This window comes from Ammodytes marinus (assembly GCF_949987685.1).
Source record: "Ammodytes marinus genome assembly, chromosome: 14".
Taxonomy (NCBI): Eukaryota; Metazoa; Chordata; class Actinopteri; order Uranoscopiformes; family Ammodytidae; genus Ammodytes; species Ammodytes marinus.
The window spans coordinates 8,952,491-9,096,669 of NC_137218.1; the positions used below are offsets into that span (position 1 = coordinate 8,952,491).

At 40.1% G+C, this 144,179-nt stretch overlaps 5 protein-coding genes across 9 annotated transcripts; 4 read left to right on the plus strand and 1 right to left on the minus strand.

Moving 5' to 3' along the window:
- Positions 1–2,502: 2,502 nt before the first annotated feature.
- Positions 2,503–12,256, plus strand: ppp2cab (protein phosphatase 2 catalytic subunit alpha b). Its single transcript, XM_080040483.1, has 7 exons — positions 2,503–2,730; positions 9,829–10,038; positions 10,138–10,311; positions 10,422–10,511; positions 10,797–10,958; positions 11,130–11,248; positions 11,470–12,256. Exons 1-7 carry the CDS (start codon positions 2,629–2,631, stop codon positions 11,540–11,542), a joined length of 930 nt encoding a protein of 309 aa, XP_079896609.1. The 5' UTR covers positions 2,503–2,628; the 3' UTR covers positions 11,543–12,256.
- A 1,088-nt stretch (positions 12,257–13,344) lies between these two features.
- skp1 (S-phase kinase-associated protein 1) lies at positions 13,345–18,773 on the plus strand. Its single transcript, XM_080040709.1, has 6 exons — positions 13,345–13,502; positions 14,342–14,441; positions 14,920–14,993; positions 15,790–15,933; positions 17,688–17,828; positions 18,021–18,773. The coding sequence occupies exons 2-6, from the start codon at positions 14,345–14,347 to the stop codon at positions 18,054–18,056; spliced, it is 492 nt and encodes a 163-aa protein (XP_079896835.1). The 5' UTR covers positions 13,345–13,502; positions 14,342–14,344; the 3' UTR covers positions 18,057–18,773.
- Positions 18,774–18,922: 149 nt separating this feature from the next.
- tcf7 (transcription factor 7) lies at positions 18,923–85,739 on the minus strand. 5 transcript variants are annotated; one of them, XM_080041428.1, is made up of 12 exons: positions 85,286–85,739; positions 84,787–84,856; positions 83,235–83,341; positions 43,874–44,000; positions 36,655–36,742; positions 30,445–30,585; positions 29,292–29,454; positions 28,430–28,537; positions 27,497–27,544; positions 25,094–25,142; positions 23,992–24,064; positions 18,923–21,044 (listed from the first exon to the last, which is right to left on the minus strand). In XM_080041428.1, the coding sequence occupies exons 1-12, from the start codon at positions 85,466–85,468 to the stop codon at positions 20,642–20,644; spliced, it is 1,560 nt and encodes a 519-aa protein (XP_079897554.1). In that variant the 5' UTR covers positions 85,469–85,739; the 3' UTR covers positions 18,923–20,641. The 5 variants fall into 5 exon arrangements, with proteins under 5 accessions (XP_079897554.1, XP_079897550.1, XP_079897553.1 ...); XM_080041424.1 differs by lacking the exon at positions 23,992–24,064 and adding an exon at positions 32,407–32,541 and having other exon boundaries at positions 20,844–21,044; XM_080041426.1 differs by lacking the exon at positions 23,992–24,064 and adding an exon at positions 32,407–32,541 and having other exon boundaries at positions 20,913–21,068.
- Positions 85,740–116,143: 30,404 nt separating this feature from the next.
- vdac1 (voltage-dependent anion channel 1) lies at positions 116,144–125,300 on the plus strand. The gene is made up of 9 exons (XM_080041183.1): positions 116,144–116,226; positions 118,409–118,478; positions 119,765–119,814; positions 120,402–120,554; positions 120,730–120,782; positions 121,246–121,473; positions 122,939–123,089; positions 123,595–123,652; positions 124,140–125,300. Exons 2-9 carry the CDS (start codon positions 118,412–118,414, stop codon positions 124,229–124,231), a joined length of 852 nt encoding a protein of 283 aa, XP_079897309.1. The 5' UTR covers positions 116,144–116,226; positions 118,409–118,411; the 3' UTR covers positions 124,232–125,300.
- A 1,802-nt stretch (positions 125,301–127,102) lies between these two features.
- On the plus strand, positions 127,103–133,908 carry cUnh5orf15 (chromosome Un C5orf15 homolog). The gene is made up of 3 exons (XM_080040643.1): positions 127,103–127,235; positions 129,950–130,845; positions 131,662–133,908. The coding sequence occupies exons 1-3, from the start codon at positions 127,118–127,120 to the stop codon at positions 131,794–131,796; spliced, it is 1,149 nt and encodes a 382-aa protein (XP_079896769.1). The 5' UTR covers positions 127,103–127,117; the 3' UTR covers positions 131,797–133,908.
- The last annotated feature ends 10,271 nt before the right edge of the window (positions 133,909–144,179 follow it).

A 144,179-nucleotide genomic window follows, 5' to 3' on the forward strand; every position in this document is an offset into this window, starting at 1 on the left:
AAAAGGAATATACATAGTGTGTTGCTTTCTAACCAGCATGTCAAGACACCATACACTTTAGCCCCCGAGGAGCTCACGGGATAACTTAACCGGAGTTAACTAGCCACCCACGTAGTGTTATCTCTGGTAACATTATCATCGGCGGTTGAGAGGACGGCTACGGCGGTCGAGTAGAATTTTTAGCATTCGAGAATTTATGTCACCACCTCCTATCGCTGTAGTCAGAGCCGTAGTCCGTCTGTTTACAGGCAGAACAGGGTTTTGACGTTGTGAGCGCTACACCAACTGCAGCAAGTAGCCGTAAGAGTTGCTAGGTGATAGTGGAAGCCGTTGGAATCTTTCCCCGTCGCTAAAACACCGCTGCATAGTCCCTAATTCACCAAAGAAAGGGAACGGCGGATCTTAATCTAGCTGGTTATAAGGTCCGGTGCTCAATTCAAACCCCCACGCTTCATTTTCCAGAGTTTATGAGGGTATTTCTGCCCGGGGGTAGTTGTACAATGAAGTTGGACAGCTAGGCTAAGCTAGGATGCATCCCGGACCGCCGCCGCCAATATTATTATCCCGAAGTATCGCCACACTTTATTTCTGTCTACAGTAATGTGACTTCTCACACCCTGTGTGTGTGTGTGTGTGTGTGTGTGAGAGAGAGAGAGCGCTGCACATAAGCACACGGGTTGACTGAGCGAATTGTTTCCGAATTTGAGGGGGATCACAATAGGGGAAAGCCAGCAACCGGAATAGGAGGGGGCTGCGTCAGGGCTGCGTAGCTTTTCGACGCAAGCGAATAGACGCTGGCGGAAGTGGTCATGCCAGACTACTTGCCCATAACTGTCCCTCGTAACTGTCACTCGCTCATATTATTTCGACCGCGGATAAGTTTGCCCGTTACGTGGCTTGTCAATGACTCCTTTTCCTGTTAAGTTGTAGCTGAACACCATTGTATGGATGCAAGTGTGTGTGTCAATGACGATTCGTGAGTATTTTCATCTGTTTGTAGAAGTTATATGTTTAATTGCCGTTGATTTAGAAACGGTTGGATCGCCATTGTTTGGTCACGTTATGTAACGGCCTCGTATATGTTTTACTTTCTTAATATATTAATGGCCGATTATTTTCCTGTATTTTATGTGTTAGTAGAATAGTCCAGATTTACCATTAAGTGGCGAGTGCATTGTTTTATGTTATTTGCATATATGTGAGGATTTGTATGGTTTGTATTCCTTAATTACAAATACCAATGTATATTTGTTTCCCTTTCCTTGTAGACCACATTCTTTGCATCTGTACTGCCTAACCTCCAGTAAAACTCAAGAGGTGTTCTTACCAACACACCAAGGCGACACCAGCAGTCCGTGAACTACCTATACAGTCCTTTACCATACACCAGTTTTAACAATAATAATAATAATAATAATAATAATAATAATAATAATAATAATAATAATAATAATAATAATAATAATAATAATAATGTAGGCTTTTTCTATGGTCTCTTCATTTAAGAAATGCAATTTATCCTAAATAACATGAAAATATCCGAGGCAACTTTCCACAATTATGTGACTTCAAAGCATTTGTTTAGAGACCTTGTGTAGCACAGATGAGGGGATGGGTCCTGTGGTCCCTGGCCTACTCCCTCCCTACCATAGATAGTAGGCCAATGCTTTTATTTAGAAGGCCCCACCGGAAGTGGGGTGTGTGAAGTGTTGGGTAGCTTGAAACAAAGTAACTTTCAGGGTGGATCACTGAACTGACGTCTCTCCCTCCCTCCCTTCAGTTTCAATTCAGTCAAATCATAGCGTCCTGCCAGCCCTGGGTTTGTGCTGATGGGGCAGCAAAAAGGGCTTTAAGAAGGGAAGATGTGGACGTAAAAGTGAAGCTGGGGTTAACTGAGTGTAGGTCAATCATCAAAAAGAACATCATGGCTGTGTGGCAGGAGGAGTGGGATAAGGAAAAGAAGGGGAGGCATTACTACAGCTTGCAAAATAAAGTCACAAAGAGCCAGTGTTTTTTGGGAAAGGAAAGGAGGCATACAGTCATGATGACCAGACTGAGGCTGGGGCATTGCGGACTCGCATGGGACTTGCACAAAGTTGGGAAACATGAAGATGGACTTTGTGGAGTGTGTAAAAAACAGCAAACAGTAAAACACATCCTGATGGAATGTACTGGACTCACTCGACAGAGGGAACAGCTGTATGCAGCAGTGGAAAGCCTGGGCACAACTCCGGTTACACTAAGGAGCCTTCTAAGTCCTATTGAGAACCAGCCTGAGACAATAAAAGCTGTCCTGGTGTTCATAATGGCCACTGGATTATCCCTATGGAAATAGGATGGACTGATTGCGGCTGAAATATATATATATGTATATATGTATATATATGTTTTGTTTGTTTGTTTGTTTATTTCATTAGTCTATTTTTGTCCTGTGGGTGGCAGCAATGTGCCTCAAAGGCATACAGTCTGCCGGAAAAAGAGAAGAAGAAGAAGAAGAAGAAGAAGCCCTGGGTTTGTTACATGCGTAGTCTCTTTAGAGAGCGGTCGGTTTAGGAAAGGCTAAAACATCTGCTTGGGAAACCAAATTTAGCGCTAAGGTATCGGCCACAGAAATACACACACATAAAGATGGACGAAAAGGCATTTACGAAAGAAATTGACCAGTGGATCGAACAGCTCAACGAATGCAAGCAGTTGTCAGAGGGGCAAGTGAGGACGCTATGTGAAAAGGTAAGATGTTAAAAGGAAATGAAAAATGTACTTATATAACCCTCCCCTCAACATTTACCACCAACTTACTGCCAACGTCTTCTCTCTCTCTTAGCGACGCCTTCCAGACATTCTTAAAATGGCGTCTATAGTGTACATTTCACTCAGCTGTGCGTGTATCTGACACCAATTATGAGTATTAGATATTTTCCTGTTTTAGGGAATTTTAATCGTTGCCTTTCAGAAAATGTGTAAGGATGTGTAAAAGCTCGTGTTGCCGCTAACTGTGGGTTTACAAGTCAGGAAAGGGTCAGCCATTCTGTGAATTCAAGTCGCATACCACATTTCCAGCCCCCTTTTCTCCCCTCAGAGTGTCAGTTTGGCCTGTAGCATCCTCTTTAGCTAGATAGCTGTGGGAGTGAAGTTTTGAATTCTGCAGTGGTGTCACATTATGTAGCCTAATGTTTCATTTGAAAGCAGGCACATGGTAGGAAAAGGATAGGTCAATATTGGAAGAAATCAAACAAAACTATCAATTTGCATGACACTCCCCCCCCCCCCCCAACACATTTTTTACATTGATTTATTTAGCAAATGTTTTGATCTATCTATCTATCTATCTATCTATCTATCTATCTATCTATCTATCTATCTATCTATCTATCTATCTATCTATCTATCTATCTATCTATGTGGTAAAAAGCAGGCCTATGGGAATTGGTATCAAGAAATACAAATGTATAAACAATCCATTTAGATGACAGTGCAAACGGTATTAAAGAAAATGATACTCACAGTTGTGCCTTAAATTAATTAAAATTGGGGAAATGAGACACATTTCTCCATTTAAAAAGAAAAGGCTGTATGTACTTTCTGCAATGACGATAAACAAGTCTATCTATGGTAGAACAGGCAGAAAAGGAAAAAGGTAGATGAATATTATAAGCAAAGTCTCTCTCAAAAAATGATTTGCGCATTTATCCTTAGGCTATATGAATATAATTTGCTTCAAATTTAAGCTTTGCAGTTAAAAATGTGGGTGAATTGAGATGAAGTTGTTTTCATCGCCCTCTATGCGTTTGTGCTGCTGCATGATTATTTTGTGTTTCTCACAGGTAATCAACAAAGTTGCCATTGACTTTGGATGCCTGTCAGTAGTGGGAATGACTTGTTGTTTACTAGGCAATAAAGTCGGTCGTTTTTTTCAAACTTAACAAACATGCTAACATTGCATGATTTAAATGAGTCATCATGCAGGTTGTAACTCTACTTCTGAACCCTATCCTCTGCTCTTTTTCCTGGTTCGCTTATCCATGTTTTACGATAGTTGGCGGACATGTGATTGTTCCCTTGTCAATTTGACAGGAAAGCATAAAATGACATCGTTGACCACTAATTTGGCTTTCTGTCTGACGTGGTCATTTTTGTGTACAGAGTTGTTGTCAGCTTGGTGTTACTTTGACCTTTTAACCACCTGACTGGTTGATGCTTGTTGCTGAGCCATGCACTTGATCTTAACTTGTACACTCAGTGTCTCTCATGCAAATACAAACGGAACACATAAACATAATGTTTTCAGGGAAACCTACGTGTTTGCTCTGCCGTCTCTGATTGTTGGATGTTGTTCAAAGTCCTCCTGACTGACAGCAAAAGCAGATGTCGGATGTTCCTTTTAAATTCCAAAGTTGCTGTTGACCGTAACCCTGACGACAGAGGCTAAGTTTGGACCCATGTTTGCTTATTGCCATTTGCCAAATCTGTTTAATTCTCTAGTGCAGACTTATCCCCATGGGCCCACTACCATGTTTGAAGTTCTTCGCTCTGAATATGTATGGCACGTTATTTTCAAGTGCGTAGTTTTAAAGTGCATTATTACTCTGGTGGCCGAAATCCCAAAATGGGACATGGGTCTTTTCCAAAGGATTTATACATTAATGCCAAGTCATTGTAGTCACTGAAGGAAGCTTGGGATAACAGGAACATTAATTGTGGCTCATTAAGGAGAATGTCATTTTTTTCTGATTTCGACATACCACTGCATAAGTATTGAAAAGCTGGACAATCCGATTGTATGCACCTGTTCAGAGAACTTCAGACAGAGAAACTTGCAATAACCAAGGAACAGGGACAGGAACTGCACAGATGAAGTTGCTATTCTTTCCGGTTGCTCCCTCGGTTTCCTCCCAAATGCAGCAGAGATGGCATAAAAGAAGCAGAGAGGAAAAAGGAAAGCTACACAGTTTCCTCACCCAGAGGCCATACCATCGTCACAGTTTATATGAGCTTCTGGACTGCTCCAAAGTGTCTACCTTCATCTATTCATCCCCCTGTGACTTTTGTGAAGATATTCAGCAGAGTGCACCCACACTACATCCTCCCTGAGTTTTAAATATAGCAGCAGATATGAATGACTTTGAATTGCATCACTAACGCATCCAATGCTAGTTGCCAAGCGGAGCAGAGGGTGTGACTCAGGATAACACATTGTTGGTTGTGAATCAGACAGTGGCCGTCTCTGTTTTGGGATGTACGGGGGTGTGATGTGAAGGAATGAGGTGTGCTCAGTCTTTTCTGCTTCCCAACTAGCTCAGAAAAGGAGGCAATACTAATAATCCTTATCTAGTTTTTCATGATCAAAGCGAATGTTTCAGGATTCATTACAGCATCTCCCTGCTCTCAAAGCTCTAGATGTGTTTAGCTAATGTTGTTTCTTTACAGAGCAGGGATGTCTTCTGTCTGATCATTTAATAGCGTTTCATCCAGTCGCCATGTTAAAATTAAGTGACTGCACTGACTGCAGTGCAGACAATGCTCTCTTCGCTGGAAATTCATGTTCCTGTCTTAGACAAAGTAAATGCATAGCATGTGCCTTACATAGAGCCGTAATTCAAAGTTAAAAAAATAAACCTTTTGAACACGGCATATCCTTTTGTTAATAATATGTTGATCTGATTTTCTCTTTCATTATTATTGTCCTATGACATAATTTAAAATGTGTCAGAAGAGAATGATGTCATTATTTTGGTCACGTGGAAATGACCCACTTCCTTGAGGTAAAGTCTATTGTATGACCTCTGCCTCAGTGAACACCAGTTTGATGCATTTAGGGCCAGCTGTAAATCAAGTTGTCAGCTGAAGGCGTGGATTAACTCGGAAGAACCTCTGATACAGTGAAGTGAATAATCTTTTTATACTCAAGCAGAGCAGAAACTGTGTGAAATAGCGATATAACATTTTTGATATCTAAAATATAGATGACCTAACACTCCAACCGACATTGACTGAATGTTTTTAAATTTAGTCATAGTAGCAAAGCTGGCCAGCTGCCAATATTTGGCTGCTGCTTCTACTGATTTTCACACACAGGAAGATCACTATCATAAACATCTCCAGTGAGGTCATTGTTTGTGGTCATAGCCTTGCCTAGTCGCCAAGCTTGGTTCGCAACACAATGTCTCCAAGAGAAACTTTGGCCGTGTTTAACCCCCTTTTAATGGGATTATATTGCGGCAGCTGGGAAAATGCTGACCTCACTTCCTAGCAATTGGCTAAGCAGTTTGTTGACTGTGGTGTCTGACGTACTGGGCAGAGCTGTAATCTAGGGAGAGGTTCCCTCCCTGTGGCATTTCTTCCACAGGTGTGGTCCGGCCTTTAAGTGAGGTGCTTACGCAACCTCTACCGTCATCCTTTTCATTCACAGCTGTACTTGAATCAAGCTAGCATGGCAAGGTTTTAATTACAATGGCAGGCTTTTGACTGAAGATAAAAGTCTGATGTGGGTAGGGAAATAAAACAATAAAAACAGTTTGGAAATAAATCCAAACTGTTGCTGCTGGCCTCACACAAAGTGCACATTCACATAAGTTATAATCAGTTGAGCCAGTTCAGGACACAGAGGGGATATGTGATGCACCATTAATCACATTACTCGCAGTGTAAGGTTACAGAGCTGCAGGCCACTTACTGTATCTTGCACTGGCAAAATAAACCCGTAGAGGAGGTCCTAATGAATTAGGGCTGCAAGGAAAAGCATTTAGGGATATTATCTTTGAGTAGTTCTACTTTGTTAGAGTGCAGTGTCTGGTATCGTATGCAAATCCAGCCATCCATCATCAACGGCATATCCCAGGTCAGCTGACAGGGGTAACATCTCCAGCAGGGCAAGGCAAGGCAATTTTATTTATAAAGCACATTTCAGGCACAGGGCCACTCGAGGTGCTTCACAGGGTTAAAATCAAATAAAGAATCCAAATACAAAAAAGGAAGAGATTTAAAACATGGATAAAAATACAACATTTAAATAAAATAATTAAAACATTTTATCAAAAAAAAAAAAAAAAATTACAGGTTAAAAGGGAAACAAGAAAGTTTTGAGACCCGATTTAAAAGAGCTGAGAGTCTCAGCGGACCTCAGACCCAAACGTCCCTTTCCCTAGCCACATTAACAATCTCTGAATGGGGGATCCCGAGGCGTTCCCAGGCCAGTGTGAAGATAAGATCTCTCCACCTGTCTTCCCCGAGGCCTACTCCCAGCTCCTGAAACATATCCCTAGGGAGGCGCCCAGGTGGTGTCCTTACTAGATGCTCAAACTACCTCAACTGGTTCCTTTTCTAAGCAAAGAAGCAGTTTCTCTACCTGTAGTTCTTCACAGATGAATGACATTCTCACCCTATCTCTCTGAGGGAGAACCCAGCCACCCTACTGAGAAAAACCATTTTGGCCGCTTGTACCCACAATATTGTTCTTTTGGTCATTAACCAGCCTTTATAACCATAAGTGAGAGTAGGAACAAACATAGACCGGTAGATCGAGAGCTTTGCAGCACAAAAGTGCGGTGAAGTCAATGTAATGACGCCCCGCTGCTCTGGTTCTCCGACCCATCTTCCGCTCCATTGTCCCTTCACTCGCGAACAAGACCCTGAGGAACTTGAACTCCTTCACTTGGGGTAAAAAGTCATTATGCCTGGAGTAGACCATCCATCGGTTTCCTGCTGAGATCCATGGCCTCAGATTTAGAGGTGCTGATCCTCATCCAGGCCGATCCAGTGACTGCTGAGGGTCACAGACCAATTACGACATCAGGACCACATCATCCGCAAACAGCAGCGAAGAGATCCTAAGTCCACTGAACTGCAACCACTACTACACCTGTCCATGAATATCACCAACCATGGGGGAAATGCAAAAGTTAAATAAAATTTGATCAGAGAATTCCTTATTCTTCTAGCAGTAGCAATAGAGATTTGTTTGATAGTGAGAGGAAACTAGATAGTAGGGTTAATCAGTGAAGCCTAAACAAAAAATCTAAATTTAAAGTTGTTAGCTGGGAGGCGAGGATGGAAATATACTGCTGTTTGACTTTAATAGAGGCATGTAGAATATTCTGATTTAGTGAAGCCCTGGTCAATCTGCCTGATACGCAGCCCTGAAAGGCCACATTGTAGTACGGGCACGTGGTGGGTGCGACTGTGACTGGTCAGTGTAATATAGGTCAGCATTGTGCAGCGCCGCAGTCCTGTCCTGCTCGATCTGGGTCGGTTTCTCTCTCTCTCTCTGTACTAACTGCCGCGGTGACAGGCCAACATCAGCACTCTGCCAATGTCAGCTCTCTCTCTCTCTAGTTCTCTCTCTCCCAGGGGGGCATTGGTTGTTTACAGGGAACAGTATGAAAAGATTAATGGCTGCTCAAAATGTGGCACGTACAAAACAGCAGGCTTTTAGGTAGGAGACGCATGTTTGCCCATACTAAATCTGCAGTAGCATTTAAATTGTCTAACATATGATAACAATCTTAGGAAACATGCAGAACACGATCCCTCCTTCCAATGTCTTTTTCCTCTAATACCACATGTAAATAATCATTTCCCTTAGATCTTGCAGATGCCTCACCCAGTCCGTTTTTGCTTTATTTCTCCCATGATGCTCAGCGTGTCGGACATGACTGGTGATTCAGCTCAGACCATTTCTCTCTCAGACTGAGGATTTGTTTGCTTCAAAGCTCCTTAAACGAGCTCATCCACCTGACTGAGCCTTTGGTCAGACCAGACAGCCAAGATAGACTGACTCCAAGAATAGGCCATGTTTTGGGTTTCCAGACTTAGTACTACTGGTACTGTCTAAAGCTTCCCCACTATTTTAACTTATTATTTAATTGGGCAAGTACTGGTAAATACTGCTTAGTAAGGACAGAAATATGCACTTTTTAAATCTTATGTAGATAAAACGGCTTAAAGCTTTCTGTACAACTCTATACATCAAATATGGAGTGGTTTAAAAATAAATCCTCGGAAGATGCCAATTCATTTTTTTTGTAACTGCATCATCTGACCCACTCAATGAAAGTTTAAGCTGTGTGTGAATATCCTTTGTTTGCACACTGATTTAGCAGTAGGACTGAAAAGTTTCCAAATTTAAATCCTGATGAGACCCTGATAAAGGATCTACTTTATGAACTTCATCTGACCCTCAACTGCCAGTCAATTTCTAACATGCATGCCATCCTCCTTTTTAAAGGAGAAAACAATTGAAGGAAAGCCTTTCATCTTAAAATGGCAGCAACCGTTTTTCACTCTGTTCTCAGCTTTTGGAGCATCACACTAACTGATTTAACAAATTGTTGCATTGCAACTAGAGCTGTCTTTCCATTTTTTGCAGGGCAGGCCCACAGGAAACTAGAAGCGCAGACACACACACACGCACACACAGACAGAGAGAGAGGGTGCGGTCTTATTTCATTGGACAGATTAAGGTGATGATGTTGGGGATTGGGTCTTAATCACTGTGTAGCATCTTAATGTAGATCCCAATGGGGTCTGATAAGGAAATTGTGCAGAGAGGTTGTCAGGATATTGTCCGTTGCTTAAAGATTGAGAACAAAGACTGAGAGAGAAAATGACAGTGCGTATAGCATGTGATTACAGTGCAGTATCTCATGGATGGTCCTGCATTTCAATGAGCAAAAACAACAGGGAAGTGGTGTAGTGAAAAATTGGTTTATGAAATGTTTTAAGCACCTGGTACCTTTTGCCTCATCTGCAGTTTTTGTAATTCACACTTTTTTAATTTGTCACACAACAAACTACAATTAAATGTTTTTTTTTTTTGTTTTTTTTCAACAGGCAAAGGAGATCCTGACCATAGAGTCAAACGTACAAGAAGTAAAATGTCCGGTGACGGTGTGTGGCGACGTGCACGGCCAGTTCCACGACCTCATGGAGCTGTTCAAGATCGGAGGGAAATCTCCAGACACAAACTATTTGTTTATGGGAGACTACGTGGACAGAGGGTACTACTCGGTAGAAACCGTCAGTTTACTAGTAGCACTTAAGGTAAGCGATCATTTAAAAAATTCCTCAGTTATATTTGAAGGTACATACTATTTTTTTAGGAAAAATATAACACACATCTGTTCTTTACTCACGTTTCAGGTACGCTACCAGGAACGCATCACAATCCTGAGAGGGAACCACGAGAGCAGACAGATCACACAAGTGTACGGCTTCTATGATGAGTGCCTAAGAAAATATGGTAACGCCAACGTTTGGAAATATTTCACAGACCTGTTCGATTACCTCCCCCTCACTGCCTTGGTAGACTCTCAGGTGAGAAAACACCTCTTGTTCCTTGACCATGTGATTGATAAGAAGCCGATGGTCAGAGAAAAGTACTAGTATTTTCTCTTTATACTGAAATTTTCCTCTCGTCCTTCCAGATTTTCTGCCTTCACGGAGGCCTGTCACCGTCCATAGATACTTTGGATCACATCAGAGCACTGGACCGTTTACAGGAAGTGCCACATGAGGTAAAGATAACATTATAATGTGTGTGTCATTTTCAAAAGCAAAGGTAAAAGCTGCCTCATGGCCAGGAATATTGCAATGTAGTACAATGAAACAATGAATCCAATAGAAAACGGCAGGCTGTGTTCAACAAATGCTGTTAGTACAAGTAACTCAATCATGACAGGCAATAAAGGAAAAAATGTGATGTATTTTCTCAGTGTATTTGCAGTTAAACATGATTGTGAGTGTAAATCACTAGCAGGACTGTGTCTTTGTTTTGTTGCTAAAATGCTTGTCCTCGGCAGGGTCCCATGTGTGACCTCCTGTGGTCAGACCCTGACGACCGCGGTGGCTGGGGCATCTCCCCTCGAGGAGCCGGCTACACTTTTGGTCAGGACATTTCTGAGACTTTCAACCACGCCAACCGCCTCACACTGGTGTCCCGAGCCCACCAGCTGGTTATGGAGGTACGTTTCTGTGTACGGTATGAGAATAACTCCGTTTCTGGTGCTTTGGATGAAATGATTTGGGACAGACAAACAGTTATATTACTAGCTTGTGCTGTACTTGTCACTTTAGATTTGCATTCTAAAGTACTTTTTTATACATCTCAGCTGAATAATGCATCTGTCTCCCAGGGTTATAACTGGTGCCATGAGAGGAATGTGGTGACAATATTCAGTGCCCCCAATTACTGCTACCGCTGTGGCAACCAGGCAGCTATCATGGAACTAGACGACAGCCTCAAATACTCATTGTAAGTATAACAAAAACTGTGAACTGGACTGTTGTTTCATAGCTAAAAAGGTGCTGCATGCTTTAGCAAAATTAAAAAAATTATTTAATAAAAATAGTGACTGGTATGCATCATTCTAAATAATACTAAGGATGATACAGTGACAATATTCAAACTACAATATTTATAACCTAAACGTGATTGATCAACAAATCTTTTTTTTTTTTTTTTCTTCTAACCAGCTTGCAGTTTGATCCTGCGCCTCGCAGAGGGGAGCCTCACGTCACTCGCCGCACTCCAGATTACTTCCTGTAAACTCTCACCTTTTGACCCTTGTACAGTCGGGTCCACTGTTGCCATGACGCAGGACCTTCAACCGATAACAGCATGAATGAGGAAAGGGAGGGTGGGACACTGGGGGGGTGGAGGGGGGCTACACAGCAGTGCACATTGTATATCCACACAAAGACCTATTTAAGCATTTAGCAAAATTACAAAATGTCTGTGTGTCAATGGACCAAAAGGTGTGTGCCATAATCATTACAATATTCATTGCTGAGGACTTGTATTGAATCTCTCCCCCCACTTTGTAAACCAACAGTGATGCGCACATTTATCATCCTGTACCTGCGTAGCTGGACTAATGACACCGAGGTCCTTCAAAGTACTTAAAATGCGGCTGTTTGAACCCCACATGCCATGGCTTCTATATAGGAGATCTGAACAGGATCTGTTTGCACTTTTGTAAATCTAAAGAAATGTAACATATGTCAAAAAATGGAAATTATTTCACACTACAGATGTTTTCTTTTTGATTTTTTTTTTAAATATCAAATAAAGCCCCCATCAGGCAGGTTTTACAAAGTTTTCTCTGTCCTGTGTAACAACCCTTCTTATGCAGTCACCCAGCTTGGTGTATATTATAAAGTGACGATGGAGTTTTCATCCACATGACTCCCTGTGATCTACAGAGTCTGTATCAACCAAACCATTTGAAAAATAAATACGAAAGGCGGCTTCTAAATGTCAGTGTTCTGTTTTCTTTCTTTTCTCATTTTAATACTGAAAAGGTTTGCCCTGGATGAGATGACAACTTGTGTTATGGTCTGGCTTACAAAGGCCCCTTTGACCTGTAATTAATTTTGAATTGAACCAACTGGAAGTCAGCCAGTTGACCAAGCAGTGACTGGGTCAGCCATCTGGGCCGCAGGTTGGCTGGTAGTCAAGAAATTGAGGAATTGGATCACAATGTGTTTTGGAGAGCTTGGCCCACTGATGACCTTTTTCTTCATGTAGAGAATGACTGACTGTCATGGTAACCAAACGGTTTTACACTTTGATAGCCAGCTGATCAGAACATTTAGGATGATATCAAAAAGGTGCCTTTATCAAGAAAAGCAGTTTTAAAATTCCAGATTATATCACTTGTCCTATTGTTCGTGTCTACTGTCACATGCAAACATTTAGAAAATGCCAAACCTCTTTATAATCTTTAATTGTTCTACTGCAGCTAAAGCCACATTGAAAAAAAATAACATAACTTTTAATATTTTTTATTATGAAAAAAGTAATGGTGATTTTACATTTACAAATAGATTTTTTAGTGGTATTTATGCCCTAAAAACTAGGGAGAAAATATGTCCAGGAGCATTTGAAAGCACCTTTCACACAACCCCGAAGGATCTAATAAGGAGACAGCGCCTCTACATGGCAGGTTAAAGAGTTCACACTCAATCGTTACACTAGTTTCCCCCATTATTACAGTTCGGGTTAAGGTATGATGGTAGGCCTACAACATGCTAATAATATTGCCTAGCCTTAGATAAAGCATATTTATTCAAAGTTTTAAAAACAAGTTAATATCAGGCCTAACGCATACATGCGAAATGCAATTTACTGTAGTTAGCAAAGTTGTAAATGTAGGCTAACATGTTTTTTGATTTATATATTCTATTTATAATAGCCTACTACTGATTGTAATAATCACCCTCCCATCAAAAAAATATTTGTATTGAATAACCAGAAAAATTGCAGATGTTGAGGTTAAACCATAAATAAATGGGAAAAGCAGCCTATCCTTCATACCCATTCCCCCCGACCCCCCTCTTCCTCCTCCAGCCCCCGACAAAGCGAGCGCCAGCCTCCGGGCGGCAGCAGCAGTTTACCGGGTAGATCCTCAGACTTCTAGCCGCTGTCGGTGTCTCCGCGTCTGTCAGGCCGTTGCTACTGATAACAGAGGAAATTTCACCTCTGGAGCTGAGATTAAACGATTACGGTAAGTAGCTTTCGCAGAGTGGAATATGTCTGTTTTTCAAATAGATTTTGTGGTCATTTTGGAGGTTGACGTTTATTTTGCATTTTGTTTACATCTTTGTGTGAATAGCTTAGTCGTGGTTGCTAAGAGGCCTCGCTGACATCGCGAGGCGCTAGTGTAACATCAGGCTAAGATGCTAGTATTGTGCACAGTAATGCTAGCTGCTTTGGTTAGCTTTTTTAAAAACTAATATTAGAAGATTGTTTTGGCTGTAAAAACACAAACGCTAGGCGGGCAATGTAGTAGGAGTTTATGCTACTAACGAACAACCCTCAGTTAGTTATCATATGAACCCATTAGCGAACTAGCTACCTGGTTACTGTCGTTTAGCCTGGACGTACGCTAGCTAAATGTAGCGTTGGTTAGCTTTAACGGATTTCGCTAATAACGTTTTCATAGGTAACATTAAAACGTATTTATATTTGTGCCAGATATGTGGCCACTGTTGTAGCTAGGTATCAATCAATGCTGTGTAACGTTTAGACCGGGAAAACAGAGACGTTATCTGGTCAACATTAGCTTAGCTAGCAGAAGTGTTGGCAACGGTTGGCAATCAGCAGACGTTTAATCAGACTCAGCTGTTTTAATGTGAGTTTGCTTGGAAATTGACCATGCACATTTGTGAGAATTGTTTGATTATTATCAATATTTTCTTGCGACTGAAACAATACCAAGTGTGCGGTGACGAATCAAGTATTTATATCCATGTTGGCGAATCCAGCTTTGTACTTAGCCTGTCCTCTGTGAATGTAGCTTCCTTAAAACATGTGTTTTAATAATCTGATCGTTCTACTCAACAGATAATGCCTACGATAAAATTACAGAGCTCTGATGGGGAAATCTTCGAGGTGGATGTTGAGATTGCCAAACAGTCTGTCACCATCAAGACCATGTTAGAAGGTGTGACATTTTAAATCATCACAAACTTTTACTACAGCACCTATTTCCCTACTTTACTACTTGAACTGTTAATGCTGGAAATATGAACTTAATTCGCATTGAATTGTTTTAAATCGTTCTTACAGAAGCCCCACCCCCCTTGGCATTGCATTTTACAAACGAGCCATGTTTTTAAAATAACTTATGTATGTCAGGATGATACGATATGGTCATGATTTGACATCTGGGCCTCTAAGTGAATGATATAGTATTATATTGTCATTGGCTATTTAGTTTTGTATTTTGAACTACCAAAATAATTGTGACTAAAATAAAATACTAAATTGAAAAGCCCCCCAGAAGTAGATCATCTTTTTCACTGGATCAATTTATTTTTTATTTTAAATAGATATTTAGGCAACATTTTTGATGATTATCTTAATTGTCATTCTCAGTGGCAAGTCTAACTGATACATGCCGTTCCTTAATTATTTGGCAGATTTGGGGATGGATGATGAAGGAGATGATGACCCAGTTCCCCTCCCTAATGTTAATGCTGCCATCCTCAAGAAGGTACAAAGTAAACACACACACACACACACACACACACACACACACACACACACACACACATCACGCGCACACACACACATCACGCGCACACACACACACAAATTCACTCACCTGTGATAAGTGTTCAGCTTCAGTTAGGATATCCTGCTCGGTGAATTATTTGATTTATAGATTTAGTTTTTTAGATGATTACCAAATATTCATCCTTTACAGAGGAGTTACAGGTTTGCTAGGGCTTTTCTTTGTGTATCAAGCTGAGAAGCTGCTGCTTTGAGTTAAATATTGTATACACTCAGGGAAATGTGTACATGAACTTTTCACTCAGGTGCTATTTGTTAATTATCCATTAGTTTGTATACATTTTTTTTACAACGAAGTGCACCTGTGGTTAGTCTTCACATTATGACATATGATTTTGTCTGGGTTATTCATCACTCGCTGAAGCCCAAGCTTTTTGTTTCTGCATTGCCCTTGTTAAATCGTTCTTGCTAGTAAACCAACTAAAAGCAGTTGTGTGAGCAGAAGCCTATAACGGCCTGTTTTTTTGTATCCTATACAAGTTAATGCCTGTTCTTTAGAGCTGCAGTTATTTGAAACAAGATTGGTTTTATGTATCTATCACTCAAGTTAGTACGGTTAGTAAACTAGAAGCCATGCTTAACACCAAGGTAGTTTAACCCTTGTGCTCCATTCTGTTTAACTTGCAGTGTTGGAGAATGCCATATATGTTTAACTGTTTATAACCACTGTATTGTGTTAACTTTGGTGTGTGTGTGTGTGTGTGTGTGTCCCTCAGGTGATTCAGTGGTGCACCCATCACAAAGATGACCCTCCTCCTCCTGAGGACGATGAGAACAAGGAGAAGAGGACAGATGACATTCCTGTATGGGACCAGGAGTTCCTCAAAGTGGACCAAGGCACCTTGTTTGAACTCATTCTGGTAAATGCAGTTGACATTTGATTACATTTACATTAGATTGATCCACATTCATTCCCTGGAAGTAGACGACAACCTCTGCCACAACCATCATGTACCAAACCAGTAGTATAATGTTAATTTATTATCATTTTTCTTTTCACTACAGACATGCATATATTGTTTCTTTCTTTTTTTTAAGCAAACAAGCCCAGTGCTGTTATGCAGATCATAATGAGAAATCAGTTTATGTCAAATTAAAGATACTGGATAATTTGATTGTTTTTCAAAACCTTTGAAATGGATCATGTGATAACTGGCCATCTGGGGTGCGATACCAAGTTATGGAATTCTATAATTTGATTTGTAAAGACATCTTCTTCGACCATGTCATTATTTCAGATATTCTCTTTTGCTTTACTGCCTCTTTTTTCACTTACCTGCAAATTGAATATGCATAATTATTTTGTGACGCTTCTTCCCTGTGGTATTATTTTCATTCACGGCTGTGGCTGAGCATTTTCATTTTGTAACCGAGATACTAAAGTTGCTTAGCAACATCGATTTGTGAGAGTGCAACTTCTGTAGAAGAGGCAGGGACATTTTAAAGTGTGAACGTAAACAAGGCAGAGCATGTGAAAGGTTACCTAAGCAGTGATTGGGAAATAGGTGCTGGACAAGCTGTGGGCTTCCTGGAAGTGAAACACAAGTATGAGTGTCTGTCTCTTGAGACACTCCCGCTGAGTCCCCCCCTGTGGATGTTTGAATGTGTTTACATGCACTAGCTGATGCTGAAGCCGATGGGGGGACAAAGTAGCTCATCGGGACAAAATGAATGCAAGGCTTTGCGGTTCCTACTGAATGTTGCGTGTAAAGTTCAGCAGGTATTGCAGGATGTGAGTTAAATGGAACACAGCGGGAGTGGAGTTCATGTTGTGTTTGGTCATCTCAGTCTAGTGTGTAAGCTGATGGCTTTGAAATGTAGCCTCAGTCAGCTATAGGTCTGCAAGTTACGGTTTAAATCAATATCATATTATTTTTCCATATTTTGAATCGAGAGATGGCTTTAAGTATAAAATAGAATGATAGTTCTTTAGTGGAATGAACTGCGGTTTAATTTGTATGTGATTATATACTCTACAGATTGTGTGTCTGCTTACAATACATATTTCTAGTGTTTTTTGGTAAATGGCGAAAGCTAAATTATTGTGGTCATAATAACTTACCTGAGCACTGAAATCCTCTTAGGCTTTTAGCTATAAACAATTGTGCTGTGTCAGTTTCCGATAATCCTTGAAAATCTGATCACTTATGTTAACCGGCCTCCTAGATATAGGGCCCCATTTACACATGGTATTGGAGTGAGTCGACCTTTGTAACCTGCTGGGTCCAATCGCTTTCTGGTCAAAGTACTTTTTGTGTGCATTGCCAGTAGGCATTTAATGTTTTTCCTTATCCCGACAACGGATACAGACTGACTGCATTTTAATGGGGTGTTATATAACCGTAGCTTTGGTACCTGAAACGTGATACCTACACCGATGCAGCCTCTTGCTGATTTAATTGAGGGCTGTTTTCTGTCTGCCTGGTAACATGCTTAAAGTTATCATCAAACCGGGAAAAACTACAGTTGCCAAAATCACAAGTAGCTTCATCTATTGCCCACAGCCGGCTGCTAATACAACTAAACGTCGATATCTTCCTTGAAATGCATAGGTGTCGGTCAGCCCTTTTTTCTCACTGCTTCTTTAGGTCACTGTTGTGTTTTCTGTTTTCAGGCCGCCAACTATTTGGACATCAAAGGCCTGTTAGATGTCACCTGCAAGACAGTGGCCAACATGATCAAAGGGAAAACCCCGGAGGAGATCAGGAAGACTTTCAACATCAAAAATGATTTCACAGAGGAGGAGGAAGCCCAGGTAATGATGCTATCCATCACCTGTCAGTCAGAAAAATTAATTATTTACAGAAGTTATTAGAGATATATACACATCACTTTGCAATGATGCTCAAAATATAAGAGCCTTTTATTCTGTACGGGAGATCAGAGCTTCGAAACATGCCGTCTACAAATATTGAGGAACTCAGCCTGTTTTTCCTCTCGTCCACAGGTACGCAAAGAAAACCAGTGGTGTGAAGAGAAGTAAAAGCGGATTATCCTGCAGAAACTACCACACTGAAAAGGAATTGTCCCCGCTTACTGGTTGCGCTGGCATTGTTCATACTTGTCAATATTTACATTTAGCGTATTTAGAGCCACCTTACCAACCCGCCTCTTCCCTCAACTTCTGTATACCAGTAGCATGTTCATTTTAACTTGCCTGTGTTATTAATTTAAATAAAAAAAAGCTCACCTGTTTCCACACACACACACACACACACACACACACACACACACATTGTTTATTCACATCAATATTAGTCGTGGTTTCATGGCTTTCTACCCTTACAGTTTAGACAACACTCCCTTCATATTTTCCCTATTATTAATCGCTGGTTGTCTTTTTTACTGGACATGATTGTTTTCTTTTAGGTCATTAGGTTGAATAAAATGGCTTTTTTGACAATTTGAAATGAGAGGGTAAATATTTAATTTTTTGCTCTGTAAATGCATATGTTGTGTAGAGCCATGCTTAGAGGATTGGCTGTTTAAAGAATAAGTGAAGTTTGAGGGGAAAGGATGTTTTTTTTTGTTCCGTAATGTCCTTTGGACTGGAAGTACTTGTGTGATGTCACACAGCCTTAGGGTTACTCACTCCTAATTCATGTTTTGAATTGGAAACGTTTCTCAGATAAGCTCTGATGCTGGCTTTTGAGATGATCAAACATATATTGAAGGAGTAAATAAAACATCTAAAAAGGTTGCCGTTTGTCCTTTTTTTTAAGTGCCCATGTGCCGAAGAGCATGACCACCTTTTTGGGAAAATCATTTTATTTTCAAAAGTAATCTCTTTGAGAATCATATTTCTTGAAATGTGCTTGTGTCTTCACTACAGTAGACATGAACAAGAGTCAAAACACTTTAATACATCAAACGAAAACAAGTAATACATCTGAGGCGTTAGAAAACACAAAAGACATGTTCGAAGAGCTGCCATGACTTTCATCAACATCCTCAAAACAAAAGCTATTTCTAGCACAAGAGCTCTCTCTGCTGGAGGAAAACAGTTTTGCTGTACAAAAGCTCAGCCTGCAGTTTGGTAACTTAAAGCCTGTTTAGTCAAAATCTAGTTTTGTTACATAGAAGTTGAACACAAGATAATTTGAACGCTGCTGCAGTAACACTTGACCAGATAAAAAGTAAAATTCTGCACGAAGACAAACAAAATGTATTGCTTTAAGAAATGGTAGAAACTAAAATAATCTTTTTTTTTTTGGTAATTTCACTTTCTTTTTTTTACATAAACATATAAAAGTTTAATTATAATACGGAATTCCAACATTTATAAAACTTTACAACACAATGCAATATAATAGTACCATTTGGTCTCAGATTAGTTTATGGAGCTGCAAAATGTTCAGTCAAAGGAAAAAAACAGCCAAGAGACTTAGAAACAAAACTATTAAAAACCCTCAATTCTCTCTCTGAGGATTTCCCCACCAGCAAAACATCTGACCTTTACAAAACATATCACAAGAGATTCATATGAAAATAAGGAGGAAAACTGAACAAAAATGTAACAGTTGATATAGCGCGAGACTGAAAGTGCCAAAAAGAAACAATGTAACTTGAAGTTGGGGATACGCGTGTATAATTCTGAGATTTTTTTTTTTACCTGCTAAAACGCTTTCCTGTCTTCGTCAAAGAGGCTGCACAGATAGTTAGAAAAATTGTCTACAAATGGAATGAAATTGAAGTTTGTTTACAAAATGCCAGCTAAAAAAGTAAATCCATCTGAGGTTCTGCTGGTCAGGCTGGCTGGTCGCTGGTGTCTGGTTCCCTCCAGTTTTGGTCTGAGTGACAGTGGTGAATGGTGGATAATGACAAAGTGATGGTGATATGTATTCCCCCTAAAAGTGGAGTTAAATGTACATGTAACAACAACTGTAACCTGATTTCTGCTTTATGTTTAGGTCTGTTACAAAGAGCTCTTCTGGAATACATTATGTTTCTGATTGTCATCGAGGTCTAAGCACAGGGTTGGCTTTATTAAAAGGAGCAGCAAGGGGCTACGGAGTTTTATTTGTGAAACTATTTATATAGATTCAGAGTTGTCCTTTAGTTGAGTTTTAAGACTGGAGTTCTTGGTGAGTGTCGGGGGAGTTCAGTCACCAATTCAGTGGCTGGATCCAAAACAACTGGAGACTCTGCTACCTTCCCCTTGTCAACCCAAAACCAGGAAGTCGTTTTCATACTATGACAAAATACCAGACTTGGACAAGTTTATTATCAGTGTGACTGGATTACTGGTAAATATTAACCTTAATGAAACATGTTTACCAGTGACCACCTATCTTCAGTCTTTCAGGTTGACAAGGATTGCATGAACGCTTGATTTAAGAACTGAACCTTTGTAGCAGGCTTTGAGAAGGAACATGGGTGGTGTTGTAATCTGTAGTAATCTAGCAGGACGGATGGCTCCCCCTTTATTATTAATACACCACCCTGCACTTTTTTTTTATCAAACAATAGGACAACATGTTTGGCCTATTAGATAAATATGAGAATGAAGGTGACGTGAGGAAGGTGATCTTCGTGGCTCTTGAGGGAAGTTGAGGGGACCGTAAGCGATCACTGAGTGTCTGTTAGCACTTTCAGAGAAAGTCCTGCTGCCTTGGAGGCCGACAGTGCCGTCGTGGAGCCGTGCGTTGACTGCTTGCCGGACAGTTCCAGGTGTGTGGTGTGGGCGTGTTTGGTTGCAGGCTGGCGGAGGTCGCAGAAGCGCTTGCCGGTGGACTGCTGCAGAGGACCGCGTGTGTGTGAGTGTCGTGTGTGTGTGTGCGGAGACAGGGGGAGGCGCTGTGGACACGGGGAGGTTGGCTGTGGGGAGCAGCCCGGTGAGTGCTGCTGGCGCTGGTAGAGACGGTGGCGGGCGTGGCAAGGGGACGGGGGAGAGTCTATAGCACTTAAATCTGAAGAAGATGGACTGGGACAGCCTCCTCCTTGAAGGTATCGAATGCACTTCTTTTTCCTCCTAGGGACAGTCAGAGAGAGTTATCTGTGAATAAAGTGTGGATGGTAAACGTCAGGCGGGCGTCAGTGGAGATGCGTCATTCACACCGATGGCAACGAACAGGGAGACACAACATGGTCGTAATGAACAACACACAAGTATAAGTGTCAGTCTGGGTAGATCTAAATATGAATATGAGTTAATGTCCAAAACAACACAAATACTTTCCTGAAATCAAAGCCTCCGTACTAATTATTTTCTAGATATAAATGAACTTAGTCGTTGAAAATATTGCTGTTGTGTCAAAATAGTGGACTTCTCAATCAGCCTATGGTAAGATATTAAAGATGGCTTTAAAGGAATGTTTTAACACTTTGGAAAAGACTTGCTTTTTGCAGTGGATTAGATGATATAATCAATATCATTCACAAGCTACATCTGTGGTACAGAATTAGAGCCAGGAGGTGATTAGCTTAGCTTAGTATAACATTACGACAGGAAACAGTCAGTGAGAGAGCTAGTCTGACTGTCCGAATTTCAAAATTGAAACTATCAACACCTCTAACCCCAGCTGGTTAAAATGCTGCATCTTATTAGTTTGAAATGTACACCACGAGACATTTAAAAGCAACACATTTTGTTTTTGAGTTTTGTTGTGACCTTTAACTTGAGGTTAGCCTTTGTAGGCTTATTTCTTTTTAGAGCGCATCAGGCTGTTTTCCCATTCTTCAGTTTAAGATAACGACATCCAGGCTCTGGCTCTGTAGTTACACAGAGACTAAGACTTACAATGATCCCTTCTTCCAACTCTCTGTAAGGAAACAAATGATCACATTTCCCAAAATGTGGAACTATTCCACAAATACCAAGGACATGGTGGATTTGGGTTGGACAATGGAATTATTCCTGTGCATTTATAAAGTCATTCATTATTTATAGAAAATAATTCCAATCACATGTATAATGAATTCATGACTTGACACTAACATTTAAGCATCACACATGTAGTATTTATTGCACATATTTATTGCATTCTACAGTCAGGTGTTTCAGTTTTTCTGTCCACCGCATTTTGCTCTATTCTCCTGGTCTTCGCCATACATTGCAAACCCGAGTGACGCGCTGTGCTTTGTGAGGTGTTATACTTTTAAGTCAGACGTTGTGTACCGCCGAGCGCAGCATCAAAGCAGCTAACAGGATCCCATGATCATTACCAGAATATGATATGAGTCACCAGGTTTAACCGCAAGGAAAGGCACTAGGCCATATTTAGAGAGAGAGAGAGAGAGAGAGAGAGAGAGAGAGAGAGAGAGAGAGAGAGAGAGAGAGAGAGGAAGAGGGAGAGAGGAAGGGTGCGATAGAAAGTGATTTCTAAATGTCAGAGTTCACCATCAAAAGGCGCCCGTTACCACATCGCATGAATGGAGAAAGTTAAAAGCAGATGGGCATGAGAACGCTGTCGAAATGCAAAGCTGCAGGGAGTGTGTGTGTGTGTTGAGCTGTGGTGATAAGGATTTGCTCTAACCACACTCACCCCCCTTTGTTCTCTCAAACCGAAACACACACACACACACACACACACACACACACACACACACAGAGATTTCCATGACGTGATGATGGGGAAGACGATGGGGTTTGCTACAGTGCTGTGGTGGTAAAAGCTTTTTCTGCAGAACCACACAAACATCTTACTCCTGCAGTGCAGCGATGACCTGTTCTCTACTGTGAATCCTGCTCAGGCTGAAAGCCAGCAGTCGGAGGTGGTGACAGGCCTGATGCTAATGATTTATATTGGACTATTACCCTGTGTCTGCTTTATTACAAAGCAGGAGAAACTGGAGATTGTTGTACTTTTAAGAATAAAAAAATGGTCTGGAAACAACACTAGTATAAAAGCTGTAGCAGTTATAGGGTGTAATGGACGTTTTGATGCACAGCGCTGGCAAAAATAAATAAAAATAAAACTGTTTTGTTATACTCAAACCTATATACAAAGTGTTCTGTTGTACTTAAATAACTTTATTGAAAAATATTACTCCAGTGGGCTCAGACTAAGCTCATATGGAAAACTGGGAAATTCCTAGCTTTAGTTGAGAATTACAAACGAGAGAAGCCTGATCCAATTAATTCCTAAATCTTTGCCTCTGAATCTAAATGATACTTCAGCCACTGTAACTTAAACTGTTAAAATGGGTTGAAACAAGTGTTTGACCAGTTATAACACTAGTTGTATACATTTCTGAAAGTTATGTAAGGGATACTTCCAAACATGTTGTTCGTTCTGCGACTGTAACAGCTTCTTCATGTTGGGTTTTTTGTATTCCAAGCAAAAGTAATTTAAAGTTGCAATAACAAGTTGAAAGATTATTCTTGTAGGAATGTCTGACAGCTGTGCCTCCATTTTTGAGAAATATATGAATGTTTCTTTTCACCTGACGTGTAGTGTATTGAGTGGTATTTCCTACCACATTAACTTCACAGTCGTAGGAAATGGTTGCTATTCCAACTTCTCCAGCTAGTTGGGAGTTGGAGAAGTTGGAATATTGCTTCATATATTGCAGAGCAGCAAGTTAGTGACAGGCGGCATGCAGATCTAAGATTTTTAAAGATTCTTTGGAGGTGGAGGTCGTCTTGAGGCAGACATGATCTCATTGGTTTTGTTAATTATTATTGTTTGGAGCATGAAAACTTAAAAAACGGCAAAGAAAATTAAAAAGAAAATGGAAAAAAACCCTGATAATGTAAAATGGAAGGAGGAGGAAAGTAAAACCAGAATGCCTTGTGAAACGATGGGATTGAGGAGATTATGACAGAGCCCAGTGCAGCCCCGCCTGTGAATAACTAAGACCCCACCAGAGTGATGTGATGGAGAGAATGGGTAGAGAGATGAGGAGTCTGTTGAAAGACAGCAGTGCGTTGCTAAGGAGAGGAGTGGGGGGAGGGGGGGTGGATGTTTGGTACCCACCTGCAAGGACCGCACCAGTCCGTTTGTTGGTTGAGGCCGAAGCGTGCACGGCATTTCTTAGGAGAGCCAGGGTCTGAGCACAATGCACAGCATGCACAAAAACAAGGAGGAAGAAAAGCAGAAAACAATAAAAGAGGAAAATAACGGTTAGAGGGCGAGGAAGTAGAGAAGAAATAAAAGAAAAAAAAACAAACAGACACAGAGAAATGCAGAAACAAGAGCTTGTCAGGGCAGGAAAAAAAAGCACCAACAACAGTCCGTTCAGAGAAAGCCATCAAGTCAAACTGTTAGTAGCCGGTTACAGCACAGCAAGACATCAACAACCAGCGGACCCCCCCCCCCCACACACACACACACACAAACACAATTTGGTTAAACAAACAAGTCAGACATCCTGGAAACAGGTTATTAAGACATACAGAGATACCCAGAGAGTGCAGCCGTGCTGTGACACTGTTAGTAGGCCTTTAGAATGTGTTTGGTTTCTGGCAAAGACACATACATAAGCTGCTTTATCTAAGGCAAGCCCTCCTGAAATCCCTAAAAACATTTTTACTCTGTTTGAGGCTAAAGTTGAGCCTGATATTGGACAGTATTGAAATCCTAATCCAATATTCAGTGGAAAACGTGAATACATTTTTAGATATAATAATTGACATTGTTTTTGCTTCAGAATGAGTTGTTCCGTATCAACATCTAAAGTAAAGTGTTATAGCAATTCTCACTTTTGATGCTACCTGCTAATGCATGCAGCATTCACATTAGCTCTCACGTACAGTGAAATAGTTTTGATTGCCTTAAAACATTGAAGGAACAAAAATCCACGATGTAGGGCATTTTGGAACTTTAAGAGCTAAGACAAGGACATGAAGTTTTGCACACAAATAATTTATAAATCAGGTTACATGGAAAGCAGAGTGGGTGGGTGGTTTGACGTTAGAGACACATCCTGCCTCAAAAGTCACCAAGACGTTGTGTTACAGAGCGCCAACGCATGTTCGGGCTCAGCTGAATTCTCGCAGAGAATTTATACAAATTTTTATTTTATTGGTTATTTAAATTCTTATCATGAAATGTAATACCATGATATCTTTATGTTTACCTGTATTGGAGTCCTGCATCTTCTCCCTTTTTCTCCTCTTCTTCTTGCCCTGTGGTAGAAAAAAAACAGAGAAAATCCCCCCCAATCAATGACTTATTTAGTCTGGTATGTCCTCCATAAAATATTTCTGGATCCCTCTTTTCTTCAATTGCTTTGAATGATAAAATGTGCTTTGCTTTTATCGATTGAAATCTGTTTGAGGTTTCTCATGTAAATTAATATATAAATATAAAAAAAAATGCAAAGTCAAAAGCAGCAACCAGGTCAGGCAACCGTCTTTAATGCTCGACGAACGGAAGAAAAAAGCAAGAAAGAAACAAGAAAAAACTTTGCATTGCTAATGTCATTGTACACCTAACTAACTCATGCAAAAAATGTTGTGTTGTCAGTAAAAAAAGTTATCGCTAGAAAGGAATCCAAAAGTCTCTATAGAGAAACTTTGATGGTTTCACCTCAGATTCCACATATTCTATCTAATGTTTGTAAGCGTACTTCATTATATCTATGCAGAGTGTTGAGGTAATAACACCAGAGTTGTTCACACACAGATACGGTGATGGTGAAGTGAGGCCTCATATTTGGGTGAGCTGAAGGATGTGGGTACAGAGATCTACCGCCTACGCTTCGATGTCTGCCCTCCTCGGCTCGCTGTCAGCATTGTCTATGTGGTTACAACAACTCCTCTTTGCAACTGCGCCTTCTTTAAAGCCTGGTGTCTGTGGGTGTACGTGCGTGTGTGTGTGTGTTCATATACTATACATACTAGTTGTACTCGAAGGAGAAACCCTCCACAGCTGTGGGGGCGATATGTGGAACTTCACTTCCTGTTTTGCTAGTGGGTCTACTGACTGTTTTTAATTATGTTTTATAAAAGAGTGGGTGATGGGGTTTGAGAGGGGTTCCTTGAAATGCAACACAGCACCGTACAGAAGCCCTGAATTCTCGTAAATATGTTGTCATTACAAAAACGTGTTATTTTCTTTACATTAAACTGCGGTAGATTATATTGCCTTGTGTCTGAGAGGATCATTTTTGATAACTTAATGTTTTTTTGTTTCTGTACACTCATGGAGTTGTGTTAAAATGGTGCAACAATAATTCCACCTTGGCTGCTGCTGAACTACTGCAGAATGATACATTTTAATATTAATAAGGTGTTATGCATTCCTGTTATTACATTTTTTTTTAAAAAGGTTTGAAATACAGAAGAAAGTCCAAATCCCCTTTAGTTGAGTACAGTGAAAGGAGCACTGTACCCGTCAGTAAAGCACAGGGTGTGGATGATGTTTACATATACAGCAGTACTTTGGTCCATATGAACTAAACAGCATCCACTTTGTTATTTCTTGCTGAGCTGCTTAGAAAATGCTCAAAGCTCCATGCATACAGCACCCACACCAACCGTATGATCACAGTTTACTGCAGCTCTGGTTTATAACATTCGCAACATAACAAGGACGTTTTGGAACAGTGAGCTTAGAAATAACTCTTTACAAATAGGGTAAGGAATTTAAATTTTAAAATATCTGCTGTAACGACATTAAAATATGATTTAAAAAAACAAATGAAGAACGAGATAAGAACTGAATCAGGGTGCGTGTCCGAGAATAAAGCACTCTTTCAGATGTTACAAACGTTGTTATAAACCACAGCCGCCGTAAAGTGTCACCATAACTCATGTGTGTCATGCCTGTCCGTCTGCACAGAGATCAGCTCAGACAGATGTAGAGAAAACGAGACAGTAGAGCAGAGAAAAGCATTAAACAGGTTAACACTCTGACAAGTTTCTAAAGCAGCGTCTTGTTACAACCAAAGCCTTTAATTCACCTGATTATGACACATTTTCCTCATCCGTTTTCTGGTAGAACATTTCTATACGTTATAGGAATTACTATAATAATTTGAATAAAAATCATTACTTATAGCAGTCTCAAATGATTTTGTGTCTGGTTAACCATAACTTATCATTGTTGTTTAGCTATACTAATAAAACAAATGAAGATGCTGTATTTAAATGGATGCCCCCCCAAAAAATAGTAAATATCTAAAGGCAGTGAGGCAGCGAGGACAGCCATGCGGCCCTGCTCCCTGTTAGTTTAGCAAAACGGGTAGATTTATACCTCTGTGTGATTCAATTGAACTAACTTGTAGTCATAACCATGGCAACGTGCAAGACTTGTGGTAAAACGTACTCAGAACTGACCAATCAGGTCGGGTTTTGCAGCCGCTGTTACTTGAGTGCTGTGTGTGAGGGTGATGTGTGTGCAAGTTATTAAGATATGTATTTTTGGTAAGTGCATGCAGAATTTGCACAGGAATACCCACAACCCCTTTCATGCAGCTCTCCACATATTTATTTCCCCCACCACAGAGGCATAAATCCACCATAAGACGTGTCCCTACCCAATCAGCTTTACTCTTTTCCCCTGCGACCCCGCTAAGGCCCGCCTCCTGCAAGAGTTCAACAGCAAACTGACAAGTCAGAGGCACACAGCAGCCCAGATACAGCACATCCCCAACACATGAGACTACAACACATGCACCACACAGGTTGGACTTGGTCCTACATTCTGAGAGACCTACTTAAATCATTTCATGCCTTACAAATGTCTGTTGCTATGTTTAATGACTTTCTGACTGACAGTTCTTGGAGCCAATAATCATGCAGGTTGTTGAGACAGTAGCCAGTAAAAGGAAGAGAGTTGAGTAATTTGTTCAGCTCTGAGTTGAGAACAACAAATATATACATCAAACCCAGTTCTGGTTATTAAATTCAAGAGGAAGAAGTCAAGTGGTTTGATGCTACTAATATAAAGTTAAACACCATTTTCAACATAATTAAACAATTTATTGTGTTTTTTAGTTACTGCTAAGGACTTTATTTATTATTATTTTTTATTTTTCTCTTTTTTTGTAGCTGCGTTGTGGTGAATTGGTTGCTATGAAAAATGAAGTTATGTAAGTATAACACAATGTCCCTTAACATGGGTCAGGTATAACTTTACGCTTTAACAATCCAATATCTTAAATAAAAAAAGGTGTTTTTTGTTATTAATATGCCAATAAAAAGACCATGCTATATAAAGTTTTTATGATATTCTTATTCTTGTGAACAAATAAACCAAATGACTTCTTCACTCTAGAGGTGGTTCCCACAAAACGTATCACTTTTCCAGTTTTTGCTATAACAAAATGAGAGTGCATCCTCGACTTAACATCCCTCTACTTCAAAATGTCAAAATCAGCCCGAAAAAGTTGTCAAGGAGTTTTGTTTTTAAGACAGTATGAAGAGAGAGGAGGAAACAAATAGGAGGAACATGAAGAAAAGGTCCTTACGTAGTTGTCTCTGGCAGACCACGTGGGGTAGAGCTGCATGTGTAGTTGTCTCTCTTTTCGGGCCAACTCGTAATATTTGGCCTGCTCCTCTCGGGTCAGTGCGTGCCACTGCAAGGACACACACATAAAGAAACACACACACACACACACACACACACACACACACACACACACACACACACACACACACACACACACAGACAATGACACAGACACAGACAAAGACACACACAGAAAGGAAAACAAGAGAGAAACTGTTAGTTTTTTCATCAATATTTTGCGTTTTTTTCCGTGTCTTTCTGTCTTTCCTTGAGCGACCAAAAAGGATTCACATGCATTAAAATCAAACTAGCACAGGCACATTCCAAAGAGGCACTGCACTAGAAGTTACAAAGTGCTTTGAAAAAGGACTTAAAAAAAAATAGATTTATTTGATCAAATACTTAAAAAAAGAAAAGACGATAAGATAATACACTAATATGGTATAGTCCAGTAGATCATATTAGTCAGGTAATGTAATTTTAAATAAGTGTATTTTATTAGCTCACATAAAAAAGACTTAGGAACTTTGATAGGAGCTTCCTCTGCCAACCAAAGTGTATGATTTGGTCTGCATCTAAACTATACTAAAGGTTTAACATACTTGATTTTGTCTTCCTTCTGCAGGATCCCAGTGTTACAAGTGTTATTATGATCTAAGTAGTATGTGAGGGGAGGAGAGTTCACATTACCACAGTCCTCTCATGTTCCTCATGTGTGAAATTACAGACTGACCCGGAAACAGGATTAGTGTGTGTGTTTGTGCCTGTGTGTGCCTGTGTGTGTGTGTGTGTATGTGTGTGTCTGTGTGTGCATCCCTCACCCTTCGTCCCAGAATCTGGTTAATGGCTGCGCTCTCCTTTAATGTGCATTCTGCGATGACCTTCGCCCTCATCTCCTTCATGTAAAGCATAAAGGCGTTCAGAGGTTTCTTGATGACCGGCTTCTTGGGCTCCTTCTCCCGCTTGGCCTCCATCTGCGGCTTACTGTGGGGAGGACAAGGGTGGGGAAGGGAGGGGGAAAGGAATTTGATCGACAAAGTAGACAGAATCAGAGCCGTTTTCTTTGGTTTGTCAATTAGTGAATACAAGTATTTGCACCACACCAGCTGCTCACATGCGGTAGGTTACACAAAACATAAACAGAAGACAAATTTAAAGAAAAACTCTGAGCTTTTGGGGGAAAACAAACACTCAATCTCCTACCAAAGGTTTTAGCTTAGCACAACGACTAGTAACAGGATGAAAAAGCTTCCCTGGCTCTGTCTGTAGGCAACATATACATCAGTTATCTATCTATTAGGCACCACAGAAGATCAGTAATGAAAACGTAACATAATGTTTGCTTTATACGTAGAGTCTGCCAAGAAACTAGTCTGTTAGCGAAACAAATCCAGGAAGTAGCAGCCCCCTGGCCAAGAAATAGTCCAGACCACAACAAACTGTTTGGATAATTTTTTCAAATTTTTGTACTGATTAATCAAACAAGATGTGATGTGCTAATCCGTGAGCTTTAGAGGGACTGGCAGCTGGATTTCGTTACGAATGAACAGAGCTTCTGTTTCCTGTCTTTGCGCTAAGCATCTCCCTGCTGTAGCAAGGTGAGAGAGTGGTACCAAACTCTCAGCAAGAAAATGAAAAAAAACACATTTTCCAACATAACCCATTACTTTAGTTTTTCCTTTCCTCTTTCAGTGAAGAATGTGAAACTCAGACAATTGTTTGAGCACGTTAGATTAATTATCATAAAAATAGTGAGTCAGGTGAATATAACAAATATCAAATACTGCCACAAAAAAGCTACAGTCTCAGATTCAAATGAAACCCTGTAAGGAAAAAAACACTGAGTGAAGTGATATGTAGAGAGTATGAGTTAGTACACCAATAGTAAGCCTAACTAATAACCTGGACGTGGAAGGATTAGATTGAAAAAAGGAGGTGAGGTGAGGTGAGGTGAGGTGCGGGGATGATACTTACACGTACATGCCCCTGTCATACTGGTCGTGGTGGTGGTGGTGGTGGTGGTGGTCCTGTTTGCCTGAAGGGGGCACTATGGCTGGGTGTGGGATCCCTGTAGGATGCATGCCTGATGGGCCAAGCATCAGAGAGTGAGGGAACCTGGTGGAAGGTGAAAGGAAGAGGGTGGAGGAAAGACACACAGACAAGAAAAAAGAATCTTAGTCGATTCACATAAGAAAAGCATCTGGCCAGGGGCCGGGAGAGGACGGCGAGCGTCAAAGCGAGAGCGAGACATTTTGTAAGCAATAAGTCTGACAGCACGAAAAGCCTGAAAGCAATCTTCCACATGTGGTTGTATGGTGTGAATACCCCCCCTTGTGAAATAGAAAAATATATATAAATGCTCTCAAGTGTCCACGTGGTTTAAAATATTACTTCCAAAAGCAATTTGACTTAAAAATATTGAACTGGTGAGTTGTTCTACATTTGGTTATTTGTTTATATTATGGATAGCTGTAAGCATTTGCCACCACTAGAGGGCGCCCTAGCATTACTGAGGGAGGGGTTGGAGGGCAAGGGAAATACTTCTTCACATCTCTTGTGTGAAGTATGAAGTCAGTCAGAGCACACACATCTTAATTGTCAAATAATTTCAACACCCAATTGAAGGTTTCAAAGAAGGCTTTCGTGAGATTCCTAGATAAAATAACAACAGATGTCTTATGACTAACATCGTCTTTTGACACTTTTACAGGCTGTGGAGATAAAGGAGCAAAACAGAGTCGTGACTGAGAATGAAGCAGCAATAAGCGTCAGCTGTGGGCTTAACCTGAAGTAATCACACAGAAAATATCAATATTGTTAGTTTTATCCTGAGTGGAGTTACAGCTCAAATGTGGAGTTCAATGCAACAGAGATACATACTTAATATGTAGAAATAAAGCTTTGCAACTTATGTCATGCTTACTGCTGGGAAAGGGTGAATGGAGAAGATGCATTTCCCCACGAGCACCAAGGTTACAAATATGATATCTGATATACAGAGATCCTGCTCATAGGATTTCTGATTCATCCAAGAAAAAATTATTAAAGTGGAAGTACACGTTCAGCAATTGCCCATTTTTTCCATTTTGGAGTCTTGAGTTTTAACTGGCTATTAAATTGCCGTGCTTTTCTAACACCCACATACAAGCATGTGGCCCGATGCAGGTCTGAAACAAACTATAAGAGATGTTGGGTGAACCTTTGTGACAGAGGCCTTGTGTGTGAGACCCAGCAGAAGCTAACTGGCAAAGCGCTGCAGCGAGAAAGCGTGTGTGGGTGTGTGTGTGGCAAGCAACAACCTACATTCTGTATGTGTGTTAAAAGAGATCTAATGTGTCACATAAGTAGTCACCACCTGAGTAAATGCACAACAAAACAAACACCTGGCTGAACAATATGAAGACATTGTAGCTCTCATGTCCCCGTGTGTCCTTGAAGAACAAAAATTCCCTGTTGCTTTTATTTACATTTTTAAATGTTGATTTTATCAGTGAGTTTGATGGATTAGCAACCAATAAAAATAACAAAACACGGGAAAGAGATAACGGTTAGCGATAGCAAAGAAAAGCAGTTCATGTCCTGATGCTACTCATGGTAGAGAAGACTGTGTTCTCCACCACTGTGTGTGTGTAGGTGTGTGTGTGTGTGTGTGTGAGTGAGGATAGGCCTTTTTTTGCTTTTATATTCTGCAGCAGCGACTAGCTTGGCCTCAACTCGGCTGGTTTTGGCGCAGAGGAAAAAACACTGAACTTGTCCTGTTTACAGCACACAGGCTCCAATAGGATTTTTTTACAGAAGCTGAACACGAGTTTGCCACGATGAATGGAAAACACCTGCTCTGGTCTTTTAAATGTTTTTAAATGTGCTATAAACAGGAGTTGATTATGCAGAGCGTTGGCTAGTTGTTGTTGTTGGTATTTCTGTTTTGCTGTTTACTTTCTTGGCTCGGTCCAGCTTGGTCCGACCGGCCTGCTACGGTACCTGGAGTAGGACGAGGCGCCGGACAGGTTGGAGGAGTAGGGCTGCCTGAATCCACAGGGGGACAGGCCCGGATACACTGGCTGGCTCTGCCTGCCACAGCACCGCAACAGGAGAGAGACCGCAAAGGTTGGTGCCGTTATAGCTTTTACAGGTTAAAAGTCTGATGATCGTAAGGGACGTTTGGCCCTTAAGGTCAATTTTAATTCTACAAAATCTATCATTTAAAGTATAGTAAGTAAGTAAGTATTGCACATAACAACTCTACTATGGCACAGAGACACTTTAAATCTGAAAAGTCATCATATTTTTTACATTATGAAAACATCTATAATAAACGTAGTTTTCTTCTAAGTTGTAATGTTTATTGTTATAGAGCTTGAATAAGAAATAATGACTTATTTCTTGTCCTCTAATTTATGTTCCATTGTCCATTCCTAGAGAGAGCTTAGGACCGGTCTCAGCTTCCCTCCTCTCCTGTAAGTTTGTATTGTCTATACGTGTTTAGTTGTGTGTGTGTTTCAGTGTGTGAATGTATTTGGCTTTTAACAGATACATTTTGTAATATGCAAAGAAGTAACAATGTAAACGGTTCATTTGAAAAACCAATTCTTCTAGAAAGTTAAATCTCGTGGTTTGACGCTTCTTTGATTTTCTTTTTTTCAGACACTTCAGTAGAAGCTCTTGTGAGGCTGCGATGCACGGCGCTCCCCTGTGGAGACTGTGGATCAGTACTGTTGACAGCCGTGTGTCAATACTTGCCTTTACCGGGAGCAGAAACACACACTCACGCACCGCGGGAGGTCCACAACGGGGCTGGGATGTGAGCAAGAGCCTTTGATATGTATAAAACCACACCACTACCTCCTGAGAGCTGATACAGATTCCAACCCAACCCCCCACACCCACCTTCCCTTTAACTGAATCATCCTCATGTTTCAGCATAATATTCACACACACACACACACGCACACACACACACGCACGCACGCACGCACGCACACACACACACCCACACCAATCCACATCTAGTATTCAAACCACCTCCACAGTCAAAACTGTCATCACACACACTTGCAAGTCTCATCACGTCCTCTTCTTCTCCCTTGTGGAGGTGGAGTCAGTCATTCTGGATGAAGTTGTAATTTTGTTTGTTTGTTGTCAAAATCAGTGAGCATCTCCTCATGATCTGCTACATGTACATACTTTGTGTGCACTGAAAGAAAATATGGTGTTATTACACAGCCTAGGCTCGGTAAACCAGCATGTTGCTAGCTACGGTGGGCCCCTTTATTTACATACCAGTTTACAGTGCCTAGGCTGTGCATTAACACTGGATTCATGCGGATCATGAGGAGATTTTGTCAACAAGCGTTCTAAAGAATAACTGACTCCACCTTGGCTTTAACCCCCTAGGAGGCAGAGCTAAACAAACAGTAAATACATTTTACATACATACTTGGTATAAAAGTCTCATAATACACCATCACACATAATCTTTGCAGCTCTTGAGTGACAGCGACGCCACACTCAAACAGAAGAAAACCTCCCACGCGAGAGGCAAGGCTGGACAAAGGTATGCTGGGAATGAAATGAAAACCTAGGCCACCTGCTCTATTGTGCCGGCGCTGCGCCTTGAGCATGTTCTTTGTTACACTCTGACTACAAAGTGACAACAAAGTTATTACGAGCGTGCAAACCGATAGTCTAGTCATATCTGTCATGCTTTGTTTCCAGCACTAGCTGTCTGCTCTGACACTGGAGGCCTCAAACAAACACCTCCCCCCAGCCCCCAGCCCCTCTGCGGCTCTTCAGGTCATTTGCTCAAGGTACAATAAGTACATTTGTACAGCCTCAAAGTACAAGACTGGCCATAAACTTGGAATAATTGCTTACTTTCTGGTCCTTACAGGGAATTTCAGCCACACCCAACCTCCCATAAAGTTGCTCAGAGATGGAGGACTGGTACATAATCAAGCAAGACGTTTCTTCATTTAAATCTCTTTAACACAACAGTCATTTCCATAGTGATGATGAGTTATCTTTTTCACTAGGATTCTATGCACGACTTTACTTGTTTGTGTCACTTAAAGCTGTCTCAATTCCCGATGTAACTTTCTGAAACCGAAAAAATCTGACTTTCTCACCTACTTTAAGGCTGTGATTGTCCAGCTGTGAAGGCATGAGAAAAGAAAGCGATAGGGTCGGACAACACATCGTACCAACCGGCTCCTTGCGAGCATAATCCGACCTTTAAAGGACGGCATTCCTTATGGGGACAAGAGGAGGCTTTGCTACAGGCTCACTCTGATTGGTTGGATAAAAGTTAAAGAGGATTTATAATGTCCCACTTCAGCTTTCGTTGTCAATGTATTTCCACAACAAAACTGCATCCATACAAACAACAACAGGACAAATCTCAGATAATTGGTGTCGTCCTCCTGTCCCCAGGGACATAACGAGGTGGACATTGAGGGACTTGAACAATAGAAAACAACATTTTGACATTTAACCACTCATGTTCTCCCTCCTCCTAGATGGACAGAGAAGCCCACTACAAGGGGCCAAAACAAGCAGATAATCTGGGTTAAAGGAGATTAGCCATTAATAATACGCGTGTTAATCCACAGTTAAGTGCCCTAAAAAGATAAGACCTCTGTAAATCACAGACTTGAGAAATGCTCAGCTCTGATCCTACAGAAAACATAAAGAATACACAGAGAAACACACACATGTATAGGCACATGCACACACAAAGTTCTTAAGCCTCCCTCTCCAAATCTCCATGACATTTGATGTAAGCCTTTAACTGTTCCTGCAGGGGATTTGGTCGCAGGCACAGATACTGTAGGTTGCAATAAATGGATTTGCGCTGATCCATAAATCAATGCGAGTCTGACATTATAACTTCACAATCAACCAGCATGACATCGCCAGCTCACAATCGACTCACAATTGAGGGGAAAACTCTAAATGGAACGAATAAATGTGGAACAGATGTGGACCGCTGCAGAAGTCCCGCACCGCACTGAGGAGTTCTACCGCCGTAAAGCAAACACAATGTGTGGGATTAATGCCAACAAAAAGCCAATCTCTTTATACTTTATTTCTATTCATTTTTTTAAACGTTGGTGGTTTATTTAAGTGCAGAATACACCTGAACCTGCCAACATATCCCAGAATTTACCACAATTTGAGGAAGATGGCGAAAAAGCATATTTAGCAAATCAAGGACGTTGCATGACTTGAGCACCACTTACTGCCCTCTTCTCTTTCACTGATGATTTCATGGCAACATCTAGTTTTAAACCACATTGAGTCTCTTTATTGATCATTTCATTTTGAGTGCATAAAACCAGGCACTCAGTACGTGACTGTGACTACATAGATAAAGACTATTAGCGTCTGTGACAATGTTAGAAATAGCTTTTTTACTCAACACTATTTTGGAGTCATTTTACAGTTGTGGACATTCCTTTGGTTTTTACCAGTGGCCACAGGTTCAAGTAGGAGTCTTTAACACACACAGTTTCAAAATGAGATGGTTTCCATGCCAACGGGGGCCTTAGGATAGCTACTCTGACAACAGGTGACAAAGTGATGTATGTTACACTGACCTAGGGCACAGTGGCTCTATGTTTTGCAGTGAGATGATAATGATGATTAGTAGTTGTTTGGGAAGGTCTTTAGGTAGGAGTTGTGTAGATAAGTATGATACCTTTGTTGTCTAGGGGGAAATGAATGGTTCAGGGTTATATGAGAGCTGGGTTAATGGCACAAAGTCACCGGAGTTTGGGCCATACTAGTACAAGCAAGTTTGTAGAATTATTTTCATTATATGTTAAAGTTATGATTACTTTTTATTGATGAATCCACTAATTGTCTATAAGATGACAGAAAAAGACTGAAGAATTGCTTTTTTTGTCAGATTTTTGTTGATCACTCAGTTATTAAAATAGATGCATTCTCCAGAATGTCTGACTCCACCTTTAATTCTCTTCTTATAAAGTCATTGTTTAGTCAGTTACTCATCATTTGACTGACGGCCCTGGTGGATTCCTTTAATGTTAGGGGAAAGATCATTAGTAAGAACAAGGTCATCACAAGTACACAAAAGGACTGAGTGAGTCACAGCTCGTAAAGATATGTGTGTGTGTGTGTGTGTGTGTGTGTGTGTGTGTGTGTGTGTTAGAGAGAGCCACTCACCAGCCCATGGAGGGAGTGATCTGTCCGACGCCGCCTGGAGGGAGGGAGTAGTACCCTGAGAGGTCCTGGGACTGGTGCCTGTGGATGCCTGGAGGATGCACACACAAACACACGTTAACATTGTATCCACATGTCTCTTTTATGTTTCGACATACTTCTCAAGTACAAACGCACTTATAATAGATGCTGCCATTTATCTGTCCTTTTTTCTGTAAAACACTCACACTCACACACACACACACACACACACACCGGGTGAGGTCAGCGGACCTTGGCCCTGGCCCCAGGTCTGACGGGCTATTAGCACTATTAGTAGTCTGGGAACCTTTTATTAAACCCAAAGATGGCCCTTAACACAGGTCACACACTCCTGTTCCCATCCTGTGACAGTGTGTCTGAGAGTGGGCGTCTGTTAAGTGTGAGATGATGCTGTGTATGTGTGTGTGTCTGTGTTTGTGTGTGAGGGGGGCCCTCCACTGGGAGCTGATGTCGCCACTTGGTTTAACTGGTTTATTCTGCCCAAGTTACAAACAGTGGTTAAAGTTCCCACAATTTCAACACATACACATAGAGATATGTGTAGTCACACACCCCAAAAATGCAAACAGACAAACCATCTCTCATATTTCATCTCTACTTTTAACAAAAAAATGTTTGCCAACAAAAGAAACACAGACAGATTGTTACTGTGCCCCCACTCGGTAAATATCCCGTCTCTCTCGGCCTCTTGTCTTCTTGCCCTTCAAAGGAAGTCATTTGTCAACAGGCAGCACCTAGCACTTAGCGTTGCTCGGCTGCTAACCTGTGTTTGCAGCAGGAGGAATGCTCCAGATGACTGTAATTTGGCCGCGGCTCCGGGCCTGTTCAAGGACCCCGAGCCACTATAAATCTGGACGACAGGAATGTGACTGAGTCAGTCGACCTGTCTCACCACTCCCGATCCTCCCTCCCGCCTCTTCCTCCGCCTGTCCCACCACACCTTTCCTCCCCTTCTTCTCTCCTCACTCATCCTTTCTTTCGGCCCTCTGCCCTTCCCACTGTCCAGACCCTCTTGCTCTCCTATCTTCTCATTTAATTTGTCCATTCTGCCATTTATACACTTCCCTTTATTTGTTTCATACTATGTCCCTCCTCTCCTATTCACCTCACCTATCACCGTGTAATACATGTAAAAAAATCCTGTCACCAAAACAATTTTCTCATGAGTCACATATTTATCTTTCCTTTATTGCATTTATTTACTATTTTAAAAATGGAAAAGTAAACTTAAATCCTATGTAAAAACTACAAAGAATTATTATGATGCAGCATGCTGATTGAGCAAAATAATTAATATTAGGAAAGTTACTGCTAGTTCATAAATCGAATTGTGTTTAAAAAAAGACAGTAATGGTAATGGTCTGCCGACCATAAGTTACTTAACATTTTAAAAGTCTTAATCAGTTCACCACAAGCATGTTGATCATCATCAGACAACAGTAACCAGTGGAGGCTGTCTGCGTGGGCGCTCTTTATACATATGTTACTTTATAGATGTGAAAAATGCCTTTAAAAAGAAAGGAGAAGGGACTTTTGGCTCTCTGATGCATGCTGCAGCATCTTCACATCACAGGTCTGCATGTGTCACGGCTTCATAATGGAGGAGGTTCCTAAGCACTAAACTGAGACACATAAACAAGGTTCATTATTATATTGTAAACACAGGGTTTACCCTCAGGCTGTGTTCCCACTGACAACAGCACTGCCTTGCAAAACACGGACTCCTCCTTTATTACCATGAGAACACTGTGTCATGCACAGAACAAAACACAGGGAGTTTTGGTTAGAATTATAATTGTTTAAATCTTGGCTTATATATTGTGTATTTAGAGTTGTGATAAGGGAAGAGCTATTTCTCTGTCCCAAAGACAACATTATGTGACCCACAGCTGGGTCACTTCTGTGGCTTGGATGGACTGGATACACCTTGAAAAGATGAACAACTTTACTAAAAAATATTTAGTCTATGTTCATGTATGTGTAAGCTAGCATTGACTCCCAAGATGCATTTCAGCAAGAAACAATCAAAACTACAGAGCTTGAAGTTATTTAACGTTAAAGTATAAGTTATGGTTCAACTTCTAAGTTATTCAGCATTTATTGTTTTTTTGTTCTCAAGGCAATGACAAGATTTTTTTAAAATTGTTTTAAAAAACAAACAAATCCGAGATCATCTTTTCATAAATACCATGTTAGTAGTTTTGCCAGAGTTCTAACATCAGTCAGAATGTGCCTTCAGGCTAGAATGGATTTTTTTATGTCTATGTTAATATTACACCAGATAAAAAAATGAACTGATAAATTTCTTCTGATTATACTTAAACTGCCTCACCATTAAAACGATTTATAATAGATATAAACTGTTAAGAACACTGATAAATAAACATGATTAATGATTGAAATATGTTAATCCTTCTTTTGGCATTGAGATGGTAAAATTAACATCCTTTTATCCCCATATTCCCTGAAATCACTGTATGGCTAACATCAAAAGAAAAGCAAAATGTATGCACACGTTTTGTTTTGACCATTTCATCTGTAACACTTGGATGTGGTGGAAACATGACACTGGTTTCTGTAAGTCACGTTTTTTTTTTGACACTATCAGCCCTGTTTGTTGTTGGGAAACCTGAAGGGGGAAATTAGCAGCAGTAATGGGGCAGTTTTCTTTGGAATGCCCCTTTTAAAGCAGCCTTCTAATGACAACTACAGCAACTATCTCACGCTCTCCATGTCAGCGGCACGGGAAACACTTAAAAGGGAAATCGTTTGAGTCAGAGCGGCTCTGCGTGAGTTCGGTATCAGAATGTGTGCGCGTTGAATCGAGAGCTGAAAATAGTATTCCTGCACTGATAATGTGCTGTGGTGGTTCTAACCACTGAGAGTGCAAGTGCTGCAGCATCTGAGCCTTTAAATGACTTGACAACCGGCCCGTGTGGTGTACATAAAAGAGCCCCAAAGACCAGAAGAAACTCGGTAATGTTTTGTTACAGTAAGGGCGGTAATGAGTGCTGACAAAGTTTACCCATAGAACAAGAAGAGTTACTTTTGGAAAGACCAAACATCAAAACGTTACAGTAATAGTATAAATCCGTTTTTGAAAAGTGTCTAAGTACAGGTTATACAATCCATGTCTTATATGACTCTTGTAATGTTTGTCTTATGATTCACCACATTTCATTTCCTATACATTAGTTTCCCTTTTTCTCATGTTGCTTTTAAGCACAGTGACTCACACTCTCGCCGTCAATCACAAAATGTAAAGAAGTAAAAGCTAACATTAGCTCATATAGCCATTCAGGACATAACTTAACTTAATCTCCAAGTTCACTCATTTTGAATTTGTATTCATAGTGAGTTTTTGTGCTGATTTATCTGTTAGTAAAACAACTAATGAAGAAAATGAAGCATGTAAGGTTGACGAGGAGTAAAAAGTGGATTTGTAGGGGACTATTTTAACAGGTGGATGCATACACTTTTGTACTTAAAGCAGCAGTATGGAGAATGTGGGTTTGACCCAAAATAGACTAGTGTGTTTGTGTGTGTGTTTTGTACAAATATGCTTTGAAAAAGATGTTTAGCTCTTTGGCACAGAAAAATAAGTTAGTAATGAATCAATGATGTATTCACTTATTATTTAAGTAATAGGCTACTTAAAATATAAACTGGTTGCTGAAGCATGCTCTTTGTAACTTCACACTCTTTCCGCAGCTCACGTACAGTAATACCTGAAGACCAGATGAGACTAAACAGTAAGTGTTAATCTTGCACACAGTTTGACAGCAAGCAGACATGTTTCATTTATTCTTTTTTGTGTCTGTATTTGATGCTCTATTGTCTGAGCAAGTTTTCTGAAAGCAAAAAAAAAAAAAAAAAAAATGTAAATCTTCATCCCACTTCTGTCCTGCTCTGTTGTCAGATGTAAGAGTTATATCTTTGCTGTGATCCCACTAGTGTGCCGACATGAGAAAACAAAAACAAAGAGTATTTATGGACAGATTGTTAACACACTCTATGGTTACCACGGAAACTAGTATCCTTGCATCATCACTGTTGCACGTCTCCATGTTTCAGTATTGTGTGGATGGGGTGCTTAGGTGTGACAGTATGTAACTAAAATGTCATGTACATTTACGGATGGGATTAAGACATTTTTTCATTTCATTTAAAAAATTTCTCACTGGGCTGGATTATATCTTGACTAAACTTAACCAGCAAATGTTGAGCTAAAATGACTGACATAGCCTACAAATATTGCTTTGGAGCCTTTTATGATAAGGGGAGAGCAAATTAAGGGGTTGATGAAGGCAAAATGTTACCAACAGTCCTCCAATAAGTTTTCTTTATGTAGCAGTGAAACAGACAGTAGGTTTCTTTAAATAAACTCAGCTCTGCGTGTACTCTTCATTAATTAAAAAATAGACTGAACACACTGGTTAGAAAATCTGTTTACTAATTGAAATCTCAAAGTGCAAGGACAGGGCTGCAGATGATAGCAGGCACCTGAATATGATTGGCTGAATGAAGGTTACGGAAAAGAGTTTTCATTAGAAAGACCGAAAAGAAACATGTTAACAAAAGGTCCTTAGATACTGCACCTGCGCTCATTTTATCACAGGATAATGGGTAGCCTAAAAAAAAGCAAGATTTATTTTATAACCTTAGCTGAGGCGCTCTAACCACTACACCACGAGCGCCCCCAAGTGTTTGGCCTTTGCCTGTTTCTCAGACTTTGACCCTGCTGGCCACCGTATCCTCTCTCCAACCTAGGAATAATTCAACTAAAGCAGCATCTAAATTCTAAACCAATGATTCCCAACCCAAAGGGGCTGACTTTTAATTTTTCTTATTTATTTGCAGATCATTTCCAACCCAAAAGTAAAAGCAGATATAGTTATATCAAAGAAAATCACTCAAATGCTTGTTTTTCATGTTTTTGTCTTCCTACTCCTACTGCAGAGACCTAGTACTCAAGAAATGATATTCCATGCAAAAAGCCTAATGCCTCACTTCAGCTCTCTATACTTCAGCTTTAGTCCTCTGAATGTTCTGTCAACAGGTATTACAACTATATTGATTGAGTAGAAAGGTGCGTTGAAAAATGACATCACTGATGAGGTAACCCCTACCCGCGAGGAGCTGACAAATGAGGAAAGGGGGTTATGTGTGTGTGCGTGTGGCTGCCTAGTGCCTACTGTATGATGTTCCTGAGTGGAGTCAGAATTCAGGTAAGCTGGTGTGAGAAAGGTTACGTGCAACAGCCAGGTGTTTGCTGTGTGTGTGTGTGTGTGTATGTGTGTGTGCGTGCGCACACGTAAGGGGTTCGAAGCAGGTGGCTCAGTCTGTCATTAAGGGCTGAGTCACGGTGCTAGCATCGCACACGCACACACACACACACACACACACACACACACACACACACACACACACACACACACACACACACACACACACACACACACACACATACACACTCAAAGAGTCTAGACCAGACAAGGAGAGCGTTTTTGTAGGATAAAGGGGATTTCCAGACGGAGCAGCCAAATGATTGCTTGAGGTCAGGACTACAGTATCTCATCACAGCCAAGAAAATACATTTTCTGGTTGGACTGAGGTTCCTGATTTTACCTTTTACTTGCTTAGCCACTATGCACATCCTTCCACTAAGCTATTCAGATTTTAGTTTACATGCTTCAGCAGTTCATGAGGGAAACCCAAAGAATTTCACCTCACCATTATCAGGGACCGATTTCATGCTCATCAACTGTATTTATTTGTGAGTATTGTGCAGTAATGATTCATGATGTTAGTTTGGATCCTCATTAGCAGCAGAGCACAGTTAGTGCTAATCAACAGACAATCGAGCCTTCTGTTTTTATACCATACGACGTTCTTCTTCCTTCTCAAAACCTGGTGCCTACATTGCCCACAATGCAACTGGACAGCCAAGGTCTTCTAAGTTCACTTCTTTCTACACACCCCAGATTTGTTTTAATTTTCAGACTTCTTCAGAATCAAACAATCCATCAGATCTTTTAAAGCTCCCTCTGGAAACCTTTTCATATATTTAATGGTATTCCCCAACATCTTAAAACCTTGATATAATGTATGTATAGTCTTCTGGGTACCATGAGTGCACTGAGCAAACTCAATGGAATCCTGCCCCTTAGGTAATGTGCGAGATGGACAGCAAGACGCTCTGAGGGAAGGATGACCATTACTGCCACCCTGTTTGCCTAGGCGGAAAGGCGAAAATGCTCCAGTATCTAAATGTATGGGTGTGTTTGTTTGTGACTCTCAAACAGTGTACCAATTTTGTATACAGCTCTTGCTAAGGAGAACCTTGTGTGTGCTGCATAGATGGCTTTTTGCGATTGTCACTCTAATTGTTTCCATCTTTGTGTGAGTGTGAGTGAGTGAGTAAGTGTGTGTGTGTGTGTGTGTGTGTGTGTGTGTGTGTGGCTGGCGGTCCCTTCAGAGGAGCAGGCCACTTCAGAGCAGCCATGGAACCGCCAAAGGCTGACAGAGCCGGTGCTGCCACTTCACACACAGTATGCGTGCCTGAGTATATGTGTGTGTGTGTGTGTGTGTTTCTTTGTATCCCTGTGTGAGGAGAGCGGAGGGAGGTGAAGTTTACGTACATGAATGTACTTTGTGTGTGTGTGTGAATTTTGTATATTGGGAAAAGTGAGAAAATATAATACAGTTGTTGTTGTAAACAATTTAGTGTTTCTTTCCGGCAAAATGAGACATGAGACACTCCCGTTTAACTGTGTGTGTGTGTGTGTGTGTGTGTGTGTGTGTGTGTGTGTGTGTGCTGCATTTGTGTCGATGTGACGAATGGATGTGTCGACAGCACAAACGGATCGCAGTGTGTATGTGGATGAGGGTTTCAGCAACAATTTGGCAGCTGTCTGGAGTATGTCTGTGTTTACTTGTGTATGTGTGTGTGTGTGTGTGTGTGTGTGTGTGTGTGTGTGTGTGTGTGTGTGTGTGTGTGTGTGTGTCTGCAAGAGAGCTATTAAGTGTGTGTAATTCAGTACTTTGACAAGAATTCAACAGCGGTAATGGCCTTGGTCTGTGCGTTCTGGTGTTTCTCCATGTCCACATCTACAGTACTTGTGTGTGTAAAATATCTTCTGTCCTGTGTGTGTGTGTGTGTGTGTGTGTGTGTTCTCACCTGTCTTCTGGCTCATGTCTGTGGGCAGGTGTGGGGGACTGGGGCTGAAGTGCTCGTTGCTGTAGGGCAGGAGGGACGTGAGCGGGTGCATCCCGTGGGACTGCTGCACCACCGACACTTTGTTTGACTGTTGGGACAAGAGAGGGCCACACAATATTAAAACAGATAATTATGTTTTTTTTTTTAAAGATTTTCTTTTGGGAATTTTTCACGTTAATAGACAGATTAACGTGAAAAGAGGACATGCAGAGAACTGACCACGGGTCGGATTCGAACCCTGGTCTGCTGCGAGAGCCTCTAGGGGGACGCTCTAACCACTGCACCAGGAGCGCCTCGATAAGAATCATTTTGATACAGAATGAGTCACATTTATTTTTTCACTGACTGAATTGCCGAAAGAGAGTTTTGCCCCAGGTGAGTCATAAACAAAATCAGGCCATTTTCAAACAACTCAGTTCAACCATATTACATGAAGCTGTTATTTTAAGACCACACTAAAAAATGTAGCAGCAGCTTTCTCGGCACCACACTTACTTAAATTTAATTTATTTTCATTTTTTTTTTACATCCAGTCATAACTATCATTTAATGCAGTGAGTGAAACTGCAACTGCAGCGAAAAAACCTTCAGAAGGACCTGTTCTCGTATCTTAGCAATGACAGTGTTGAAGGAAATGTTATAAGGGACAAAAATAATCAATACAATTATGAAAATAAGACCTATGTTGAGATAATCCAGGAAGCATGACTGATTCATTTGTAAAGATACTATTTGGGATGCGTGACTCTTAAGGGATCACACATTCAAAAATGGAAAACGTAATTATAATACTACTAATAATTTTTTTCATCATATCACGATTGTTTTCTTTCTTTCAGTTGCTTAAAGAGGATCCACATCCAACATACTGTACATCCAACCAGGCACAACCATCTTAATTGAATCACTGGGGTTTCAAGATGCAAGATTACACGGACACGCAAAATATCCCAATGTATTTCCTCTGAATATTTTCTGGATTGCTCCACACTGATTTGAATTTGCACGCTGATACAGAAATCCAAGGTTTTTGAACATGGTTTGGAACAAACAGATGGGCTGTACTTCACTCCCATTGGTTTTCAGTGGAGCGCGGAGGAGGAGGAGGAGGACCATTTGATCGATAAGCCTTTGATGATCTAGTGAGGCTGCGTGCGAGCTTGTTTTGCTTTCATGTTTCTGTTTACAAATGGCTCTCAATAACTTACGTGAAATGCAGTTATCGCTAATGCTCACAGCATGCTGGCTGACATACGATATGTCACAGCGGTTTGCAATGTTGGAGGCAGCTAACCAGGCTGCCTTGGACAGAGTTACACTGCATATGTTTGAACCAGGGTGTGTGTGTGTGTGTGTGTTTGTGGGGGGGGGGGGGGGGGGGGTGTAATTGTTCGTGTGGGAGGCAAGTATGAATAAGTGTGTGTGTGTGTCTGAGCTGTTCTAAGTGTTTGAAACCTTGGCAAAGATGCTGATTTTCATATGTATGAATATTTCTGATAAAACTTTTTAAAGTTTTTTTGTATGCTGAGAAGGACAAGCCTGTGTGTGTAGGTACATTTGCATATGTGTGTGTGTCTGAAGAGTGCGTGAAGAGTGTAACATCAGCACTACAGAGGGGCAGATCTGGTGCTACTTGCTGGACCTCCTGCTGAGTTACAAAGTGAATACCTTATCACTTAAAGTCAGAGCTTCCACACGCTACAGACCGCATTAACACACACACACTCACGCACACGCACACTCACACTCACACACACACACACACACACACGCTCATACACTAACGGACCCTCATGTGTATGCTACCTGTTTGGCTGTGGGGCCAAGATCAAACTGCTTAACCGATTTTAATGTTGAGACACATGAAAACAAAACGCGCTGCCTTTGTACCGGAGAGCCGAAGGCTGGGAGGGCAGTTTGAGGGGGGGGGGGGGGGGGTGGGGGAGGGGCTGTAGAAAGGAGCAGGGGGGAGGAGGGAGGGGGTTTAGATAAGGTGGACTCACTGCATTCAAAAGAAACTTGAAGAAGCAGTCGGGTGACGGAGGAGGAGCCTTACATGTTAAAGACTTTGCACAGATTTTGCCCCTTGGTCACCTCACAGGATGAGGAATCAAAATCTTCCCAAGGCCCATAGCAGACACAGGTTGTCAAGGTAACACTTTATAGAACACTATTCTAAGGGTATAAGGTGTGTGTTCATGTTCAATCTGAGATATACTTCATGGCATTAGGCTGGGTTCAAGAGAACACCCTTGAACAATACACCCAGGGTTTTTTTAATTAGACTGTGCAGCCATAAAATGCTGCCTTTCATATGAAAACTTCATTGTAAATGTGATTAATGTTAAGAAGTCTTATTTTTTTTTTATCTCATGTAAATATGAGTAATTTTAGAAGTTCTCACTTTGCCTGTATTTTTGATCGTCCCTTATCACCCCACACACTTGTTATCATGAAACAGCGTGATCGATTTTACTTTTGATTTATTGGTCATCACTGAATGCCTTAAAATGACCAACACACCAAACTGTCACTTTTCAATCAGCTCCTGATATAAGACAAAAGGTTGTTTATCCATTTTCTGCTAACATACAGTCACATACAGTAGCATTGTCCCGGGACAAAAGGAAATGATGCAATTTGACATTATTTTGCAGTAGCAATGACATTTTGCAGGGAAAATCCCAAAACTTGGTATTTAGAAGTAGCAGCAGCGAGCGCCGTCAGAATGCATGTTTACAGAGGTTTCGTGACATTAAAGTATGACTGAGCCTCGAGAGAAATAAACAAAACCACATGTTAAAGCAAAGAATGTTTACGACTGCCAAAAGACTAAACAAGAGTCAACAAATATCGAAATGAGTTTCCTGCATGTCACATAAAAAGACCAATTGTGCACCGACTGGGAAACCGATGTACCTGTAAAAAACATATTCAAAGAGACATCCACAACACCAATACATCTCAAAACGTACACAGGTGTGAATTATTGCACATTCATCACACATTCATCTGCACACACACGTTTTGCTTTTAGACGTATTCTGCTGCACATATGGATGCAACTCATACACACACATTTACACATCTGTGCAGGGCCGCTAAGAACCTTCAAAAGTAGCTGTGGCTGCGTTTCACGTGCTGAGGTCGGTGTAGCCATTTTGCTGTAACATTATAGCCGCAAAATCGTCCATTTATGTTTCCTCTCTTCCTCGGGGTAATTAGCCGGCCTTGAAGTGGCTTTAGCTGCGCCTTCCTTTTTTTACACACACTCAGGGAGGCTGACTGAGAGCACTCATTTAACCCATAATTATCAACCCCTCCGTATTTAAAAAAGATCCCCCAGCCCACCTCCCCTCCGCTCCCCACCACACACATACACTCACACAACTTACACATAATTACCTTAGCCGAGACAGACGAGTGTGTACAAGCATGCGTGGGACACACACAGACACACACACACTCGCAGAAAGATTGAATAACCCTTACAGCATCTTTGAAGCGGAAACACGCCGCTGTGTTTTTGGTTAAAAAAAAGTTTTACACATACAGTATGTTCAGGTGTGCACACATGCACGCGAACACACACACACACGCACACACACACACACACACACACACACACACACACACACACACACACACACAAGGAATGAGTTCAGACCCCTTTAATTAACAGGAGTGGAGTTATCAACCCTTGCACAATGTGTTACTATGGCAGTCTGAATGGTGTAATCAGATGTTCAGACAGGGATCTGCTTTCTAGGGTTTTTCTGAGTTCCTGAAATGAACAATTTGACAGTCATGTCCATTTTCTTCAGTGACTGGCCAGGTGTGCCCACCTGTAAATGGGCACAGTGCCCAGCAAACTGCTGAAGCCATTTTTCTATACAATCCCTCATATTTGGTGATTTTTATTACTTTGTTGTGATGAGTACGAGTCCTTAAAATCTTATCACAATATACTAGTTTTATTAAGGTTTTGTCCACTAATAAAATGTTTTTATTGTGAGTTGGGCCCATGTTGTTTGGATCATTCATGCGCACAAGGATGCAAGAAATGCCCACACAGACAGACGATATGATACCCGTCCTGCTGCTGCCCCTTTCACACTTCACTGCCAACCGACAGCTGTCCACCGTTAACTTCAAAGGAAATCTGAAGTAAAGAAGAAAACGGTGTGCTAGAAAATAAATGTAGACAATATGCATTTGCAAATGCTTGATGAGGACGAAAATATATTCAACGCTACAGCCAGGCCTCAGTAGATGGTAAAGTTTTTTAAAAGGTATAAACAAGGTACCCTAGTAAGACAATGTCTTTGAAGGTAAAGAAACAGTAGTAAGTGCATAATATCAGTAGCTGTTCATTCATACACCAACTACATTTAGAAGGGGCATATTAAAAGTACACTGTGTATCAATGTACATACATTAATCATGTAAGCTGCCATACACATGAAGAAAGCCACTGCTGAATAATAAATCTCCTGTTTGTTGATTACATCAAAGATGTAATTACTTCAAAGACGCGATTACTTTAAAAATTCCAATTAGATATCAACACCTCTTTATGTGCGTCAGGAAAGCGTAAATGTATCCCAGAGTCTCTCTGTAGTCTAATTTCACTTGAAAGGCCTTTGATTTATCAGCATATTGTTGCTGCCTTTTATCTTCACTCTATTTGAACAGAAATCTGCTGCTGAATACAAGAGTTAATGGGATCTCAGACATCACTTGTTTGTAATGACGGCCCTCCACCTTGACCCTGAAGCACACACACACACACACACACACACACACACACACACACACACACACACACACACACACACACACACACACACACACACACACACACACACACACACACACACAACCACAACATGCGGCGAACACAAACGTACATGTGCATTTCATATACACATGCGTGCAAAGAAACGCAGTTGTACACACACACACCTTTATTTAGAGGACCTAACGCTGATAAAACACCTCTAATTTATTCTTTAGTTTTCAGATGACACAGTAAGTGAATCCGTCTCCTTTTATATTTGAAGCGGAAATTAAAGCGTCCTCTCTTTTGTTCCCAGCCCTCCGGAGAGCTTTTGAGTCTAATGTCTTTAATCTCAAATATCACGGAGATGGCACATTCAAAAACACTCATTCACTCTCTTTCTTTCAGTCATCCTTGCCCTGGTGTGGCAGAAATAAAATTAAGAAGAGAGACAGACGCGGGAAATGAATGGTGGATTCACCTTGCTTTGTGCAATCCTTTCAACAGGCTGCAATCAAACTGCTTTGCAGGAAAGAGCTTTTTCTCACAAAGAGATCTGAGCACGATGGCCTCATGTTTTGTCATCAAATGAATCCTGATTGCACTCAATAAAGCGCCGGTCAAACACAAATGAAAACAACCATTTCTAAATAACGTTTTAGTTGTGTGATTACAACATTTGTGTCATTTGAGAAATAAGGAACTGGTGGCTTTTAGGAATACTTGGTTGTGGCACAACTAAGAAAATATCTAAGTGTTATCTTTTGTGTATAACTAAGACCATTTTAGAGGGAGAAATGATCTTTGTTTTGTTTTTATCTTTGCGCCCCCCTTCATAATGTGGATCTTTTTAGAATTTGTTATAATAAAACAGGATTTCACCCTTCTGATTCTTTTCCACAGAATTACGTCAAATGAAAGTGAAATAAGATTCTGACTAAATAAATTATCCTTTTGTTTTTTACTTACAGTATTAATTCCTATCAGATCTCTAATAAACATCTGTTATGTTTGTTTGCAGCCCTGTTGAACAGCTAACCCAAACCTTGCTGACCCGACAGTACGACCCAGCGTACAGGTGGATGGGACAAGGTCACATAAGCTTAAAGTAAATCTAAATAGTAAATATGTAGCAAACAGATTTTTGGAAAACTGTTGCTGTGTCCAAAGCTCTCGTTCTCTCCACAAACGCAGGACGTAGATTTGCCAAGCTTTTTAAAGAACAAATTGTGTTCCATCAATGATTATTTCACACAATGCAAGTATTTTTTTCCCCCTCCGTCAAAAGTAATGCATGTCAAATGGTAAGTTGGAAGTGGAAATTTGTTCTTGCTGCTCTTCCTTGTCCTTTAGAAATATTAAAAAAAATACAATGCTCTAAATCCAAAATCGTGGGGTCAGCCTCAATGTTGAATAAACCCATACACACAGAAAAAACTGTTCAACACATGGGCATTGGGGTTTGTGGGTGAAGAGGAGGGGGAAAGAAGTTTAGTCTTAAAGCGCGGTAAAATTCCCCGCACCTGCTCGCAAAGAGAAAGTGCAGAAGAGAGGGTGAGACAAACAAAGATGAGATGCACAGAAAGAGATAAACCCAGCAGTGGGTAAATGTGAGGTGGCAAACTCCTTACAGAGAAGATAGACTGCTATTAGATTCACGTGATTTTTTCGACTCCCAAGAGGAACATGAATGTATTATGACATCTGTGGGAAATACCTAAAGCTACGTGACATTAGACCAATTTTGAAACTGTCCTATATGACTAAGAAAAACATTGATATGATTAATATGATTCTGAAAGGAAAAGGTTAGTGTTCGTTTGTTTTTTCATGAGATACAAAAAATATAGAGTTTCCATAATCTGTAAACATCTGAAATATGTAATTAAACTATTTAGTAAGTCATTCAGTTATTCCTTGAACTTGGTATGAACCACATTTCATAAAAAAATAAAAAGATTTGTATACTGTATTTCCTGGTTTAATTGAGAATACATTGAAATGGAGCAGGGCTCATACTGTAACAAGTCTAACATCAAACTTGAGTACATACATTCATATTCAAGTAATTTCCATTTAGTTGGAAAAGAATTGCTGCCTGGATATTTTTTTTGTCTTTTTTTTAATATTGATAAACTTACAAAACATTTATATAAAATGCATCTGCAAACTGTTCACTGCCAAGACCAAATGTTCATACGTGATGGTTATGTTTGTGCAACTAGAGTAGTAACTAGAAGGCACTTGATTAAAGTCTGGAGAACCCATTATTTTATTAACTCAATCAAGTACACACACTGTACACCCTGGTTTCTGGTGTAACAGTCCTGTGCTTTGTAGATTTGTTCTTACCATTTACCCCAGTACCACACGGCTGACCTTCTCTGTCCATCATGACCCCCCACAGCCCGTCCCAACCCAGCCCTGTCCCGAGTAGTGCGTACGTCTCCAATCTGGAAACCATTGCCTTCTCCAGAGTCAGGAGCCCAAAATGAGAGCCTCTTAGTTGGAGGTTTGGGCAACATCAAAGCCAAGGCAACCATAACAACGCGGCTATGTTTAAAAAAGGGCCAAACACCCCCCTCCCCTACCAACAAGGTTGCCCACTCCCCAATTACGCACGCACGCACGCACACACACACACACACACACACACACACACACACACACACACACAAATACTCATATGCATGCATGCATGAATGCAAGTATGGGAGGACACGCCCCGTGGTGCACATGTAAATACACAAAACATGCACACACACAATCGTCCACTTCTGCCACACACCACTGGAACATCTGGGCTGTGGCCATGATGAATCAGTAACCGCTGTTAGTAACTAACAGACAGAAACACTGTGTGTGTGTGTGTGTGTGTGTGTGTGTGTGTGTGTGTGTGTGTGTGTGTGTGTGTATGTGTGGGTGTGTGTGTGTGTGTGTGTGTGTGTGTGTGTGTGTGTGTGTGTGTGTGTGTGTGTGTGTGTGTGTGTGTGTGTGTGTGTGTGTGTGTGTGTGTGCTTTCACATATAACTATACATACTTCACCCAAATATAGCGATCACAGACAACAGTGATTACAGTTTTTATTCAGCATTATTGTTTTTTCCAGTGGGGCCTGAAAGTTGATCCCAGATGTAAAGATCTGCGATTAGTTTTGAAAAGGAAAACTGTATTTGTTTGGATGAAGATTGGAACAATGCAAACCAATTTCAGGGACATTTATATGATAGATGGATTATAAGCCGATTCTATTATCTGGGGTCATTTTTATATTACGGTGACATAATCTACAGAATATGTACGAAAACTGTTCCAACAAAGTACACATTTTACAAACGTTATGTTTGGTGTCTGCTCAAAGTCCTCAAAGAAGTAAACTACTACCAAACTACTGTTGCTGCTGATAGAGAGACAGTTTTTACTACTACTCATAATCATGTTTACACAGCAAAAGCCCATTGTATATATTCATAATATTACTTTTGGCAGTAGTGGTAGTCAAGCAAGACTTGCAGTAGTAATACGTGTTAGCAACCTTTAACCTTTCATTGTATTTATTCAGTTTTCACCTGTAATAATAGCTGTGCAACTTTTCTGGCTCACAATAAAGGCAATCCTGTAATTGTAATACTTTTAAAGAAACCTTTGTAAAAGCCTTTAGTTCCCCGGCTTTCCTCTTGTTTTCTATGCACATGTATAATGCATGTGGTAACACTAAACTTCAATTGTTCCATTCCCCAACACTGCTGGTGCCAATAATGACTGGAAAGATAAACAGAGTTGAAGCAGTAGCAGCAGAAGATGTAGAAAGTGATGGTGGTGGTAGTTGGGACACAGGCGGCGGCAGTATTGACTTGAGAGGAAGAAAGGGAGATTTACATTTTGAGTACACGCAAAAAATCAAATCCAACCAGCAACCAGTCAGTGCACTGGCAATCAGAGATGAGTTATTGACCCTTTAAATGGGTGGACCGAGACAGACAAGTAGGCAACTTTCTCCTCTAGACTGCGGTGACGACGGCTTCGCTCTGCCAAAAAATACTGACCTCTAATGATTGGTGCTAAACAGAGCTAATTAATGGTGTACTTGTTTATCTCCCATCAGAAAGATCCACAATTAACAGCTTGTTTGTGTCATTGGAGCAATCAGTGTCTACAAAAAACATATCGCCACGGTGGAAACGGGAGGAAATGAGGCGACCACGGAGGGACATAAATCCTCTTTGAGAAACACTTCCTCCCAGGTTTGGTTTACTCAAACAATAGATACTACCACTGCTTCAGGCCGCATTCATTTTTGTCTGTGGGAGCCCCGTTAGCAGAAGCTATAAAGAAAAACAAATCTAGCCGTTTGATAACTGCATTGTCAAAAAATGCACAGGGGGATTGCCATGGAGGGTGAAAAGGTGCCATATATTCTCAGACGAGCCGGCTGGGATTGTGTTTCCAGTGCTGAATGTCAAACTTCCACAACTGTGTTTAGCTGACCTGATTTATCTGGTGGCTTAGGGATGAAAAATTACCCAATCATGAGGGACCTTTTGGTGGATCTCCTCCCACCTACTGAACTCTATGAGGGACGGAAACGCCAGGGCCTGAGGGCGTTTTTATTTTTTTTAAGATCCCCAGATTGATTGCAATCCCGTCCGCAGGTTGTGCGGTCATGTCCTCTGTAGAGACAACTGAACACGTCTATCGCTCAGTCATTGTGAAACCTTTCCTGTGCGGCTGCCGAAGACAGCTTTCACTCACCAGATCAGCCTAAATACCAAACCATGTGCCCAAATGGGAAATGCCACCGCACATTAAGAAAACCCCTGCAGTGACGCGTTTCCTGTGTGCCAGTATCTATTTATTTCTCAAATGTGGCCACCAAAATACCACAATTAAACAATCGCATAGGCCACGTTTTAAATGCAAAGTATTTGGTTAAGGCTTCCTTTGGTAAAAAAAAAAATCTACATAGCACAGGACTGTTACATCAGAGAACAAAGTGTACAGGGGGTGTTTGGTAAAACAAACAAAACACTTGGTTGAGCATTGAAACGAACAGCTAGGTAAAGTTGAACCTGGAAGTTTATGGATTCATCAACAAATTGATCGACGAAAAAGGCCTTTACTTTAACATACATACAGAATCTGCACGTAGTTATAACTTTGTACGTGTCCATGGATTTTTTCCCCTTACATCACTTTAACCATGCATACGCGCATGCGACTCATGTACGTTGTGTGTCTGTAGTTTGTATCAGTGTGTCGGACAAGGCGTTATAACGTGGTTGACCCTACACATGTGCCAACTGTCTTTTGAGTCAAAGTTTTTGGGGAAGCAGACAATCAGCTTACATGCTTTGTGCCCTGTGGGCCACCGGTTCACTTCGTGCGCACAGTGCTTTCTGTCTGATCTGCCGCTTTGATGTTTGTATCAAAATAATCTCATCCCCGGGCGTTTGTGTGTTATGGGCGCATTGAAGGCCATGCAAAAGAGATACCTGGGGGGGCAGAGTGTGCTGAATGGCCTTAACATCCCTGAACCAAAAAGGGAATATTGTTTGGATACACCCGTTTACAAAATTTGCATACACATGTAAGGTGCTATGAGATATGGGCTTCTTGAAAAACGAAATTTAAAAAAAAATGTTGACAACCACAGAACCAACCAAAAAATAAACCAACTAAAACATTGGCTCAAACTGTGAGTAACTGTTTTCTCAGAGTTGCATCACTTCATAAGAAACACAAAAATAGAGACTGGTCATTTGGTCCGTCCAATGAAAATAAACCTTGAAAGACCTGACATTAAGGCAGGTCAAAGGGTCGGTGAATTTCCACGCTGGTTTGAAGGATACTTGAAACTTTATTCAGCGTGTTGACCTTTCACTCTGTGTGTCTTACAGCTGTGGTGAGAAAGTACAACAAAGCCACTGTCCACTCCTTACCAACACTAACACTTATTATACTGACTGTGAAAACCATCTCATTACATTATCCTGCTTCACTTGTGTCGATGACACGGCTGAGGCGGCTCTTCTCTACTGACAACTTTTATGTTTGAGTTAAAATAATTTGACTTCAACTGCAATTGACGGATTACTTTCCTTGTCGATTAAGGAATGTATCCATCAGAAAGCCAAACAACTAGTTAAAAATAGCAATCCCTTATATATAGAGGGATACATTTCAATTGACCGAAACACAGAGTTCTTCAGTTTACTATCAAATACCACTAAGAAAGACATTCAATCTTAATAAGGGAAGCTGGTCTTCAACAAGAAATTAATAATTTGTTCTGTTGTTAAACAAATCTACCAATAGTTTCAGCTCTACTTAACATTTTTGGACGACGTGTTATTTATTTGACTGACTACATTTTAGGAGGAAAAAGAGGTCAAAATAACAGCAACGTCAGAACCAAATGCAGCCATAAAACACACTAAACCAACAGACATACACTGTCTGGGTCATCAGATGACATCACTGACAAAACCCAAGCCCCAAGGCTACTGTCCAATCAACTCGATCCTTTCATCATCTTGCACAGAGATCAAGCAGTCCAACTTAGGACCATTTAAAGAACCATCCTTCAACCAAGATTAAGGTCATTCTAAGAAAGCGTTATTTATCATCAGTGATGACCAGTGTCCACACAGAGCTCTGACACAAAACACTTAACACGTCTTCTCTGAAGTCTTGATGAAGTCACTAGTGGCCCAAAGGGGCGACCTTTGTCCTTTCCAAACTTTAAACTGACTGAATTCACGACAACCGCAGTGTTTTTCTGGCTTTAATTCTGATTTTAAATTTCATTCTGAGTGCTTGACCTGTGTTTCACCTTCGTTTTCATCCTTCTTTTATTCAATCTCCACAAAACTGAATTTTACAGTGCGCTGTAGCAGCACTTCAGGGGCAAGGAAATTCTTAACCCTAAAAAAAAAGTCATAGTTAACAAAAAGGATAAAAATTGTGTTTTGCTGAAATCCTTGAAATGTTTTAGAAATGCATGGACTCAGCAGAACAGAGAACAGCATCTAGCTGGGTCTTTTAATCTGTAAATTTGATTCACTATTATATTTCTGAATCAAATGCCCCTGATGTCCAACTATCAAGGCTGAATACAAGGCATGTGTTGCTTTTGGGGAAAGTACTTTTATTGCTAATAAAGCACATTTAAGCATTCAAGGTGACTAAAGGAAGGGTTAACTAGTAAAAAGTGGATGTAGAGACGAAAAGAAACCACAAAGAAAGAGAAGAAGTTGAACCGGGGGACATGGATGAAGGATGACGATGTATGGATGGAGGTAGGAAAAGGTTTCAAATAGACGAAAGGTTAAAGTGATGGATAGATGGATAGAAGTTTAGAGGGATGGGTGAATGCTGCTCTCTCTCTCTCCCTGTCCTTTTGATGTGCTAATTTATTCTGTCTGTTTAATTCCTTTTACCCCAAGCGGCTGTAGCGATTCCTCTGGATGTGCAGGGTGCCTCACCACAGTACCTTTCTTCCTCCCTACCTCTATCTCTGTGTCGGCCCACCCGCTGGGCTGGTCCCCTCTCTGCACTGAGGAAACAGAGCAGGCATGCCGTAACCATGGCAAACATATCCCCTCCAACCCCCCCCCCCCCCCTTGTTCAACCGCAGGCCGCAAAAAGTCCCACCTCTTGATCTAAGAACTGTTGCTCCACTTGTTCCATTTGGATGGACAGAACACAAACAATGCAAAGTAGTCGTTAAGGGGGTCAGTTCATCCATTGATGACGTTATTGAACCTACAGATACATTTGCTTTTATGTGACAAGGTATTCATTTGTAAATAGAAGTGAAAAAATAAGACTTGTTTTGTGTGAACGGGCCCTTGTAAAACTACCACCCTAAAAGTCTACTACAGTGCTGGAACAACTACATATTGGTAACCAATATTTTTTTGGTTTAGGAGAGTAAAAACAATTAATGAAATCACCTTGAGCTTGAGACAACTTTTCACCAGCATTGCCATGCATTTTTCACTGTTTTGTGATGGTTTGAAGACCAAACCATTAACAGTTGGATCATGAAAACAGTCTGAGTGAGATCTCAAAAGGTGAATTAAAGTGTGAACCTAAAAACCATAAAATTTGAGGACAATCTAACCCTAACTGACTGGACCAAAGAGGCTAAATGCTATGATGAACCTGGATGTTACTGAATATATTCAGCCAAAATAAACCGATTTCACAGTTACACTCAAAAGAATTTTGAAGGACACACTCATCAATGCTTCTGTGAGTGTGTGTATAGTTCCTGTGCTTGAAAGGCTAAAAGGACTCCGTTCACCAGAACGTTTCAGCCAGAGAAAATCAGATGGACTTGAATACTACTGTACTCTGGAGTTTTGGTCCAAACACCTGGAAAAGCAGCTTTCATTTTCCTCTTGACTTTCATTTATGCTTCTAAGTGCTTGTTACCACAAGTGGTTTGGGGGCTATGATGCTTTTCTGTAAGATGGATCATGCCTGCAGCTGCACCGGTGTCCTTGAGCAAGACACAAAAGCCTTGAAGTAAAAAGAAAAATGTCTTTCTTAAGTCTTATAAAAGGCAAATTCTTATGCATTCGATTTAAGTTAACCAGGACTCCAGGACAGGCTGCAACTATGAACTACTGTTGGAGGGCTGGAACATTGAAAAGGAACATTTTATTGTGATTTAATACAATTTGTGAATAAGCAGATCAAATTTTTCTTAAATGAGTCAAACTTATCGGTAATTTCAATCTCAAAAGTACATTGGCTTTTGACTTGTGCTCACAAATTTGATGACATAATACGTTCCCTATTCTATCATCCCGGCCCTTCCCTGGTGTGTTTTCTATCAAAACAAAGTGGAAATGCCGTAAACATATTTCAATCTTTTCAATTCAATAACGGGAAGCTTTCTGTGTATCGAATCCAAGCCATGGTGGTAAAACATATTCCTCTTTTTCTTCTGCAACGCTGAGAGATGCACTTCATGTGTTTGGCAAACAGCCTCACTGTAGTCTGACTGGGTTGAATTATAGATAGGAGACGCGAGCCACCCCGCAGCTTGTTTGTTTGTTCCAAACTTTGAGTAAACAGAGGGAATGAATGAGGAACGAGAGATGAAATGGGACACAGAGTAGAGCAGAGGGAGATGGAAGGGAGGTTGAATAAAAAAGAGAAGAAGAAAGAGGCAGAAAGAGAGAGAGAAAGGGAGAGCCCGACTGCATGGGAGACTGAAAGACAAAAATGCATAAAAAGATGAAAATGGGATGGAGAGACAGCAAGAGATAAGGAGTAGAAGAAAATCTACAAGTTTGTTAGGAACATTGTTTACACTGGGAGTTTGAGAGGAAACATTTTTACTTTACAAAGACGAGGCATCAAAACTTAAATGAAAGTTAAAAGGACGGTCCTTGTCCTTAGCTGCCTGCAGCATGCACTGTTTGATGGAATTTGTGAATGATATTAGCTAAAACTATTTCCCAATGTGATTTCAATAAGATTTTTAACGTGATAACGTAATATTTTGGGAAGGTTTTGAGTCTGATGCCGAGTTCAGCCTTTGGTGTCCATCATGTGTTTGCCGGGAGAACACACGCATATACGAGACAAAACAGAGAAAGATAAAAGAGAAAACGGCGAGAAACAAAGAGAGAAGTGGGCGCCGCGGTGATACACAAGCACTGCCATCGCCATCATGGTGGCAGAAAAACAGCCCTGTTAAGGAGTCGCCGACCATACCCGCAGCCATAATTGTTTGTTACCGAAGGCTGCCTTACATCACTAACCACTCGGTCCCTGCACTGCACTACACCTCCATGGCGGTTCTACTGAATCCAAACTGGGGGAACCCTCCTCTGCCCATCCAGATCACATTACACAGGGCTCGGGGCTCTGATGTGGCTTCAGATACAGAGCGTACAAAACCCTCGGCCCACAACCACACAGGCCGGCTCAGCACAAGGCCCCATCCTGCGGTCTCTTCCTCGCTATGAAAGAATATTTTTGAATGCCTGGTACATTCCCCATCTATATCTCCCCACCCCCCACATGCTGCTCTCATTTAGATGGGGTTTTTCTGTGGGGATGGCGCGATGTATGCCAGTGATTGTGACAAGTTGTTCTGCCGGACACACCGCGTTTCATCGGGTTTCTGGTCTGTTCTGGTAAGAGTTTGGAAGAACTGAGAGTAACTAAATCAATGTCAGAGATTGTTTCTTGGAGGCAGGTATACATTTATTGGTACAGACCGACAGCCCTTTTCCCCCCGTGAAAAGCCATGTAGAATTTTCAAAATGTATATTTCCTGTTTTGTAGTGCGTGGAGCTTGTGATGAACTAGTGTGGGCAGCTGCAGTACATTGTGTTGGTACCTGTATTGTGCAATTTTCACTGCAAACATTTTGTCTTATCAAAACAGGGAAAGCACAGGTGTAACCAACAACATTAGTGATGGCTAATGTCCAATTAGGTGTGCCGGTAAACTAAACCACCACAAACATTATCAGGACACAAACTGGAATATCTACATGGATTTCAGTCATGATGAATGTTTTTAGCTACACTCCTGTTGAACAAGACAGAAAAGGGGGCTGCACAAATTAATCTTTATCCAAAATAAACCAGTACATTCAGTCTGTGGTAAGAATTCAATCCCAGCCTGGCAATGTTGGTCAGAAGACCTGCGCTCGATGCCTTATAGTTGATCCACAGGGAGACATTTGAAAAGCAGGGTAATGATGCATGGGAGTGAAAACCGAAAACTACAAAAGGGAGCTGAAGAGACTCAGGTTTAGGCGGACAGAGGAGAGGATACAAACACTTATGTTATGTTACTATGGGTTATTATAGTATAGGATGCATGTTTTAAAAAATGTATAAATAATTGAGATGTTAGTATTGATATAAAATGGACTCTTACTAATGGATGGATACAAAGATGAGAAACACACACACACACACACACACACCCCTCACCTTTTCATCCATCTCCCTTCTGCACATCAATTAAATCTCTTTCCATTGGCCAGGTCTTGTACTATATTAGCGCCCTACCATCCCTCTCAGTCTCTGAGCGAGTTTCTCTTTAATCTTCAAGAGGTGTTCCCATTGATGGGCATATTGATTTGATGTTGCAGAAGCTGCTTTTATCTCCAGGAACTCAAAGAGGTGTCGGAGAAGAAGAGATGCACTCCCAAACAGGTTTCAACCGCGCAGTCTGTCCTGTCGGAAAGTCTGTTTTATCCTGTGGTGGTTGGAGCACATCTTAATGCTTCACCATTCCTTAACTTTTGATAACTTTAAACAAAAAAAATGTTTTTATAGAATTGGGGCTTTGCTTTTTATCTTTACAAATGAATTCTACAAATTCAGCAATGTTTTTCCCCCTCAGTTGGTGCTACATAAGGTCAGGAGTTTTTGACTGACTGCAAGCCACAAAGTCAGAAAAAAATGCAATGAAAGCAGTTCATGGTATTGTTTTTGCATTATCCTTACTTCTATTTTTAATGTATTTGCCCTTGAGTGTGCAGACAGATTTGTGACTCCTTATACTATTTAGTTATCTCCCAAAAAACACATTGGCATAACCTAGCCTGTCAACTTATAGAATAAAATATGTTATTAAGTATTTCAGAGACATTTTAAGCATAACATCTCCAAAATAAAACCAAATAAACAAGATTTATTGTACATTTCCATGGACAAATTTGCTCCAGGGCTGGTAATTATGTTTTATGTTGACAATGCCATTGAAGCATTGTTTTCTCACACTAAGTCATCGGTAGACTTAGTGGAGCTATGAACACAGTATCATTCTCAAGAAAGTATAGAGTCTACTAGGTGAAACTATATTTCAAAAGGTGCATGAGTAAAAAAAAAAATCAATCAGTATCCCTCCTTGACCCTAAACTGGTTTTATGAATCCGAGGTTTGGGGCAATAAACTGTGTTTAGGATTTCGACATGGCACAACTCCACTGGAGTCATCTGTGTACTTTGGGAGAGTGAAGCGAGGGCGCTACCATCCAGCTGACCACATGTGGAGCTTGTCCAAACCCCTTGGAGAGCCCGTGCTGGTCCGGTCCACCACAGAGCTGCATGCACAGGCCCAGGGGGCCATGCTCTACGGCAGCATCACAGAGACCGCCTGTCACCACTCGCCGTCTCTAGGGCACAATGTTCCCTCCGCCTATACCGTGTGCGTGCATGTGTGTCCGTGTATTTATGAGTTTGAGCTGTATGTGCATGTGTTTATACAGTATATGACTGTCCATTTATTTAGTCATTTAGGAATGTGTGCATCTGTGATTTTGTAAGAACATTCAGTATTTGGGTCTGTGTGTGTGTGTGTGTGTGTGTGTGTGTGTGTGTGTGTGTGTGTGTGTGTGTGTGTGTGTGTGTGTGTGTGTGTGTGTGTGTGTGTGTGTGTGATGGTCCCCTCGGGGACAGGGCCGGCCCGTTGTTTTTAGGGCAGGCCTGCCAAGATGCCCGGTTGGCTAACAGAGGGGTTTGATATTCTGCTATCGATCATCTGTAGTAATAACATGGTTACTTTCTCGCAGTGTAATTATCACCCCAAAATAAAGTGGCTGGTTCTACTTAGTGACCTCTGCCTTTAAAGCAGCTTTTGTCATCTGCTCACTCCTTTGCTCATTTCTCCTTCTTGTCACTCACACATAAGAGTTCAAACAAACTCAACGCACCTTAGAGTGTATATCATCAGACAATTTCCCCTGTAGGCTCCATGTAGGCCTGTGTTTTAGCTCATTTTCACCACATCACATTTTGTAAGGCATGTATATTTCCCTATACAACCATTAGTTTCCATTCATTGCAGTGAGATATGGAAATCAGTTAATAAACTAAAATAAATAATGAAACTAATCGTCAACCTGTATGTTGGAAGAGCCTGCAGTTTCATTTTCATTGCGTACAAAAGAGTATGGAAACCAATGTTTGCCTTTAATGGTAGAACAAAAAAAGATTATCCCTCCATCCATCCCTCTCTCCCTTCTTGTTTTTCGTGCGCTCATCCCTGCATTCTTCAGCCAATCCCTCCATTATTCTTATCCATCTATCCCATCTATAAAAACCTCTGATGTTTGCGTCTGTGGTCGGCTGAATTGTTTAGCCGTGATTTGTAATGTAAATATGTGGCTGCGTGTGAGAGCAACGCTCCCACTGGACGTACCCTGAACACACACACAGACACATAGACACACACACACAGACACACACACACACACACACACACACACACACACACACACACCCTGCATATTCGGAGAACAACCAGCAGCTGCCTGGCTCTGCTCTTTTACTCCTACTAAGCCATAATTGTTCCCGGGCCTCCTCTCTCTCTCAGCGCTGGTCCATACCCAGCCAAGTGGCTAACCATCAGCAGCCCTTATGGCTCACTTCGCCTTCAGGCTCCAACCGCCCCACCATGGAGCCCATGGTCTCTGCACAAGGCACAGCAAACGGCACGGACAACGCGGTCCATTTTTACATGATTTCAAAATCGACACGGACCAGACAACTTATCCAAGAAGAAGGGCACCTGACCACTTTAAGTTCCCGAAGACTACGGAGACATCTTACGTTCGCTAATTCAGCCTGAAACTTAGAAAACAGTTTTAAATCTAATCAGCCAATGTATGATATTTAAACTTGATAAACGATTTGGAACAATGAAGTCATGATGAAATTGATGTTGATTCATATTCTGAAGATTTGATTGCTTTTAACAACATCAGCTTCTTTGTTCCAAAACTCCTGGTCTTTAGTTTGGAAACACATTTTCCGACAACACTGCAGTATTGGCTCGCATCAATTTTCCAGCGGTGGTGGCAAACGTCTCAGAATTTGTGATGCAGATGTAAAGCTTCAAGTTCATTTCTCGAACTTGGTAACGGCAGTTCAGAAATGAACCCTACATTTAATGAAAGATCAAGATCAGCTCCTCAACAGACCTGGACATGAGATTGTCTGGTAAACAGTCATTTCTACCTGAGAGGATTCGTGGGAATACTGAGCTTTGGGTTTTTGCTGTTATTTGGGTAGATGCCTTCAAGGTTTGTTTGAAGAATCAAATATGATCTTGTAAAATTAATCTGCAATTACCCACACAAAGTAAACCAGCATTCAGTACACTTATCCAATATCGGTAATCCCGTTAAGTACAAAATGACTAATAAAACAAGCTCTTTCTGCCCTCCTCTTGCTTTTCCCGAATCCCTAAACGTCTCTTCCTCTTCTTTAGCCTCATGTTGTCTTTCCATTTATCTTGTATTTATCTTCTATTTCTAAAAAGTTCCTTCCTATCTCTCTCTCTCTCTTTCTCTCTCTCCATCACTCGTTTAATCTCCGTCCAAAAGAAACATAGTGGGAGACCAGAGAAACCAAGAAGCTCTTCGGAGGCCAAACCAGAGATCACTGCTCCCATCCTGGAGCGCGTCCCTCCTTTTCCTCCCTCCAGTTACTTGCATGTGATGTCGCTGTGAAGCACGAACAGGCTTTCAAACGCATTACTTCTCTGATCAAACTCCATGAGGTTTTTTTTTTCCATGACTGGCGCATGAAGAAGCATCAAGATCTACAGCCAACATGTTATAGGATCATTTCATGTCGTGCTAAAATGTGTGCTGAACTTCCATGACCTCTGCCTTGCTCAACAGCTCCTCTGTTCTTTCATGCAACACCTGGGAATTGTACGCAACGTCTCTTCCATGGCGGCAGGTGACAAACGTCTTCATTTTATGACGTCTCGAGTTTCCTCCACCTTCTATTTGCCTGGTCAATAAGTCTGCTAAAAAACTGCTGCTTTCACACCAAAGAACAATATTATTTTGAGCTACATATGAATCAGCACTGATGCAAATATAGAACAATCTCTACCTTTTTGTTTCCTCTGAAAAGCCTTTCTTAAAGCTGGTTCAAGCCTTAATTGTAAGTTATCTTATCATTAATCAAAACTCCATCGCTCTCTACACCCATTGGCCCTCATTTATCAAACTTGCGTGGAAACTGGTGCAGATTCTGGCGCAAATACCTCCCTACGCCAGGTATCGCGTGGGATTTATCAAACAGTCGTATCTCGCCAATCTCGGCGTACGCCACGCAATTATTGATAAATGCAGCGGCTGAAAACAATCGTACCACGCCCCTATATTTTCTCAGTTTAGAGGCCTCGCCCAAAGGTTTTGCGACATGGATATGCGCAATACGGCACTTCCCTGAAGTAGAAATTGACAGAATAACAGCGAAAGTAGAAAAAAAAGAGTTTCATTTCGGAGCATTAGCCTACAAGCAGCATCAAATAACGACAGAAGGCAGCAGTTAGGAAGGAAATAACTGCTGCGGTCAACAGCGTTGGTGTTGACTCAAAATCGCCACTAAAAAAAGCGTGTTGCTGTTCTGAAATGCAACCAACTGGGGGTGCGGGTGCGGGGCTGCGGGCATAATATAAGTGGTGGAGGAGAAAAAGACGCACCAACTGTCCGATAATGGTCCCCATAAAATAAATAGAGGTCTGCAGAGATTTGAATGATTAGAATGTATTGGCCCTTTTAGATAGCACTACTCAAAAGGGTTTTAAAAACTAAAAATAACACATTTAGCGTTTTACTGTATGACAGCATGCGCTTGGCACGAGTGGTCAGCCCGGCCGTCAGCTGCACAAGCCGACCCGGCAGCGATCAGCTGTGAGAGCGCCCACTGTCCTGCTGAGCTGCTCCACCAGCAGATCGGAAAAACGTGCCGGTTAAGGTGGAAATAAATCGCTCGCTTTAGCATCAATGACACATTAAAAGAGGAACTAACATCTACAAAGTGCGTCAAATAAATAAAATGTTAAGCTGATTGTTGTGCCGTGTATTTTTTTGTATCATAAAGAGCAGTGTAGGCCTACTACATATTTAATACTTAGGCTAACATTTTGAATGAATGCAGCCCCCGTGCCTCAGTGTCCCCCCAGCTGCTCCAAAACGGAGACAACTGCCCTTACGTGTGCGCACTATTGAATCAGCTCTCCTACTCAGTTGCACACCATAAGCTGCTCATTTTTAAGTGATTAATATCTTTATTTCGGTCTTATTTGCACTGCATTTGTATTATCTTCTAATAATTGTCCAACAAAGTCATCGGCTACCCGGCACAGCCTACACTGCGAGTCTAAGCTGTTTTCAAATTTGCGTACACGAGCTGAGAGCTGGCGTGGGATTTGAGCGTACCCTACGCTCACGTCCATATTGATAAATGCCGAGATTTGCGTGGAGATGTACGTACACCCATTTTTCTGGTCTACGCAAGATTGATAAATGAGGGCCATTGTCTCTATTTATGTTTTTATCTTGTAGATTATATTTATTGTAGTTCAGATGCTACAAAGGAAAATGTAAAAAGGAAATGCAGTGGAGCAAGGGAAGCTTTCAAAATGTTCCACCAACACAAGAGTGGTACACAGTTAGAGGAGAGCAGTGTGTGTTTACGTTTGTGTGTGTGTGCGTTGTTCAGGTGACAATGAGACTTGCGGCCTTTATTTTCCATGGTAAACCACAACAGGCTTAACCTAGCCTAACTGTATACAACGAACACAGTCACACAGAGAGAGAGAGAGAGAGAGAGAGAGAGAGAGAGAGAGAGAGAGAGAGAGAGAGAGAGAGAGAGAGAGAGAGAGAGAGAGCGCTTACAGACCCTCAAGTTACACTTAAAATCCCTCTTTGCCACTTCTGAAGTTCACAATACTGTTTCTCTTGCCATAAGAATAAAAGTCACAAAAAAAATAACAATCATTTGAGGTTAAATAAATTTTAATAATAATAACTCAAAAGTGTATCCATCCTACTGTACATATTATGTGGAATCAAACTATGGAAAAGTAGTGGCAATGGGGAATCTCCAGGGCCATTTAGGGACTTTCTCTCCCTGTGGTGAAATTCACAAAAGAAAAGAAAGAAGGAGAAAAACTGAAAATCAGTCTTCTATTCTTGCTCCCTCTAATCAAAACAGCATACCACTGACTTGATGCTTAGCTAATGGATGCTTAATTGAAACCAGTATTCCTTCAACTGGGCTGGGATTAATGTGACTCCGTGGGGGAATTCGACTGGAGCCTGGATGGCACTCACGCTGCGCTGCTTGTTTGTGACAGTGTCAGAGTTATGGCTGTCTTAAATCGGCAGCATTAAGACCCCGGGCGCAGACGTTTCTGCTGTTTTTAAAGACAAACAGCAGAGAAATGAGAGCCATCAGTTCAGGGGGAAGGAGAGAGAGGCGAAGGGCAAGGGAACCAATGCGAGACAGAAGGAGAATCGTGGGGTTGTGACGGTCGCAGTGGGGGAACAACCAGTCCCTCTGGGGTCCTGACAATGGGCCGCCTGTGCCTGTGTCTGCTGTAAATCTGCTTCTGTCTGCATGAGGATTCAGCAAGGGGACGATAAAAGCGTCATAGATGGAGTCTGACTGACTGACTGCATGTCTGTCTGTCTGTCAGAACAGACGCCGTACTTTTCCAGTTCCCTCTGAATGAAAGCAAAGAAAGCCTAATCAATGGCGCCTATTCCACAAGAGTTACAGTGTGACATCTGCAGATAGATGATGAAGAAAGATGAATGTGTGGTTTCATCGATAACAGTTTTTCATCTGTCTATGCATCATATTTATTGTTCCATCCAAAAGCTGTATTTGACTTCTTTGGATCCAAAAATCCGGGTATATTTGTGCAAATGCAATAATTGTGAACTGAAATGGGTTTCAGCGGAGATGTAAACGTAAATGTTGACCTACAAATACCTGCCATATACTGTATGATACAATTTTCCTTCCTAAATATTGTGCCAATTTTTGATCTCACATATTCAAATCAAGTTGATTTTATAAGGGTTTTGATGTAGTTTCAAATCATGTTTAGCAAACAGGTGTGTAAAATGTTACACAATTCACCTGTTAAATCCCCTGATAAGCTGTTTTTCATACTGTAGTTTCCAAAGATGTCTAGAAACCCAGAGAATAAGACGTGTAGAAACTGTTTAAAAGAAAACTCTTCCTCCATATAGAAACAAAAAAACAGACAAAATATGTCTGTTACTGATATTTATTTTCATTTAAAATCAAGCAATACAGTCATTAGTTAGCATGACTGAAATGTATGAATTTGTTTTCCTCTGAGTGAATTGGGTGCTGTGCTAAAATACCAAAAGTGTTCAAACTGTTAGAGCTGCTGTCATATAAGAAAAGGCTGCATACTTTGACCTTGGATTTCTGCTATCAATGGTCCTTCTTGTATGGTTCAGTGTGCAAAAACATCTTTCTTGTCCAGGAGCCAAGTACAAAACCCTGTAATTGTGATGTTCTGCCTCCCAAGGACTCACAACAGTGTTGAAAGCTCCTCTTAGAAATTCCTAGAAAAAGGTAAACATTTCGAGCCCAAATCGACTCTTTGTCCGGTACAGAGGAATCTAAATTGAGCTTGAATTTTTTTAAATGTATGTGTAAGGGGAGCGTTCAATGGTGTTGTGCGTCCTTGGGAAGAACAAAATTACAATTCTGGTATCTGCACCAAGGTAATTTTTTTTCAGGTGTTTTATCAGCACTATTGTTGAACATTTTTCAAATGAATATGAAATGTTGAAATGTATTTGCTGATTCTTGTGCAACAGTGCTGAGGGGAAAATGGTTGGACACTGTTTGCTATCTGATGTTTAATAAAAGCCTTGCATTTGTGTAATAAATAACAGAAGCTGCGACCGAAAGGCATCCTGTCACTCAGCGCAGGCAAGGGGGGGAAATAAATCTATCAGAGACAAGCAGTGAAAATGACTCAGTCTCGATCACTTCGGGCTGTGGCAAATCGGCATCCCACTTTGGTTTCTTCGATCAAATACACTTCCTATTGTTGAAAGTAAAATGTGACTTTCAAGATTTGAATTAGTCCTGGATTTGTGTTTTCTTTTCCTTGAGTGCGGTGGTGAAACGGTTAAGGGTGTTCTTAAGGTGTCAAGAGTCTGTTTCAACTGGGGCTGTGGTTTTGTTCCACCAGGTGCACAACGCTGTAACCGCTTCTCATTGTTTACTGCTACCTCCCTTCCGCTACTGCAGTTGTCTTCTCTTCCCTTCATGATTCTGTCTCTCTCTCTCTCTCTCTCTCTCTCTCTCTCCCTGCAACTTAATCAACCTCTCTGCCTGGTTTAGTTTCTCTCAAAACTCCTTGGCAACCACACTTCTCCTTTTTTGTCCATCATCCTTTTTCCTCCATCTGATCAACCCAATCTGTACCCGTCTGATAAATCAGATGATGTGTTTTCTTTTGTTCTTCACTTCCTGCCCACCCACTTCTTCCCTTTCATCTGTCCTTGATGTGCATACAGTGTTTGCCACATACATGCCCTGTACTGTGTGCAACGCCTACACAGTCACGCACGCCCACACACTTACACACTGACACGGACCACAGTGCAGGGCAAGTCGTAGTTGTTCTAGTTATTGTTTGGCCCTGAAAAATGCTCACCAAAAAACCTTCTCACAAACTTACACACATCAAAGACAATTACCTCCACAACTTAATGAATTTAAAAGATGACATACTCTACTCTTTTCCAGATTCTAAATTGCAATTTAGGTTTCTACTAGAAACTGTCAGTTAAGTGCAGGGGTATCTGGGGGTGTGCTTATCACAGGTGGAGGTAGTGCTAAGATAGGTAATGAGGCGACGTGACTTCTCCCTTTATGACGCCATAGGGATCTTGTTTTTTTGTTTTCCTTTCAGCATTTACCTCCTGCCTCCCTTGATCTGTTTGAGACAACGCCATCCCCTCCTTGTTTCCTCAAGCCCACCTCTTCTTCCTAGCGTCTTGTTTCCATGAATTCTCAAATCCTAACGCAATTATCGGACCCATGATCAACATTTTCTTCATGTTTTTGTCTCCTCTGATGGCAAACACCATGTCTGTGTTTTGTCTGTGTTTGTGCGTGAGTGTTGCCCTTCACCAAAGTCTGGGTTTTTTTCTCTCTCGGTTGACCAACACACTTCGGGGAAGGGTGTCTTTCCCTAATCTACAAAAGAGGGCATTAACAAAGGTAGGAAATCAATTTGACGCATGCCCGAGCTCCTTCTTAGGAAACCTGTTGAATAGGGAATTCCTCCCTCTCCCTTTTCTGGCATAAAAGTGACAGTAACACAGGGAGGCAGTGCCAAAACATATGAGTTTACTCAGACTGAAGAAATCATAGCGGACACACCTCTGGCAGCGAGCCGCAACAAATTCACCTGGGACTCATTTTCCTCCTTGTGGGCTCCCCTTTGACGGCACAACTTAGTCATTTTTAACATCGCTAATATAACCACAGTTAAATAATAACACAGACGCTGGCACGCTTGGCATCGACGAGCCTTGTGGGAAATTGGCTTTGCAGCACGAAGCAGGAAGAGGGCGCTGGTCCTTGCTGCGTCTAGACAGAACTTAAGCTTTCACGGATGCCATAAAGAAGAGGAAATATACACTCACAAACAATGGGACCAAACTGTTCTCATTGTGTGTCTATACAGCAACAGATTTCCCACATCATAATAATGAAGTTTGATATGTGTATATTGTTGTATTAGGTATTTGCAACCAATTCTGCAGTATTGGCTTAAGGGGCTATTTAAAATTATATTATCAATGTGGTGAGGTAATTAGATTGACAGGTAATACGTAATGGCCAAACATCAGCATTCACATGCTGTGATGTAAAGGTTTTCATTTACAATTTAAAATATTACAGTAGTTACGTTTTAGTTGTGACTCCCAGTAATTACTTTAACGTTTTGGAGGTTGGCCTGTTTGGCTGTTTGCTGTCCAAACAGGAGTTGGATGGAGGGTCTGAAAACTATTTTGACTCTAATTCTGACTCTGTGGACTAGACTGAGACGTGCTATCTTGGGCTCCACCAACAGAAGATAATTTAAATTTCAAGATGTGAGGAATCAGCACAAATGACTTCACTGCTGAGCTGAGAAACTGGGACTTATTATGAACACTGATGAGCTAAGAACAAGGTTTAAATTTGATGGTTAATTTAATCTATAAAATGTTTCTTAATTTTTCTAGAAAATAACAGGAAGGGTGACAACTTAAAGTATGTTATTAATCCTTGAGAAAAGCTCTGATGATCGTTTGAAGTCTGAGAAACTCTACTGGGGGGATGAACACTATCCTTCCAGAAGTTGTTACCTCCCATGGTGGTTTTAATGCTAACAGACTTCAGTTGGGTTGAGATCTAGTGATTGTGTTCGGCCATAACACATGATTCCAATCATTTTCATTCTCATACAACCCATTCGATTCCACAGTATCCAGCACGGAAACATCTGTATTTGTTCTTTCTCCACTTATTTATTCAGCTTTTTCAGCTCATATCAGACAACTGAGGGTCGCACTTTTTCAATTCTTAAAAATAAAGCATCATAATTTGAGTGCTAAATTGTACATGTAGTGATCTAAAAAGATAATCAAACCAGGGAAATAATAAGAATGTGTGTGTGTGTGTGTGTGTGTGTGTGTGTGTGTGTGTGTGTGTGTGTGTGATGAATATTTGTGTGTGTGCATGAAGCAGAAGAAGGAAGTGAAGACGTACAGTACAGCTTATACTACTAGGAGTGTATGTGAGGGTTTGTATTGTGTATTAATGTGTTCCTTTGTGTAGTAAATGTGGGTGGGATTTCATTATATGTATGTAAGCACACATGTGTGTGTGTGTATATATATATATTTATACATCATATGATGGTGAAGGCTGTTTCCTTCACTTAGCAGATGAGTATCATATGAAGGAGGTTAAGACTTCTGCTCCTGTGTGTGTGTGTGTGTGTGTGTGTGTGTGTGTGTGTGTGTGTGTGTGTGTGTGTGTGTGTGTGTGCGTATGTGTGTGTGTGTGCGTGTGCGTATGTGTGTGTGTGTGCGTGTGTGCGTGTGTGTGTGTGTGTGTGTGTGTGTGATCACAGCCATGTGTGCTGGGCTGCTTCATGCGGCTGTGGAGGCTCCAGCTGGTCTGGGCAGAGCCACGGGCACGGGGCGGAGGAGGAGGACGGGGTTTGAGTTTCATTTAGTCGACTATTTTTACAAAGACTATTTTTAATAAAGTGCCCATTAAGATGATGATGATGAAGGTTGGTTTAGGTTCAGGAGGGGGAGACTGGGTGTTGGAAGAGGGAGAAGTCATCACAGGGGATTCTCAAATACTAACATCAAAACACATGCAAGGATGTTTGCTCACAGTGAGAGGACCACAATGATAAAGAAAATATTATGCCAAGTCATTTTCTTTTCAAGTCCGGTAAACCACTGCGTTTTTTTACCACCCCAATCATTTTAATAACCAACAAGCCTGTCCGACTAGTTAGATCAAGAGTCAAATCAATAAGACACATACATACAGGAGTCAAAGGACTACGCCAGATCCACACTGAAAAACAACAAGATCTGTAGTCAGTAACACTCACTCTAGTAACACACACACAAACACACACACGCCTCTATGTCTCAGAAGGAGAGTGTAAACAGGTTGTAAATTTCCTAACAGGGACAGATGAAAGAGGCAGAGCACATGGCAAATTGTCGTGTACCATCACATATGGCCGTCACACTTACTGTTTGCAAACAGCACAAGAGCTAGCACACAGGCAAACACACCCTGTGTGGCTTTTATAAGCTGTGTGCTAATAAAATGTTGAATAGCAGTAACAGACATTTCATATGTGCTTTTTTAGTTTTTAAGTAGCTCAATATGACCAGCAGTTCTAAGTGAAGGAGATATTAAACTGAAGGGCATTTTCTTGTGAAAAATGTTCAGCTTCTAGCTGCTGTTTAGACTCTTAACCTCCTCCTGTATAGCTTTGCATTATGCAAGTCATGCTTGTTTGCTGAAATAATAAGCAGAGATGTTGCTACACGACCAAACTTAGACACTCAACAGTTTTTTTTACCCCACATGAAGCAAAATCTGACCTTGTCCAGGGTCATTGGGTAGAGTTGACTTAGTAAACATTGTCCAGACTTTGACAAGGATTAACTCACATTAATCAAATGATTTACTATTGATGTATATCTGCAGTTTACATACAATACATATTAAATGTGTGTAAATATATGTATCCCCTTTATATCAAATAAGTTAAAAAAAATCCTAGTTACTTTAATGTACCTGAGATTTATTCATGTAAAACAAAAAAAAATTATATTTCTTCATGGTGTTACACATGAGTTCCTTTATTTGGAAAGTACAGGGTGATTCTTTATGCGTGTGTGTGTGTGTGTGTGTGTGTGTGTGCGAGTGTGTGCGCGTGTGTTGCTATATATGGAGTGTGAACCACCACTCATATAGAGAGGTAATGCTATGTGAAACTGTTCAGCAGGCCCATTATTGACAGTAATGAAGAGGAAATGAAACAAGACTTTAATTCCCATAGGCCACGTGATTTCTAAAAAAAATATATATATTTAAAAAGACTTTCACTCTGACCGAAACCTACAGAGCATTATCACCTCAATATCACTCAATCCCCCCCAGAAACAAACGCTGCATGGATTTAGTCAAGGTGGATGCAGACAGGTGCTCACTGCATCACTGCATGTGATGAAAAGTCACATAAATCTGCTGGCACAGATAAACCAGTTTTAGGTTTTTTAAATCTACATACTTTAAGAACAAGTGACTAATGCATGTCAATAAGATACTTATTATGTTAGTAAATGTCTCTTCATTTAGATTTTCTTTAGGATTAGTAATTGTTCATTTAAATACAAGTACAGACACACTTTTGAAGATCACAAAGCCAGTATCTCCACTTGCTATATCTCCAGGATAAAGGTGGACAGCTGTTTATTTTTAGACAGAGAACTGACCAAGGGTCTCACCGTGTGTTTGTGTGTGTGTGTGTGTGTGTGTGTGTGTGTGTGTGTGTGTGTGTGTGTGTGTGTGTGTGTGTGTGTGTGTGTGTTTAGAGGTCTGCAAACATGGCCCACTAACCTACAAACTTTGTGATGTGGGACCATGTGTATGAGTCCTTTTTAAATGCCCAGATAAACAAAGTAGCCACACGATCGGTCTGGTGAGCTGAACATCCAAACATGAAAACAATGACACAACAGGTGGCTCCGGCTTACTGCTGTCTGATTAGAATAAGTTAGATTCAGATTCTTGTCAGATTGAATGAGAATAGAAACCAAAATCTATCGACAGCAGAAATGTCCTTTTACAGCAGATGTAGGCGTTCACAAATAATGATAAGTAAGTTCTTTACAGTTAAAAATGAACATTTTAATATTTTGTTGAAAGTATACACATAAACTCAACCAATTGTGTGTGAGATATCTGTTAGGTCAAATAGTTACTCTGTTCATTTAATGTAAACTACTATCAGTTTGTTTGATTTGTATTTGGAAGTGCCTGCTCTGCACTCACTTGTTAGACACAGTAACATATCTTGATTGGACGGCATTATAACTACGATTCACTCAGGAATTGAGAAATGGCATGGCAAAGTTCTCCAGTTCTACTTAGAAAGTGTGAACCAGTTCCAATCGACAACTTAAAAGTCTCAAATGTATCTGCAGCATGAATGAGAAGATATACAGTATGTGACTATTCTGATACGTACTGGTGTGTGTGACAGAAAGAAGAGAAAAGCTGTCATTGATTAACTACACGCCCATCTGAGAGGCCTGGACCGCTAGCACTGTCAACATCGACACAGGAGAAACTGCATGGTTTCGCTCCACAGGCCAATGACTCACCTGGGGGCGAATATCCCCCAACTCACACACTCACACAAACACACACACACACACACACACACACACACACACAGTCAGTCAGTCAAACACACCTCATGAAGACGTCACCAATAAACAGTGCCGACTAAACAAAAAAGTTGCTTCTCGAAACTTGGCCTGTGTCATCCTCTATCTCCCTTCTTCTCTTATGAAACTTTCAATACACCACTGTCCCTCTATTTAAATGAGAGACATCTGAGGATTTTTTCTTTTCCAGTAACCTCCCGTTGTGCTGTAAACAAAACAATCATCACATATGAAACCATAAATTTTACTTGATTTACTAACTTAATTTATTTATTATCATAACCATCATCTGAATTTTGTCCGCACGAATATCTCTGCCTCCCAAACAAGAGGAGCGTAAATCCATCGTGCTGCTTTCAGGCACCATGGGCGAAAACTTAAAAATAAGCTCAAGCTCTCAGAGTTACTTTCAATGGCGGCAATAAGTGAATGCGGCAAATGGAAAAAAAATAAACATCCTCCAACATGTTTGACCTCTAGCATCCTTTTTGGTGACAGGAAGCGTGGGAGGAATTATGGGAAATGTGGTCTTAATCTAGAGAAACACAAGCACTAAGAACACCGCATGAGGTTACCAACCGTCTCCACCTCTTCTTCTCTTTCTTTTTTTTCCATACCAACGGCAGCACGGTATCACACTTAAATTGATGTTTCTGCTCAGAGATAGTTTGTGTAAAACTTAAAAGGGATCTACACTTAAAGAGTTTGACTGAATTAAAGTGTCTGGATGTATAAAAACACAAAAACAGAGTTGATTATATCAATCATGCAAACCCACACTTTTCCTTTGCCAACACCTGTCTTTTACTGCTCTACAGCTTCACCCCCCTGCTCATTCCCACCATCCCTCTGCGCCGGAAAAGAAATAAGTGGATGAATAATTACAGGTATAAACACCTCGGGGCCATCTGAAGGGGTTTTTTCCTCTTCTTGTGATATTCTTTGAAACATTTCCGCCTCTTGAAATAGTCTTCTGAACAGTTTCTCTTCAGGTGTCTTCACAGCCGGCTACTTCAAAGCCGACGGGGCAATGAGGACCCTCTCACAGCCATTTGTATTTTAATCTCCCCCCTCCCCTCCCCTCCCTCCCTTTAAACTATGTTTATCTGTCTTCATCTATATCTATTTTTATAACTTGCTCATATTTCCTGTCTCTCGTTGAAGGAAGCGGGAGCCTACCTGAGACAGACTTAACACGGCAACCTGTGGCCACACACACACACACACACAATTTAGTAATTACATTTTTTATAATCTTTTGAAGACATTATATGCAAAAAAGACAAAAGAAGAATTTTGTTATGGAAATTATAGTGGGCCAATAAACATTAATTGTTTGATACTCTATAGACCAAACCAATTATCAATTAATCAAGAATACCATCTACAGATGATTGAATAATGCAAATGAACCTCATCTGCAGTCTTTATTTTTCATCACATTAGGTTAGGAAACCACTAAAACCGCCATGCTCCTTCAAAGGACACATCCTTTTTTTCAGCCTCACATACTCCAGAGCTTTCAAGAACCTATTTGGGGTCCTATATTTTGTCACAAATATAATAGAGAGGCAGCTATATGGACAATGATTTGTGATGTGAAAAAGGAAACTTCTTATTGGTTCTCATAATGTCAACACAAAGAAAAGGGATTTGAGAGCAATAATGGAGATTTGCTGTCCCATCACCAACCTCATTTCACTCAATAATCTTTGATTTTTCTAAAACTATAATCTTGCATTTACACACATCACAACAATGGCGAGTTAAGACGTGGCCAGTTCCTCCATCCCAGAGCGCTCTTGCACATTTGAAACTACAACATCAGTCGCTTTCTTAAATAGTTTTCAGTTGAAAAAACATGTATGGAAGGTTACATGTGTTAATTACTTTAAATTTCTGAAGTCTGGATTTTTTGTCTTAAAAAAGACAATTAAAGATCCGACCCCTAGCTTTTGCTGCCTTCTATAGTGAAAGCTGCTTTTCTTTTTAGGCCTCTTAAATGTGAGTGGCGGGTTCCTTATCGTAGCCAGTCAGAGGCAGGGGAGGCCCGAGTGTTGCTCATCCCAGCCCCTGGGTCTGTGTGAAGGGGGGGATTAGGGAGGCCTCAGCCTGTATTGCTGCCATTGTTTACCGAGGGACTAGAGGGCTGGCTGAACAACCCCCCTGTCAACACCGCAACACAATGGCAAACAAGGAAGTGGCAAGAACCTAGAGACTTGCACACACAAATGCCTTTCCCTTGATCTCGGAGGATCTGCGTTATGTTGTGTGGCAGATACAAGGAAAAGGAAAAGGGGACGGGGAGGGGAGAGCTTTATAGCGACAGTGACTGATTTCTGAATGGATACAGGGAGCAGGAGGAGGTGTATGAAAAAGTGTATGGGCTAAAGACATGAAACTTAACACCCGCCACCAAATAATAAAACAAAAGGAAAAGCAAACAAAGCAGTTGCTTGAAGTGGGTAAATATAATTAATCCTCTATTTCCTTGCATGATTCGGAAATTCTGGTGTGGTTCAGAGAAAGCCATTAGGGGACATTTTTGAAAGCTGAGCCACCTCAGATTTTCAACAACAACAAAAACAACACTGCAGCCTGCGAGCCTTCAGAGTCTTCTAAATGACGTTGTTCCCCCCCACCTTTCCCAAACATGTAATCTTTCTCTCAACAGTCTTCCTGTCGAGTTTTTCTCAATTTTAGTCTGTGAAATGAAATGTCAAATGATGAGCAAGAAATTCCCCCTAACGACACAATGACACGGCACTGAGCTGCTAAAACTGCTTGTACATTCCAGTGACTGAGTTTATAAACGGTCATACATGCATTTAAAACAAACACCTTGTTGTTTTTTCCCTAAATAACCTGTACATACAGTTATCCTCTTTACAGTCACTGTCCAGTTCCAGCGAGCGGGAAAAGGCTTCAGAGTAGCGTGTTGTCTCCAGAGCTTGATGACGTCTTGGTGTGACCACAGCCTCCACATCACACGGAGTTTCACAGCCTCTCTGACGGTGGATACAAATGCCTGCAGCCCAATATCAGATACTAGGATCTACTTATCTTTTATTTTCAAAGAAAATGTACAGGGCAAATAGTCCCCTGACCCTCTCTCAGTCCAACTAGAACGCTTCTTTATCATCATCTGTTCACTCAACTGACAGTTGTATCACTCTTTATGGTGTTGTCAGCTATTCTGGAAAATGCTTGCGGACAAAATCACTTTTTATCAAAATCAGGGAATATCTCCTCACCATTTTTTTTAGGAGCACACACAGAATGGACAGGTAACGGATAATGAAGAGATATTCACTGATTTTGACAACAAGTGCTTTTGTGAGCAAACATTCTACAGAATTGCTGACTCCACCTTTAATTGTTTTTTAGGCTTTTTCGGAGGCAACATCTGTTATGTTTGAAATATGTTAAAGCTGCTCCGAATGCAAATTTCTATTCACTAACCAATAATCACTCCTAATGTGTGATTCAACATGATTCATTAGCCCCCTCAGAACAATGCACAACCTTTGTTTTTACTTTTAGTGTTCAGTTTAACACACAGGAGATTTCTGATACAGAGACCGCATCCTTGGAAGGACGCGGTCTACGCGGTCTATGAAGGCTATCGCCTGTGAAGGCCGATTCGAAGGCCAATCGAGCGTTGTTAAACGAGACGGTCTCCGCAGGTCTCCGTTTACGAGCATTTCCGGTTTGCGTAACAAGCTGTTACCTTGCGTGACGACTCGCCGCTCCTGTGCTGCCTAGCAACCCTGATTGCTGCCAACGGAGACAGCCTTGTCAACGGAGGAAAGAAGAAAAAGAAGTTGCATACCAGACGAAAAGAAAAAAAAGTACAAGAAAAAAAGAAAGGAAGATAAAAGTTAAGAAGATGGAGCAACACGTTGCTGTTTTGTTATTTGTTATTTTATTTTATGCCATCTCTGGTAACGAAGGCTGCATTTCTCGGCCGCATATGAAGGAGCCTTGCAAATCGTTGCAAATGGAACAAGCCTTTGCGCGCCGCTATGACGCAATCGGTCTTCAAATGCAGCCTACGTAGGCTGTAACCCCTGAATTGAGATCCAGTGAACGTCACTTGTTACGCTATTAAAACTGAAGTCCACTGCAGCAAAAGGTAATATCAATGTGGTGCCTTCACATTAAAAGGCTTCCCAAAAGCACAAGATTGAAAAGCTTTTATTGTGAAGCAGCTGCAGAAGGAAGTTCACATTCAGTTACGAACGCCAACTGACAACTGTTAACTCATTGTTTGATTAATACTAGTCTACACCAAGATATGGGCATCTGTCTGCACTTTACTGTGGACCAATGACTTTAAAACACTGCAAAGAAGTACAACCCGAATGAGCTGATTAAATAAAGAAGTCCAACAGCCTGATGCATGCAAAAAAAATTGTGTTTTCTAACGTTTGGTCTTTTAGAAATAATACTTTTGAGCGCCCATAAAAACACTGCCCACTAAATTCTGAAGTTTTACCGGGAACAACAACGTCTACATTTAAAATAGTATCATCATACAATTATGGTAAGCGAATACTATATTAATGCAAATTCATACATAACATCCCAATACTGCAAAACTGAAATGCAGAGCTTCTTTTATCTATTCCTTCATCTATTTACCTTCTCTGTCCACTTTCTATGGAAACCCCTTCACAAACCATAATCCAGCACTGTACACCAGCATGCTATTACTGTGATCTTGAACTTGAACATTTGACAAAGGGAGTTTGGGAGAGATGAGTGGATGGTGCTGAAGAGAAGAAGCTATATACCTGCCAGGGACTACAGGTGAAGATTAGCCTGCATGGCTAAATCTGGCACATTTACATGTTGAACTTTGGTGCTCATGTCTATTAATGTGCGCTGTCCCTTCTAAATAAATAAAAAAAAATAAAAAATGAGTAAGATGCTCAGGTTTTATATTGACAATCTTTACTCCGCTGGGGGTTTGACTCCTCTAGACGACAAAGACTCACGAACGATCCCTTCAAAAAACACTGTCTGCAGCTAATCCAACAACAACATTATACAGCAGCCAAAGGTCTAACACACATAATACTGCATACACAGACACACACACACACAAACACACACACACACAGGCCTGCGGGAACAAACTTGAGGAGAGAACATGCAGATGAAGACACACAGGCACAAACAACATGACAAAACCTTAGATACATACACACGGCTTAGTGTAATGAACAGCAAACACAAAGAGGGACAGACACACGCGCTCACACACACACACACACACACACACACACACACACACACACACACACACACACACACACACACACACACACACACACACACACACACACACACACACACACACACACACACACACCGGATAAAGCTTTATCCAAAGACAACAAGCTGAGGGGAGTTTTAGTCATATCTCTGAATCCCACAAATCTCTTTCTTTGGCCACATCCTCTGAAAGGACAGCTGATAGCTGCATTAATGTAACAACAGTGAAATGTCCCATGAACTGCTGTAATAGTGGGGTATTAGTCTGTGAATGGGATAAGGAGGGACTAGACTTTGCAGCAGCCTCTCCAGTGTGCAGGCTTCACTTCTTTAAAGAGATTAGCCTTTTTTTATATAAGATTTTAACATTGAAATACTAGAATTATAAGACCGTCTTTATCCGTCTTTTTTGTCGTGGAGAATAATATGTTAATCTTTTCAGAACAACAGCTTTGGGAATTCTTTTTTCTTTTTTTCTATTTTCTGTCAAATGCAATGTGACTGAGGCAAACATTATGTGTCATATGGTACATATGAAGACATATTTATTCAAAAGGCCTGAAAAGGCCTGGTCAAATCTGAAAAAATAAAATAAAAATATCTGGAAATGTTAAGATTAGGTGTGAACGAGGAGAAATGTACCCAAACAGCAGGCGTTCCCCAGGCAGGTGAGGGGAAGATACAAAGGAAAATATAACAATTGATATCTGACTTAGTTATTCAGCTGATGCTCTCGCAAGGAGTTCAACATTTGAAAGCAGTTTACAGGAACACACCAAGATGTGTTGTTGATGCTGACAACATTCTATCTCCCACTTACTAACAGAAGATGACTGTCACCGCCTCTCAACAAACTGCTTTCTGACTGAATAAGGGCTGCTAACTTACTGACCATTATGTTCATCAATGTATCTACAGGTTATTAAACACTAGACAACTATCATTTACAGAGCTCAAGGTAAAGTCTTCAGATGTCTTTTTTGACCGACTAACACTCCAATATACAATAGATATGTATCTATTGACCGTATTTAAAAAAGAGTAAATGCTCCCATTAAAAAAGCTGGAACAAGAGAATGCTTTGTGTCTTTGTTTTAAAAACACGTTTGAATCTTTAATATTGTATGTAAGTAGAAGTTCTCCAAACAGAATGGAAATCTCTCTTCTGGATAATAAAAATGCTCATCTCAAAATACAACCTAGACTTTCCAAATGTAATGTATCATTTCAGAACATATAATAAAACCATCTATCAGGAACAGATGGACGATTTCTATGTTCCTAGAAAAAAACGACTGCTGAAACTATTTGTCGATTTATGGATTCGGGCAGAAAACCCATCAATTATTCAGATAGATCTGCTTCCATCTCTTTGAATGAGAATATTTTCTGATTTCTACATCGCTGTTAACATTGAACTGCTTTGGGTTTTGTACTTCTCATCAGATTGGGAAATCGTTACAATTGTTTTACAAAGTAAATGCTAACTGACTGTGAGAGGCTACTTCACTTCCTTGCATTGCAGACACTGTAACAAAACTCAAATCAGAAATCTTCAAAGTTGCAATCCCAAGACATAAGTCAGACCTGGACACACACACACACACACACACACACACACACACACACGCAGATGTAAGGTGCGTGGCCTTGTCCCAAATGAACACCACCGCGACACAAGGAAAACACCAAACACACAAGCCCTTCTTTTTTTTTCTTTTTCTGTCAGACTCCCAAGCCTATAGTTTCCGATCCATCTCTTCTCTTCCATCACCCCCCCCCCCCCCCCCAAAAAAAAACGCTCTAAACCACTATCCTCAGCCCTTTTCAAGTGGCAGGTAGACGGGGCCCGATACGCAGCTACCGCCTCACAACCAGCGGGCTAATTACAAGGGAAGCAGCAACAAGTGAGCATTGTGTGGAGTCTAGAAAGAGACACACGGAGGGGAAGAAAGTGCTCTTTATCTTGCCACCGCCGCCGACCCCCCCCCCCCTCTCTCTACAATCCCACCCTTAACAAAAACAATCTCTGAGAGGCTCTGCGGTTGGCACTCCAGGGTTGGAAGAGAAGAGAAGAAAAGAGCAGAGTAGAACTGTGAGGTGGAGGTGAAAAGAAGTGGAGACACATTGATGAGCCGCACACACACTCCACACACATGCCATCACACTTGCTCACCGTGTTTGTTTAACGCATTGCCGGATGTGTTGTGTTGTTATGCAGTAGTGGGTATAAAGATGTTGAAGGGAAATACGACTACGCTCTCTCTCACGTTCATTCTAATTATATTCTCAATGACAGTGTAGGGCTATGATGGAGACTTACGGAGACCTCGGGATTTCTTGGGAGAAGTTGTTGTAGGCATGTGTCTCTCTCAGAAACAAATGCACAGTCACATTTAAAGGCTAGGTGATTGGGGCAACTAAAGTCTGATCATTTCTTTCCAAGAAAAAAATAAGAACACTAAAAACAAAGTAAACCAGTAGACACTGTTCTAACCTTTTTTCTGGAGAGTATTTATTTCAATAAATTCAAATCTTGCTTAAAGTCAGACAAGAAATGAGACAAATATATTATTCAAGTGCGTGTATTGTCTACATCGAAATGAACAAAAGTGGATCTCGAAGAAGCTCCACTCCTTTGATTTTACTGTGAGATAGTCATAGTCGACTTTTTCTGACCCTACAATATCTAATTGAAAATCTTCGATGGCCGCAAGCTGAGTCTTGACCCAGACTTTTGAAGAGGTCACAGGGTTAAAACACTCAAGGTGTCAGTTAGCAAATTGAATTTTCTGGCCCTAAAGTAGATGGTGCGATACAGCAGATTCCAAAATTCACAGTGCCTCATATAAGATCAGCCTACAGTATGTGTACGTGTGATCCCATAAACAGGCATCTCGGGCTGTTTAGCGACGTCTTGTCTGGTGGAGCAGTGGGTTAATTCAAGCAACAGGATTACACAGCACGTGAAGAATGAATTAGGCACAGTCGCTGGTTTTTGGCGCAATTAGTCAGCCTATCCGTGGATATTGGTTCTTATATGAGTGACTTGGAGGGGATTTTTTATTCGTTTTGCAGAAGCTGTCTGGCTGGATGAGTGATACTGCACAGTGCACACTTGAAATCCTTCCACGAGGCTTCCCCGGTGTTTGTTTTAGCAGGTTCAACACTAAAGGCAGCTATTAAGGCAGCGACACACCTCTTGTCATTCACAGCATGGTACACACAGTACACAAGATGGAAAACGTCATGTGGAACGCTTTGGTGATGACAACACCAAACATGTTCCAACTTCCAGCAATGGCGTAAACAAAAACAAGCTATTTTTTTTTCTTTTCTGGTTTCCCCTGACGAGCGAGCGCCGCAGCCTGTTTTTAAATAGCGCTTTATTTCACGGGGCAGTTCAGGAGCACAGTTCAAAGCCAAATCAGAACACATGTAAAGCTTGGGACTGATTTGCAACGCGGGAGACTGCGATCTCGTACTGACAGCGTCCCGTCTAAACATACATCGACGTAGACTGTTTTAAGCTACGGGCAGGTTTTTAGAAATACTTTACTGGTATAAATGGGCTGTTTCTGATTTGAATAGGGTTAAGGGAGTTGTTTCCTACTAGGTTTAATTGACAGAGGCTAATGTTGTGTAACCATTTTGGATCTCCATCACATACAGTATAACTATAGAAGCATAACTACAAGAAAAAGCCATCTATATATTTTTTTTAAAGTGATATTCAGTAAATGCTTATTCTTAGGTTATCAACTTTAATTCAAACCCTTCAGAAAAGACTGTATGTAGAGATAAGCAAGTCAAATTTTATAAACAATAAACATTATATCTGACGCCATACATCTAATAGAGAAAGATGCCACTGATTTTCCAGCTGATGTAAGTCTGAGTTTATTCTTTTGCAAAGGCCAGATGCACAACAAATCAAATACAAATTACGAGTAAAAAGCAGAAATGCCAAGTAGAAAAGTGTATGCCTTTATACAGAAAAAACTAATATAATATAATCAGCGTTACTTTCATGTCCACACCGTCTCCGTTTGTTACTAGTCAATTCTGGCAACTGAGGATCTATTTGATTCTGCCAAAAATATAAAATAAATAATCTCGCCCAATAGCCACCAGGCTCAAAACATTTCCATCACTGTGTATGCGTCTCATTTCCTCCACTGTGGTGACCTACTATGGCATTGCCACAAATATTGATATTATGATTAAGAAAAGTTCATCAAACTAAAGCACAAAACCATGTGTACTTGTCACCAAAGAATAACAACAGGAGCTGTAGCAATAGTGCACAAACTTGTTATGGAGTCCAATGCATAGACAGTTTATAAGATCCAATGTAGGGGCAAGCCAGGACCCTCAACACATCATACAGTGCACTTTTAGCCAGCGGGAGAATGAAAACACAAGCAGACTTACGGATGGAGAAACTGAGCTGTTGGGGAGGTATGGGTCAGGCAGCATCAGGAACGGATAACCCGGATACGCCGACGTCTTGTACATGCCTCCATCTTGGTGCTTCGACACTGTGGCCACGCGTGTGAAGAAAAACAACACGCATGTTAAAAAGCTAGAAAAAGTTTCAACAGTACCATTAAGAATGCCAGTTTGTAGAACTTTGTAGAAACTGTATTTGTAGAAACTGTATAATAACATGTGTAATAATGATATCATTTTGAATTTCATTTGAATTCATTCAAAAGTTGCTTATGGAATAACAGAAGCAATGGGTGAAACACTGTAATGATTGAAACAAACAATGATTAATAATTAAAATTCTGATACTTACTCCCACAACAGTGCTACAAGATTTAGCTACGCGAGAAGCCTGACATCCGACACAAGCGTGCATACAAAGTAGGTCAACTATTTACAAGTGCTCTAGTTACTACATGTTGTATCCTTGTATGAGCAGCACACACTACAATACTTGAGACAAACGCGTTACAACCGTCACTTAGCCTGAGAGGCGTGAACTCCTGTAGCCTATGTGTTAATTTATCTCTCACCACTAACCCCATATTAAGCATCACAGGCCTCTCTGTGGGTCAGCTGTAAATAAGTTATACCTGTGTGCATAAACCAACAAGAGACATACCCTAAAAAAAGATCCTGTTGTTTTGGACTGATCTTCTGTCATAGCTGAGCTTTTCAGAAGGTGTCAAAACTTACAAACGTGGCCAGAAAAAACAGCCTGATAGGACACAAATTAACATGACCACGCATTCAGTATCTTTGAGAGCGGTAGGATTATCTTTAGTGGGTTCCACTTTTTTCAGAATAAGGAAAATTTGTACCCACAAATCCACACTTTAGCTCGAAGGACCACGATGTGAGAACATTTTTATCCTTGTTTAAGAGATGATTGAGAATGAGTTACACAACTGAGAACAGCCTACAGTTGATGCCTGTAATTAAAATCTCCATGTCTACGTTCTCTCTCTCTTTCTCTCTAAATGCCCCTTCTTCTAGGGAGGGAAAGTTTAAAATTGCTCTGTTCCATTTGGGTGGCAACCCTTAGGAAAAGTAGAGAGAAAAAAGTTAAATTAAACCTCTTAAGGACCCTGGTTGACCCCACTTTTGGCAAAAGCTACACTGCAAAAAATGACATGTACAAAGTTAGAGACTGCGTTTAAGCGACTACCACAGTTAGGCCTAGTTTATAACATGTTCATGTGGTCATTCCTCTTCTGAAGCACGCTTAATATGAACCAGAAACGGAGGAAATCTCTCTATCAACTGTAAACTGCTTTGATAGCTGGAGGCACGATGGATGACATCTTTTTGCAGTGTAGGGCTACACCTTGAAAACATATCTCTTTGAAGTTGGTTTTAATGCCGCAACACGTGTCCGCGCGTGACCAAAATACTCGTAACTTTGACACTTTTTACGGTATATTATTTAAGTGGTAATAGTGGGCTACTCAAACTTTGAGAAAGTGTGTAAGTGTGTTAAAATGTTCCTTCTTACCACCGTCGAGATGCTCCCGGTGTTTCTCGTGGAAGCCCCTCTGCTCGCCCTGCTGTGCCCGTCTGACCGCCTGCAATGGACCGACAACAAACACGGGGTCAGACAGACAGATAGATTAGATAGCCTAGTCCAAAATATTAATTAAAATATTATTTAAAAAAAAGTCCATCGTAGCCTACCCCGTGAGGAAAGTGTCGTTGTAGTGAGGGTAAGTTTAAAGCAACCTTACTGTAAAGTGTTTTCTGTTGTTATTAGCCTCTATAGATATGGTACTGACTATGTCCTGCATTAACCCTGTTGTATCCTGGGAATTTTCACTACTGTAACCCTGAAGGCAATACATACACTGCGCTTTTTGGTTTCATTCAACTGTCAATTGCGTGTAAAATAAAACAAGCTTTACACACACTCTCTCTCTACCTCTCTCTCTCTCACACACACACACACACACACACTCTCTCCGTGTGTGTATTTGATAAACACACTCCGTGCCACCTACCGCTGCGTTCGGACTTTGATTTATTTCCGACTCGTTCACCAGAGAGGACTTGAGGTCGGCCAGGTCTCGCTCCGTGAACGCGTTCTCTTGGATTTTCTCCTCTTGCTCCCCTTCGTCTTTGAACGCTATCATCTCATCATTCGCTCCCAGGTCGTCCCCGCCGCCGCTGCTGAGCTGAGGCATGTCTACTTTTCCCCCTCCACTACACGTTAAAAACTGATATTAATTGCTACGACAAACAAACAAATAAAAAAGTAATAGCCTAAATAAAGAAAATACTTTTCAGTTAAATGTCCTCAGTCCGGGGCGCCTCCGAAGTGCAGAAAGCCCCACCACATGCAGGGGAAAGAAAAAGTTGAGATGTGGCGTTCCCCCGGCTGGCTGGTTGGTAGAGGGACTAATGTTTCCCTATAACAGCTAACAGCTCATTTGAGCCCAACACAAGGCGAGGAGTCCCGACATCAGAGGGCGCCGACCGGATGATTGACAGGTCCGATGACTTGTTGGGGGGTTGTAGCCTACGATTGTTTCGGCAAAGGGGCTGAGCCTCTTAAAGAGACATTACCTCCCCGAGCTCAGAGCGAAAGGCATTATTCATGACTTCCAGGGGCGTGTTCACAAACCATGCTGGTTGCAGAGGTACGAGGTAGCTGCTGCTGGCAGTTCGCTTACCAAAACTTCACTAAAGTCATGATATACTTTTATTATATTTTTAGGGCCCCTTTATGCTAGCCTATGTAATGGTAAAAAGGGGTATATGAAAACATTGAAAAATATACTTTAATCTCAATTTAGTTTTTTTCATGGTTAAATATAAAAATAAATGAATAAGAAATAAAAACACTAAAATATAAAGGCCTACGTAGGCTATGCACAGTTTAATATGAAAAGCTAACTTCTTTGCATAAGCTCATAAAACAAATTAAACAGTATATAAATAAGTTAAAACGAACTCCACCGCATAACAATAAAACACAACACAATAATGTAATAATAATCTTATAATATAATAAATGATGGTAAGACACTGACAAGGACCATTTGTTTGCATTTACTACTATACTTTAATTACATTGTTCTAATTTTACCTAACTTGTCCTTACTTTTTAAATTAAGGACTTTAAAATGTAATATTTCTTGCAGTGTGGTGTTGCTATTTTTACTTAGTTAAATTAACTGAATACTTCCTGCTCCACTGAATATCTTAGCTGCATCTTGAGTTTTTCCTCCTTTTTTAATCATTTAGTGTTACTCATATTTCATTTGAGGTAGATAGAAATGAGGTTTGTAAATAAGGATTTACAAACTTCATAACCACCATAACCATTACTGAGCTCAGCCATAATCCTATAAAGTGTTGTCACAATCTACACTTTCCTTTATCACCAACTGGTTTACAATCAAATTATCTTCAAATGACAATTATCCTCTTTTGCATAAAATCATTTTTATATTAAAATATGGATTTTCTTCTCATGAAGCCAATTCATTATTATCAATGTTTACTTTGGGTTTTCCAAAGGAGGTTTCCCAGCATAATTCCCTTTAAACTTTGTTTAATTCTCAAAGTAAAAAGTTGTAAAATATGCCTCTCTATTAATTGTACAATCATGACATTTAAAAATAACAGATGCCTTTTTATAAACTAGACTCACTTTTCCCCCATAACATCCTGCATTTGAGTGCCTTTATTTTGCATTCACACTTTGACTCTGAAACATAATCCGCACACATACATTAAACATAATTAATATTATGAATACCCAAGATTGTGTTGTGAATAAAATATGTAGGGTTGCTAAATTGCATTTGGTTCTATTTTAACAGCAAAAGTTTCCGTCGTGCAACATTTTTGGGTACCGTATAAAACTGGGGATTAACACACACACACACACACACACACACAAAGAACTTGACTTTCACTTTGTGTGTTTTGAGCGCTGCCTGTGTGTCTGCTCTGCTGATGCAAACAGTGGCTCCTATCAGCTGCCTCTTGTGCATGCCCTTTCTTTCTCTTGATTGGTTCATGTAAAACATGTGTCTGGTCATGTAGATTGACCTTTTATAAATGGCTAATGTTCTTTGTAGTGATCCATTACTACCAAACAGATATATTAAGAAACATTTAACCATTTTTTAATTGGTCTTAATGCAAAAAAATAAAAACTAATACAAAAGAAGATGCAACTGAACATTGTCATCATCATATCAGTTTAACACTTTTCTAATTATCTACTGTGAGTTTTACTTCTATCCCAGCAGTCCTTTTGTAGCGACTGCTGTCACTACTAGTTTTTCACATATTTTGGAACAAAACTCCTCATTAGCATGGAAAGAGAAGTGGCAGCTCTGGCAAGAAACAGGAAAAAGATGTAGGACATTCGATGAAAAAACATCAGAAGGCACGGCATGCTCATCAATAACAGATACACAGCATGTTTCTGGCTGCTCCTTACATCCCCCAGATTTTGTAACAGTCTCCAAAACAGCAAAAAGTGTTAACTATTGCAACTACAGTGATTCGAAGGAGGGAAAGATGAGGAAGAAAAAAAAAAGAGTTCAAAAGATGTAGGCTTGGAAGTTCTGATTTCTTACCAAACTCGAAACTTGCCCTCCCCTCTCTTCCTCCCAATGCCAATGCATTTTTAATGCTGATACAGGAGCATAGCTGGTCTTCGGAGTTTTTAATTGAGAAATATTTATACACTCCCATGCTGTGACTTAATACGTGACTTAATCTGAGTCGGTTGCCTTGAATGAAAATGATGATCCACAGCTGGGAAACAGAATTAAATACAAACAGAAAATGGGCCCGGTATTTGCATAAAACTGCATATTTATACAATATCGTCGATGCATATTAATAAAAAGATTAAAATGAGCGGGCTTAATGTATGCAAATCTAAATTATAAATGAGTTGTTTAAACTCCTTGTTTATTCGCCTTGATTAAATATAGACAGCTGTTTTCCTCCTCACGCTGCCTTGAGAGCTGGACGCGCTCTGATCTTAACACAGTTTCCAGTGAGTATCTGTTGCCGATGGTTACGCACTTTCATCACAGGTTCACCCAGGGCTGTAACCTAGACACTCAGTCTCATTCACAGACAGACACAAAACAAAACACTAATCGAGACATTGACACACTCTTTCTACACGTGCTGTCTCTCTCCAAGTACTTTGACCTACAAACACTTTCTCTGTCACACACACACACACACACACACACACACACACACACACACACACACACACACACACACACACACACACACACACACACACACACACACACACACACACACACACACACACACTTTTAAGCTATGATTATTCTTGTCAGATCAGAGTCCTATTTTAACTTCACACCACCCTTGGCTTATCAGTCTGGAGTTACACCCCAAGCATCCTTCCTCATCATCTTTTATCTCAAACTCTAATGATTGCCGTGACGTCAGACTGTCATCTGTCGGCAGGAAGGGCCAAATAAGGAAACCTGCCCACACAGAAAAACAAAAGCAAGTACAGTAAATCGCTGGTGTGACCCCAGAATGCGAGCCTTTTGCATGAAGGGAACTTGTTTGATGCAAATGATGTTTAGGTTTTTATTCATCTAAAGCTTATGTAAATTTAGTGTTGCAGGACTTATCTGACCCTGTGAGGCAATGCTAGAATCTGAAGACATGAATTATGTTGGAAAGCAAATCTTTAGACATGAGCTGGGTAAAATATTTATCATAAGATACTACTCTAAATGCATGGCAAACATAAAACCCCTCTGAAACAAATATTAAATAAATATTCTGTTACATTAGAGCAGTGGTTCCAAACCTGGGGTTGTGGGCGCCCACAAGGGGTCGCAGAATAAATAGGAAGGGTATAAAAAAAAGAAAAAAAAACTGTACTTACAGACCTTTCCTTGTAAATTATTGGATCATTTTATCTCTTAAAGCCTTTACATTTTTTTCAAATATAACAAGGGAACTCTTTGGTTGAGCTGGTCCCAACTGATTATGCAACCTACGTCAATATAAAGGGGTCACATAGATGGGATCTTCCCCGGTGTTGTTATGTGTATATTTTGTGTCTTAATCTCAAAAAATTATTAAGAGTGCAAATGAATGATGCTCTGTCGGTCAGCTTGTGATTCATTAAAATACTCATTAAAATATGATAAGATCCTTTCTGTCAGTGCCTTTCCATTCCTTCAATCATTGGTGGGGGAAATGTTCCGTCTTTAGCGTTTAAAAAAAAAGAAAAGATGAATCACTTTTCGGTTCCAAAAAAGATTATATACTGTGCTTTCTAAAGAAACACCAGGCGCATTAAAGCTGCAGAGTAATTAAATCATGTCCTTTCATTGGGGTTAAGCCACATCCAAGCGAACAGCTCTTAACTGGAACCACTTGTGTGCTTTTTATTGGTAGTTTTCCTACAATCAAAACCATGTCCTTCAAGCGAGGAAGGCAGCATCCAGCCAGCAATGTGGGACCTCAACAAATCTTTTTTTTCTAACCGTTTTATTTTGTGCTCAAGTTTCCGCTTGGAAACGCTAAACTAATCTACTCCAACATCAAATGCTCCAGAATGGAGGAGGTTTTTAATGAGATTAAAGATTATGACTTTTTCATTGTTTTTAAATAGTAAGCAGGCAAAGACAATCCCCAATCTGCATGCAAACAAATCATTTAAAGGTTACGGAAAATAATGTTTAGCCGCAGAAAAAAAGGTTAGTTGGTACAACAATACCACAGATATTTTGTCTCAGTCAGTATCTGAGATGTGCCTTTAACCACGGGCTGTATTTGAAAAGGTTGAAGTGATTTTTATTTGAACAAATATGTACACGGTTTTACATACTGTAGATTAGATCCTGAATAACCTTTGAATCGTTTCACAATTTCAAAACACTTCTTTAAGAATAGGCACACAGTAGTGGAAACATGACGAGCAGTTGTGACACAGTTCACCACCAAAAGTGAAGATTCCAATCTAGAGGCCTTGCAGTTGATCATTTAAAAAGCCAAGGAGAAAAACAACAATTCACCCGACAATACATGCCTCTTTTTGAAAAGTCAAAAATGGAAGTAACAGGCTCTGCAAAAAGAAAAAGGAAAGGAAGAGAACTTGATATATTGTGCGAGATAATGAGGCTTCTTGAAGTTTGTGTTTGCTGAGAGTATGTTGATTTAAATGCGTCTGTCTCTTCTGATTCGACAGCAGGCCGTCCCTTTACCTCTTCGTTAGCTGCTTATCAAACATTAATGAGTTGATATCACAGATCTGCAGAGGGCTTTGGGGGTGAAATCAACAAACATAAACAGTGAAAGAAAAGAGCTTTGAAAAATAAAAAACACATCGGCAGTCCCGGTTGGAGGATCAGTGGACCACGTTGCAAACACTTTGAGTTCAGTTGGGCAACATCTAAAATGCAATGAATGTGCAATTTCATCCCTATCTCCTGAGTAACAAGCAGCTCGTTCAGCAACTACACAGTACATCAACATTTTACAGCTCTAGTTGAGTTGACATCAGTAAAGATATTGGATGATAAAATGTTGTAATATAAAAACTATGGGAGATGCTGCTGCATTGTTTCAAAAGAGCCACTCTCATTTTAATTCATTGCAACTGAGAACTTGACTGCTGAGTTTCGCTGCATAATAACCAAGCTACACTACATCTTATTTTTTGTGCTATCCGTCACTGTGTAAGAGGAGATTATCCAATTCTTTTTTATTTCAAACCATCTCTACCTCTGTGTGGAACGAAAACCTTTTCAAATGCACCCAGCCTCCTCTCTTCTCCCTGTGTGCTGAGAGGAAAGAACAAGTGAGCTGTGGTTGGAACAGCTCCGTCTTCGCTACAGTTCATGAACTTTTTTAAGACGTGCATTATCAAATCGTGCCTTGGCTTTTGAAAAATAAAAAAGACAGGTCTGATAGTGACTTGAAATAGCAGTAACACACACACACACACACACACACACACACACACACACACACACACACACACACACACACACACACACAATTTATTGCTTAAAGTTGTAACAACTTGAGTCAAAAGCAGGTAAGGTGATGCCTGTACCATGTGTTTGAGCAATCCAGAAACCATATATATATAAAAAGATTGATGAAACAGAATGCATTTATTTGTTCGGCTACTGTAACTGAATATCTCAAATTAAGCACACCCAACAATACACTGTTTCTCATTTATATACCCCCCGCACCAACACACACACATCCAAATCAAGCTTCAACACATGGCTTGTTTTAAATAAGGACCAATTAGATCAGATACTAATCACTGATAGTTTACAAATGCCTTAACACAGTTTATTTGTTTGATGTTTTGCTTTTATACGTCTAATATAGAGGAAATGTTTTCATGCCATTGTTTTCATATTGTAGAGTTCACTTTGCATGCGAGCTGCCGCATGTTAGGGAAGCAGATGTGGGCCACTGATGCACCATTATTTAAACATTGCATAGCTTTGTCTATAAAGCTAAACTGAGGAAATAAACAATAAGATACACAGATAAATGATGTGAAGACAATAAGGGACAATGACATAATACAGGGTAGTACATAATTTATTGACACATGACAATAGCAAGACCATGAAGTTTTTAGAGAATCAGGCTTATGTATCCTGAGAAACGACAGCGATGCTTTAAATTGTATGAAAGATTGTAGTTTCCTTGTAGGATCAGCTTTTCTTGTTGGTTAGGATAATGATGAGGAGGAGGAGAGTCAGACCTTGGCCCTTTGGTCCACAGGTTACCGTGCCCTCCCCACACTCGCACACACGCAAACACACACACACACACACGCACACGCACACAAACACACACACACTGCTCGCTGGCAGCACAGGGAGAGACGTGCTGTAATCTGGGAGGCAAGGAACAAAGGACCTCGTTAATGCAGAGACTCGCAGGGGCCTTTGATGTGGAGCCAAGTCATTCACTCCTCGCTCCTCACACACACACACACACACACACACACACACACACACACACATTTACAGAGAGACAGAAAAAGGCACATGTGTGTGCACGGAGACTCACACAAGGACGCGCACATGCAGCCTCTTACCACAGGACGCCTCAAACACACGCTTTTTCAAGAAAGAAAATGCTAAAAAAAGAAAGAAAAAAAAGGTAATCTACCAGAGTGGAGGCAAAGCGCCTTGCTATTTAAAGCTTGATACATTAGATTTGAATCAGCCGACACTAAACACGCTCACACACTGATGAACCACAAAGCTGCAGCTTGGCTCGATGGAAACAAAACTTTTTTTTCCTTTCCATTGCACATTTTAACTCCTGTGTGGTGATATCAATTCCCACCATTTTATTTCAGCAGGGAAACTGTTGATTTTAGCGAGTATAATTAATAAATTAAGGAGTCTAATGGAGCTCGAAAATTAAGTAGAAGTGTTTAAAAGGTACACTACATTAAAGCTATAGTGTGTAACTGTATCATATAAATGAATGTCGGTTACATTCAAGCCATTTGCAAATGAGTTGACACAAAGTTGATCAAGCCTATCAGCGCCACAAAACTCTCTCTATCTCTCTCTATTTCTCAGTATGACAGGATTTACAAACTGGTGTCACCCTGACACTGGTGCAGGAGCTCAGAAAAATCCCAAGAAATGTTTCAGTTGTTGATTCAACTGATAAGAAAACACCTGGACGTACAGCAGAAAGTATAAAATCAACCGAAAGCTGATATCATGTAGATGCGCCGACACTGTTGTCGTAATTAATCAGAATTCCTCATGGGGGCGACAAAAATTACACACTATAACTTTAAATACTTGCAGAAGGAAACAGTTAGAGAGGTTTGATGGGGAGGGTGATAGTAGAAGTTAGGCATTCATATTGATTTGTGTCATACATACAGCACATGCACTAAAAAGACACCATAAATTCGAATGAGCCACATCCAGAAAGCTGTGAATATATTTTCCACATTCATAGTATAAAACAAAATTCATAAATCATACTTTCAAAAGTGTAATCAAAGAATCCATCTGGCCTTCTTTTCTAGGCTTTTGAGACAAACTAAGCAAACGCACCACATCAGAATGAATTAACCAGTCATATCTTTAATCATCTGTACACCAGAATATCTAGTGGTATCATAAATGAAAAAGTAGAAGAAAAAAAAGACCTCTGCAAAGATGGAGTGGAGCGCTCCTTTCCATTGACCACTGTATGATTTACTCCACATTTAAACTTGATTATTTATTCTATCTTCTGCCAACTTAGTGCTGGATCCTGTTATAGTAGGAGCTGTAGCGGTAGATGGAGTTATGGTTGTATTTGATTAAGAACTAGCGATTTCATAGCTGACAAACAGAACATTGAGCGTCTTTATGTCCAGCATAATAAATGGGTGTACCCATAAGGCTGTAAATTAGCCACAGATAAGTAGCCTAGTCAGTGGGATGCTAGATCCGGTGACCTCCATAAAGTTCAAAGCATATACTCCTTAAAAAATCCCCCGAGCATTCACTGCATATATCCTTCAAAAATGCTCACACAGCTCTAAATGGGCTGCTCTAAAGTGGTTTTGTTTCCTGGTTTTTATTTCCCTACGCATAAAATGACAACCAAATATGAAATTTGTTAGCGAGAACCACACAAGATGCATGCCATGCTAAACAGCCGCCTTGTGTTAATCAAATGTTCAAGGTCCCTCGAGGACAAATTGTAAAAACTTTGCAAATCCCCTGACTTTTTTAATCTAGGACACACCACCGTCAGGTCAAAATATAAATTTGTTCACTTATTTGGTATCTTTAATTATCCTCAAATGTGTTCGTCTTATTGCTAATTAGCAAATGTTAGCATGCTAACAGACAACATCTTGTAATATGGTGAAATGTGAATTTTTATCTTCTTAAACATCAGCACATTAGCATTGTCATTGTAGGCGGATCGGCGTGCTGATGTTAGGGTTAAAGCTACAGTGCGTTACTTTTTCATATAAATGAATGTTGGTTACATTCAAGCCATCACCAAACGAGTTGACACAAAGTTAATTAAGCCTATCTGATCTACAAAACTCTCTGTATTTCTTAGTATGGCAGCGTTTACAAACTGGTGTCACCCCCTGACACTGACAGCAGATGATATTATAGGGCTGCAACTAACGATTATTTTGATAATCGATTAATCTGTCGATTAATTTCTCGATTAATCAATTATTAATCGATTAGTTTTTTGGTCCGTAAAATGTCAGAAAATTGTGAAAAATGTTGATACATTTTCCATATAGCCCATGTTGACGTCCTCAAATGTATTGTTATGTCCAAAACACACAGATATTTCAGTTTACTGTCATAATAGGATTAAAGAAACCAGAAAATATTCACATTTGAGAAGCTGAAATCAGAGAATTTGGACATTATTTATTAAAAAATTACTCAAAACGATTATCAAAATAGTTGGCGATTATTTTAATAATCGATTAATAATCGATTCGTCGATAAATCGTTGCAGCTCTAAATCTATGTGCAATCACCAAAGGCTTAACTCAATAGATGCACCAACAGTGTAGTTGTAATTACTCAGAAATCCTCATGGGGGCGACAGAAGTTACTCACTATACCAATACTCATATACTCAAGTTACAAATGTTTTGCTCAAAAAACATCATCCTCATGTTATAAATTTTTACATTTTGTTCATTAAATCCTATCTTTTTAATCAATGTAATGTGTTCACAAAATGTATTACGGTTAACTACTTTAATAATTATTGTAGCCTAATAAACAATAGGCTTTATCCATGGCAGCAGCTGTGAAGAAGTATAGTATAGTTTGTGCAATTATCATTATATAATCATGCTAATCATTTGTCCAATTGTCATCTGAATTGCTGTTGTTGTTGTTATTATGCTAGCTGAGTGGCTAATCCCTCTTCCAGCATAGGCTATTGTGATGCAGGAGGAAGCTGCAGCTGTCTGGTTAGTGTGGCCGTGCTGTTGTTCTCCTCTGCTGAACCAACCTGATATTAGTGGTTGGCGCGTTCACCGCAGCCCGAGAGGCCCGACTCTGCCTCTGATGAAGGTTCTGCCCAGAGCTCCGTCTACCAGAACACAACGCACAGCTTGAAAACGGGACGTTGGTAATCAAAGTCTTGTTCTGTTTTCGTCTGTTGAGCTTCTCTTCCCTGCTTTGGTCTCATTTTATTTACTGTTTGATGTCACATGTCAGTTTTTAATTTCACATTTTAGTCAGAGTCTTTTTTGTATATTGAATTGCTTCTGCATAATTTTGCTTTGGTGGTTTTGGAATGAAAATAAAAATAAAAAAGAACAGTGATTGCTTTTTGGCTGTAAAATAAAGCAACTGTTTGGCTCTGCTGTCTTTGGTAAAATAGAAAAACATGACTACTTTGCAGAGTAGAAAATTGCATTTCTATGTTACAGTTGTAACAACAGCCTTCAAGGAGAGCTGAATTTATTCATTCTATTCTATTTTATTCAACTTAACCCAATCTTGGAAGAGCTTTATAAACAGATTTATAAAAATTCTAACACAAACTCACTACCGGGCTTCGGACTCCTTCCTCTTTCAAAGCAATGAAAACCATGTTGTTTAAAATTGTCGCCCAACCAAATCTCAACATTTGTCTTAGCCGCATGCACCTTTACATGTTGGTCGACTCAGCTGCCAAGAGGGTGGAAAATTGTAAAGTAAGAAAAATCACTTTGTAACTGGCACAAAGAGGAACTTGTGGTGATGCTAATGAGTTAGCCATACATAGCCCACAGATGGTGCTTTATGGGGAGTTTGATATAAATGGTGGAGCAGGGCAGAGAGTGTGGGTGGCCACGTCCACACTGAAGCAGTGGGCAGTTCAAGGGTAGTGCTGGTGGCTGATGATGACCACACACACACACACACACACACACACACACACACACACACACACACACACACACACACACACACACACACACACACACACACACACACACACACACACACACACACACACACACACACACACACACACACACTGCATCCATCAACTAAACACATACAGTAAATTATTAATAAAATATTTATTTTACCGTTACAAATATTTCTCATCACTTCAACTCAACCATTCATTTGTTAAATGTAATGGATTTAATGGGAAACCGGTTGGTGTATCCTTTCAGATGGTTGTATTTCACTTTGGATCAAAAGTCACAGCATGCTTGCCAACAGCCCGTTCTAATGGCTGCATTTGTTCAGAGGAAAGAGCAGAGACCTACATGTCTGCAAGCACACACACCGCACACCACACACAAGCCCCTCGATGACAGCTGCGACAAGCCAGACAATTCACCTACAATGACAAGGAACAAAACTAAAACTAAAATCAAAATTACAGCCTCGCCAAATCCACCATTGTGTTCGCTCTCCATGGGGTAACAAAAAAAGAAAAAAAAGGAGCATCACAAATCCAGAGAGAGATCTGAGCGCGCTCAAACTAAGCCTCCATTTACTCTGATGGCAGGCCTATTAAATGCATGCGTCCACAGTGGTCTCTTTCTAGTGGTGAGTGGGCGGCAAGGAGTCCTGCAGTTGACAGTTAGCAGCCGATTCTGGGATCAGTTTTTCCGCAGCAAAGGGACTGATGTGGCCCAGAGGAGGATGTGGATTCCTATGATGGATCATTGTTTAGGTTTGGGGAGTGGGTGTGTGAGCCTATGTGTGTGTGTGTTTGTGTGTGTATGTGTGTTTGAGTGTTTCCATGCCAGTACAGGCAATGGAAGATCAAGGATCCAGGATCGGCCCCACAGTACGGGCATACTGTACATGTGTGCCGACAAACATCTGCATGGAGGCAGCAGACATAGTTTGCACACTACACATGTTTGCAAATATGCACACACACACACACACACACACACACACACACACACACACACACACACACACACACACACGCACACAGTGTGTCAAAGTGTTAGGCACCAGTCAGTCTGTCAGTCAACCAAACACCAAATGTTAAACCAATGAAAGGCTATAATGTGTTTAATATTGGTGCACAATAAAACTAGTGTAAATTGACCCAGATCAAAAAGTCAAATTCTAATTACTGACTTATAAAGATGCCTGTTTTGCATGATTTTCTAAACTGATTTATGTGATGTTATGTAATATAATGTCTTGATGTTGAGGATAAATATTCATATATACTGTATATATATATAACAAAATAAAATATTAAAGCAAAAAAAATGTGGATGCTGTTATCTATTCAGAACACATTATGCGTTCATATCCAAATGATCAGTTACATCCCTCATACATTTTTCATTACCTTAAAAAAAGATGCTTGCATGATAATGTGGACCAGGGATCACTTAAAGTCCCATTGGCCTTTTATCACAGCATGGCACAGATATAACTAGTGGCATGTAGGAATGCATATGTCATCACGGTGAATGGCATTTCACACTCTCTACACTCTCTCATTTGCAGAAAGTAATTAGTGAGTCACATTAAATATTTAAGAATGTCCAAATCCACCAAAGTCAAAATGGAAAAAATACCTCTCTTCCTCTGAAAATGAAATCTGCAGATAAGGATTCTGCCGGACTTTGATGGAGTGAGTGAAAGCTTTGACTTGAGAACTCTGTGGTGTTTTTATATGAACAGAGAAACCAATCAAAAACTTGATACTGTTGTTGGTCAGATTGATATACAGTATTCCTATAGCAAAGCAAAGCAACACAAGCCTGAAAAAAAGGTAAATATGATGCAGAGCTGGAGCTGACACTGTTTAAATTGTCTACTCTATTTATAAGAGGCTTTGATATACTGTTAGTCAGGTAAAGGTAAGGATGTGACGTTATGATATACACTTTTAAAGGTCTGAATCTTTTTCCTCATCTTTGCTGAGTATAGTGAAGTGTAGCGCAAAAACCATTTGCAGGAAACACAGATGCATAAAATCATTTCTAAATGTTTTGCCAGCCAATGCTAACGACAGATATACACTGGATATACAGTCATCTATAAGACATTTGAAAAAAAGGGGAATGTAGTTACAGTATTGAAGGTCATAGTAGACACAGAGAAAAAAATACAGTCCGTCCTCCGGCTCTCAGTTGTTACATTTCCCGAGGATCACAGAGAGACCAAACAGCCAAGGTCAAACGTAGGGAGTGTCGTGCACTACAAAGAAAACATCCTGGCAAATTATTTTTTCTTCCTCAGCAAACTGGCAGCAGCCATGGAAACCGGAGGGAAATATATACTCAGCCAGAGGACTTCTGCAAACTTTACTTTAAGAGAATAAGCAACAGGAAAATACTTTTTTAGTCTTTAGTCTGAAAAATGAAAGCTAGTGCAGAACTTCTGTTGCCCCTATGAGGAATTCAGAGTAGGCCTACTTAAAACGACACTGTTGGCGGATCTACCCTAGATAGTAAATAATAGGGATCTACATAATGTAAGCCTTTGATTGCGCATTGGATTTATTCCTTCTGCTGTACGTCCAGGTAGTAGCAATAGAATCAATAACTGGAACATTTCATGTGCGCTTCTTGAGCTCCTGTGCCAGTGTCGGGGGGAGACACCAGTTTGTAAATGCTGCCATACTGAGAAATGTCAAATCATTGGGCAATTGCTTGAATGTAACCGACATTCATTTATGTATGAAAGTTAGGCACTATAGCATAAAGGTAGCTTGCAAGTACTTTTTTGTTATCCTTTTGTATCACTGAGTCATCTTGTGAGTTGGCTTCACTCATCATCCCGTAACAACTACAGTAATTTCAGTGCAAAGAATACGTCCTGTGCAAAAGTGCAGTCAAATAATATTCTCATGTCACCTTCCTCTCACCATTTCCTACATTTCCCAGCATGCCTGCACGAAAAAAGTTTAAATAAGGAATAATTGGGCACAAAAATATTTTCTGACATAGAACAAGCATCTTTCATCTCAAACTGTCACATGTCTTTTGGCTGCATTGCTTACAGGTCTTTCAAAGATGCCATGGGAGAAAAATTCTTTGCCTCTGTCTCTCCTTTGATGGATTTCTCCCTGTACATTTGTTGGACATCAGAGGGAAAACATTTAGTTTTTCATTTGTTGGACACTATTGATGTTTTACATTGTTGAAAGTATCAAACTCAATTTAAGTTACCCTGGAAAAAAATAACATAACTTTTTTGATCTGATACATTATTAATTGGGCAGTAACAGGCAGATATCAAACAATTTTACTCATACAAAAACATATTACATATTTCTTCAGAGCATCAAGGTGTTTTTGTGATCTTTCCTCTAATTAAAGGTTAAGTAAGCGGTTTATTTATGTTAATATAAGTGTTAAATCGCTCTTTATTCATACAGTGATCACTTACATAATGTGCGCGTTTACTAAAGCCGATCTCTTAGTCAGCTACTCTGCATGTAATCGGCAAATAAACTTATTGGAGGATCCCGAAATTTTTATCCAATCACAAGAGAGAACGCTACAAACCGACACCCGTCTCACTCATGGTCTCACTGCCGGTGCACAGGTGGGTGAATGTTTATGCGCCTACAATGGCGGAGCAGGTAAAAATCCTTCCCAATGTCTGTTTTGATGGTTTTTATCATGTTTTATCACACTTATGGATCTGAGATGATGCTAGATAACTCGCTGCTTGAAGACCACAATGCATTAATGGGGTGACGTATAGGACGAGCGAGGGGACTGCTAACTGCAGTAACTGACAGGAAGTTAGCTAAAAGAACCATTCCGCTTACAGCTCCTTTAATTATTTTGGGTGTCAAAGCCAAAACCCTGTCTTAGTGGTCAAAAAGGACAAGGACAATGGTTTAGACCCCCTCACCACCCTACTACCTAAACCAAGGAAATGAAGGGAAATAGATACATGCATTATATCATGCTTTACAGTGTTTGTATGACATTAACTTCCAAACATCAACACGTGTCTGTTGAGACATGCATATTTCGATCATTATCATTGTATCAAAAGAGTTTCAGGTTTCTGCTCAGCACCTTTTCTCCAGCTTCAGTGTTGGTCATCAGTGCAGGTGGTCATCTGCTGCTGGCACAGGGAGCTAGACTGACCTCTTGAGGTACAAGATGGAAATGAATCTAAATGAAAATCCTTAGTAGAATGTGTGAGCCCTAACACATGCCATTACAGCAGAAGGATGAGGAGTGGTTCATGTAGTGTGTGTAGAATCATACTCTGTTTTAAGGTTGAAGCTGCTCATTGACTATTTAAAGGTGGAGTCAGCAATTCTGTAGAACACTTGTTCTCAAAATCACTTTTTGTCAAAATCATTGAATATCTCCTCATGATCCGCTACCTGTCCGTGTCTGTGTGTGTGTGTGTGTGCTGAAAAAGATATCTGGTGTTTATACACAGCCTAGGCTCTGTAAACTGGTAAGTAAACAAAGGGTATAAAAGGTGGCTCACCGAAGCTATCAACATACCCATTTCCAGAGCTTAGGCTGTGACATTCACTGATTTTGACAAAAAGTGATTTTGACAACAAGCATTCTCCAGATTTGCTGAATTGTCGATAAATTGGCCACTCCACAGCTTGCATCGCTCAGCCTGAAGAAAAGCCTCCCATTATTCCAACTTGTGCAAAATCAGAAAGCACGTTATTCATTGTACCCACACGCTAAAAAAATGATTTGGTCCCATCTGGCTTTGATTGTCATATCTTCGCAATACTTTTCAGATTTGTTTTTTCTCTTTTCTTCCTCTGCTCGTGAAGGGACATGTAGCGTATGAAAAAGAAAACCAAGACAATTTATGGGACATTTTACTATGGCTGGAACACTAATGTATTACATACTCACACATCATTTTTACTGTGACTTCTGTCAAATGAAAATAAATAGACGCCAGAAGAGTTATGGCTCTTGGATACTCGGAGAGGCCGATGAGTCGCTTCGTGAAAACCCAGGTTTACCCTTGAAATAAAATTCTACACACACCATTATTGACTGAGTGAGTTTAATGATCCCGTTCGAGGACCTTTAAAAACCCCACTTAAAACACACTACACTGCATGGTTTTCAGAATTTGCATTATAAGGTTAAATGGAAGGAGTCTACGGGGGTTTCTTAGTTTCTGAATTGAATATGTTGAGATTTAAGACATTCGCATGACTCAACGCCGCATGATGAACTGGTTAATGGTGCAATACTGGTTCTTACTTGTATGGGTGGGGGGGTTGTCTTCACATGAAATCCCTCAGAGATATGTGTTAAGCATTTTGGATTCAAACCAGGTAAAAAAATCACACTCTCATAACACAATCTCAATGATGGAAAGCAGGTACTGTATGTTCCTTGTAGTCTTTCAAATTATTCATACCAAAGGTGAGTCAAACAACTTTATTCTTACATTGTATTATTATTTTACAATCAAAACCCTATTTGCATCAAAGGCTCAGAAAACTAATTGAACTGATTCAACAGCTGCTGTAAAGCCATACAGAGTGGTAAGAGCTCCAATACACTTTGACACATTTTGATTAACAGTCACAAACAAAAGCAACACAACTGGAAGCAGCTCTGTCAATGTAGGCCTATACAAGTGACTTTAGAGTGTTAAAAAGCTGATCGCTTGCAGATTATTCTCCATTCCTCGGCTGCAATTGGTTCCCTATTTTCCCTGCATGGACTGCAAAGCGTTTGCCGATGTGCTCGTGAAAACTGTCAGGGAGGCGATTTACATGTCAAGCTAAAGTAAAATATAATCCGCTGATATGAAATCTGTGAGCCACAGTGTCGGGTTGGGCCGGGCCGGGTTGTATGAGAAGCAGAGGGGCCTTGTAATCTTTTCACTGTGACTGGTTTCTTCTGTGCGACAGCGACCGGGAACGGGGAGGGTTAATTACATTAATCCAAAACAAATAAACGTTTGGCACGCCTTGAAAGGCTGTGGGAAATGGTTGGAGATTGAGCCGACTTTTGAGTCCCCAAACCTCAAGCTTTGATGGTTTTTTACTTGAGTCAGAGACTGAGAACACAGATTGGATATCCAACTGGAGCTGAACTGTTGCTCCCTCCCTGGCTCTCTCTCTCTCTCTCCTTCTCTGCATTTGTCTGCCTCTTTCTTCTTTTCTTCACACTCTTGCTCTCTTTCTTTTTCTTTGCCGTTAAGTACTTCCTTTTCTCTGTTCTTATCCTTTCTCTCGTTATCAAAGTTCAAACACTTTTACTTCTCAAAACAAGCAGCTAAATTACATTGAATTTTCTTTTTATCGTCTTGCAGCTCTACAATATAATGTACTTTCTTATTGTAACCGAAATCAGACCTGTCACTGATCAGGCGATTATGTAATAAACAATCTCCTCAACCAACCCTTAACAGCATTCAAAGCATACCATCTATCTTTGTTTATTGGAAACTTTGAGACAACTGTTCATGATAACAACAAAAGTTGCTGCATAGGAAAATATGAGCATCATTTGAGACAAACTGGCGACATCAACAGAATCTCTGACTGTCAAAACAATTAAAAGATGGTTTGTTATGAACAGTGGTGCATTGTACTCTTTCATTTTGTATTAATTCATTTGAGCCCTCTTTTTAACTTTTATGCCAATGCCTACAGCAGGTTGACATGTTTTGGTTTATAGTGAAATGTCTCGTCAACTATTGGTGAAAAAACTGATAGATTGCCAAGACCTCAGACATTCATGGTCTGCGGATGATGAATCTGCAATGATTTATTTGAGGTGATCCACTGGCATTTCCTATAGCGCCACCAGCATTTAAACATTTTCAATTGTTCTTATTATGAGTTTTTTAGAGGTGTGCATGGTCTTCCAAAACATTTTTTAGGTGATCCTCTGTTCTTTCCTCTAGATCCACCATGAGGTTGACTTTTGTTATTTTGAGTGAAATGCTTCGACAACTATTGAATAGATGAAATGTACACATACGTACATGCCCATGTATAAACTGTAATAACTTTGGTTGATACCTTTACTCTCCCGCTAGCGTCATCATCAGGATTCAAATTTGGATTTGTCCAATACTTTAGTTTATGACCAAACACGGTGCATTTTTAAAACTAATCAAACTCCCCTCACCACAACTGTACTTTGTGTTTAGCTACAATCATATGAAAAAGTTTGGGAACCCCTCTCAGCCGGCATTATAATTGACTCTGCTTTCACAAAAAAAATATAAAAGTGGTATGTCTTTAATTTACCAGGAACAGCTAAGTACTGGGATGTTTTCCAAACAAATATTTTTTGAAAAGCAGTATTTGGTTGTATGAAATAAAATAAAATGTGAAAAACTGGCTGTGCAAAAATATGGGTACCCTTGTGGTTTTGTTGATTTTAATGCCTGTAACAGCATGTAAAACTGATGAATTTAAACACAAAGTTGGTTGGATTATGTTGTTAAGCCTTGAACCTCATAGAAATGTCTGTTAAATCATGAGAAAATGTATTTTAGGTGCCTAAATGCAAGTTGCACTTCTCTTTGACTCTCTGCTGAAGTGAGACAGAATGGGATCATCAAAACTGCTCCCAAAAGATCTTAAAAACAAAGATTATTCATTATCATGGTTTAGGGGAAGGCTACAAGAAGCTTTCCCAAAGGTTTCAATTGTCAATTTCTACTGTAAGGAACGTTGTCAGGGAATGGAAGGACACAGGCACAGTTGCAGTTAAACCCAGGTCTAGCAGACCAAGAAAAGTACAAGAGCGGCATATGCGGCGGATTGTGAGAATGGTTGCACACAACCCAAAGATCACCTCCAAAGACCTGCAAGAACATCTGGCTGCAGATTGTGTATCTGTACATGGTTCAACAAATCAGTGCAATTTGCACCAAAACATCTGTATGGCCAGGTGATGAGAAGGAAGCCCTTTCTGCGCCCACGCCACAGATACAGTTGCATGGAGTATGCAAAAGCTCATTTAGACAACCCAGATTCATATTGGAAGAAAATGCTTTGGACTGATGAGACAAAAATTAAGTTATTTGGTCTTTATAAAAAGCAGATGTTTTGGTGCAAATTGCGCTGAATTGTTGAACGATGTACAGATACACAATCTGCAGCCAGATGTTCTTGCAGGTCTTTGGAGGTGATCTGTGGGTTGTGTGCAACCATTCTCACAATCCTTCACCTATGCCGCTCCTGTTTTTTTCTTGGTCTGCCATGCCTGGGTTTAACTGCCACTGTGCCTGTGTCCTTCCATTTCCTGACAACGTTCCCTACAGTCGAAATTGACAATTGAAACCTTTGGGAAAGCTTCTTGTAGCCTTCCCCTAAACCATGACAATGAACAATCTTTGTTTTTCAGATCTTTTGGGAGCTGTTTTGATGATCCCATTCTGTCTCACTTCAGCAGAGAGTCAAAGAGAAGTGCAACTTGCATTTAGGCACCTAAAATACATTTTCTCATGATTAAACAGATATTTCTATGAGGTTCAAGGCTTAACAACATAATCCAACCAACTTTGTGTTTAAAGTCATCAGTTTTACATGCTGTTACAGGCATTAAAATCAACAAAACCACAAGGGTACCCACATTTTTGCACAGCCAGTTTTTCAAATTTTATTTTATTTCATACAACCAAATACTGCTTTTCAAAAAATCTTTGTTTGGAAAACATCCCAGTACTTAGCTGTTCCTGGTAAATTAAAGACATACCACTTTTATATTTTTTTTGTGAAAGCAGAGTCAATTATAATGCCGGCTGAGAAGGGTTCCCAAACTTTTTCATATGACTGTAATAAGCTAATGCTAGCATTTAAGACTAAAGACTAGACTTAAATTGTGAACATAGTAAAATTTACTCTAGAAATACATCTTCATGTCAGCAGAGACCTACGAACAGCCTCACAGGATTTCTTATCATGCCCTGGATAAAACTCTGGGAAAATACACTGAAAAAAGCTTTCAACTATTTGTTATTTACTTCATTGTCACGCCTTTGTTTTGGTGTTTTTTTTTGTAGCCCCCTCCATGTTTTCTCATAGTGAGAAATAATCACACTGATTTTGCCGGATGCTTGTTCACAGCCAACGAGGCCTCTAATGAAGAGGGACGAGGGCCAAACCTAAACCCTTGCACATCCTGTAAGCTATGGTTGTGAAATACTTTTCCCTCCAACATACAATAAACGGGTGAGAAATAGAAGTGAATGGGACTCTTCTCACAGTATATCATCCAATATCCACTATGCTTGGCGAGCAATCTTGGGCGCAAACATTATTCTCCCAGGCCCTGTTGTTGTAGAATGTAGAGCCTACTTGTATAATGTTCGGGGCCGTGATGATGATTTATAGTGATGGCACACTGGAAGCGCTGCACTACTCAATTTGTTCTGGTTTTCCTGATTGGGAAGATTATAGGGCCCTCGTTTCGATGGCGACAAATGTGTCACCACACATAACTCCTCATGGACTCTGTCTCCTGTCTGTTATAAAGGCACACGGGAAACAATCGGAAACACTTGTTGATGTGTAGTGTCTGGTGAGATTGGGCTGATATGGCACTAATTTGAATGTCGCGGTGATGTATCGCTGCTGAGGGGCTTTTAACATTTTTGTGTCCAACCTTTTATTTGGGGTTTTGGTGTGGAGCAGCCCTGTGCTTTGTGATGGACAAAATGTATTTGTCTGGGAAGAGTAGCTGAGGTTTGAGGTTGCTTCATCAGAGCTAAACTCAGTGGGATCAAGGAGAATCTGAGTGGCTCTTGTCTCATTCACTGAGCGATAGAAAGATAATAATGTGCTAGTTTGCAACTTATGGAGCCGAACTGAATGGAGATGTGACTGTATGAATTACATCGTTTAAAACATGTAATTAAAGCAATGTTTAACTGTGATATATGAAACCATCTTGATAAAAAAAGACGATGAATAATTGGTTTGTTTTTTGCCTTGGGAAAGAAGGAGAAATATATTCCCATACAACTCTGTTTGCATTTAATAAACTCCTTTTATCGTTGATTTGATTTTCCTTTTTTGTTATTGTTGTTGTTTTGCTGTTTTTGAGGCACTTAGAAAGCTTATTTGAACAACATGCCTTATGGTTGAAGTCTTTTTTCGCGTGTCCAATTTGCCTTATGGATGTGAGGATGTGATGCAGTTAGAATGTCTGTGAAGCAAGATAAAAACAGTAACAGCAGATTTGATAAGAGAAATTATAAAATTAATGTTTTTTCAAAAATTACGGGGGAATAATTGGATTGAAGGAAATGACCAAAAACTGGAAACTTCACCATGCCACTTTTATTTAATTCAGATGTAATGTTTCCCCATTTAGACATGTATTTATGACCTTATATCAGTTTTCCATCTATAGTATTATTTTATTTATTTATTTAAATTTTACACATTCCATTACTTGTCTACATTAATCTCTAATGGTTTCTACTTGCTGCTATAGGCACTACACTGCAGTGATAAAGTTTGATTGATTGCTTTAGACAAACACATAAACATTAAGTTGACTGAATCTAAAAAATAAGAATATTTTTTCTTGTTTTGGCTTTTGTCTGCAGAAAATAAGAGTAATTTTTATCACAGAGAGAGAGAGAGAGAGAGAGAGAGAGAGGGAGAGAGAGAGAGAGACTTTCCAAAACAACCTCCCTGGAAGGTAATTTGAGCCTTGTGTTTTTAACGTTGTCCATGAAAAACAAACCTTTCTTCCAAACAATGATGTGTGCCTGCTCAGCACTCAGACATTGCTGGTTTGATGCAGTGTGACAGGGATGGTTATTGTCTGACAGATCAGACTGGCCAGCTTCCAGGTGAGAATGAACTGTTTGATTGTGACCCGGGTGTTCCTGCAAAAGAGCATTTGTGATCACAACACTGTCTCTGGGTAAAGAAAAAAGAGAAAACAGCACGTATAGTTGCCTCTTTGTTTTTCTGGATCACTCAGTGCCCGTGATGTCATTGAAAGTCATTTATTTAGATTCAGTCAGACAGGTTTCCGAACAAATTGGGCAAATGATTCACTGTAGACATGTGGATGGTTTGGGATTTCGTGCCATAATCATGCAACAAGTGACCAACCAAGATGCCCGAAAGAAACACATGTCTGTGTATTGTTTTATGAGGAACTTTTTGATATCAAAAGATGCAGACGTAGTCAGAAATGTAAGCCACAGTCAACAAGACACTGCTCACTGTCTGTCTCTGTGTGTGTGTTGAGTACGTGTATATGTGTGTGTGTGTGTGTGTGGGTGGGTTAGCTTGAGGTGGGTCTGGCATTTAGATTTAACCGTCAGCATCTCAACAAACAGGCCTGTTTACGCCCAGACAACAGTTGTGTGTGTCTGATTTCTTCACATCTCATTGAGTTGAAAGAGCTGTTCACATCTTCAGTAGATGCTTGGAGATGCTGAGGCGTGTTGCTTCAGGACATACACAAGTACACAACCACTGAAAGATCTCAGCGCTGATCAGACGCCCCTATGGAAAATGTCTTTTAACCACTTCACAATCACAAACTGTAACCTCTTCTCAGGCAGCTGGGTTCTGTGAATATAATTGATTTTTGAGGTTTAGAGGGGAAAATTGCATCTGAGTAGTTGATATGCCTATACTGTAAAACAGGAAACAGTCAGGTGGTGCTATATCAACTAACTTCATCCCATATACTTAATGTATGAGTTTTAACAATGGAAAGTTGATTCAACTTTAAAAACTTTTTTTCCACCAGACCAGTTCAGAATCTGAGTCACTCTGGCTTGACCTCTTTTGTCTTGAAATATGCAGTTGGATAAATGTACAGCTGAAAGTTCACATAACTTCTTACATTTAATTTCTGAATAAGCACAACTTGAAGAGAACCTAATTTTTTTGTAGTTTGGAAAAAAGAGTTTTGGAAACTTTCTCATTGACTTTAAAGATAAGTCATGTTTTTTTATTTTAATGATAATGCAAACCATGAACATTATCTATCCCCAGACATGATGTGTATTATATATAGAGCTAAATAAAATGTGTCTTCAGTGTTTGTCGATGAGACTGACCAGTTGAAGGTTTAACTTTCAAACAAAAAAAGGAAAGCTTTGTTTCAAGGCTCATTCAGTTGCATTGATTGACATATAATCATTGTATTTGTGAAAGTCTTGTTGGTCATTTGAACACAATTGAGTCAAATAAAGCCTGCACACTGTTCAGGAAAGTGCTTCTTAGAGAAAATGAGATTAAACAAAAAATAATAATTAAAAGAGAATAAAATTATACTGTAGGATAAGCTGAATACCAATAGTTAAGCTACACCACAGATCCAGTGGAATGTTTCTAAGGGCAAACAATAGCTAAGAGCAGGTCATGTTAAGCATTTGAGTGTATACATTGAGTGACCGAGTGAAAAGCAATTGCAGATCCTTCAAATTTAAAATTCACGGGCAACCAATGAGACATCTGCACCAGCATTTGTTCCAGAGAGAGAATCATAGTCAGCTCGTGATTAAAGCAGCCGCCTTTCAGTATCTCTATGTAGCCCTGAGAAGATAAAAAAAGACGTTTTGGGGGATTTTTCTGATGTACAAATTCAAGTCAGGATCAAATAGCACACCAGGGTTACTACTAGCTTGGGGCTTGACGTTCAATGCCAGGGATTTTCAGTTGGTGCACGGCTTCTCTCTCTCTCTCTCTCTCTCTCTGGGCCTTTGCTTCGGTAATTAACCCCAGTAACTTTAATGTTTGAGCCGAGTGTCAAAGAGCAACTGTGATCAGTCAGCAAACCACACTGATGAGAAACAATACAAATCCCACCAAACCTCAAAAGAATGTTTTATTTCAATGATTAAATATAGTCTACATTTACTTTGTAGAATGTGTTTTAAGCCATTAACTCAACATACTTATATTCAACAGCTGAAACATTTTACAAATATAGTTTTATATGAGTGAATGAAAAAATAAAGTTATAGTAGTTTTGATCGAATGTTATAACTATCAAAAACGTGTAGTTTAGTATCCGGAGCATTAAAAACACCACCATTTTAATCAGCAGAAATCAAGTGTAGGGATTTAACTAAAGTAGATTTACTTAAGACCAGCATGGCACCAACCACAGAGAGTACACCTGGCAGTCCTCACATTGTTTTGGGAGTTTGTCAATCAAAAGAAGAGAAGAAGTAGGGATTTTCATATCTGATCCCGGCATGAGGTGGGATCAGCTCTTATACAGGTGCAGGGGGAACTTGAAAAACACAGGAGCCACAACCCTACCTGCCAGGTAGCAAACGTGGTACACGTGAAAATTGAATTTCCTCGGCTGCTCCACGCCTGTGTCTCGGGGCTGAACGCCGGGCTGTTTTATACAGAAGAAGGCACAGGCACATGGAGATACCACACCATCCTTTACCTCCTTTGATGTTAGCGAGGCACCTGAGGCGGGAGAATATGGAGAATTTGTTGATTACAGGGTCCTGTATATTCAGTACACACATTGATGCGGGGTGCCACTGCACTCTATAGCAGGAGGCTTGGCGTGGCAGTTTGATAGTTTGTGGTGAGAGCGCTGGCAGGGCCACAGCTCTCCTCTCTCTCTTCCAAGCCTGTGGTTTCAAATAGTGATTATCAACTGCAGATGTGAATCAGTATATATGCTTTTCCTGATCAATGTGGCCCAAAATATAGGCTTCACTTTGACTGATTCAGAGTATTGTATGTCTGCTGGTGAACGCTTTTATCCAAAGTGCCTTCTTCAACCATGGGTGGTGGCCCCAGCCCCCCTCATAGTGCTCTTTCATTACTTACAGGAAGTTTTCCTTTCAACGTGCCATCTTTAAAGGTGTCTACAAAGCAAAACTGTCAGCGTTCCTTTAGCTCGGTGAGGGTCACAATTAGCGCTATGCCAGTGTGTTAAAGGGATAGTTCAGTATTTTTGCAGTTGTGTTGTATGAGGTACTGATACGCTGCACTGCACCGGCAGACAGCCAGCGTAGTTCGGCCATATATTACTGCACACAAAATGTACTGTGATACATTTTGGGTACAATTGAACGGTTAGTTAGTGTTAGGTAAGCATTTATTTATATGGCTAAAACCCGTTTTTCGGCAGGCCCCCTCTGCAACAGTACAAGGCTGACTTCTGCTACAGTGACATTTCCCCCAAACTTCTTCAAATTACCGTGTCATCTCCATTAGGTATCAGACTAACTATGCATAAGTACCACATACAACCCCACTTCAAAAATACCGAACTATCCCTTTAATTCTAGAAAAGTGTTTAAGTTGTGTTTTTCCAAAGTACTCCATAATTTTTAATGTATGTTATTGTTCTTGTGATATTGACTAAACTGTTTGCGCAGAGCAAATGTTTTTAATTTGAATTTAAATGGCAATGGATGAACTGAGCAGCTAGATGTGGGCAAGATGAACAGTGTGGGGCAATGCTGTAGCATCACCTCAGTTTCCACAGAACAAGGCGGCAGGTGGCTGCATGAGCGACATGGCAGTGTGACTATCAGCACATCTCTAACAGGCAGATACTGAGAAAATGTCTGTTAACCAACTTACGCTACATTTCCTTGGACGCCATGAATGAGAGATAAAGATCGCTGCATCTGCTACGTACAACGCGCTTCACACATACACACAAGCTTCATATCTCTTTCTCTATTACACACACACAGACACAGACACATAGACACACAGACACACACACACACACACACACACACACACACACACACACACACACACACACAGACACACACACACACACACACACACACACACACACACACACACACACACACACACACACACACACACACACACACACACACACACACACACACACACACACACACACACACACACACACACAATCACATTGAGAATGAGTCACTGTTCCAGAGCAGACCACAGTCGAGCATTGACTTTTTCTCATACCTCCTATTTACCGAAGTTCAGACAGGAAGGACACATCTCTCACTTTTCCAATCATGTCAACCACTTATAAACAATGATGCTCATCAAAACAAAAACTTTAAAAAAAAAAACACACAAACAAATAAAAGTATTTTCAAGTTGTGTTCATTGAAACCCACGTGTTTTCCACTTTGAGGAGTGAACTCTTGTAATTGAGCAACCACCTGACTTTACAGCTGTAGGGGTTTTCAGAGGGAAAACAATATACCAGACAAACTTACTGTAAAGCTAACATAGTTTTTTGGAGATTATCACAGGAGAAGAACGGCACAATGTGAAGAGAAAGAAATACTGAGAGCCAACAGAACTGTATTGTTTCTAGAAACACATTGACATTGTTTCTGTTTCTAGACATTACATCATTGGGCTAGTCATCGGACAAGTTGTGGTTGGTTGGTTATTTACACAGAGACCAGCACATTATCATCAGCTACAGTTACGTAAGCGACTGACTGACTTATTCATTTAATAAGTAAAAAAAAACCATTATACTCATACATCAACAAAACTCATACATGCGCATGTACCAAATCTAATGCTTTGTTTATATATTATTTAAAATTCTAACATTTAGCAATTGTGTTAAGACATTTATTTCCTTAGTGTTCTCACATAAGAGATTCTGTTGTTATTTTTTATGTATCTCACAATGGAAGACATTATACAGGAGTTAAAAAACGAGTTGCTTTGCATCAGTTGTTTTCATGTTGATACATTTGGACTGTTCCCAATGTCTGCATGGGTGGTTTTATTAATCCATAAGGAGCTGTGATCTCTTTCATCGGCCTATTTGATGGAGGAAACCCCCTCCAAATGTTAAAGGAGTGGAAACCTCGAAACCATTAAATCTTTTTACGAAAAACCTTTTTAGGCATGCCGAACGATGCATTTGATCCCACAGAGGCGAAGGTAAAAAGGGGAAACTGGTCTCAGACTGTTTGAACGCAGGAACGTGAGTGAAGTGATTTATAACCCTGTATTAACCCGGGTTATGGACTTCCACTGAGAGCTGGAAAAAGCAGCAGCATGCAGTGAAGTCACTGACTCATAAGAGAGGGTTTGGGATGGATGGATGGATGGAGGGAAGTAGGAGAGGTAGAGGAGTTTGGACCCTGTGTGAACCACTGGGTAGATGAAAAAAAAGAAGGAGGAAAGATGACATACTGCCTTATTTATCCATATGTTGCAAATTATAACATCTGTTTACAATTTATTTTATTTACTTTGGTGATGCTTGGCCCGGCTTGATTAACATTTTCTGTAGTGTTTGTTGTCTTCTGGAGCGGGATTTGATTGGCACCCGGTGACGGCTGTTTGAAGTGAGCGTCGCGTTTGGCTTTGAAGCTTGGGGGATGAAAGCAGAGCATCCAGATATGACTCGGGGACAATCTAGAAATTCATTTTTGGCTGCCTCTGAAGGCGACCGACAGGCGACAAACATGTTACTAGTTGTTGATTAAATGTTACTTGAGATTCAGTGATGCAAGCAGCGCATAAAAAACAGAGATGGAAACTTTCTAAGTACACATCAGGAAATAAGTTAAATATGTTTGTTTAATGACATCAAGCTGTGGAAGTTGGTGACTGAGTGAAGAAGAAGAAGAAGAAGAAGAAGAAGCTATCTCTTCTCATCTGTCGTGAGGCAGCTCCCTTTATTTATGGGCAGTGCTGTTTGCAATTGGAATTTGAATTAATGGCATTACTCACTGTTTACCATCATAGCTGCTTTCAGTGTAACTTGAAAACAATTTAGTTCACCAAAACCTTCTTTGTTGATATTGAATTGAAGTATTTCAAACTCTGCAAACAGAAAAAACGAAAAAGTTTAAATTAAAGCCAGACAGCTCTGTTTGAAGAATGATCTGAAAAGTTATGAAGCTCCTAAAGAGCAGACGCATCTGTCTGCTGCAGATCATCACAGGTATAGAAAATGAGTTAATTCAATAGCTGTGGTGACAGGAGAAATACACTAATCCTTATTTAATATTCAAAGTACTTTAAAAAAATACATGTTCAATACAACAGTCCCCATGGCAAGTACAACATATGTTTGGCTTTGACTTGTCTCTGTTAGTTAATCTTATAAACTAAATGTTTTGCATGTTAATCCTTTTCCGTAAATGCAAATTACGCACATTTTGCTTGCCAGTTGAGTCTCAACCTGAATACATTTGAAGACACTTCAGCAAAGCAGAAACTAATTTATATTAAATATAGTAATCACAAGAGTTGCAATGTATGTGGGAGAAGTTTTGAGAATGAATTTAAAAGTGAAACAGATTATTTTAGCAATTCTATACAATTGGCAAAACAAAGACACAAAACATGTTAAACACATTGTCTATGTATGTGTGATGACGTGTCTTTTATGGGTTGATGGGTTCAAATTATCATATTTCTTATGTTGAATAGACCATTAAAAGAAATGTTGACTATTTTGAAAATATATAAACTGCATGGGCTTTTTTTCTCAGCTAAAGAAAGGTTGCTGTTATGGGGATAAATGGTTCACACTTACTGAAGGAAAATGCTTTCCATATTGGAATTTATGTTGCATTTCAATACAAAACAAATCTTTACACAAATTCATGGAAAGAAAACAAAAGTTAAAAAATAATATTAAAAATGTTGTTGAAACATTTCATATGTTACACTGTGGATAACGGACTGAATTCAAATTTGGTGATGTCTTCTGCCAGACATTGTGCTTTCATTTCTCAGAAAAAAATACCAAAACTCAAATACGACAGTGAGTTTTAATCAGATTGTTACCAACACTGACATCTGCTGGCTAAAACTGATCACAACCGCTTTCACATTTACCCCAGTCAGCAGTTATTTCCTTGATGTTTAAATACAGATGCTCAATCATTGCATAATCACTTTTTTGTTTCTTTTCTTTTCCCTGTTCACACGGGAAAACAAATGTTGCTAAGGTGTTTTACCCTTGCAGAACAGACAGATAAACCAGCCACAGACTGATAACATGATTGGTCGGTGACTGATTGTAATTTCATGATCTGCTGATCAAAATCCCTAACTTGCTTTTATATCAGGGGAATTCAGTGACCTATTATGTAAAGCAAGGGGAGTTTTATATTTCAGCTGTTCGACTTTTCATGAATCCAGTCATTTTGATTTATGTGCATGATAAACCTACTGTATATCTACAGTCGTTACTATGCAAAACAAGGACATATCAGAGCTGAGCGTATATAATCATAAACTAAACAAAGAAAACTATTACAAATCATAATTTCATGGGTGAAAGAGTTGAATAAGAGGTGTCTTATTAACAGCTTTTTGCCGCCAGCTGTGCCCGTTGCAAAAGGAAGCGCCTTTAGGTTTTGGCAAAATTCCCTTAACTCAACCACACTGCTGTGTTTCTGCGAAATCCTGCACAGAAAAAATAGAAAAGAAAAACTGCAAAACATTTCACAGCCAAGCTCTGCATTCACAGCCAGTAGGGTAAGGCGAGGCAAAGGTGTTGGATTTTCCACTGAATATAAATCCCTAAAAAAAATAAACGTTTCCTTAAAGAAATTAAACATTTATAAATATCATTCTGAAATATTGTGGTCTGGTTTATGACTAACTGCAGCTGCAGGCCTTTAAATAAATATTTGTTGACAAAATGGAAAAGATGTTTGAATTGAGATTATTCAAAAAAACATAAATAGGCTTTTCAATATCTGAAATAATTTTTTTTTAAATCTTGTGGCAATGCAGCTGTTATATTAATGTTATGTATGAAGCACAAGGACTGCAGTATTTTACTTAAAAGTTGCAAAACCAGTTTAAGAATAGTAAAAGTCAATTTTTTTGAATATATGGATATGACAATGGCATCATATTTTATGACCAAAAACCTCTTTTTATTTATGGTATTAACCTGAAAAGTAAGCATTATCTGTATAGGTGTCGTAGTGGAATTTAAATCGTATTGTTGGCCTTTGAAATGTAGGCATAGAATTAAATTGGCAAAACTCTAGTAAAGTACCTGAAGGCGATGTAGGCCTAGTAGAAACATAGCCTACTACAGCAGAGGTCATTGTGAGCACAGTGGGCTCATCCTGTTTTAAACAGATGTGATATAACGATGCAACAGAGGTTTGAGGCGCAGGCGCACTAAGCCGAATTTCCAGTCAGTTGTTCACGAGACGTTTTGCTTTTTTCAGTGATGCCACAGATTGTGATGCTGCAGGGATTGCGTGCCACTACCGCCCAGAGTAAACTGCGCCTGCGTCAAGGTAATAGCCTACTCAGCAGATACCAGAGATGATGCTACAAAGTGAAATGCCCACTTTTTTCCATGTCCGTTATCGGGGGCAGAGGATCAAGGGATGGAAATTGTTCAACTGATAAATCATTTGTGTAGGCTACGTGGTTTATTTGTCTGCAATGCTTCGGTTCATTTTGAAAACATAAAAACCTGCCAGACCAATCCTTTGATGGGACACTTCGATTTGCCTTTTTGTAACAATGAGCTACTTTTTTGTCAAATAATTTGTGAATGAAATAGCCTGCAACTAATAGCCTACATGTCCTTCAGTTGAGATGTTATTTCGTAAAAGAGTACATTTGCCAATAACCACATGTAATTAATGTATCGAGCGTGAATGTATAGCCTATAATCAATCATAGTAGGCTACAGAATGAACAAATTAATTTATAATATTATTGGATTAATAGGGTATTGTTATGCAATGTGATATAAGGAAAATTACTTTACTTCTGTGGGAACCGTGTGGCGCTCTAGTACACACCGGATAGTTGAAATTGGGAGTGATCCATCTTGCCGTTGGATTGACTGTTGTGTCTTTGACGATGACGACGAGGCTACTGCTTCTTGCGTGCGTGACGGTGCGTGAGCTCAGTAACGTAGGTGACGCCGCTCCACCCAGCTCCACCTCCCTCCATGGACTCCCTCCTCCCTCTCTCTCTCCTCCCTTTGTGCAGACAGTTGACAAGCCCCTTATCGGTCAGGACTGCTACACACAGAGAGGTACAGTATTTTTCTATTACTAAAATGTAAAACAGCTGACGTTTGCTATACTGCACTGAGCTGTCACTGCTATCATTTGACTCTGACCTGTAGTTAAACGTCTCACCAGTTGATCTTTAACTACTGGAGTCGGATGTAGCAGAGATGCTAGGCCTGCTGCTGCTGCTGCTAGCTTGGCGGCTAATGTCTTGCTGTGCGGTCATTTGGCAGTGCAAGGGGGCCGTGGTGGTCAGCAGTTATTCGCGTAGCTAGAAATAAAGACGCTTAACTGGTTAACACCTATACCCTCGTGTCGCTTTACGGGCTCCATTGTTTGATAATATACTAGACGAGTACTAGCTGGAGACCCTCTTGCCCGCTGTCCACCTTGATAGCTAGCTAAGGCTAATCCGTTAGCAGGCGAGGGCAGGGAGATGCTGCTCAGCTGCTGCCTTCATAAACCTCTTTGTCTGAGTCAACTAAGTGTCCACTGCTGTATAAGCTGTGGAGAGGGACTACTAGACAGTTCAAATAAAATCTCTCAAAGCTGATTTTCCCTAAATGAGTCTGTAGTAAAGTGGAAGTGCTGAAGGGCAGTGATGGATCCCAAATCTAAGATGCAAAGTCAAGTGAAATATTTCATCATCACGCCCAGGGAGGGATTGATGCCCTCTGTTTTCTACTGTAAAGTTATTTGCTGTAGCTGCTATAGGTAGGAAGAGCTAAGTAATTAAGATTTACCCCAGGAAACCTCCGCGAAAAGAAAATACTTCACATGGCAGGGTATCACATATGCGGGGTTGTGCTATTGCTACGTCCTCTGCCATTTCTGCCTGTGGTCATGATGTGTGAAAGCCATAAAGCTAGTGTGTGTGTGTGTGTGTGTGTGTGAGAGAGAGAGAGCACAGGTGGAATGGCTTATTAGGTCTGCTATTTGTGTATGTGTGTTAACAGGCACTGCAGATGTGTGACATTAGTCCACTTCCTGTCCCAAGTACTCCACTCCATGATGCCCCATGGGACACGATGCAGTACATTTGCTTCAATGCGTTACTTTGACGCAGATGTTTTGGATGATAATCCCTGATCATTACACACTTTCATCATACTTTATACTGCAATTTTTTTGCACACTACTTTTATATTTAGGATTCTTGACTTTTGCAGTTCTATTATTTTCTTTACAATGCCTATTGTCATGTACCAAAATAACAAGGCAAATTCCTTGCACATGTGTGAACTTACTACTTGGCAATACACTGGATTCAGATTCTTATAGCATGAGTCATATAATTATGTAGTAAAGTAACAGTTGTTGATAAAAGGTGGGTCTGCCTGTACACTTGCTTGAACAGGTTTGGATGGTTATTTTTCAGAAACACTGGTTAATTATTTTGTCGTAATGATTAACCACATTTAATCAAAACAAGCAGATAGAAAGGTATCGTAATGCTGTGTGCAATAGAAATGTTAACTGAGAAACTGTAAACCACAAGGTTACCTTTCACTTGTTCAGATTATCATCTACTATCAATATGCACATGTATAGGCTTGCATCAAAAGGCTTCATTGATAACTATTGTGCTATTTAAAAAAAAAGAGGAACCTACATTTATTCTAATGATGAAATAGACATGTCTTTCACAACAGGCTCTTCAGGAAAATGAAGGACAAAGAGGTGCACGTGCACACATACATGCTATAGGGCAGCCAGCCAGGCAAGACGGTTGGCAAAGAAGCTGCTTCAGTTTGTGGCCCTCATTGTTCTATGTTAACTTCTTACACTCTGAAACATCAGATTTGATTCAGGAAAATGACTTTAGTGTCAATCATGACTTTTGCTTTTCTTCAGTAAATTAGATTGAAAAAAAATGGGGGATTGTGTTGACAAAGCATTACATTTCAAAGTTTTTAAATTGACCTCGCTGGAAATAAAACCTAATGCCAAAATCTGATATGGGTTAGATAGAAGCTGGCCTCTGATAGGATTGCAGGTTAAAGTGAATGTGTGTGTGGGCAAGTGTCAGAATCACTCTTTCACTGTGTAATAGGTGCTACTGTGTCTTTCCCTCTGCTGTGTTACTGTGGTCTTAGGCGGTCTTAAAGCAGCAGGAATTCTACTTTCCAGAGAAACTGTTTTATTTATGTCATTTTCTGCCTTGTTCTTTGTCTCAGCTTTGATCATCATTCTTTCTCTTTCCAGATAATGGCTGCACCTCCCACCTACGTTGACCTTGGAAAGTCTGCCAAGGATGTTTTTACCAAGGGATACGGTAAGCACCAAACAACCAACCATACTTCTTCATTTCACCAACATTCACAGCAGTATGACATCTAGGAACATGTATTATTATTCAGACAATAAAAAACAAGCCAATATATGAAGCCTTCAGCAAAGAGATAAATAATACAGTTTGATGATGTATTTCCAGGGAAGCAGAAATCGGTCATGCATTTAAATGCATTGTGAGACATTGTAATGCTGTACACAGTACTATCTGTGACTAGTACATTTGCTTTGATGTGTAAAAAATGGGACGTGCATGGTGCACCTTTTTAACTTGGATGTTGTTTTAGGCTTATGTATTTTTAAACTTTAATGTCATTGTTAGATAGATTGTCGTTAGGACAGTTGCTGTGAAGTAACCAAGATTCAATGTGAAACTTCCACCTCAGGGATTGCACAAATCCACAAAACAATGTTCACCAAAATATCAAATGAAAGCAAACCAGTAACTGCACTATTAGCTTCAAAGTTTACAACTAGCTGAACACATGTTGAGGAAAAGTACATAGCCTTAAGTGAGGGTGGATGACGTTTGGGTGGAGGACGTTTGGGTGTGTTTGTGTATACACACACCGCAGTGCTCCAACGGTTTCTAAATGATGTGTTCTTAATATCTAGGGAATTCCAACTTGTTACAGCAGACCGATTCGTATGAATTGATAAATGCTGAATCGCTGTATTTTGACATTGACTGTAGGTCATGAATGTCACTGCAGGCTTAGGCGGTGGGCTCATGTAACATCGGTTACCACAGTAGTGCAACTGGTGATGATTCTGTAAACATGGAGATCTCTGGGTCATGTGAAGTGTGTGGTTGGGTGAATTGATCGATGGCTGTAATGCAGACGGGTGGGGCCAGGAATAGGGCTTTAGGCACGAGCCACAATCTGTTAAACCAACATCCTAGCCATTACTCATCATAACTGACAGCACCCCATGTTCTCACGGAATCTAACATCTGATCAATACACACTAATGGTCTCCTCTGGAATATGATGAACTGGTTTTCCACTCACACTAATCGATGACTTGATGTAATGTGTTGTGAAGTATTTAAGGGAGTCTTTAAATATATATTAATAGAATATAATTGACCATGGTTAGTATTGGCATTAAAGTAGTACTTGTTTTGAGGGCTATTTATTGCTTGGGTTTTAAGAAGTCTGATCCACTTCACTAATGTAATGTGTCAGAGTGTTTATTATTAGATGTTAGCTCTGTACTGTCATCCCAACACTATTCTGATCTTTTATTAAATGTTGTTTGTTTCAGGCTTCGGGCTCATCAAGCTGGACTTGAAAACAAAGTCTGAGAATGGACTGGTAAGTCGTCTCCGGTCATAATCAGTTTGTCTGAGCTGCTCAGCGGTCCCATCATGACTTAAGAGGCTCCCGGCTGATCATTCAGTCGCTGGTTATCTGATCTCCTAAACGCGCCAGGACACCTTGCTGTCTGACTCACTGATAGATATTAATTCATATACGAAAATGGATTTGACAAGATGATGCTGTGTCAAATATATTTGAAGTTTTAGTTTACTTCAGCAGCTTAAATTACAATTGATTTATTGATGTGGTAGTAAACAGGGCTCCAGGATTTTGGAATCAAGTTACTGTTCCAGAGTGGGATCACAAAGGTCTAGCTATTTCGTTTTTTGGTCCAAGACTTATTTTTCAAATGATTTCTTTATAAAATGTTGTTTCCGAACTCATCATTTTATTATTAGTAGTAATTATAGTTGAATGCAGACAGTGTTTGTGGAGGGTTGGTCGGTTTATAGGGCTTAATTACTATGTTAACGCCTAATAAAATATAAACAGTATTTGATGCATTTACAATAAGATGATTGTAATATATGGTAATGCACCTTCCTATTGTACCTGTTTGACACTAATGCTGTCATCGGCAGGAGTTCACCAGCACAGGCTCTGCCAACACTGAGACCAGCAAGGTGGCTGGATCCCTGGAGACCAAGTACAAGTGGGCCGAGCACGGGTTGACCTTTACGGAGAAGTGGAACACCGACAACACCCTGGGGACCGAGATCACCGTTGAAGACCAGGTTGGTAATGGGGTTGTGGCAGCCAAGAAAATCCAGTATCCAGTATGTGTATAAAAAAAAATATGATTCGGGTTACTTTCATTAACAAATTCCTTTCTCTGTATTCTCTAGTAGTGGGTGGCATCTGCCTTGTTGTAAATTGGACTGTATTTTTCTGTATTTACCTTTTCCACAGCTGACTAAGGGGCTGAAGCTGACGTTTGATTCCTCCTTCTCACCAAACACCGGGTAAGGGCAGCCGATTAAGAAAATGCTGTTAATATTAGTGGGAAAGCAAGAGTTTGGTCAAGTAAAGATCAGTTAAGTATTACAAGAAAAACTCGTGGAACTTTTCTGTCTTCCGAGGCTTGAGTCAGTAGTATATCTGAAAACCTTCTGGTGGTAATAATAATGAATTATAATTATATTAATTATGATCAAAATAACAGAAAATGTAGTATCCTATAGCTACAATTTAACAGTAAAATACACAGGAACAGTATTTAGCTAACAAACTGTAATGTGACTACGTATTTAAATCCATGCACCAGTGAAATACAATAGCTAACTAGCTAACGTTAACAAGCTAGCTAAGTAAGCTAAATTGCTCACGTGACGTTAACATTAGCTAGCACGGCTGATGTTGCTGGTTAAACTCATTTAACTTGGCTTCTGACAATAACAACCTGCTATCCCTCTAACATCCTGCCAGTAAGAAGAGTGGCAAGGTCAAGACAGGCTACAAGTGCGAACACATCAACCTCGGCTGCGACGTCAACTATGACATCAACGGTACAGCCATCCACGGTGCAGGAGTGGTGGGCTACGAGGGCTGGCTGGCCGGATACCAGATGACCTTTGAGGCTGGCAGGAACAAGATCACCCAGAGCAACTTCGCCGTTGGATTCAAGACTGACGAGTTCCAGCTTCATACAAATGTGTAAGACTACATGAGGCAGCAGATGGTTATAAGTAGTATGTACTGATCAAACAATGTAGCTTCTCCTAATCTTTGTGTAGTATAGTTACATTTTGAATTAGGGATGGCCATTTAGAATGTTTTCTTTAACCGGTTAACCACAAGAATGAACGGTTATTAACCGGTTAACCGTTAAGATTTAATGTAGCCTACTTATAGTGAAATACATGAAACATTATAGCAGGGCTCCTGACCTTTTTTTGTTCCAAGGACCTGCATATTAATTTAAAAACAATTCAGGGACCAGTAGCCAATTTAAATGCCTACATTTTGACATTCACACGGCACCTTGTCTGTTGTGAGAAGAGGTCTAGTATGCGAATGTAGGAGCAGAAAGTGAAATAAGTGAGTGACTGAAAAGGGACATTTAGGCTTAGGGGATGGGTAGCCTACCGAAACTCGGTGCTAAGTAGGCTAGTGCTGAGCATGGGGCAACATTTTGAAAGGCCGTAGTATTGATAAGCTCCGACGTTATCAGTACTGCATAACGGTAGGCTACTTTACGCTTTTGTTTATGACGGATTTTCGCAATTGATCCTCGCACACAAGCATGGCAGACCTCTCAGTGTCTGTGCAGAGGCACTCACTGCAACATATTAGAAAGAAGCGGCATCAGGGGGTAAGGGCGTCCCCCCCGGGCCCAGGCCCTGCAGCAGTCCTGGGTTCGAATCCCGCCTGGGTCAGTTCTCTGTGTGTCATCCCCTCTTTGCCCCATTTAACCTGTCTACACACTGTCATAAAGCATGAAAAATGCCAAAAAAATATCTAAAAAAATGGCATACTCTTTAGAAAAGAATGAAAAAAAAGAAGCAGCATCGAATTGTTTCCGAATAAGCACTTCAGCATGCATGTTTTTTCTGTCTTTTTTAAGTAGTAAGCTAATAATCCATGAAACTATGCATTCTGATATTATGGTCCGTGTCCTGGGCTACTACATGCTAAATGGTTTAGTTATGAGTGAATCAACACATTCCTGAAACAACTTGAGTAGACTGAAGTCTTCAAACAGTTTTCTTGTTCTTGGCTGGCTGACTAACATGTCAGTTTGCCTGGCACCCAGGTGTAGGTATTTTTACACTAGGTAGATAGGATTTACCATATCGCAAGTGAGGCGGAGTGAATGACAAAGTGACGTACTGTGTGGGAGGGACAGAGGCACAGTGCTAGTCTTGTTTCCTGCTGTGCCTCTTGCCAAGCCTGTCTGTTCCAGTCCAGCTGAAGTGGTTATGTAAGGTCAGACAAAGTGTCATGATGGCTTTGGATCAGTGACAGTGCAGCTCCTTTAACAGACACACAACATAACTAGTAAGGTGTTTTAATTGTTTACAAAACACATAACCCTCATGTATTCCTTTTGAGGGGAAATTATCCCCTGTATGTGTTGCAGTAACATTTACATATATTCCATTCTGTAATTTCTCCTCAGAAACGATGGAACTGAGTTTGGTGGATCCATCTACCAGAAGGTGAATGATCAGCTAGAGACAGCCGTCAACCTGGCCTGGACCGCCGGAAACAGCAACACCCGCTTTGGCATTGCAGCCAAGTATCAGATTGATTCTGATGCATCCTTCTCTGTGAGTTGTGTGTAACCTAATGTAGTAGTAGTAAAACATTTTTTTTGGCACATCTTGTATAATTGCAATGTAGTTTTATTAATCCCCTTTGCAAGGAATTCATAGTGCATGTTCAGGATGAATTAGGTGTCATGCAGTGCAGAGGCTAGTAAAAAAACAGCTGCTTGGTCCCATACTGAAGGCATATTTTCTTCCAACTTTAAAAGAGACATTCTCGGTAGAAACAAAAATGCACCTTGGCTGGTCATGATGTCGCTCCATTTAAATCTAGGTCACAATCTTTGCTGCATGTCATCAATCTATTTCTGCTGTGTCGATCAAGTTCTGTTTTGGATGAGAAAAACCTCTTCATGGTATCAGTTTGAGAACAGTTTAAATTCTATTAACCTTAGTTCGGCGCAACCTGTTTATTACCCATCATTTACATGAGAAATGTATCTGTTGTGTGGTGATCACTGATATGTTGGGGATATGTCTCACATGATTATAATCTGTTCCCACACAGGCCAAGGTGAACAACTCCAGCCTTGTGGGCCTGGGCTACACTCAGACTCTGAAGCCAGGTGAGTGCAGTCTTTATGTAACTGATTGTCAAGTGTTTAAATCGGCCAAACGTTCATGATGTTTAAGCAGGCCACAATAATGAAACTTTAACTCAATGAATACAACACTATGCTCCAGAAAATGCCACATAACCGGGAATGTTAAAAATTACAAGTCAAATTCGTAGCAAAATGAATGAAAATATGTGTGATGACTATTGCAACTTTTTAAACAAATTAAAATGTAATCATGTAAGGCGTAGGCGTTCCTTTTTTAAATATACGACATTAAACTTCTTCAGAAAGCATGCCACAACAACTCATATTCTTCTACACTGATGTCTACCTGAAAATAGCTATTTGAGTATGGTAGTTGTTCAGTAATTTAATGAAAGTACTGTTTAAGCACTCTTTTGTGGATTCTCTAGCAAATAAAATGTAAACAGTAGATTTATCAATATCTCCTTGTCTGTGAATTGCTTATCCTGATGTGTCCGTTTTTCCGCAGGCATCAAGCTGACACTCTCCGCTCTCCTTGATGGCAAGAACATCAACGCTGGTGGCCACAAGCTTGGGCTCGGCCTTGAGTTCCAGGCATAGGAGGATGAGGCAGACAACCCTTCCGGTCCTCCTACACACACGCATTCCCCACCAAAAAATAAATAAGAAAATAAATCCAAATCCTTTATTGACTAGCTAGCCCTCACAAAACCCTTGTTTCCCTTAGACATGTTACAGATGGAAACAAGACAGCATATAGGTCAGATTGTTCTTGTGACGATCCACCACTTTTAAAGGACCATTGTAAGGGAAAATTATATTTTGAAAACAAAGAGCCAAGTTGAGAACAAAACTTCAACCATTTAAGAGAAAGTTTTATCTTGAATTGAGGGAAAGGTAGCTTTGAAATGTTACGGTTGACCTCACTCTTTTGACATTTCATTAAATTCATACACAATGCTTTATTTGTGTGTCTCTGCTTTACAATGCAGATAAAAGGGAAATCCAAGCTAGAACAGCCCATAATGCGTGACGGGCTCAACACAGTCAGCGTTCAGTTGAAAAGTTACACCACCAGATGGTGCTGTTGCACTGGTAAACACTCCTCTCAAAAGTTGTAGTGCTGAAATAACTGTTTTATTTTCACACTTCTGCATTGGCGAGATCTCGTGTATGTCTTGATATATATTATAAAATGGAGAGGGTTAGTTGTCCCTGATGTAATCTGCTGTCAGTAGCTCTAAGACACTACACCCCGTTGTGTACATTCTGTGTTTTCGTCTCACTTGTTTATTGTGTTTGTGCATTTGGTGTTAAACATGTTTTTTTGTTACATATAGCAGAAAGAATAATATTTTATTGACAGTCTTGCATAATTTAATCCACCTTTGGAGTCTTATGAAGGCATAGACATGTCATCTCTTCCTCGTCGAGTAAACAAAACGAAAGAAAAACCTATCACGCACACAGTTGAACCTCTCTGGATAAGAGTTACAAACCTTTATGGATAAGAGTTACAGTACTACTTTGAAGGAGGATGAAGATAATAAATACAGTGGACAGAAAATGGTAGTCTTCCACAACTGGTAATGGGAATCATGCTTAGTGTATTTGACAGTATTGTCAATGAATTAAATAAAAAAACATATTGAACCAGTTTCTGATAGTATTTGCTCTTCTGTCGTTTGTTACATCACCCTGCATCTTGTGATGATAATTGAAATCCATGTTTAAGATTTAGTGAAAACACCTCTCTACGAGAGCTGTAGTCAGAATCATTCAGAAGTAGAAGATTAAAACTGTTTTTTTAATATAAATTTCCACTAGATCACAAGTTTTATTTTTAAGACACTCTACATTTTTTACTTTTTTACTGTATTTTTCTCTATAGTTGATCTGCCTGCAAATGCGTATATCTTTTGTATTTCGAGGTTTTCTGAATAGCCTTTCCGAAAGTAACGTGCCTTTAAATTCCAGCTTGTTATTGTTGGCCATTTTAAACAGTAACCTGCTGCTGTTAAAATCTGCGGATTTTGATGCTAAACTTTCTTCTTTTTTTACCAATGGTTCAACCATCGTACAGGCCTTTGTTTTCATGTACACAACATTCATAAACATACACAACTACTTAGCAAACCCTTCATTAAAATATTTTTAAAGAGGACTTTCAACAACACCATTAAAAAATAAAGTAGGCCTAGTTCTCTCAGACATATGACTGTACCGAATCAAACTTTTGAATGGTAGTTTATCTCTTTGTTTTAGTCTTTTTATTCAAGGCAAGGCAAGTTTATTTATATAGCACAATTCAGACACAAGGCCACTCAAAGTGCTTTACAGGGGCAAGATTAGAATACATAAAACACATAAAACATTGAAAAGCGAATAAAAGAAGCAAATAAAAAAATAAAAATAAATTAAAACTCGATTTAAAAACACAGCAAATAAAATGAAAATTGCAAGTTAAAAAGGAAACAAAAAAGTCTTCAGACTCGATTTAAAAGAACTGAGAGTTGCAGCAGACCTCAAGTTCTCTGGGAGTTTGTTCCAGATTGTTGGTGCATAAAAACTAAAAGCTGCTTTTTTATTCAGCAGGATTTTATGAATGAACTCAAAAGTTGAGAATGGATGTCGTGTCCCAGTGTTTATGTCACAAAAAGGTTGACGCTTTAAAAGATTTTGATAGTATTTCATGTAATGTTAGATAGAGGTTTATTTTGTCCTGTTAGTTATACTGTGGGACCAACAGCACCAGAATGAATCTGAAAGATATGCTCACTGTGACGACACGTGAAGACACAAGTCTGCTCTTTTAAAATCAATCATTCATGCATAGCACAGATTTGCTCTATTCCATAATATTCTATTTTATGTTTGAAATATGTGTTCACAATCTGATTTATTGAGGTCGGTGATCAGACTTGAAAATTAAGCAAGCAAAATCTACTGTAAACATGGATTTATGGTGTAAAAAAAGTTTGTACATAATCATCAATTTAACAGTTTCAGAAATGTGATTAACATTAGTCAAAATGACCTCAAGCACCACCCTTCCCATATAATATGTGTATATGGTTATTAGAGCTCTTCTTGAGTTGACCCCAAGGTCACTATGCAGCATAACTGTCTGTGAGTGAACAAAAGCAATATCAATTGGTTCATGCATAGCATAAAACATAAAATATAGGCTAAGCAATGTTTGCTTTCCATTTGAACATTTTGACACTAACAGTTGTTAGATTATATGAAATGTATCTTTGTTCATTCAGTTAGCCAGTTCATAAATAAGTTAACCAGATATTTGCAGGATGACACGGCAATAAGAGCAGGTGACAACAACAGAATGACAAGGACTTCACCTCATGCGTCCACTTTAATTTTTTCGGTTTCTTTCTCACCAGACACACACACACACACCCTGAAACGGGCCATGCTAAACCACGCCTCTTTAGTTACAAACGTTTCAACATGGCGACGTGCGGGGAGATGATACGAAGCAGGAGAAACATTTGTGCTTTTTCCCTGGTTATTTTCCTCCAGCTATTAGCGAGGGACTGCCTGTCAGCTCCGGTAAATGTCACGAGCCTCACGACGGATGCCGCAGGTACGTTTTTATTCTATGAGGTATCTGAGAGAATGACAACAGTAGCTACTGCTTGTGAGCTAGCCAGCATCTCGGTAGCTAACGTTACAATAGCTAGGTGGCTACTGGCTAGTACGCCATGTAAGCAACCACGGTGTCAGGTGAAAGAGTCTATGACAGGCTATGAAGTCATTAACTAATTATTATTCATTTGGGATCCTTTTAAAAAGCATTGCTGTAAAATTTACCAAAGTTATTTCCAAAATAGCCTTTAATAAGCGAGGCTTTGAATGTGACGTTGTTGTTTTGAAAACGTACCCCTCCGTATGTTGTCTGTGGATAAGTTTGAACATTCTACCTAACGTAACGTCAACCACCGTTCGGAGGTACGTTTATTTCTATGCTAAATTTGCAAATTGTGCCCTTAATATTGTTTCAACTTCCCTGTAAAACGTCTACAGACACACTATAGAGCCATACATAATTGGAAGCTCGAAAACTTAAACCTACTATATCGTTTTTGTTTTACTGTTTAGTTCGACTTAAATATCTGTTATATGATTACACTTGTGAAAATGCCATTGTTGTCAAAATGGTTCAGCTTTGTGATAACCCGAGGGCGAGGGCGACTGATTGATCACAAATCAATCAGTGAGCTGCAGGGCTTGTGCTTTGTAAATGGTCTGTCTCATAGAAGTGAATTGGTCCAGATGTCCTTGTCATATATCTGAGCTGTTAATTTTACCCCCTGTCAGTCTAGCAGCCCGACCCCTCATTAAAAATATCCGTTTGAAGTTCACCATCAAAGAATTGGGCCCACAGTAAAAGCTTAAGACTGTGTTTGCTCTCAATGGCAGACCCTGTCTTGCTATGGACTTTGACTGTTTCTTCTTTATTTATTTAGATGAGGTCAACACTGGTGTCCATTTCTTGTGCTGTGTAATCTATTCTTTTCAAATGAGTGTTGTGTGTGTCATGTCACGGACTATTTCTTCATACGGCTGTGTCATGGTGGTGTCATCTTCACTAAAGGCTAGTCCCTCAAACAGCTTATCTCGAGGTGTGTCATCTTGAAAAAGATGCACAACAACAAGAAATAGGCTAAATTATGAACACAAATTCTAATATATTTATATAGCACTTTTCTCGCACTCAAAGCGCTTTACATAGGAGCACAACAGTAAACCAATAAATAGAAAATGTAAAGTTAATGGAATGAATGCACTATTAAAAGAAAATAAGGCTCAAACACATCAACCCTATGCATGATAGGCAAGGATTTGTCACGCAAGTCTTATGATCTGACATTAGTAATGGACCTATTCCCTATACAATATCCCCTTCTAGCCTGGATTCCATCAGTAGCCTATCTGATTGCAACATTCACTGACATATCATTTCATTGTCTTTTGCAGCCTTTTTAAGTTACATAAGGCCCTACCCACTCTCATGTTTGGTAGTGGCTAATGAAAAAATATCTATACAAACTATATCATTTATGTGCTGAATTAATATTTTGGCTGTCCCTTTTAGATTCGAATTCTTGTGTGTTTTGTTACTAGAAACTGGAAATGATGACCTTTTTATATGGTCTGCCTGCCACTAACTTTCTAAATATTTATTTAGCTTGAAATAGAAACAGCAAAAGGACGGCTTTGTATTGGCGCAATTACTAAGCAGATTTGGCAAATTTACCAGTGTTGAATAAGCTGCTATAGCCACCTTCATTTTGGGATAGCATATTGGCCTACATCAGATGGGTTTAATCTGAATAAAACTAACTCCAAGAGCCCAAAAGAGTTAGTGGAAGTTTAGACAAGAGTGGAGGAAGATCTGTTGATATTATAAACATACTTCAATATTAAGACATTCATCAAGTGTGACCCAGCTTCTTAGTCTTGAGGGCTGAATTTCCTTCATGCTTTCACGTGCAGCAAAAGCCCATAACCACTGCTGCTGCCACAAAGATCTCCTGTTCAGTGATTATTTATGCTGGCCATGGCCCATGTGTATGAATAGTCCCTTTCTTCTCTTGGGGACGGCTGACTCCGTGCTTCAAGTCCCTAGTGTTCTCCTCCCGTCCCTTCCTAAGCAACGCCCCCTAGTCCAACAGGATGAAATAATGTTGACTGTCGCAGGTTAAAGGGTGTCATTGATTCAGGAAAGCTTGCCAGATGCATGAGACGCTGAGCATAGCACTCATTTTAAGACACAGTTAGGGAACCGATTTAGTGCGTACGTTTGGTTATGCAACTAAAATGATATGTTCATATTTTAAAACTTAAATTGGTTTGGAAAATTGGAAAACCTGGCTGGCATGAACCTACTTTACTATTCAAACCCCCTGTTAAAGAAATGTGTTTAAATGAAAGTAATGACATTTGCTCAATGCACTGCATAACAGCAGATTATAAGGTGGGCCGAGGAAGGCTTTATAACATAGTAAAATATGTAAAAACACGTTGAATTGTTGTGTCTTGAAGAAGAGTCTTTCTCAAAACACAATCTTGTTGGGTTTGGGGCAAGTTGTTAGTGACTGCTGGTGTTTTTAACACATAAACAAGCTACTGTTAAGTAATAAGCAGCTGCCTTTCTTACCGGTATTCTGCTATAACCCACTTTGCATTGTAAACAAAACATGTATTTCCAATCAAGCATTTCAAGTTGTTTTAAGGAATATTTATGTCAACCTGATTTTTCTAATATATAATGACATGCTTTGTTTTTTCCTTCAGACCCGACAGATTTGGGCAACAAGATTTCTGCTAAGGACCCATCTCCAAGTCTTCCTTTGATCACTGGGAACAAGGACACTGCTGAGACGGCGCTTTCATCACCTGCACAGAGTCCCGATCCTCCAACAGATTCCAAGACACCTGAAAAACCTGATACGCCCGAAACGCCTGCTGGCAATGACTCCCAAACAACAGCGGCACAGGCTCCCAATGCTGACAACACAACAGCAAATCAAGCCAAGATGTCCGATAAAGATCCAGTCACCGCCATGGAAGAATCTGTAAGCAATGGATCCACAAACCCAGAGCCCAAGGATGAAAAAGTAGCACTCAAAGTTGACGTGACAGTCAAACCTGTTGCCACGGAAACAGTTAAGGCCTCTACTCCTACTGCTACTACTACTGCTACTACTACTGCTACTACTACTACTACTACAACTACTACTACAACTACTATAGTAGCTCCCAGCACGTCTGTCACAACCCCTGAGCCAACCGAAACTGAAACAGAAGTGTCAGAAGCACCTTTGCTGCCCAACGCAATAAACCCATTGACGGTGCAGGAGCTAGGCCAAGACCTTCTAGAGATCACGGACAAAGGGATAACAGCTCCCATTGACCTGGACAGTTACTCAGACGACGATGAAGACAATGACGAGGGAAACTACATGGTGGGCGACGACAGCGACAACCTCGACAGCGCTTACGAAAACAATGTCAAAGAACAGCCGGTGAACAGGCTGGAGCCGGTAGATCGCGCAGGTGAGGTGCCCCGCTACAAGGGACCAGACACGGGCTACAACACAGAGGATGAGGACTCCCACTTCTTCTTTCATCTGGTCATCCTGGCCTTCCTGGTGGCCATCGTTTACATCACCTATCACAACAAGAGAAAGGTGAGTGGTGGCGCAACAACAGTAGGGAAGGGTGTGAGGGCCACTGCAGAGAAAAACAAATTAGAGGACTCTGTTTGTTGACACATTTGAACTTCCAGTATCAATAACTCATAAGCAAAACTTCATTGAAACACAAATGATTTATCGTTGCTATTGTCCTAAGCAGATAAATGGCTACAACCTCATTTTTTACCAAAATGAGATCTCCTCTAAGCTCTGTTGAGTTTGTTCTCAACATTTTGACTTTTTTCTCGAAGCGTATAATGAAAAGAAAAGTCCTTATTTTGGAAAATTAAGCATTTTAACTTCCACAGATGGAGATTTAACCTTGGGCTTCAGGCCTTGCACTGGGCACTGTATATTTAAAAAATATTCTGACATATTATAGATATAACAAAAAAAAATTAGATAATTCATGTAAACACGGTATGCACTCCTGTGCTTTGTTTTGGGTAAACACATTTACAAAACATGTCGTCATATACAGTCATGTCCTCTTGTAGCGTCGTGTAGAAGATATGATCATAGCATCTCAGCAGGCAAACTTTTTTTTTCTCTTGAGGCACACGTTCTTTCTCTGTTAAATCATTCAAGGGATGTTTTTTATATAGTATATATAATGCCGGCCCTGTTTAAATGTGGATTTTACAGCTGTAGTAAGGATTTCAATTATGTAGGCTTTCATCTTTTCTGCAAGCCTGACAAGTCAAGAAATAATTTGACTTGATCAGCACTTGTACTGTACATCTATCAGATTAATTAGATTTCTATCCGGCTTTTGCTTCCCCTTTCTAAAAATGTTTTACTTCATTTCAGATCTACCTTCTGGCCCAGAGCCGGCGCTGGAAGGACGGTCTGTGTTCCCGTAACACAGTGGAGTACCATCGCCTGGACCAGAACGTCAACGAGGCCATGCCGTCCCTCAAGATGACCCGAGACTACATCTTTTGATCCACGTTCAGAAGAAACTATGGTTGCGTTCCGAATCGCATACTCTTTCTTTTTTCTATTCTACATACTACATCCGACGATAAAAATAATCTAGTTAGGATGCAGTAGGCATACAATTGGGACATACTTTACTCTCTTATTTCATCATAACATTGCGCCTTGATCTTGCCTCTTGCTTTTATATCCGGCGCATCCCTGTTTGTTTTCATATGGAGGCTTCGTCGATGTGACGTCACTTCACGTGCGCACTGGATTGTGGGTCAGAATCGCCCAAATAGGATGCAGTTTTCAACACTAACAATCTTGGCCGCATGAAGTAGGACATCCGGGTACTTCTAACCATCCTAGATCTGGCCACAAGAATCGGGACATCCTAAATCTTTTTTCTACATACTATATAGTAGAAAGTATGCGATTCGGAACGCAACCATTATGTCCAGACCTGCATAGAGCCAGCTGGCCTCCCTGCCTGGCGACTGGCGTTGTCGAGATGCTGTGCTTAGAGCTTGGAGCTTGTTCAATGCTTTCTCTTGCTTTGCAGTCCAACTGGAGAATAGTGGGGTCTTATGTCTTTGGGATAGAATGATGTTTTTTGTTTTTCAGGACCTTTTATAATGTCTGCATAGAGAGATTTTGACTGTTTATCTGGTCTTCTTATTTGTTGTATTATTTTAATGTTATGTAATTTTTTTCCTAAATTAATAACTTTCTATGGATTTAATATTTTCTTTATTAGGGGTATGTTATTTGTCTTTTTTTGGAAAAGTTTCAGACTGATGGTTCTCCTACAACTGTTTTCATATCACCCTCCTACATGAGGTCTTAATATTTTTTTAAATCACTTTAAGAATAAAATTATGAAAATAATTATTATAAAAGTTGATCATTTACCCCAGGAGGTTTCAATTGACTGACAAAGCATGTGCTTTTCAAAGCACTTGTGGTGTCATGAATACTTTTGCTTTGTAAAGGTGTACATTACAAAAGAAATAGCAGCGGCCTGTTTGTAATTAAAACAGGAAATGCTTTAGACTTTAAAAAACATTGGGGAAAAAGGATTTTAGGTTATAGTCGACATATTCATTGGTGTTTCATATAAAATAAATCAGATGTAATAAATTAAGAGAAATCACGTTTGACTAATATGTGATTTACTAATATAGGCTACTTATGTTAAACCATCAACAATTTTTCCTGTGATTGAAAATGTTCAGAGAAAGAATAATTGCCCCTTTTTTACTTTTTTTAAAAATTTTAATTTAACATTTTGTAAGGAACCTGTCACGTGTGGGAAATTAAGCTTTGCACTTAGCAAAGGTCAAGATGGGTGACTACTTTTCAGGTGAGGGGTCTGTTAGTGTGCTCAAGCCATTTAAATGAAGACAGAACCTGTATATTAAGATTAGAATGTACTAATATAACATTTATGGGAGAGGCTTTTCTAAGTAGACGTTTTCCTTATTAATCAGTTTACATTTGACTTATCTAATAATGTACCTCTTCTTCTTCTACTGCCCAGATTTTGCTATGCAGAAATCCTGGGGCTGGCCCTCTTTGTTTTATGGCTTCGGTGAAGTCTCTATCAATCATTTATGGATGTGATTTTGGTAAAATGTTCCACCTATGCTCACACAGAACTTTTATTTTCTAGTTACTTCCTGTGAGGGTAAAGTTTGGTGCACTGGCATTTCTGTTCATTTTGCACGAACTGTGTGGCCTGATTATCACATAACCACCAAAAAACAACAGACCACATTGTTGTTGTTTAATTTATTTCTTATGACTCTTTACTAATCATCACAGCCACATGTTTTTCTGTCAGTTGCCGTCTCATGCCTTTAATCGTGATGCCGTAGCTGCCACATGAATCCACTTATTCGCTATCAATCTCTTGTCGCCTTCCGCCAGTTTTCAGCCGTCTTGTCTGTATGCAAGGTACGGTACACCGTGGGTAGATGGATAGTGTGATTTGCACTGTGCTGCTTGGTCGTACTAGCTAGAATGTGAGGGAAGAGGGGTCTTGTGTAAAGGTGATCTCTCAACACTGCTCTCTTGCAATCAACTCTAGAAACTACAATCTTTTTTGTCAATAAAGCACACGTTGTGAACAGAGTTCTCCCTGTGTCATTTTTGTGATTGATTTAAAAAAAAAGTTTTACCTGCTCCAGTGATAAATCCATGAATCTCAGATACTCTCGAGTCAAATCAAGAAATTATTAAATCTATAGGGAGTAACTTCTGTTGCCCCCATGAGGAATTCTGAGGAATTGCAACAACAACAATGATGGTGCATCAACAATTGAGTTAAGCCTTCGGTGATCATGCATGGATTTTATACCTTCTGCATATGACCAGGTTTTTTTTTTAGCAGTAGAATCAACAACTTTGGATTTTTCTGAGCTCCTGCACCAGTGTCATGGGGTTACATCAGTTTTTAAACACTGCCATACTGATAAATACAGAGAGTTTTGTGGAACTGATTTATTGTTTGGCGATGGCTAGCATGTAATTTATGCAAAAAAGTTACGCACTATAGCTTTAACATCCCAGAGCCTCTGGTGCTTTTTTTGCAGGATAAAAGTCCAGAATTACTGTTGCCATTGCTAACAAGACTTGACACTGCTCACTGGACAGTCACTTTGATCCTTATAGGCTCAGAGCTTGTTTCCTTTCATGATGACAGCCACTTACCCAGCAAAAAAAAATTGTGGTTAAAAACAATTATTTATTGATAAAGCTAAAGGCCAAAAGTGTCAACCTTTAAGAACAAATTGACGTTCAGCAAAAGTTGTGTGGAGTTAATCTACTAAAGACCTTATGTGTCATACAAAATGATGACGTGAAATGAGTGTGACAGGTTGAAGCATCATCATCTTTCATCTGAGGCTGTCATCACAGTACGTAACTGAAATGAACTGATGTACAAAGGCACGCTCCAGTATCAAGACTGGATAAAAGGAAAAATAAGTTGCTTCGCCACAAGGAGGCAGTATACACACACAAATAACTGATCAGAGTGTGAGCGTTTCAGTTGCCTGTTTTTCTGCATTGTCTTTTAACAAATTAAATTATGCAGTTTTTTTTGCCTCTTTTTAGGTTAGGTAGACATGGTAGTGAGTGTGTTTGAGTGTGTGTAAGGGATTTTAATTCAAAATATTACCTTTGGGAATAAAAATGTATTTTTAAAAATTGCTTTTCAACTGCCTTTTTCCTTAGTGCGACACAATTAACATATCAGCAGTCTCTTACTTTTATACTTTTTCTAATGACGTGAAGTGGGAACCATGTATGCCATGTTTACCAAGAATCTCACAGGAAACTCAGAGTGGCGCCTCTGGATATTGGGAATCTTGAACAACACACAACACTACCTAGTGGATTTTTTAAGGGCAGTAAAAAGAATACAAAAATGAACATATTTTAAAGTTGGTAAAGAGTGGGGAATGACAGAACAGATGGAAGGAGAGAAGAAAGGAAGACAGACCGAATCGGACATGCACATTTTTGACTGTCTGGTTTTGATGAATGGCATTCACCTTCTGTTCCTGCAGCAGAATTAGTCCTTATGCACCACATTCCTACACTGAAAAATATTTCCTGGTCAGAAACCAAAAAATCCCTCTTAAATCATTTAACTGTGTCTTTTTCAGTGCATGGCTAAAAATATACGTATTTCACAACCAACTTTATCTCCTGGGCTGGCAGTCATTTTGTCAGAGCGCTGGACTGAAACTGTTCATAACTGACTAAACCAACATAGATGTTTCACAAGTAAACACAATTGTTCTGTAATATGAGACAGAATAAATCAACTTAAAATGTGCAACTTGGGGGCGCCCTTAGCTCAGTTAGTAGGGCGTCCCCCCCATGGGCCTCGGCCAGCAGCGGACCCGGGTTCGATTCCAGCCCGCGGTCGTTCTCTGCATGTCACTCCCCTCTCTGCCCCATTTCAACTCTGTCTCTACACTATCAATAAAGCGTAAAAATGCAACAAAAAAAACATCTTAATAAAAAAAATCAAATAGATGAAAACTGATATACACATTTGACAATAAAAAAAAGTTTCAGGAATCTATCAAAGAGAACTAAAAGGGTGTGACCCCTTTGTGTCCAATACATCCTTTTAGAAGACACTGAAATCCTTCCTGCATATTCATCACAAGCCGCACTGCAACGAAGCATCTGCCAGGTGCCTTGAAATCTAAAAAACCTGTAGGTGTGAAAGCAGGAAGAATTTTGATGTGCTGCCGAGTGTGTGTCATCAGCAGATAAGATATCCAGGCTTTGTGGATATTTGTGTAACGTTATTCCAGGCGAATCTATCTGAAGGATTGCAGCAAAGGAAATCTTCCAGCTGGAAAACTACTTTTGATCGCTGAGGGGTAACAATCTTGACAATGCTTTTGGAAAGAGTTTTTTAAACTTCCATAAGAAATGTCTCAAGAGAATGACATCAACGTAATATGGATGAAACTCACTTAATAGCCTGATCGGCCGGATTTGATGTTATTTAAATTTTTTTTTTATCATCCTCTAGTATGGACTTGAACTTAACTATAAAATATGTCGTAATGAAATCCATTTCAACACAAAAATGAACTACACAAAAAAGGCTGTAAAATAATCTGTTGAGATACCTAGATGATTCTCTAATTTATTCTAACTGAATAAATGATGATTCAGAAATGAATTCTCACTGCTTTTCCTCTCATGTTGGGGAGATAATACTATATCAGGCCAAAGTAATGGGTGTAAGAAAACAACAAAAACTAATAATAGTAACAAAAAAAAAATCTTTGAGAATTTTCTTCCTAATAACAGTAATGCAGGTAGCTAAAGGATGCAGGCAAGTAGGGTTAAAGGTGAAGTGAGTGGTTTATTTGTGTTGATATATGTGTTATATCACTCCATATTCCTACAGCAATCACTTCAACAGAGTGCGGACGTCATATCACAGGTCTCCAAGTCATTCTGATTTGCAGTAAAATAGCCCAATTAAAATGTTGTAGTATCCCGATTTTTTATCCAATCAGGAGAGAGAACGCTACAAACCGCCACTCGTCTCACTCATATATACTATATAGTATACACTCCATGGTCTCACTGCCGGTGCACGCCAGCGCAACAGATGGGTGAATGTGTATGCGCCTACAATGGCGGAGCAGGTAAAAATCCTTCCCAATGTCTGTTTTGATGGTTTTTTATCATGTTTTATCCGGTTTTATCACACTTATGGATCTGAGATGATGCTAGATAACTTGCTGCTTGAAGACCGCAATGCATTAATGTGGTGACGTAGGGACGAGCGAGGGGACTGCTAACTGCAGTAACTGACAGGAAGTTAGCTAAAAGAACCATTCCGCTTACAGCTCCTTTAAGGTAAGGGTTACCAAACAGCTTGAAACTTCAGTACAGCAAAGACTAACACAGCTGAAGTTTTTCTGTCCAGAAGTTGTTCTGTCCTGCAGAGAGACGGATCACTAACTTCTTCCCATGGAAAAACAACTGGCAACGCAATCACAACAACCTAAAGCCAGCTATCTTTATGGGAATAGTTCACACAGCTGGAATGCATCTTCGACCAATCGCATTGCTCGTGTGAAACTATCCATCAAGGACAATTCTGAGGGATATTGATTGTTTGGGCTTCTCTGTAATAATTTCTGTATTTTCAGCAGCTGCCGGATTAGGTCGCTCCCGCTTTTTATAACCCCATTCCAGCAGGTATCCATCCGTTCTTTACAGAGACGTCAATATATCGAGCGTCAGTAGGAGACCTGAAAGGTATGGCAGATAAAACAGTGGGGTAAAGGCCAGAGCTTATGAAAGCGCACACTGTAGTGATGGGATCATGTGGTCTGGCCTATCAGCTGGCTCCTCAGTGGCAGAGGTCAAGGGGAGGACTCACGCTGACATTCTGTTCCAGGGAGGGGTGCATGTCTAACAACATCAACCCTATGTTCCAAGGTTACTGTGTGTATAAGTGTGTTGGTGAGTAAGATATGTTTTATAGCAGGGTGGGAAAATGTTGAATTAAGTCGATTCAGCAACTTGACATCCATAAAAAAAGTTTATTTTATATCTGGTATTCACAAGTTATTGTTCTGTAACTAAAATGCCTTATGTTATTTTTTATGTTGTGTTTTTGGAAGGACTTTAATGGTACAATAGGGAGAAATATAATGCTGTTGTTTATAGGGGCTATGGGAAATTATTTTTAGGGATGGACATTAAATGAATATTCTATCTTCTCTCATCAGCCCACATCAACTGATCCCATTCAGCTGGACAGCCACCAGTAATACACTGTGGTTGGTTACAGAGTGCAGCTACCAGCTAGGTGTGTGTTTTGTGTGTGTGTGTGTGTGTGTGTGTGTGTGTGTGTGTGTGTGTGTGTGTGTGTGTGTGTGTGTGTGTGTGTGTGTGTGTGTGCGTGACAGGAGGTTTTGAAATGCACAAGATCTCTTCTCAACCCTTGGATAAGTCAAGAAAGGTAAACAAAAATAAAAATGAGAATGCGATCAAATCAAAACTAGCAATGAAACCTTTGACATGGCCAAAATAAGACTTGTGCAGTACGATATTGTCCTGTTGCTCAGCCAAAATAATCTTGTGCTGGCTGTGCAATAAGAAAATGCCATTCTAATCTTGTATTATATTATATTGTTACAATTTATATGAATCAAGGCATAATACTTTTGTGTATTATATCATACTCCATGCAACAAACAATTTTATGAAAACTACAATCTTCTAATTAAAGTCCATTGAAGAATATGAGTTGTGAAGTCTTATCCCAAGATCGACTGTTATTGTTTAAGTTTAGGCCTACTGCTACATATGTATTACACAAGCTTTGTGGCTATTGTAACCTTAACGATGTAATCTGTTACATTTACATCTAGTTTATTTTTCTTTTAAATTCCTATTTATCAAATAGTGAGTTAAAACAATGGTGATTGAACATATGACCCAGGCCTGTACTTGCTGATTTGCCCAGTTATACTATCAGAGGGGCTATGTCGTATTAACCGCGCTGCAGCGGTGCGTTCTTTTACTAAGGACATGGGAGCTTCAGACTGAGTTCAGACCTGTGTGCATTCCGGTTCATCTGTTAGTTTTTAGATTTCGTTTTTATGTTTTATATCCAGTCTATGGTTTGTATAAGACATGGTCCTAGGTCCGACATTTTCAAAATTGATGAAATGGTCTTTCTGCACGCTGTGTGTGCTGGCCTGTCTTACGTTCCCCATTTTCCACGTGCAATCAAACACAGCATGCATGCCTGGGCGAGTGTCCACTGCTGTAGCGATACAGACTCTCTCTCTGTCTGCACTTCTCATAACTTCTGGGTCACCATGTTGGATCAGAACACACAGAGAAAGCATTCTGCAGGTGAGAACTGCCAATATACTGACTTCATCACACAGTCAATAATGTTCAGTTTTGAAAGAATCTCTCGCCCAGAAGTGCCTGAAACTACATTAACGGCCACTAGGAAATGGCGGATTAAAGTTTTAAGTCAAGCATCAAGGCTGTTGAATGGAAAGTATATTCAATAAATTGAGTGCAATGTTGGCACAACTTCACCTTCTTGGAAAGTGCCGGAAGACAGGAAGCAACACGTGCAGTAATGAAAGAGTGACACAGTTAAACCCCAGGAGGTCTGAAATAGGACGTCACAATTAAGTAGATACCATGCTACAAGTGTGGCTGGATTGCTTTTGCTATATACTGTGCTAAAGCAGAAGACTCTGGAACATGTCACCCCCAGACATTCATCACAGACGCAGCTCATTTTGAATAGAACCTAAACAACCTATCTATTTAGAAAGGCTTTTATTACACAGTAGTGCCGTAACATTTTCCTGTCTTCCTCCTGCTTTTATGTAAGCTTTTCTTATTTGACTGTATGTTACGTTGTATTGTTTCCTTGATGTAAAGCACTGTGGAAACCTACTGGTTGCTGAAAAAGGCTATATGAATAAATGTTGATTGAATTTTGATAAAGCACCCATTGCCAATCATGTACCTGAGTCTAACAGGTGACACATAATAGTTACATTGTGTACATACAGTATATTGTTGTCCTGCTACAAGCTGGGAGGCCTTCAACTACACACCTACCCTCTCCTGGGACAACCAACTAAGTGGCAGGAGGAGGAATAGTAAATCCGGGACAGAGTGTGAGTTGTTTTGGTGGCATAGAAAGTGCAAACACAGCACGGTGGGGGTTGGGGATTTTTATCTCGCAAGATCTATGTGAAGTCAAAAACAATGGAAGCTTTAAGAGTTTCCATTTCTTGGACGGATGGGGATTCATTCAAGTGTTCAGAGGTTCAGTAGCGTTTTTGGCAGATCCGTGACCGACATTCCTAGACCCCCCCATCCCCTTTCATGGAAAATACAAAGAAAATAGTTGCTTTCTTCTTCCTTATCTTTGTGAAGCTGTGGAGTGCCATGGGTTCTGTTGTTGTTTCTTTTTCTTTTAAATTTAATTTCCTGTATGTGTGTGTTTCATACCCCAGAGAGTCTCCCAGGAACTGCACATTATATCCACGGTTCAGGCGTTATGTTTTTCTCCATTCTGTTTTATCTCTAAGAGTTTTGTGTCTGTGTGTTGACAAAGCTTAACCGCCCGTGCTCTTTATCTTCTGCTTGGCTGGCATTAGTGAGTGGAGCCTCTTTGCTTTTCTCTCTGTTGAGTAGAAAAAGTGCAGGGAGGGCATCATCAGTATGGTTTGAAAGGGGAGAGAGTATTCTTTTCTACAGTAATCTATTCTGTTTTGTTACATTCTCTTCTTATATTTTTATATTACTTGTGCTTCTTTTCCCACCTGCATGTTTTTCTGTACACATTTTGTAAAGCATTTTTAGTAGCCCGAGAGTTTCATTTCATTTGTGGATACGAAAAAATAAAAGAACTTTGAACTTTGTGGCTCTGCGACATGCCGGAGAGGCGGAGGAACGAGCGGTGGGTATATGGAGAGAAGACAGTTAAGAAAGGGAGTGGAGATAAAGCAGAGGTATCCAATTAGAAAGAAGGAATTGTGCTGCACACACTAGACAGAAAAAAGCTTAAAAATATGTGTACGGTCTGAATAATATTGGCAATAAACTACCACACTTCAAAACAGCGGTTCCAAAGTGCAGTATAAACCAGTGACACTTTAAAACGTTGCAGTGAAGGGGTGTCACTTCCTTAGTCACAGACAGTCTCACTGGCCCTAACCTATTATTTTCCACCAGATGCCCTCGGACTAACCCTCAGTCTGACCATTCACTCCCGTTGTGCAGTAACCCCATTTCAATCCAGTTCCAGTCACCAGACCTTGTCATCCCACCTGCTCACCTATACCATCCTCCTTTTCCCCAGCCAGTGGCCTGCCTGTCAATGTTGCCTATGTTTTGCTTTTGAGCCCGTCACCTGGAAATTGTACCTGCATGCTGGGATCTTTCCCCTGCCTCGCTACGGCTTGTCTGTGGCTAGTCCGATTTATAGATTTCTAAATGTGAATATTTAGCATCTTTGCTGATAATTTCCTGACAGTTTGTGAGCAATGTGACATATGTTACTTACTTCTTATTTATTTGGGTCATTTTGACCAACTTCCACAGCAGATCTGTAGAACATACTGATACAAAATGTCACAAATGTAAGGAGCAATAATTAGTTTGTATTTTGTTTTTTAAAGTAATATCCGCAAAATTAAAGAGTGATATGCAAATATGTAAATTCATATTTTATTTTCACATAAAATTATACAGGTTTTACAAATCTAAATAGTTTCAATACCAAAAGATATATTTTTTTTAGTTTTTTGCATATTTTCGGTCTGTTTCCTGTCAGTGTGTGGGCCATTTGTAATTTTGTCCAATACTTACCACAGGCAGTGAATAATTGTACCCTTGTGTAACCCTTAAAATAATTGAATCATTCATTATCTAATCTGGAAGATATATAGCATAAATAGCAACAATATAGACTTTTTAAACAGGTTGGACTTGGCAGTGTTAGCATACAAAATATAATATGTTCTGAGTTCCAAGAAATATCCCTTAAAATATCTCTATTTTCAAAGTTCACCTGTCCCTCCCAACAATAGACTAAAACCTGCAGTTTAAAGCGTTGGTGTTTAATTTTTCCTCTCCACATTGGATCCTTCATTATGCTGTTTTAAGTCCTCTTCAAAGTACTTGTCAAAGTCTTTCCTACACTGTTTTTTTGTTTCTCCTCTTTCTGCTCTCTGAAACATTTTATCAACCCTTGTCATTTGTCTTTTTCATCTGTTTCTATCCTCTACTTGAGGGAGTTATTCTACCCGTCAAACCAAGATCCAAAAAGTCTTGCTTTTAAATGTTTGACTGCGCCTGTGTCTTCAGACGGGTTGGATCTAAGCATTTTATTTCTGTTTCATTTTTGCCTCTCTGTCTCTTTTCCATTAACAATCTTTCTCCTGTTCTTTTGCCTCTCCTCCATTTTTTATCCCAATCTCATTCCCTCCCTCACCACACTTTGCTATAGCTGCTTTCTTTGATCTTTCTCTCCCAGCCTTTGATAAGCAGCCTGTTTTTCGTGTGTGTGTGTGTGTGTGTGTGCGCGTGCATATTTTTAGGTATGTAGCCTTTGCATTAATTGGCCCTCCTGTATTTGGCTCGTCCTCCACAGTATTTTTTCGGCTTTAGAGGAAACATTCTGGTCCTGTTATCCTCTGGACATAAGAGATTTCTGCCTGGGAGCTTTTATTAGACTGTTCCAAGTTTTTCAGAGAGCAGAGTCAGTATCTGATCAAATATTTGACACGTTATTCTTAGATAATAAGCAGAATGGTTGCTTCTGTGTAATGTATGCACATTGGCTTACAACAATTTCCCTGTCCAACAAGTTCTAATTAGCGTGGATCTCATAAAGAATCTAGAGTCTTGATTTATACTAGCCTATACAGTATTTTTTAAATAATACATTTTTACAATGTGACCTCCTGGAATGAAAAAAAGTGTCAGTTCTTTACCACAGAAAAACCCAATTATGAGATATAACAGCACTTTTTTTGTCACCTCTTTTTCCCCCCCTTGCCTCTGTAACGTTGACAGGTAATATCACCTTGTCATTCAGGTGTGAAATGTCTGTCCTAAGCTTTGCTGACATTCAGCCTTCATTCTGTGTTTATTCACACCTTCCGCTGAATGTGAACAGGAGGGCAAGTTTGAGGGGAATTAATTAGTGAGCGAATGAGACAGAGCTTTTTATTAAATATTGTAGCATATATATATTCTTCCATGTTAAAGCACTTCCGTTCAAGATTGTTTATTTGTTACAAAGCCTAAAATAATTACAGGCTCAGTCATTGGCATTTTAATTCTTAGTCTCAAGCTACTTTCAACAATGCAACATAAAAATAGAAAAGCAAAATGCATACAAATGGATATTTGTTGAAAGTTCTGTATACCGACAGATTTGATGCTTTTAAAGGACGCCAAGGCATGGAGAACAACTCTCATTCAGACATTCTGGTGGGAGTCAGTCACACCCCCCCCCCTCCACACACACACACACTTGCTGTTTCTGTTCTTTGTACCGCTGCATGCTGTAGCCTCTCCTCGCCCTTTACCTTGCTTTGATGAGGGCACTGTCGCTGCACAATAGAACTGGAGGTACTGAGGATAACGCTTTTCTGGAGCAGGAGAAGAGAGAGAAAGGAGTTATATGGAGGCCGAGAGAAGGCTGAAAGAGAAGAACAGAGAGAGGGAGCAATTGATGTGTACAGTACTTGAAATTGCCTTTAAAATAGGAAACAAAACCAGGAATTCTATTTCCAATAGGCAGGCTGGTATGGCTCTTTGTGAAGAAAACTGAATTTCAAGATGGAACAAAGCTCAAATCCAAAGTTTGTTTGGGTGACTCGGAAGTTCCCTGCTCTCCAGGGGCCTCATTTATCAAACTTTGCGTAGGATTTGCGTTAGAAGGTTGCTTTCGTAGGATTTAGGGCAGTGCGTGCGAAAGATATTTTCCGATTTATGAAGCAGTGCGCACTCACGTCCTACGCCTATTTCCCTTTATAAATCACAATCAACTCTAAATGTGGCGCAGCCTTTGCGGGCTTCACGTACCGCCCATATTTACCCATACATAGTCATCGACACGCCCGAATGAATATCATTTACTGAGTGCATGAAGGCGGTAGTGGCAATCGCCGACTGAAAGGGAAATGGAAAAATAAACTCCACACGGTGTGGATCACTGCGGTCACCCCGAAGTAGCCGTTGGAGAAGTGGCGAACAGGGAAAATATAGTTTGGTGGCAGTGTGAGCGTAAAGGCGATAGAGTGCAGCCTGTGGCGATCTCTGTGAACGCTGTGGCCGAAATAAAAAGAAGTGATCCG

Coding starts and splice junctions, on each gene's coding strand:
- cUnh5orf15 (XM_080040643.1), top strand. CDS start 127,118: ATGATACGAAGCAGGAGAAACATTTGTGCTTTTTCCCTGGTTATTTTC. Junction 127,236..129,949: donor CCTCACGACGGATGCCGCAG/GTACGTTTTTAT, acceptor TTTTTCCTTCAG/ACCCGACAGATTTGGGCAAC. Junction 130,846..131,661: donor CCTATCACAACAAGAGAAAG/GTGAGTGGTGGC, acceptor ACTTCATTTCAG/ATCTACCTTCTGGCCCAGAG.
- skp1 (XM_080040709.1), top strand. CDS start 14,345: ATGCCTACGATAAAATTACAGAGCTCTGATGGGGAAATCTTCGAGGTG. Junction 14,442..14,919: donor CATCAAGACCATGTTAGAAG/GTGTGACATTTT, acceptor ATTATTTGGCAG/ATTTGGGGATGGATGATGAA. Junction 17,829..18,020: donor CAGAGGAGGAGGAAGCCCAG/GTAATGATGCTA, acceptor TCTCGTCCACAG/GTACGCAAAGAAAACCAGTG.
- tcf7 (XM_080041428.1), bottom strand. CDS start 85,468: ATGCCTCAGCTCAGCAGCGGCGGCGGGGACGACCTGGGAGCGAATGAT. Junction 83,342..84,786: donor CCGGGAGCATCTCGACGGTG/GTAAGAAGGAAC, acceptor GCGTGGCCACAG/TGTCGAAGCACCAAGATGGA. Junction 36,743..43,873: donor AGACATGAGCCAGAAGACAG/GTGAGAACACAC, acceptor TGCATCCTCCAG/GCATCCACAGGCACCAGTCC.
- vdac1 (XM_080041183.1), top strand. CDS start 118,412: ATGGCTGCACCTCCCACCTACGTTGACCTTGGAAAGTCTGCCAAGGAT. Junction 118,479..119,764: donor TGTTTTTACCAAGGGATACG/GTAAGCACCAAA, acceptor TGTTTGTTTCAG/GCTTCGGGCTCATCAAGCTG. Junction 123,653..124,139: donor CACTCAGACTCTGAAGCCAG/GTGAGTGCAGTC, acceptor GTTTTTCCGCAG/GCATCAAGCTGACACTCTCC.
- ppp2cab (XM_080040483.1), top strand. CDS start 2,629: ATGGACGAAAAGGCATTTACGAAAGAAATTGACCAGTGGATCGAACAG. Junction 2,731..9,828: donor TGAGGACGCTATGTGAAAAG/GTAAGATGTTAA, acceptor TTTTTTCAACAG/GCAAAGGAGATCCTGACCAT. Junction 10,039..10,137: donor GTTTACTAGTAGCACTTAAG/GTAAGCGATCAT, acceptor CTCACGTTTCAG/GTACGCTACCAGGAACGCAT.